Source organism: Peromyscus eremicus, chromosome 15, assembly GCF_949786415.1.
Source record: "Peromyscus eremicus chromosome 15, PerEre_H2_v1, whole genome shotgun sequence".
NCBI lineage: Eukaryota > Metazoa > Chordata > Mammalia > Rodentia > Cricetidae > Peromyscus > Peromyscus eremicus.
The window spans coordinates 5,225,879-5,329,803 of NC_081431.1; the positions used below are offsets into that span (position 1 = coordinate 5,225,879).

The 103,925-nt window shown below is 45.1% G+C and overlaps 2 long non-coding RNA genes across 3 annotated transcripts; one reads left to right on the plus strand and one right to left on the minus strand.

The window, feature by feature from the left end:
* Nucleotides 1-6,166: 6,166 nt before the first annotated feature.
* Nucleotides 6,167-90,567, minus strand: LOC131925264 (uncharacterized). 2 transcript variants are annotated; one of them, XR_009383202.1, is made up of 4 exons: nucleotides 90,511-90,567; nucleotides 77,495-77,610; nucleotides 32,203-32,386; nucleotides 6,167-6,380 (listed from the first exon to the last, which is right to left on the minus strand). It is a non-coding gene; the product is annotated as an uncharacterized LOC131925264 (long non-coding RNA). The 2 variants fall into 2 exon arrangements; XR_009383201.1 differs by having other exon boundaries at nucleotides 32,203-32,389.
* A 71-nt stretch (nucleotides 90,568-90,638) lies between these two features.
* Nucleotides 90,639-91,291, plus strand: LOC131924915 (uncharacterized). The gene is made up of 2 exons (XR_009383115.1): nucleotides 90,639-90,726; nucleotides 91,095-91,291. It is a non-coding gene; the product is annotated as an uncharacterized LOC131924915 (long non-coding RNA).
* Nucleotides 91,292-103,925: the final 12,634 nt, after the last annotated feature.

The following is a 103,925-nucleotide window of genomic DNA, read 5'->3' on the forward strand; positions in this document are numbered from 1 at the left end:
TCTCATGTTGACCCTCCTGAATCTCTCTCCTAAGGACACTTGCAATGACTTCTTTGGGCCCCTCGGTGTCATCCAAGCGGTTCTTTCCACCTCATAATCTTCAATCACATCTGTAAAGTCCCTGTTGCCTTGGAAGATACATGTGCCCAGAGGTGGAAACTGGGATGTGGCATCTTTGGGCAGCCATTATTCAACTTTCTACTGTGAATGAATACATTGCTTTACACGAGCAAATGACAAGTGTCCTAAAAGTAAAAAATGCCAGATGAGATCTTAAACAAGTGAGCTCAGACTCTGGCTAGAAAAGCCAAGAGAAGGTTCACAATGGAGTGATACTGGGCAGAGAGAGACACTCTACAGGAATTCTAAGTGGATAGAAGGGATGAGGGGACACCACCTTTGTGAGTGGAGGGCAGAGCATCACTGAATTCAAAGAGATGGGGTGGCAAGGTCATGGATGTGACATGGTCATGCTCTGAACAACACTGCCCACTAAACATCCTGGGATGATGGAAATGTCTTTTCTCTGCAGTGTTCAGTAGGAGAGACTACTAGTCATGTGGGCAATTAGTTATAACGTGGCTGGGGAGTATGTGATGTGGTGTGTGTGTGTGTGTGTGTGTGTGTGTGTGTGTGTGTGTGTCTGCATGTGTGCATACATGTGATATTCACGAGTGTGGGTTCACACTTGCTATGGCACACCAGTGTCGGCCCTCACCTTCCCCCTTGGTTAAGCCCAGGCCCCCTCTCTGGCTATTCACCACTGCACACTCCACACCAGCTAGCCCCTGTGTTGATGGATTTTCCTGTCTCTGACTCACACCTCCTTGTAGGAACATGTGGGTTACACACATGTAATATCCAGCCCGGCTCTGCATGTGGGTTCTGGGGATTTGAACACAAATCCTCACGTTTGCACAGCGGACACTCGACCCACTGAGACACTGCCTCAGCTTCTGAGAAACTACCCATCAACGGATTTAATTTTCAATTTCTCTGTGCAGCTTAAGTGGTGGAAGGCCCCAAAAGAAGTCGTGAGCTTGGCAGTCTCACTCTGGAAAGACCGTCTGTCTGGACAGTGGACCTAAGGTGACACAGAAGTGTTGGAGATGAAGCAAGGACCCCGAGGGCACCAGCCTGGATGACCCGTTGTCGTGAATCTGAACAAAAACACAGACAGATGTAGTCATGGATGGGCTAGCAAGAGAAGTTAGAGTCGGTGTCAGAAGAACAGCTTGACTGAGTTAGTCAGTCTTGACGGACTCTAGGGTAAGTGTCAGCTTCTCACTTGGATGGTAGAATGATGCCGTCCATCAAACAGAAGGTCCAGAGTTTAACAACATCATTTTGACTTAACATCGTATTTTGAAGTACCTGTAAAATGGACCCATTCCAAAGTACACATGGACCCCAGTAGAAAAGTAGCAGACGCTGGTGACGTGGGTTTGGAAACCCCTCGAATCCAGGTGGGTTCATGGCAGGCATGATTTTGCCCAAGACTTCCTGAGCAAGCAGCACAGAGAAGCAGAGTCACAGAAGACACCAGTGTGGATGACTGGGAAGGACAGAGTACAAGACACCAGGAAAAGTAGGAGAGGCGAAGGTATGCAGTCCCAGGGAGAAACCATCCCAGGAGACAAGCCACTCTCCCTGAGGGGTGTCAAATGTGTCAACAATCAGTGACAGTTGAGTGGCCATGAACCTGAGATGGCATCTCGGCAAAACGTGTTTTGGAATGGGGTTAGTGAAAGGTAAACAGAGCAGAGGCCATGGGGTCCTCAGTAAGTGTGAGGAAGAATGTGGATGATGCTGGGCCCTGAGGGTTAACTCTTGTCTCCATGTGCCTGATGGCTGAGGGCAAAAGAGAAGATGAGCTTACGCTAAGGGAGCACACAGCTAAGACAGGCAGGAGGCACATTCATTTGCACACTGAGGGACAGGAGCCTGGACCACAGGGACCTGAACACAGGACAAAGTAGAAAGATGTGGAGAAGGTACTTTGGTTTCCCATAATATAAGAGCAACAAAACATATAAAGTTTCAATTTTTTTAATTGTATTTGAAAAATTATTATACATTCACAGCAGTTGAGTCTAATGTAAGATATAAGCTACTGCAAAGATTGTTATCAATACGTTCTCCATACAGGCCCTTTGGGGTGTGCGGATTCAATTAAAGCATGTCTGGGACTTCTATCAGAACCTCTGATATACCAGGGCTCCACCAGCGGCCACCTCTGGGTTACTGAGAACCAGCCTCTTTGCTGAACTGACTCTGAGGTCAGAACTGATTCCTGTCCACAGCTTTGTAGGGGTCACATATGGAGGAGGTTACCAGAGATTTAGGCAAAGTTCACTTTGCCACAGCAGCCTCCCTCCCCATTTCTCCAACCCTGCTCCCAACACACACACACACACACACACACACACACACACACACACACAACCATGCATACACACACAGACATACACACTCATGCTTCTCCCATACATGCACCCCTACAAAGCATCCCAGGCACGCAGGTACACACATACCTGTGCATTCTGTCTCTCTCAGTCTCTCTCTCTCTGTGTCTCTCTGCCTCTCTGTCTCTGTCACACACACACACACACACACACACACACACACACACACGGCATCTTCACTATCACATAAGACCTCAGAGCATGGATCCCATCTCCCTCACCCCCCCCCCCACCTGAACTCTCACAGTCACCAGCTAGGCAGCCAGCTTAGAGTTCTTCCAAGAAGAGTCCTAGGCATGGACAGGGAGGGTCACTTGGAGAGGAGGCAGCAGGACAGAACAAGAGAAGACTGTAGGAGAAAGGGAGCATGGGCTTTGCAGAGATGCCCAGGGAGAGTGAGAAAAAGCAGTACCAGGGAGCCTGGGTGCTACTCCTCTTGCTGCCAGAGCACTGGGTCTAGCGCATGCCGAGCACACACAGTTAAGATGATCCAGGGAAGAGCCACTCCAGACCATCCCTTTGTAGGCCATCACAAGGGGAGAAGAGGAGGTAGAAGAGGGGGGAGTAAAGAGTGGAGGAGGGGAGGAGAGACAGAAAGCTAACATTTCACTGTTCTTCACATACCCTCAGAGCACCAGCCTGTGTTCCCAGTCAAATGCTGGGACCGACAATCTGTTAGATGTTACTGTCCCGGAAGCTTTATTTTCTTTATTGGAACCCTGAATGGTGGCAGACTGGCCCTGATTGTTAAGTCAGCACCGAAGGGGGAAGACAGAGGACCAGCAAGTGGCAAAGGCAACGTCTAGTCATGTGTCCCAAGGAAGGGATAAATTCAGAGACAGCCTGGATTCATATCTCTCTCTCTCTCTCTCTCTCTCTCTCTCTCTCTCTCTCTCTCTCTCTCTCTCTCTCTCTCCCTTCCTCCCTCCCTCCCTTCCTCCCTCCCCCCTCCCTCTCTCCCTCTCCCTTCCTCCCTCCCTCCCTCCATTCCTTCTCTCTCTCTCTCTCTCTCTCTCTCTCTCTCTCTCTCTCTCTCTCCATATATATATATGGGGAAAAATTAACTCCCACTCAGAAAAGTGCATTAATTGCTTCATATTTCCATTGGGGAATCTAACACAGCCCAGAGATGCTCAAAGTTCTCAGAGGCTGGAGGCCAAGTCCAGCTGTCCCTCTAGACCCCTTCCTATTGCAGCAGAGGGTTCCCAGCTCCTCCTTGGAGGTGTCCTGGAAAAGGGGTTGAGTGGAAGGAAGCCCAGTAGAATGGGGTCTTTCCAACCCATTCAGCCACACTGGACACACACACACACACACACACACACTACTGACTAATATTTCATTTGAAGAAAGTTTCTATTATAGAAACTCAATTTTTAGCATCATTCATTTCTGATGTTCTTAGATTTTGTGCACAGCAGGCTGTAGCCTACAGACACATTGTTGAGTACAGAGGGCTTTTTTCAATATGAAAATTATTTGAGAATGATAAGAGGCCTGCATGAGTAATCAGCACAGGTAGAGAAGAGACTCCATAGCAGGTGGACTTCCCTGAAATGTGAATGATGCTGTTCTTCGCCTGAGGACCTTGTTAAATCAAAGATTGCTAGATCCCACATCAAAGTCTCTCATTCAGAAAATGTGGATGAAGCCCAAGAATTCACATTTTTTCTTTTCTTTTCTTTTACATTTGTGTGTGTGTGTGTGTGTGTGTGTGTGTGTGTGTGTGTGTGTGTGTGTGTCCTGTGTGGAGGTCAGAGGGCAGCTCGTGGGAGTTGGCCATCTCCTACCATGAGGGACTTGGGGACTTAGCTCAGGTCATCAAACTTTGCTGATCGCAGGCATCTTTACCTGCTGTGCGCTCTCTCTGGACCAGGAATTTGCATTTCTAATGATCTCCCTGGTAATATCATTGCTACTGGTCCAGGGTCCACACTTCAAAAACTGCAGCGTGGAGTCTAGACTGCTGAACAGGATTTAAGCTCTGTATGAGGCCCCCAGGATCCTTCACGCTAGATTGCTGCTGTCAACCAAGAAAGGCTCCTCTCAAGCAACATTATCTAGCCAGAGAACAGAACATCCAAACTTTTTTAGGACATGGAAAAGCACCTAGAATGCTGAACAATAAGCCTGACCTCAGTGGGAGAAAATGATAGCAGAAAAGTGCAATGTCCTTACGGCTGTCTTTGCTGTATAAAACATGTGCTGCCTGAAGTCTCAATGTCATGCAGATGTGATGGCCACTGATGGGGAGGGACTGAGTTTACAGAGGTTTCCCAGCCACTCATCCATTTAAAAGTAATTTATAAACATCGGGGTTTGAGGGAGAACAAACTCTGTGTTCTCTTTCATTGTACAAGTATTTATAAATGCCCACCATATGCCAGGCACCATGCCAGGCACTAGGGGAAAGGCACATGTTTGTCACCTTCAGCCAGAGAGGAAACAGAAAGTGAGATAAGAGCTAATGGAAGTATATGGAAAATTCTATGGAGGAGGAATGCTTTGTATGGACAGATAGGAACTCTGTTGTGGATGATGGGATTTGGGTCTGTTGGTAGGACATCCAGGGAGAGAAATCGGGATGTTACAAGTGTGCAGAAACCTGCCTTGGAACTGTAGCCCAGGCCTCCTTAGCTATCCCGGCTGTGAACAAGTTCTCCAGGAATACGGGTGAAATGGGAGACAGGGAGCATGGATGGTTGTGGGATATAAAGAGGAAGAGGCAGGAAGGAAGATCAAGGCCAACTTTGGACCAATAGAAATGTAGATAAGATAGTGAATGAGATTAAAGACACTTGGATATTTCTGTCCTAAATAATACTTTATTTACGTGAACCAAGATCTCTTGTGTGATTTAGTCAGTATGCCCTGTGGGAAAGAGACAATATGCTGGATGACTCGCCACAGACTCGCTCATGCTTCCCGATTAGAATCCAGCCTCCCCCGGGGATTTTCATGTATCAAAGCATCTTACAGCAAAGAGAAGGTTGTTCTTCACGAACAGCCCCAAACTCTGATTCATAATGTCCCTAAGCATTTTCTCTCCAGACTGTTAGTTCTCAGTCACTTAGTGGGATACTGTATGGTGAAGCATGCGAAGCAGGAAGCCAGTTCTCATCATTCAGCTCATGGCTAACAGAACTGGTAGAGACTCACCCACACCCACATGCACACACCCATGTACATATTCATGCACACACGTCCACACACTCATTCACATGTGTACCCTGGTGCACACACATGTACAGTCACAAGCATATGCACACACTCACATGCACACACTTGTGTTCTCAAGAACTCATGTACACCTGGACATACTTACATACCCATGACATTCACACTTATGTGCATGCACTTGCACACACACAGCTATCCTCACACATTCATGCATACACACTCATGTGAACACACACACTCATGTGCACACACACATTCACTTCTCCACTTCATATTTTTTCACCTCTTTCTGTAGGGTACAGTCTCAAATATGGCTATCATGAGCTTTTACAGTCTTGAGTAAAAACCACTGCTTAGCTCCTCAGTGAATGCCTTCCCTCACACCAATACCTCAGAGTGTGGTTACTCACAGAGTGTGGTCCCTACACTCTGGTGTGAGTTCACTCCATAGTGGATCCTGTCTCAAAACAAACTCAATGATTCCTGTGGGGGTACAGGTAGTGGTCAAAGCATCCATCTGTACATTTAAGAAGGATACATTTATTTTACATAAAGTATATATCCAAGTTGGGGAACAAATGGCTCTTGAAGCACCCCTGAGAATCACGAAGATAAATGACTACAGTGGAGCTGAGTAAACTTGAGGCGCTGTGCCCTGGACTGATGTCAAATGTGCTTGCTAAATGAGAAAAGCCAGGAGAACCAGGCACGTGCCCTGAGATTCCATTCCACGACATTCTGGAAAAGGCAAAACATAAAAAGACAAAGGGTGGGTCAGTCTTTCTCAGGGCTCAGGTGGAAGGTTTGACCCAGGAAGCACCACAAGGGATTGTGGGGTTTAATAAAATTATACCTCCTGACTGACTGGCCTTACATAATAGCACAGGCTTGTCAGAAGCATAAATCCTGCACCCCAAAGAGTGCCTTTTACTATATGCAAATTTAAAACTAAACTAAATATTTAATGTTGATCTCTACTAGGTACTACTTAGAAGGATACCACTGGAAAAAAAACAATCCAACTTGTACTTTATGGCTACACACACATACACACTATACATTTCTTTTGAAATTACTTCCGTGTGGCTATTTGTTTGCCTGTAATCTTACTCCAGGGGAGCTTGGTTGGTTTTCCCAAGGCACAGTAGGCAGTGGCTGACAGACACTTTTTTCTGAGGTGCCTCAAATTTCTACTTGTTCATTGAGAGAATCCTCCTGAGACCGATGCATCACGGTGCTTTCAGAACCATATTCACACCCACTGCAGAAGAGCAAAGAGATAACACATACTCCACTCAGTGGAACTATTCAGTGGCTAATGTGTGACTTAGGAAATAAATCCAGGCAGGTGCTTGGGCAAATGCAATATGAGAGAGAGAGAGAGAGAGAGAGAGAGAGAGAGAGAGAGAGAGAGAGAGAGAGAGAGAGAGAGAACAGCAAATGCCTCCTAGAATCCATGGGATTAAGACGTTTTCTGGAGTCTTCCATCCCTGTTTCCATGTCCATGATCAACTTCAAGGATGCACACTCCATTGCCTCACAGCCATTGCTCCTGGGCAGTGAACGCCCCTGCTCACAGAACAGCGTGCTGATGTATTTTCTCTTCCATTGTACGTCACATATTTGCTAATTCTTTCCCTCTATTCAGCATCCGACCCCAGCGATGGGGGATTATGGTATTAACTCTCTCCCCAGAACACACTCTTTACAGCCTCCCACTAAATACTGTAAGCCTGCTACAGAGAGGAATAAAAGTGAAAGCACGCCGTCTGGCCTTAAGCTCAACACACAGAGGGTCGTGATCCAATTGGAAGGGAAGCAGAATTTTTAAAAAGAAAGAGGTTTGACCAAATTTTAATCCATGTCATTTTCATTTCTCATTCCCTGTGGATTTGAGTGATTTTATTTACACTGTCAGCTTGAGCCTAGGGATTGGAAATCAGGCTTTTATGGAGATTATTAAAAGTACCTACAGTACACTAAAGGTTGGGCTAACTGAGAGATGCTTCTAAAAATATGAGCATGAGTGCTCTGGTATGAGACGGCCCCGGCAACCGTCTCATCCGCTAACATCTCATCCTTTTCAGAGGGTCACTCGTGAAAGCTGGGCGTGTGGAAGCCCGTCACAGGCTGTTAGGGTATTTCTAATAGGTAGCAAATGACTGGGGATGGAGGTAAATTAGCATTACTCTGATGAGAAGGCAGCTCTTTATAGCATTAATGCCAATGCAGAGTAATCCCTCGGCTCTTCTTCCCAAAGTGAGGGTACTGTGAAAGGGATGGGCAGAGTGAGAGCTCCTGGGACTTACTGGTGGGTGGGTGGGATGGCTGCGGCATCCCAAGAGCCTCCAGCCCATATTTCATTTGGTCTAAGCTTCTCAAGAGCACTATGGGACACTCAGTTGGACACTGTCCTCTAGGGACTTGGGAAGATAAAACGCTCCACCTCTGTCACATCCTTAAAGAGCTCAATAGATAAAACTGAAGTGGTTTGCCACATCTCAAACACCAGGTTCGCACATGCTCTGATGAGGTGGCCCATTCAGAAACTTAGATTCCTGGAAGTCCAATCTCACAGAGCATCTGGTGATGAGGGACTTGCAACCTTGCAAACGTACACACTGTGACTTCACAGGCTGGTCCCACGGCTCAGTGGATGCACACTTTCTTAGCACACATAGGACCTGAGCACAAGACAGTAATTGGGTAACCTTATGGATTTCCTGGGAGTTTAGAGGGAATTGATTATAGTTACATCATGAAGACTTTTTATGGGACCCAAAGACACTCTGGTATCCAGATTCAGGGCCTCCGTAAGGGCTACTTGTCGGTAGAGTCACTGATATGTGGAGACTCTGAGAAGAATCCCGCATCTGGAAATGAAAAGGAAGGAGGATGACATGGAAACACCCGATCAAAGGTTCATTTCACTCACCATCCTCAGGTCTGGAGGTTTGGACAAGAATACCCGGTTGACGATTGAGGTCCCCATCTCTCTGTCACAGCCTGGACCTCTCGCTGTAGAAGTGCTGTATCTTGCTGTGTGCCCGGGCCTGAAGGATGGCTCACACTGGCTGGTGCACACTGGCTGCCTTTACTGTGTGAACCTCAGATCTGTTCTGCCTCTTGTTCTTACACACCCCACATTCTCACTTGGTTCTCGTCCCCTTTTCTTTGGGTCTCATGACTTATTTTCCCTGACAGCTTTCCCCACTCACCTGTGAAACCAGCCACTCTGGCTAAGTCAGTGTCCTCGAGCTCCAATCCCGACTCCTGTTCTAGGTATCCATCCTGGAAGCACACTGGGCATACTCTGTGCCTCCCAGCATTCTGCGTGTCAGCATGCCCTCACCTCTAAGACCGGCTCTCACTGGGTGTACCAGCTCAAGCACATCTGCCTAAGGACACAAGTCCACTGCCACCAGAAGTGAAATGTGTCCTTCAGGGTGATGACGTGCACACTGCTGTGACGCTGGGTCACAATGCTGTTAGCTGTCTGAAAAGCATGGAGTCGTGTGTCATTCTGTATCAGGTTTCATGTGTTTTTCTTACTGGATTTGCCCAACAATTCCATGAATCTGATACAATAAGTATGAGTTCCCTCTGTAGCACAACGGTACTAATGAAATAAAGATGAGTGGTGTGGTCCATATGGCAGGAGAAACTCAGTTTAACTCACCTGGACAGTGCATAGTCCACAGCCTGTCCCCACCAACCAGACTAACCTCCTCTAATATAGAAATTGGTACGGGAAGTGGGACCTGCACATAATCAAATCCTATCACATCACTTGACTGTTACCTTATCCTAAATATGTAAATTGATTTTTTAGTCCAGATACAAATGAAACTATTTCCAGAGAATGAAAAGATGGTAATCAATGTTTTACAGTGTTCAATATTGGTTATGAACTTTCCTGCTCGTTTGGAGTTAGTTCATATACCTGGTATGTAGCCATAGGGAGAAAGGTCAGATTGCACATTTTAGTAAAATTATTACATATTAGGGACTTCAATCCATACCTCAACTTTCTCACCATGGTAACCACTGTATCAGAGTAAAAAACACCAACTGTTATGAAAACAATCTCGGTGACTTCACTCAAGGCTTTGTTTCTTCTTTGTGTCACTGATTAATGCAACTGTGGAAGATCTCTTTCCTTGGAGGCCCTTTTACAGGCTCTCCTTGGAGGCTCAAGTCTTCCTTCAGTAAGCTGAACTCTGCCCATCTTCTGAGTCTGGAATGAGCTCAGCAGAGAAGGAGAAGGCAGGCAGTGGATGCAGAAGGTGTGAGTGGATGAGATCAGGGTTTCAGTGAAAGGATCCTCGAGTCACCCATCAATTGTGAATCCTTGAGCAATTAGTCTGAGCTTCCCTGAAACTCAGTTTGTTTATCCTCCTAACTATTATCCACCTGCATGTAACGTAACACATATGTAAAGAATGGCAATATGGATAGGTAAAGGCTCTGTCAGTGGTCAGCATCCATGCTTGCTGGCAACTTTTGCAGGAAGTTCATATGCATTCATAGGAAAGGAACTGAAAAATGATCAAATGATGAAATAAGAACCAGAAACTCAGAGAGTCCATTGGAACATCTGAAGTTTCACTGCAGGCATTGTCCATGTACTGCCGTTCCAGACTCAACACAAGTGTTTGCTGTCCCTACACTTTATACAAGCAGCTGAGTGACAGCAGACGATCAGGCTGGCACAGTCTCCAACCCACACCTAACAGAAGTGGGTGCATTTATACCACTGTACGCTGCTGCATACGTCATATTAAAGTGATATGTGTTCCTCCTTTCTCTTTAACATACGACTCTTTGTGGGCTTTATTCATGGGATCAATGTTTCTCAGTCTGTGGGTAGTGGATATTATCAGGCAGAAAAGGAGACACTGTTTAATACTTACCATCAAAATAAGACTTTTTTAAATGCCAGAGTAAATTATATTCTTGAAAGCTAAGTTCTGAAGGAAAGTAAGCCTCTATTTTGAAAGCCTCCTTTACTCAGAGCCTGAGTAAAGCAGCACATTGGGTGATGTGGGTGCTATCCAGGCGAGAGGACTCGGCCATCATAAAAAGCACCTTCCCTGTTGGGAAGAAAAGATTTGCTGTAGAGCTGAGGAAAAACGATAAAGCCAAGGCAAGAAGAGTAGAACTGAGTTGATGGCCCATGGTCCTGTCCCTCCTGCATACTCTGGCTTTCCAGAGCTGTAGGCCTTCCTTTCTCCCTAATGGACACACAGATAGAATTCTATAGCCTACCCAACTTCTATAGCAGCCCATGTTTACATTGACATGTTAGCAATGTGGCACTTTTGCAGGTAAGGTTTTTAGGCAAAGGTCCATTGGAAGTGGATGCAGTGGAGAATCTGGCTTCCCAACACCTATGTGTGATCCACATGGAATCCAGCCGTCCAGAATACTCCTACAGCAGGAGGCATGGTAGAGAAGAGAGGCCGTGGGAGCAGGAGGCAGAATAAAATGCCTACAGAACACATGGCTTCCACAGAGGCAAAGGACCAGGACCATGCACAGGGGTATACACAAATCTCAAAAGCCAACATGAAGAAGCCACTCTGTAACTAGTGCTGCAGAGAAAGACCTATCGTGTAGCCAAGGCCAGAAAGGATTCAGAGAGGACAAAAAAATCCAAGGTTCCCTTCAGAACCACAGTGAGGGTCCACAGCCCACCTGACTAACAGCTGGGAAGAGAGAAGAGTACTTGTGGAAGAATGAACATTCATCTCTCAAAGCCTGCTGTCAAGAAGAGCAGGATCTGGCTTAGGCATTATGTGTGAGTCCTGACTGACATCCCCTGCAAGAGATGGGTATGGAGTTACAGCAAGAGGAGAAGTAACATCAACAAATAAGATGGCAGCACACAGAAGGCTGAGGTGGGCAGATAGCTGAGAGTTCCAAGCCACCTGGGCTACAGAACATGACTCTGGTAACTCTGCCTCAGATAAACAGATGGATGGATGGATGGATGGATGGATGGATGGATAAATAGATAGATAGACAGACAGACAGAAATAGAGATAAAATAAAATGTTCTACAGTTCTTACACAGCTCAATACAGCATATCATTTTTAACTCCAGGATGTATTCATGATGCAAAGTCACTAGTCAAACACCCAGAGGCCCTGCCATTGCTTTAGACTATGGGCATTGGGTTGGGAAGGAATACATGTAATGTATTCTACCCATGTAGAATGTCATGTAAACTCTATAGGTTTATCTTTTCCTCTCATTAAATTACACGATGATTTTTCTTCTCAAGTCATAGACCCAATTGAGGGGAAGCAATAAAGCCATGCATGTCTCTAAACAGGGTATTTTTCTCACCATCAGCAGAGGAAATATAGAAAGTGTAAAGCCTTGTGCATAGTTCCCTAGGGAATGTATATGTGGCATTTGAGTTAAATCAAGGTATTCATGGGAAAAGAACCACTTGCTAGTGCTGGTCACTTTGTTCACACTACTTGACAACCCAGAATGCCATGGCATTATTTCTGCTTTACAGATACAGGCAGTAAAACTCAGGTGAATGTCAAAGTCAGCTCATCCAAGATCGCTAAGGGCTTGAGGGTGTTGAGCTGGAGGTACACACGGCTGTGTGGCCCGAGTCCGACCTTTGCTTCTTTCCCTCTGCCTCAGCACATCCTGAATACTCTATAATGGCTACATGCTCCAAGGACACACTGGGTAGCTATCAACTGTCCCTGGAAATGGACCTCGAAACACTTCTTCAGCCTCTGGTTGACCCCAGGGAGAACCACCGGTCTATGCATCTCCTCTCAAGGACAAGAGCCTCGATCTTTCTCATAATAGTTCACAGCTTCAGTACTTTGCCATTCTAGTGACACATTGTTTCCAATCAGCAGCTCCATCACTGAAGACAAGCTTCCGGTTCCTCTTGGGTGGCTCAGCCTCTTGGATTCTTGGTCTGAAGGGGTCGTGTCTTGACAAATCAAGATCTTTCCAGATCTTCCTATTAGCGGAGCTGCCTGTTGTGGCAGAGTAGCATATCACTCTGTCCCCTTAGATACTGAATACTTGACAAGACTTACATGCTGGCCAGAAGGTAGGACTCCCTGAGCACTTGGAATATGACAGCCAGCCACAGCATCCTGGGAGAAAGTACTGACCTTTGTAAGACACTCTTTTTTTTTGTTTTGTTTTGTTTTTGTTTTTCGAGACAGGGTTTCTCTGTATAGCTTTGCGCCTTTCCTGGGACTCACTTGGTAGTCCAGGCTGGCCTTGAACTCACAGAGATCCGCCTGGCTCTGCCTCCCGAGTGCTGGGATTAAAGGCGTGCGCCACCACCGCCCGGCGTAAGACACTCTTTAAGACACTTTCATGGTCTCACTTCTGCATAGAGTCTTAAAGAAACTGCTTTCACAGTAGTGAAAGAAGAGAACTACGCTCACCGGAGGCTGGGATTGCTTGGGGTGGGGCGGGAGTGGGGTGAGGGGGGTCACCTGGCAACAATGTTTACAGTTAAATGGGAGAAGTGGAGGGCTGGGGAGATGGCTTGGTGGATAAAGGCACATGCTCTTCAGTGAGACCTTGTTTCAAGGCTCTAAGGCTGAAAGCAATAGAGGAAGACACTTGACATTAGATATGGTAAGACTATATCAAAGTAGTGAAAGAGAGAATTTTAACATGTAAGTGTGTTACATGGCCCATTTGATCATTTAAAAAGGAATCCCTATACCAAAATATCACACTGTAACCTTATAAATATGCACAGTTACTGTGTGTCATTAAAAACAAAATTGCTTTCTGATATTCAAGCATCACATCCCATAGAGCGTGAAACATGTGGTGGCCAATAATGATGAGTTTTCTGGAGTCATAGAAAAGGCTAAAAATGGACCAATTTTTTGGACATAAGGAAAAGCAGGCATGGGGCCAGTGGAAACCGAGAAGTAAGCCAGAAAGAAACGGAAGCTCTCCGTTCTTCCTTACTGCCTCCTTCCTACACGCAGAGCCAACACTGACAGCATTTTGTCAGCCAGCATCCTTTGTAATCCTCCAAATTCTCAGGCCAGAGAAAATGGAGACTCATAAAGACGCAGCGAGGACAACACCCTGGAATGGCCTTGTGAGTCATTATCGTGAATTAAATGGCATCAGCCTATTTTTCTCACTGTTGAGTAATGACACTTGGTTGACAAAAACTAGTACTTCATCTTTAGAACGCTCAGAATATCTCCTTACCCAGCCTGTTTGTCTTGTGGGTGGATTTAGCCCCCGAATAACCTAAGAATTCACCAGCTGCTCACATGAGCATCCTGCCCTTCAGAATCAGGAGTGGATTCAGCCAGTCTGCTTTCCTGTTAGACGTGCAATCGCCACCAGGTCCTTTAAATGCTCTGTGCTCTGCTTCCTTTTTCCTTTTTTTTTCCTTTTTTCTTTTTTTTCCCTCTCATTTATAAATGAGGATAATAGCATCTATCAAGCTGGGCTACTAAGCTTAAATGAGGTTGGTGTGCACATTCAAACAGCCCGTGTTAGTACCCAGGAGATATTCCCAAGTGCAGTTATGACTGGGATGGTGACAAGATCATTCTCCTACAGTGGCCACTCCTGGCATAGGCTTACTCAGGTAAGCGCTGCCCACCCTCACCTCTGGCCTTGCTTACCTCCCATGGAGGACAAAGTTTTTCCAAGTTCGGCCACCAGTCCCTCCTCTCCTCATGTAAGAACACGGAGAGCAATTGGGAACAACTGCAGCCTGCCTGGGTGTTTCCCCTTGGTGGAGACGCTGCCTCTGCCTTCACTCAGTTCTTCCCCCAGTTTCCTTTATTTCTGGGCCAGACCTGCATAAACCGGCCGCTTCCTTCCTTCGGGCTCTCGGGAGAGCTGAGTGCTCCACACTTGAAAGCTTGAAACCTTGTCATTTCCACCTTGAACCTGTGGCTGACCTCGCCAGACAGCCTGGGAAATGAATTAGTGTCCAAGAGCAGAGGCAGAATGTGAGCGGTGACCTGGTTCTCCTGAGCAACGTCGCAGACTGTCAAATGGGACTTAAAGTTCCCTTTCCTCAACCCCTTTAATTATGTTGAAAACTGTGTCATATTGTTTTTGAAAAAAGTTAATGAAGCAGTAGGTAAAGGTGAGTGGAGGAACATCATTCACTTGGATTCTTTTGCAAGCTTTTGATAAGGTCCCTCATAAAAGGCTATTAAGGAAAACAGATGACCACAGGGCTCTGGCAGAAGTCTTTCGGCTTTATTAAAAACTGGTTACATTGTTCTAAAAGGAAGAATCATTTGTGCTGGCCGCTTCTTGGAGGGGAGAGAGGTTAATCACAAGCTGTCTCCACTGTTGGTATTTAGACTGGAGATGCTCAGATGATTTACAAAGCAAGGTTGGTCAGAAACACAAAATCATTTTCATAGTTCAAGCCTTCTAGAGTGCTCCAAGGGTGATCATCTATCAGTAGGGAGTCGATTCCCTGGAGGATGAGCTGGGCCTACACAAAGGGTCAGTCTCCAAAGATGGGAAGAAAGCTCCGAGGAGATTTCTGAGTAAGAACTGTTTCTTGTGGCCCCGGGTGGCAGGCCTGAGGCCAGAGGCTACACAGGGAGCTTGCAGTGCCCTTCCCAGCCCTGCACCAGATGGTGGCTTTAAGGCCATGAAAAATCAGAAATGAGTGGCATGGTAGAAAGCATCTCAGCAATACAAAGACACATTCCAAAACACCACAACAATCTTGTTCATAGGGACAGCCCGAGAAATGCCACGGGCACTCAATGCTAAGTACATGCTCTGATAATTTGTGTGTTTGACCTCACGGCAGGAAGTAAGTGAGCCGGGCTATGCTGAGAGTGGCTGGTTCAGACAGACGTGAGCTGCATCTTAGCCTACAGAAGACAGAGCTTTCTATCAAGGAACTCTGCTCAGGAGATGGTGAGGTTCTCGCCTTGTAAGCAGCAGCAACTAAGTTTGATCCCCAGAACTCACATGGAAATGCTGGGGGTGGTGGCACATACTGGTGACCCCGAAACTGGGAGGAGGGGTGGGAGGATCCACTTGGCCTGCTTGAAGGTGAATGATACCTGAGGGAGGAAAGCTAAGGTTGTCCTCTGGCCTCCACATACATGTTATTTACACATGCACATGCATTCCCACATGCATGTGCATACCCACCCCCACACACACACCACAAAATTCATAGTCTACTAGCATGCTCATTCTCCTAACCACCTCCACTCGCCTGGCCCGTATTCACTGTGAAGTAAAACAGAAGGTATTATATGGACACCGAGATGCTGATGAGGCCAACCCCCAGCCCTCCCCCAGACAGGGCCCTCATTAATCTTTGTGGCACTGCTCAGAGAGCCCCACCTGCGTTTCTTCAAGATCAAGACATCCTAGACACAGAAGTTGTCCTACAACCAACAGCAAAGTTAGTCCCCATCTTGGTTGGATAAAACTGCTTTTCTTCTGCCCAGTCAGGTGGTGAGCAGCTCTGTCCAGACGTGGGTCACACCCCCTCACCCTGTAGAAAGACCACTCTGAAAGACAGCGTGTGAGGGAGATGCTTGGCTAGAAGCAGCCCTCTCAAAGATCCCCAGCCTAGACCACGGAAGGCGATCTGCTCACTTGATCCAAGTGTGGAGCCTTCCATAGAGAAGGGTTGCCTTGTAACAAACGGTGCCCACACAATTGAATGTTTATACGGAGGGAGGGGAAGGAAAGGGAACGGCTGAGGCCGTAGGTCAGAGGTGGGGCACTTTGCCCGTGTGAACCATTTCTCAGTGATGAGGGGGTGCGGTAGAAGAGGAGAGGACCCGGTATATACTACAGCCAAGGATAGATTCAAAAGGGTCATAGACCTGAATGTAAATAAAAATTATTAAGTTATGAGCTTTCTGGAAAGTAACACAGAAGCAAAGCTTTGCATCATTGATCCAGGCAAAAGGTTTGAATGGATAATGTCCACGGGGGAGAAGGCCAGTATCTGTGATCCTTCAGAAAACACAAAGCTAAAAAGACCTCCATGGCACCTTTGGAACTGTTAAAAAATATTTCTCAAAATTTGGCCACAATGAATACAAGTGTGTGGGACAGATGAAATTCTCACAAGTTTCCAGTTGGAAGGCAGCTTTCTGGTAATGTTAAGAGAACATGGAACCCAGGACTCAATAATCCCATGTCTAGATATTTACCTAAAGTAGATAAAAAACCGTACCACATGAATGTTGCACACAAATGTTTACTATGGTTTTCCTGACCAAAAGTAACCACATGCCCGTCAACAAGTGAACAGTGGAGCATCGCTCAGCAATGCAAACAGCCAACTCTGCACATTCAACAGCAAGGATGGGTCCCAATGCACACTGCTGGGTGAAAGAAATCAGATCTGACAGGCCTGTGATGTATGATTCTATCTATAGGACGTTCTGGAAAAGACCTGAAAAACAGATCCAGAGTTACCAGGCTTTGAGAGAAGAAGAAGAGGTTGGATACAAAGGGTCACATAGGAAACGGGCTGGAGTGTGGTCAGGGCTCCACATCATCACTGCTAGTGCACACATGACTGCATTCCTGAAAACCCTCAGATCCCCACATCCAGGGACTGAACTTCATTATATTATTTTTAATTAAGTCAATAAAACAAACAAACCAAAAACACACTAGCAACCAAACAGAAACGAAGCTACTGTGACGAAAGCTTGAGTGAATGTGTGTGTGTTCCTGTGAGCAAGCTTCTCCTATGAGTCACACAATCGTGGCAAGTTCCTTTTCAAGAAACTCGGCTCTGCTCAGGGTGCAGTCTGCAGTTGGTCTCCTTCTCTAATTTATCTGAAGTGACACTGGACCCCTGACCTTCTCATTAGCTCAAACACACAGAGTGGTTAGGCTGTCCCCTTCTGAGCCGAGGCTCCTGCTGGCCTCCAGCTGTGAGGATCGGCTGGTGTTCTTAAAGACAGCCCTTCACCTTGAACTGTTCATGCTAATCACATTACCACGAGTGACACTAATGACCAAGATGTGTCTTCAGCCCTTCCTAAGTTCCCAGATGAGACTCCTATGTTTCAAGACACAAGATGCCTTGTGGAGCTGAACACCTCAGCGGTGGGGGTGGCCCCTGGGGCAGGCAGCGTGGAGACTGTATCTGGACCCACAGCTGCTCTCAGCTTCAAAGGGAAGTTCTTCAGCCACACCAAAAACTGCTGGGGAGAATTCCATGGTTAGGTATTGATTTCTCTGGCTGGGGAGGGGACATGGACATGGAGGAAATGTCTCCCCGGGGATGGCACTGAAGGGAGGGAGCCTACTGCACTAAGAGCACGAATGTCCCCTGAGTAAAAGTGCCCTTGCAGAAGGCATCTGGGAGCAGACACACTGCCTGGAATGTCCCCGAAGGTATCCAGCCTGGGCCATGACTAGGAGATGGCAGAATCGAAAGACGTGGGACCTGGGGGAAGACAGTGGAGCCCATGAAATGTGTCCTTCTCCTTGCTCTCTGGGCTTCCTGATGCCATGAGCTGAGAAGTCGGCCCCACCACAGGCTCCTCACCATCATGCCTTGCTTCTCCACAGGCCAGGGGCAATGGGTTTAACTGACGGGACCAAAACAAACCATCATCCTTATATATAAATTAACTTAGGTATTTTATCACAGTGATAGAGAACTAACTAATATGCCAAGCTCTCCCTCCTCTCTCTCTCCCTCCCTCCCTCCCTCCCTCCTCTTCACAGATATGAGTCTAAAGCTACCTGGAGAGTCAGAGTAGGGCCTTAGCTCGGGGCCTAACTGCTGACTGGAACCTTGTGATTCAAGTTAGAAATAAACACTAACTCCAAAAGCCAGCCTTCCATTTTCCAGCAGACCTACACATTAAATCTTTCCCCGGGTACATAGATGCACAATGAAATTTATTTAAAAAAACACAACAACACTGTGGGCCTGGGTCCAGTACTAGTGAGGTGTGTGTGTGTGTGTGTGTGTGTGTGTGTGTGTGTGTGTGTGTGTGTAGCTCACACACCATAACCATCAACGGCCACAAAACAATCCCAGTGCAAGGCACCCTTGCTGGACCGTAATCTCAGAACCTAGAAGGGCCACAACATGCAGTTGAACTGGGTGAGGAACACAGAAGAGAAGGAGAGAGGCAAGGAAGTAGGAGAAAGGCATCATGGGAGGAGAGGAAGGAGAAGTGAGGAAGAAAAAGAAGGCAGAGAGAAGGGAAGGAGGGAGAAAAGATGAGAGGAGGGAAGAAAGAGGGGAGAGAGGAGGAGGAGAAGGACAGGGAAAAAGGGGGTGAAAACAGAAGAGAAGAAAACGAATTAAGAGAAGAAGAAGAAAAAGGAGGGGGGGAGACAGACAGACAAAGCACCAAGGGTGGGAACAGTGAGGTCGCGGAGGCTCACTAAAGGCAGAGGTCTCCGAGTGGGACCAGGGCAGCTACAGGCTGGCCTGATCCTCTGGAGGCTCACGGTTTCAAGGCCAGGCTGCTCTCTGGAATCACCACTACCCTTTGTCCCTCCCGCCACAGCCCCAGCTACATGAGACACCATGGTGCCAAGCCAGCAGCTGAGGCAGGAAGAGGGTGGCCAGGGCTGCTGGCTGGGTGGCCGGGCCTGCTCTCCCTGCTCCCCCCTGGGTGCCAGAGCCTGGGCAGCCAGGTCAGGGTGGTGGGGAGCGGCTGGCAGGGCGGGCTCTCACTGCTCTCTTTCCTATGGCCAGGCCTGCTTTGCTGGGGCTGGGAGGGGCCAGGCAGCCAGCAGTAGAGAGTGAGAACTTCCCCTTGCCAGAGCCAGCTGCTGGCTGCCATCTGGGCAGGGGCAGTGCCAGTTTTCCAAATCTGCCTTCCCTTTGGAGAGCCGGGGAACTCTGTGCTGGGGAGATATCTTCCCCTCATCCCGAGGCTCTCTGTTGAAAACTCAACCCAACCAGCCTCAGAAAGAGGGAGGGCTGAGAAATGCCACGGGCTGGGCTCTTTCCAGGGGGATTTACTTTGGGCCTTTCCATCCAAGCAAAATCTTTATTCTCACTCTGCATCCTTTGGTTCTTTCATTCTACTTGGTGATAACCTCTTATTATTTTTTAAACACATGTACACATAAAATGATGAAATGCCAACAGCTTGTGTATCCATCCTACATGCCATCTAGAGATGGATCCTCCACTGTGAACTGGAAATTCCCCAAGAACAACAAAGCAGCCTTTATAATTTGCCATCCACCGTGGACAACCTGAACCTCACTAATGAAGGGGCTGTCCCTCACTCCTTCATTAGATGCTCAGCCATCATCTTGTGTGTGTTTCTGTGTATATGTGTGTGTACTCACATGCACACGTGTGTGTATGTGTTTGTGTGTGATCATGTACGGGTGTTTGAGTATGTATATGCATGTGTGTGTGCATGCATATGTGTGTGATCACGTATGTCTGTTTATGTATGTACATGCATGTGTGTATGAATGTGTATGCTGGAGGTCAACACTAGGTGTCTTCATCATTCTCTACCTCATGTTTTAAGACAGGGTCTCTCACAGAACCTGGAGTTTGCTACTTGGTTAGACTGATTGGCCAGGAAACCCCAAGGACCTTCCTGCCTCCTCCATCTCCTTAGCAACAGGATTATAAACCCACACACTGTGCCCAGCAATTTCTGTGGATGCTCAGGATTCAAACTCAGATCCTCATGTGTATGGCAAGCACGTTACCAGCTGATCATCTCCCCAACCCCATACTAAGCACAGTCTAAGCCTGAGCACAAGGTTTGGAAAGGGTAAAGAACTGAAGAGCTAGAGCTGTTTCCAGAGTTCAGCTGCAGGATGAATGGATGCCTGTCCATGGGGGCCTACATGGGAGCCAGAAGCAAGTACCTCTGCTGCCTGCCATCAACCATGTGTGTGCCCTTAGCTAAGCTGGCCTGAGACCACATGATCTCTACTCTGCTCTCACTATGGTCCCAGGAGGCAGTGCCAAGAAGAGTTGGTCCATGGAATTAAGGAGACCCTGGACCAACCCAAAACTCAGGAAGCCATATCTACGGTGAGTGATACGCTTCACAAGTGGGTCCCCCTGGTGTACACCGAAACACCTAGATTTGAGTTTTCATTTTTCTTTGCCTTCTGGGTTCTCCTTTTCACTATCCAAAGGTGCCTTCTGAATGGCGTATCAAGTCAACCCAGTGTCTCACAATTGTAAAGTCTTCATAAAACCTTCTCCAGGTGTGTAGGCAGGGACTCCAACATCACAGAGCTGTTTGGTGGGTGGGTAGGGCTTCATCATGGCCTTCTCACCTAAGCTGCCATTTCCATCCTGAATCAACCCCACACATGGCTGAAACCCAAGTGACAGTTGGAAGAGGCCAGGGCTGGGAGCTAGGCAGGACATTGAGGCTGAGGTCTTCTCTCTGAAATACACTGCTTGGTGTCTCAGCTCTGGAAGTCTAATGGTTTCTCTGCTTTGGGACAAGCAAGCCCTAAGAAAGTCTGGTTCACATTGGCCAAGCTCACAGGAACAATTCCTTGCTATTTAACCGTGTCTCTTACACTGTTCTATAAAGAAAACTGCAGAGCACCTATATCTGATGAATGCCAGTGTAAATGGTCTTATTAGACCCTCCCTGTTTGACCTGAGCTGAGTAGGGAAAGCACTCTCAGCTCTAGTTTAATATCCCAGCCATGGTCAAGAGCTTGTTCAAGCTGGCCCAGTATGGGTACAGATCAACCAGGATTCTGGATATCATGACACCTTGGTCAGGGCTGAGTCCATACATAAAATTCCTAAGTGACAATAGGAACTCACTGGAGAAGGGACTGAAGGGAAAGACCAGAAGATGCCTCAGTGGTCACACCCATGACACAGAGGATCTGCTGGGAGAACACAGGCTTCGAGTCCTGGCCCCATCGCGTGGTTTCGTCGGTTACAAGTGTCTCCAAGCCTCTAGTTCCTCAACCATAGGAACCATCTAGAATCCTTCATGCCACGTTCTTGTAGGGACAGAGCCAGACAATACAAATCTTCTCAGAGTTCAACCTGCTTAGGTGTCCAGCATGGCATGGTCATCTGTGTACCTCACTTGTTTCTAAAGTGGTCACTTCTGCCTTCAAGCCACAAGTGCCTCCTGGAGCTGCTGTTGACTGGGTCCTGCCCCCAGGAACCCCTGCTCTGTGCTCAAGGTCATTTGCAGGAGACAGAAGGAAGTCATGACTCAGGCACTGGCATTCTTCAGTGTCTATGTTGTCATGCCCTTTCTAGGGACATTTGTTTCCAACACTTGTTCATTTCATCCCCACAGTAACCCTGAAAGATACAAACATCATTAACCCCATTTTTTTACATAGGAAAGATAAGGCACACACTGATATCAAGGATATGGCAGAACCAAGGTTCATACTACACAGTGGGCACCAGAGTCCAGGTGTTCACCTGCTAAACCAGGTGCTCTCTACATGTTAATGATGCACTGTAAAAGGCTTTGCAGGGACACGGCAGAGGGTCCTGTTCTGGGACCCAGAAGCTCTCCCTATTCCTCTAACAAACTCTTGAGCCTTGAGATTGGATGACCTATAGCCGCTCTTGCTGCTGACTTTTCTAAAAGTTCTCAGTCACAGATCCATCACCTAAACCCACATCCTCCATGCTCACCAAGGCATGGCTCCCCGCAGACCTGGGCTGAGATGAAGGTGCTTCCTGGCCCTAGAACTAGCAGGTATGAGATGAGCTGTACCATATACAATACAGAGGGACGAGACCATCGCCTGTAACTTGCGATGATGATTCTGACAGAGCCTCAGATGACCACGGGAATGGAAACACCTTTTGTGTCACAGCCTGGAGGGTGGACACTCACTCACACCTGCTGTGAAGCCAAATCCCAAGTGACAACCGAGGAACCTGGACAGCTGTGACGCTGACAGGTGGAGTGAAAACGGGTCTGCTCAGAGAGCCTGGATCTCATACCCTACAGACTCTGCACCACAGAGACACTTGCTCAGCCGTGTTTGCTGCTCTATTCATAATAGCTAGCCAGGAAATGGAACCAGCCTAGATGTCCATCAACAGGAGAATGGATAAGGAAAATGTGACTCAGTGGAATTTTACTTGGCTGTTAAGAAAAATGAAATTATGAAAATTTCAGGAAAATAGAATTTACTATACATAATACTAGAAAGTATTATACTGTGAGGTGACCTCATCTCAGAAAGACAATTGCCAAGTGTCCTCTCCTGCACATGCTGACTTACGATGCGTGTGTTTGTGTGTGTGTGTGTGTGTGTGTGTGTGTGTGTGTGTGTGTGTGTAAACTGTTCCAAGAGTGGGACTAGATTATGAAACTAGATAGGATACCAGAAGAGAGAAACAAGAGGTGTGTGGGGGGAGGTACTGTGTAACATGAGAGTGGGGAGGGGACTTGTAGGAGTGACAGGACACAAGGGAGGGAGGAAGCACAGGGAAGACAAGGGAGAGAGAAACAGCAAGAACAGACCTTCACTAGGAAAATGCCATCACGGAACTTCATTCTCAATAAAAAGTAAAATGAAGTAATGAGGAAAAGAGAAGACCTTAGGCCTGAGACAGCTCCTTGTTGGAAGCGGGGAAATTGTAGACAAAGAAAATTCAAGATACAAGCAGCCTTAAGAGGCAGCATGGGTCAGAGTAGATGATCTCAGGACGGGCTTTCACAAGGGCACACAGCACTACTCTTCTGCTCAATGCGACCAAAGACCTGGCAAGGAGCAGCCTATAGGGGAAGGGCGAGCTTTGGCCCAAGGTTCTGAAGACACAGTCCATCAAGCAGGGAAGGTATAATTGTGGGGTGTCCTCTGACCCTGTCTGGGCAGGTCAAAGAAAGGGGGATGGCCGTGCTCATCTCTCCATTCCCCTTTTCATTTCATGCTTGTCTCAGACCCAAGCCCACAGGGTGGTGCCTCTTGCCGTCAGGGCACCTCCTTCCCGTTAATCCTCCCTGGAAATGCCCCCACAGACACACCCCAGGCTTCTCTTAACCCACACAAGCTGATAATGGAAATAAGTCTTCATGGGTGGGGATGCTGCAGGCACCGTTACACCCCAAGGGGAAGCTGGGTACCCCAGTAGCACTGAAACCAAGGCCCCATAGCACCTTAACTTTTCTGGGCTTTGGTCTCAGAACCTCTGCATTAGAACTGAAGGGGTAAATAAACAAATGTGACACTGAAATACAAAAGAAGGAAGATGGGCAGAGCTCAAGGAGACAGTGAGCACCCTGAGAGGACACCGGAGCAGAAATGAAGAGAGCCGGAAGCCAGGGACCCGTGCTGGAACCAGCTGGTGGTCTACTTGCCGCTGTCCAGATTTGGTCTCTCCATGGATCTTGAATTTCCATTGCCATCTATTCCCAAGACAAACCCCGAAGACTGCTCACTCTGCAGACCTCGCTGGCGCTCTGCCCTGGGCCTCTGACAATTGTGCAGTAAGCCATCTCTCCTGCTGCAGCTAAGGGATTTAGAAAAAGAAAACACAGAACACAGTGCTTTGCCCTTGACTAGGGCTGGAAGCTTCTCCTATGCCCTTCTCAAAGGGCCATCAGCGCCTGGGAGGACTGCACGGTAGGTAGGTATTAGTTGCGTGGCTTTAGGAGGCTGGAGACTGACACTCTTAGAACGTGCCTGACCCATCACTGCAGCCCCTGGGCCTCCTCAGCTGCACACTGAGGCGGACCTCATATCCTGGGCCAGAGAAGATACTCAGGGAGAGCACAGTCCACACCACCACATCCCATCAGTGAAGACATCCAGGGAAAGCACAGGTGTACACCCTCCAATTTTTCCATTTTCATATGAACTCCCAGGATTCCAGATGGTTCCAAACTGGAGCTTTTTTAGAACAGACCAAGACCAGTCATTGTAGGTACAAACCTTTCCACTCACAAGCCCACTGGCTTCCTCCTATCAGGCTCTATGCATAACAGGCTTGTATGAGGATCCCCCCACCAGAAGACTACACTGTTGACTTTTTCAGAAAATAAAACAACCTATGAGATTTATCTCTTTATCTCCTCAGCCCAGAGCGGGGAAAAAGGACACAATCTGTCCTCCCAGTGGGATGTCCCCCTGATTAGATGTCATGAAACAGAGTCGTCCTTTAGTTAAGAATTGCTGGAATACCTCCGACCCATGGTTACTGGAAAGAAGAAAAAAAAGAAACCCTAACTACAGATAAACTCCCCAGGGTTTCAGATCCGTTTAGCAATCAGCTGTGTTGTGAAGGAAACCTGGCCCCAAAAGATAGTTTGAATGCAAAATAAAGATAGTTCCCAGGCTTTGAAGCAAGTGCCGGACTCCTGGGGAAGCACCAGAACCAGAGTTTTGGAGGGTCATTATATTTCCTGCTTCAGACATCATCTGGGTCTCACCGTTCTTTTATACAATACCTATTTTTAGTCATTACAGGTGCCATGTCCTGCCAGGCAGGGGCCCCAGCAGGGCAGGCCTGGACAGGAGGGGTGAGGGTTGACTGCCTAGAGAGGCAGGAAGCTGGACAGGCTGGAGGAAGGCAAGCTGGATGCCAGAGGTGGAGGTGGGGCTATCTCTGGGCTGGACGTGGGAGCATACCTGTTTAGGGAGCAAGACTCTGGGGACTAGGAGGCCAGGGCATTGTCGGGAGGGGGCCGGAACACAAACAGCATAAGTGAGTAAAGGCTCTGAGCTCTTCCATCTAACCTGCCACATGGGACTGAACTTCAATGTGGACAGAGTGAAAGCATGTGTGATCAAGGCAAAGATTGGGACTAAGATGGAGGTGGAATGGAAGTGGAGATGGAGATGGAGATGAAGATAGAGGTGGAGACAGAGGTGGAGATGGAGATAGAGGTGGATGTGGAAGTGGAGGTGGAGATGAAGGTGGAAATAGAGATAGAGGTGGAGATGGAGATAGAGGTGGAAGTGGAAGTGGAGGTGGAAGTGGAGGTGGAGGTGGAGGTGGAGGTGGAAGTGGAAACGGAGGTGGAGATGGAGGTGGAGATGGAGGTGGAGGTGGAGGTGGAGATGGAGATAGAGGTGGAGATGGAGGTGGAGGTGGAAGTGGAGATGGAGGTGGAAGTGGAAATGGAGGTGGAGGTGGAGATGGAGGTGGAAGTGGAGATGGAAGTGGAAGTGGAAATGGAGGTGGAGGTGGAGATGGAGGTGGAGGTGGAGATGGAGGTAGAAGTGGAGATGGAGGTGGAGGTGAAAGTGGAGATGGAGGTGGAGATGGAGGTGGAGGTGAAGATGTAGGTAGATAGAGGCAGAAATCAGGAGAGAGAGAGACAGAGACAGAGACAAAGAGACAGAGAGACAGACAGAGAGAGAGAAAGAGAAGAGAGCACCCCAGAAGCCCTTGGATAAACAGAAACTCAGAGGCAAGAAGGTGAAATCCTGGTCTTCCTTGATTACAGGGTGCTGCTTTCTCTTTTGTCTTGCCACAAAATCAACTAATTCTGTCAGTCACTAGCACCTTGTAGCTTGGGTCTTTTTTGAGGGCATGTGATAGAGTCCCAATTCCAGCTTTGAGAAGGTCAGAGGCCGAGGTGGAGGGTTCTCGTATGAGGAAAAACGTCCGAGTCACATGGAAGACGCAATTTAGCAATGCGTCAGCACATTTAGAAATCCATCTTCTAAGAAGGGGGTGGGGGATGGGAAGGTGACTAGGGGCTGTTCTCAACCTAGCTCTCTCTGTCTAGCTCAGGCTGACCTTGAACTCACAAACTTTCCGTTTCAGCCTTTCAGGTGCTAGGATGTTGGGTGTGAACTGCCATGCCCAGTTTAAGAAGCAAATGTTGAACTAAGTGTCCCTCAAGAGGTATGTTTGGGGTACTGAAATACATCAGTATTTGTTTCATTTCACAAAGTTACACAAAATCCCCACACTGTTTTCTGAGCTCCACTGATAAGGCATGTGTATGTGCAGATACACATGGATACAGCCACACCAGGGCCTCCCACGGAGGCAAATACAGACATGCACCCAACTTCGATCCACACACTGGGCAACACATTTCAGTCCATGAGAACGCGGCCACTGCTGTCACTGAGAGGCTGTGCGGACTGTTCATTAGTATTAAAATCATGTCACTGCTGAAGCACAGAAAAGTCAAATTTATAACATGCCAGACACTTTGAGTAGAAAATGCAAATACACAGCCAAAAAAGTTGGGCCTTTAGAACCATCATCTCACAAAATGTCCATGTCTTCCTCAGAGAAATATTGTGTGAACCAAAGCAATATCTAAGATCATCTTAGCAAAGTCCAAACAGAAGTGACAAGGGACAGACAACCCAACTCATACAATCAGGGACACAAATGGCCAGGGAAACACACATATGAGAAATTCACCACGGCGGGCACGGTGGCCCACATTACACAACCCGGCACTTCACCCCAAGGTAATTGAGGCTCTTCCTTGGGACAGACATGATTGCCCAGGAGTGGAAGGCCTCTGGCAGGGTCACCATTTGGATAGTTATTTGGTGCCATTGAGGGAAGCTGTCTTTTGAGCTCCCACTCTGGGCTGCGCCTTAGTTAGCACCAGGAATTCAATCTTGAACAAGAGATAGTCCTTGTCCTCAAGAAACCCAAGACTGCTGGGAAGACAATCTGAAGACATAGTTAAAAATTGCAGTTCGCAGGACACTGGGGAGGTGGCAGATGTGTGTGTGTGGGGGGGGCTCATGCCCCTGCCTCATCACAAAGCTCACTTCATTCTCTACAAACTAGGTCTGTCTTGTGTCTCTGGGTGACCACCCAACCCTTAAAGAACCAGACCTGCGCCATGCCCAGCCCGTTATGGAGCAGGCTTTGTTCAGCACCTTTCTCCGAATGCTCACTGAGAAGACTCTGGAAGCAGCTTCAACACTGGGAATATTGAGGATAAGGACAAGGCCAGAGACATCAGCCTGGAGCCCTGTCTGGCTTGGACGGTGCAAACCTGGAGGGAGTCAGGACAAGGAAGCAGACTCTGGGCTAAAGACATGCTTTGGGAGACTGAATTCAAGGAAAAGCTGACAGGGCTGAGAGATGGCTCCACGGGCCATGTGCTTGCTGTACAAATGTGACAACTCAGTTTGGATCCCCAGAACCTAGATGCCAAGGGGGTGGAGATATGGAATCTAAGATATGTTAGCTGGCTGAACTAGCTGAATTGAGGAACTCTGGATTCATATGAGAGACGCTGCCTTAATATACAGATAGAGTGGTCAAGAGACACCTGACGTCAACCTCTGGCCCTCACACAAGCGTGCACACACATGCCCCTGCACATACATAGGTCTATATACATACATGGACACACAAACACGCATCACATGCACTCACAGGAAAGAAAAAAAACATCGAAGACAGGCTCAGAGCAGCTGGGTTTCATCACTCACAACGGGAGAGGCTGAGGCAGAGGTGGGAAGGTAAGTCCTGTCCAATCACAGGGACTTCCTCTCAGGACTGTCCTCACCGGCAACAAGGATTACAAGAAGAGCAGGAACACTGCCAGGCTTGGTTATGAGAAAATCACCAGGATAGGGCCGTGGGAAGGAGAGGAGGCAAGTGGGAGGCAAAGAGGCCAGTTAAATTAGGAGACAGCTGCAAGGAAGAGCCCCGCCGTGATGACCCCGGACGGAGGCAGGTTCCACAAGAGGGGAAGGGATGACACACTAGGACACTGCCTGCCGCAGGCCGGCCTGAAAGACTTCTAGGCACACAAAATAGTTAAAAAACCAACTCTAAATGGAAAAAAAAAAAAAAACCAAGGCAAAGAGGATCGTAAGCACGCAGCCATCCTGCCTGCTCAGCAGTACCTGTCCCCAGAGGCTTCACACCACGCTCACACCTCGCAGTGCACCCCTCCCCTCAGCAGGGATGAAGACATCTAGGCAACCAGAGACACACTCAGAAGCATCAGGCAAGGGGGGGAAGTACATTACAGAGCCCCGCATCTGTGACAAGCAGCTGCCAAGCACTCTCCATGTGTTCCCGCAGCTGTCGGCAGGAGAGCGAGGGAAGATGGGACAGAAGGGAGAAGGGATCCGAACTGCAGCACAGGGTGGGTGCCAGGCAGGTAGGTGGGCTCTGCAGCGAGCAGCGCTGACCTTCTGGGAGCACGGAGAGCTGCACGTTTCCTTAGAGGAAAAAAACGGCCTCACAGAGCGCTTGGATAGCTAGGCCAGTCCTCCTGCCGTGAAGAACAGAACATAATGCCCATCGCCTCACCAGAGCCAGCGGCCCCGGGAAGCTCTCCGGCTGCTTCACCAGCACCCCTTAGCCAGACTGTGAGACCCAAGTCTCCATGTCTCTCGAGATGCGGTATGAAACTTCATCTCGGCTTCCAAGGACATAAGCCCTACCTGCACAGTGTGCAGGAGAGGTGGTGACCCCATAACCCCTGTGCCTAGGGGGGCCTCTTGTCGGAGGATCTGCAGTTCCAGCCCGGCTTGGGCTATACGTCTCACAAAGCAAAAGGTGAAGCAAAGTGGGAGAATGATCTGAGAACTTTGTGAGCCCTTTACTGACAAATAAACAGAGACATGACCCAGGGTAAGGTCATTCAACCAAAATACAGAATTATTCACCAGCCACAAGCTGTGAGACAAGACCTGGTCATTGTTCTTCAGTAGCTGAGAAGCTCACCGAGTGTCTTCACAGCACGCAGGAGGGAGATAGGCTGTCTGAAGTTGTATTTATTCATTTTCATTTTGTGTGTATGTCACACACCAGAAGAGGGCGCTACAGACAGGTGTGCGCTGCCAGGTGGGTGCTGAAAACCAAACCCAGGTCCTCTGCAAGAGTAAAAAGTCCATTTAACTGCTGAGCCATCTCTCCAGCACCAACACTGGTTTTCTGTTTTGTTCTTTTTTTTTTTTTAGTTTTTTTGTTTTGTTTTGTTTTGTTTTGTTTTTTGAGACAGGGTTTCTCTGTAGCTTTGGAGCCTATCCTGGACTCGCTCTGTAGACCAGGCTGGCCTCAAACTCACAGAGATCCACCTGCCTCTGCCTCCCAAGTGCTGGGATTACAGGCGTGCGCCACCCAACATTGGTTTTGAAGCAGCTGAAAGTGACACAGAGAGCAAAACATGAACGCGTGCCACACCCTCTAGCCCAGGGAGCGTTTTGGCAGCTGTCACTGGGTACAAGCATCTGCACGGGACAGGCATTTCAGATAGTCACAACTTGTGACTCTTCTGATTGGCCAGTTCTCTTGGAACCAGGTGCTAAACTGAACACTTTGGAGATCACACCTGTCCACACCAAACCGGCAAGGTCAGTGTCTGGCCCCTGGGTGTGGCCTCATGGGGATGGACCCAGGATTAGAACTCTCAAGTGCTGACACTGTATGTGAGGAGGAAGAAGCTACCAGGGACCTGAGTTCAAATTCCCAGAACTAACATACAGCAAAGTACAGTAGCACGTATCTGTAATCCCAGCATTCACACGGACATGACAGACAGAGGGGAGAGTCTCTGGAAATCTTGGGCACCAGTACACAGGTGAACAACAAAAATATATACCCTACCTCAAACAAGACAACAGCAAAGACTGATACCTGAGATTTTCCTCTGATCTCCATGCATGCACTGTGGCATACACATGCTCACACACACACACACACACAATTTAAGTAAATAAGGGTAAGAGCAAGGTAAAGGACTGGTCGTTTCTTGGTGGTGTGAGGCTTTTAATCTCAAACCCTCCCAATGATGTACTTTCTCCAGCAAGGATGCACCTCCTAAACCTCTCCAAACAGTGCCACCAACTGAGGACCAAATGTTCAAATGCCTGAGACTATGAGGGACATTCTTATTCAAACTATCACACAGCCTTAAAGGAAGTCTGGTTCTGACTGGGTTTCATGTTCGGTTGTGGTAGGAACATATTCTGGAGACAGATCTCTGTGTTCAAAGTTCAGCTCTTCTATACCAAGTGAGAAGACCAATCCTGGCCTCCACTCTATGGTTATCAAAGAACGATGATCGAGGTAGAGCACCTGATCTATAATGCACTCGGTGTACAGCCAGTGACAGACACCTTCCCTGGGACCACCTTGCTTCCCACATGGAATATCTGCTTTCTCAGTTGTAAATAACAGAACTTGCCCTTGCTGGATATGATCTGGGTAGCTAAGTATGCAGAATTACCAGAATGACCGAGCTATTGGGTAGGAAAAGTGATGGGAACCCAGGGACTCGGTTCCATCCGTGGGCATTGTGCTAGCTGCTGAAAGAAATGTAAGCCAGCTGTGCTTGCTCGGAGGAGGCTGCTGCCCCTTTAAATGGCTGTCAATAATCCTTCAAGGATTTGTTTTTTTCACTTAAGGCTCTCTGGAGAAACACTCAAGGAACCAGCCAAAATCACAGTCATTCTTCTAGGTGACCTTTGCTTATTATAATCTCATTATAATGCTAAATTTTCTACCCTGGAGATGTTCCTGTCTGCCATTTTTGAACATGTGACATATGAGGAAGCCTGTTCTCAAACTGAGCATGCTCAATAAATGTGTCTGCCTCCACATGTGATGGTGGAACTTTCCAAAATGAATATGCATGAGTTTCCATGATAAAAGCCCCTGGCTTTCTCTGCTTTGGGAGTTATCCCCAATGACCTCCTTATTTGTGCAGCAACACAACCCTCACTGTCTGCTGGTTCTGCATATTGACTTTGTACTCACCAAGAGGCAAAGCCATTGTGTCACACTGCAAGGTCGTGATGAAGAGGTACCCTGGCTTGAAGAAACAGCCCAGTCACTGTATGTTACTGGGGACTTGTCTTCCTTGGGACAAAACTCATCCTGACACCATCAGCATCACTAGCCTTTTTTCCCATCACCAGCTTGCATTCCTCCCTCAACCCCATCCCAGGAAGCTGGGAGAGTATCTCCAGGTGGTAATAGTTCTTCTGCACATTTTAAGAGAACTTGTCTCGCCTTACCTGGCCCCCTACTGCCAACTGCCCTGTAAGTCTTAAAAGATTCCGTCCCTATTAAAGTGTGAGCTGTAATGGCTACATTTTTTTTTCATTTTTACACAGCTAGCCATTACCAAAATATCCACATGAACAACCCAAAAGAGGAAAGGTTACAGCTTCAGAGGTTTGTGTGCACCGTTAGCTGCACTGGGTCTCTCTCCTCCCATGGTGAGGTGGGATATCGTGGTGAGGGAAGAGACTATTCACCTCATGACAGGCAGGAAAGAGCCCAGGGCAAGATTAACTCAAGGCCTCATTCCCCGGACCCATTCACTCTGTCTAGGTCCTACTGCCCAAAGTTTCCAAAGTCTCCCCATTATATGAGAGATGTGGACAAATGTCTATTCACCAAAGACAGACACTAATGGCAGACAAAAAAAAGAAAGAAAGAAAGAAAGAGAGAGAGAGAGAGAGAGAGAGAAAGGAAGGAAGGAAGGAAAGAGGGAGGGAGGAAGGGAAGAAAATCCTACCCAAGCTTAGATCAATGAACCAGTGAGCTTCTTGCTGTTACTTCTAGAATATGACTGGGGGGAAGGGCTGCCTATAAGAACAGGGATGACTCAAAGGCAGGTGTGTCACCAAAAATCCCACCCCAGCATGGTAACAACTCACCTTGCTGCATCCTTGGAGCTCCCTACAGGACTTGTAGACAGCCCTGCTGAGAGGAGAGCTTCCAGTCCCCAGTCATTGTGCCTGCTTGTTTAACTTTGAGGAAGACCTTTGTGAATCCTGTATGTTCCAAGAGCTTCCTCAGACTTGTCAGGTGTGTTTACATTCCAAGTCTGAACAAGCCTCCCTGCTGGGGGAAAAAAGTTTCAGTTTAGAGAAGACACAAAATAGGACCAGCTAGGGACCAAGTCCCTGACACACGAGGGAAGGCTTGTCTTGTCTGTTCTTGTCTTTTCTTTTCTGACACTTCTTGTATAAAACTTAAGTACTGAAGCTGGTGTAGTGGTTCACATCCAAGCACTCAGGAGATAGAGGCAGGAGGACCTCTATGAGTTCAAGGCCAGCCTGGTCTACATAGTGAATTCCAGGACAGCCAGAGTTACATAGTGAGACCCCTGTCTTGAAAAACAACAACAACAAAAATAAACCTTATGTACTCCAAGGAGTAACAACATTTTATGTCCTGAACAGTTTTTGAACCTGGGATAGAACAGATAATGTTCTTTTCAGATCACAAATAAGGCTTAGCATCAAAGATGAATAAGCCTCATCAATCGTTTAAAATTGACCTAAATAAGGCTGGACCAAGAGTAATTACTGCTAGTGCCCTCCTTCAGTGAGTAGCTTCCTAAATCCTTACAAAAACAGCTTTACTACTTTTTTGAGAATTTCATACAATGTATTTTGATAAAATGCATCCTCACTCCCTCAGCTCCTCCCAGATACAGTCCCACTTCCCCACCTACCCTCTCTCTCTATAGTTTTTAAACCTATGTGGTCCAAGAAGTATTACCTAAATACTCTTGGGAGTGGGGGCTGCCCTGGAGTGTGGTGGACCTACTGGTGACCACACCTTCAAACAAAACTAACTCTCCTTTTCCAGAAGCTCTCGGCAGCAATGAACACAGAGATCCACAACTGTCCAAAGTGCAGAGAATAAGAGATTTCGGAGTACTCAGCTTATCACACTTATCACACCCCTCCACGCAAGGTTCAGGGAATCTTCCAGAAAGGCTGTAAGTACAAGAGGTTACAGATGATGGCAAGGAAATAGTGTTCTCCAGACACAGCAGGACAGCTGCATGGATAAACTCAGCTGTGAACAGGAGCTGCATAAGCTCCAGCCAGACAAAATCCCAGCATGGAGGAGGGGACGCAGACATGAAGTCCCTCCCTCTCTTACTAAATCTTAATGCACTTACTAGTCACATCCAGGGAGGTCTGGCCACCTTTGATCCCAGATAGAGCCCTGCTCTCTAAGGGGAGAGTGTCATCATATAAACATCATGAGGTTCCTGGGTACCATTCATCCAAAGAGTTCAGAAGACACATATCCTTGCACAAGGTAGGTCATCTTCTTCCTCCTTGTCAACACAGGTCCCTGGCTTGGACAGACACTACAGAGCCTTTCGCCCTGTCCTTGACTCTAATCGGTTTTGTGGCCCTTTCTCTGTTCTCTTTAAGATCTAGATGGCTTTACAATGTGCCTTGGTGTCCTCTAAAGTAAAGTAGCTACATTCTGTCAACCTCCATGGTCCTGGGGAAAGGCTTTAAGTGGCATTTGGTGACAGAAAGCAAGACCCCACAACCCTACGTCAAAGATCGAGGCGGTACCACCTCTTCCATCTTTATGCTGCTGCTGAGTTACACACTCCACTTTTTATGTTGTGGAAATGAGACATAAGTCAAATGACTAGCCACTGTCCATCAGTGAGTTGTTTTAAACGCCATGTTTCTGTTTTTTAAATTAAAAACATCTGAGGACAGGAAAGGGCTAGGAGAAGCCTTTGTTGACTCTCCATGGAGTCTCTCCAGCTTGTGTTTCTCTCCGTGCTGCTTTGGAGAGCCTGGAGGGTCACGGGTGCTTTCCAGACATACCCACCATCTGTAGGCCTGTGGAGGTGATTTCCAAACATGTTTTTGTTCTGTCTTTTCATCTGGATTCCCATTGTCAAGGTACCTTGAGTTATGGGTCTGGCAGGGCTGAAGAGGACACAAGAAGGTGGCCAGGACGCCACAGCTCCAGGAACAGGGCTGTATCAGTCCATTCTGCAGGAAGCCCCACCAGAGGGAGTCTAGCTGGCCTCTGTACCACATGCAAGCATCCACTGGGGCCTTCAGCACTTGTCTGCTCCAAATGTTTGTTAATTTCACACCTACTTAGAAACATCACCTACTTCTCAACACCAGCTCAACATAAGCTAAAAACTGAAGGAAGCTGAGCAGCGGCCATGTAGCAACAAGACCTGGGGGGCCTTTGCACGAGGGCCTGAGGGTGTCACAAAAAGGTAGCCAAGATCAGTGGTGAGACAGGAGCTGCATACACGGGCAGCTGTCATGAATAGGGTCACCCTTAAGGATCGAGTTGTCCATGAAGAGCACTCAGAATCCAGATGGCTTTTCTTATTAAGATACTCATTGCTTAGGATCAGTTTAGTAAGCATAAATTCTGTTCTAAATCATGCCCATAAATTGTTTTTCCATCTTAAAAAAAGATCAATGTGTTTTTTAATTACGTGTGTACATGTGTGGTGGTGGGGGGGGGAGAGAGAGAGAAAGAGAGAGAGAGAGACTCATGGAGGCTAGAGGTGTTGGATTCTCTGGAACTAGAGTTACTGGTTTGTGTGAAGCCAACCAGCATTCGAGCTAGAAACCAAACTCTTCTGGAAGAGTAGGAGGTGCTCTTAGGCACTGAGCTGCCTCTCCTACCCGATTCTCCTGGCTTGATCACTAGACAATAGCAAAATTTGAAATTCAGTGTCAGTGGAACAGTATAGTGTGTATGTGCGAGCGTGGAGAAGGCCAGAGAACAGGAAAAGAGGCCACGGGAGGGGAAATAGAAATAGGTGTTGGATGACGACAGGGGTGGGGGTGGGGGTGGGGGGGCGGGGGAGACTAGGAAGAAGAAAGGAGGGTGGGGACTGGTGAGGGATGAGGAAATTCTCCCCTTCTGTAATCCTCTCTTGGCTCATCCCACACTAACACACGGCCTTGTCTTCTGTCCATTTTGTCAAGACTGTAATATATCTAACACATGGTACACTGTATACTCCCGCAAAAAAATCACAAATTCCATGGAAAAACAAATAATGTGTGTCTTTCCATTTTCTGTGTCAGCCTCGGAGGTCTTTATAAGCAATGACATAAATTCGTATTTCCTGGACTTCAAACTTGAGAGCCAAAGCACCAAACTTCAGTTCAAATAAATTTACAAACATTTATTATCTCAAATCAAATGTACATAACTGGACTTTCTTCATTAAAATTGTTGGCTCAAATTATTATATTCCGTTTTCAAAAAGCACATTGTTAATTTCCTCTTATTTTCTTTTATCACTAGGTTAAGAATTCTTAGAACAAAGCTGTCTTTTGACCTAGGTTAATTCCGTTTTGTTTCTATAAATACATTCTGGATACAAAATTATTAATTACTTTTCTCAATTTATATCAGGATTCGTTAGGCAGTTAGTAAATTTTGACAAAAAATTTCCAATAAACACATCTTCCAAGGGTAGGTTTCTTGGCATCTTTAGCTTAATTGAATGTATTTTCTATCCTGTTGCCTCTTGCACTTGGAAGGGATTGGGGGGTGGGTGTTGTTTAGTTGGTGTTTTCCCCAGAAGTCCCAACTGTTGCTGTCATTCTTGAGCAGAGAAGGGGGTTATCTCGTGGCTGCTTCCCATAAGCCATGGCTATTTCTTACGTAACCGTTTAATGGCCCGGTGCCTAGCCACAGGGGCAGCTGTCATCGTCTTGGCCTTCCTATGAGAAGGAAAGGAAGGAAAACAAGATCACTCACCGAATTGTCTGCGGCACCTTCATCTGTACTCCTCTTTGGTTGGCAGAGAGACGAGAACCCAGGGAAGGCTTCTCTTGTCTTTTCAGTAACCTCATGTAACACTGAGCCTTATAAAGAGAGACACCTAATTTTCATATTCACACCAAAGCCACATGTGTGATATTCACGAATTCATTCTCTTTTAAATCTCTGTATGTATGATGTGTGTTTGTGTGTTCATGTGTGTCATTTCAGATGGGCACGTGCCATCACACGGGCAATGTGGAGGTCAGAGGACAATGTCGGGTCCCTTTGCCCACCTTCCACCTTGTCTGAGACAAGGTCTCTTGTTGATCCCACTGGGTGTCATAGGTAATCGGGCCCAAGGACTTCTGGGAATTTTACTGTCTCGGCCTCTCTCTCTGTAAGAGCACTGGAATTACAGAGGGTCACTCTTGTGCATAGCTTTTCACACAGGTTCTGGGGAGCCAAAGGCAGGATCTCATACAGGCCCAGCACGTCCTTTACTCAGCAGGTCTTCTCCTTATTAATTAATGTCTTCATTCCTTCAACAAATATTCAGGCCCACCAAACATCACCCTCTGTGAATCAGGAAAGAGCACAGACATACTGAGGGAAAGACACACACGGAGATGAAAAACCCTTCTAGAGACCTGCAGGAAGGTTGGCACAACCCGGGCCCAGCATACAGCAAGTGATGTGAGCTGCACTGGACCCAAAACAACTTCCGGTCTCTGATCCGACAGGGTAGCCACATGGCCACACTAGCTCAGCCCAGCCTGGGATGTGTGTCTCAATCAGCAAGCAAGCCCTCAGAGTCCCCCTTAAATGTGTCTACAGAAGGACGTTTCCACCACACAGTCACCTCCTGTCTCTCTCCCCCAAAGCTGGAGAGTATGTTAAGAACAAAAGCTCTGAAGCTAGACGACCCAGAGTTTTTGTTTTTGTTTTTTAAATTGGCAGACAGTGTATGCAGAGTTAAGGGCATAGAGATTGCCATGGGGCTTGGCAATTATAACAGCTGTGAGACAACCACTTTAACAAAGCGGAGACCGTTCCCACTGGCTCCGAAAGCTTCCTCTGCCTCTTTCTAGACTCTGGTTTCTGAGTTCATTCTATCCCTTCCTAGAGCCTCACACAAGAGGATTCCAGCATGGCATTCTCACTGCCTGACTCTATCATTCAGATGGTGTCACTCAGATGTTCCCTCGTCTGTCAGTGGTCTCTTCTTTTCTTTTGATGGGTATCACTTCCTGGTAGGGAGACAATCACCTCCTTAGCCATTCCCCCATCAGTGAAAACTAGGACTGTCTCCATTCTGGTTACTATGACTGAGACATCTATAATCATTTTCATGGAAGTCACTTTGTAAACATACATTTTCACTTTCTTGAGCAATTACTTAGTAATTTCATAACTCTAGCCCACACAGTAGACATAGGTTCAATGTTTTAAGAATTTACTAAATTGCTCTCCAAAGGGATTGTGAAGCTATACAATCTTATTAAACTACATCAGAACTCTGGTTACCCCACACATTCACGTTTAGCGTGGATGAACTTTTATCTTGGTCATTTTTTTATAGAACACAGCTTATTAGGATTGATTCAAAACAAAATGGTCACATTTTCTCTACTGCTCTCTGCCAGTATTATGCAAGTCTCATGAGGTTAGGCTTCTCATCTTTCTTGGCCTCTAGCATATCTCTGAGGTCCAGCAAATTGCATGGCATATCACTGGCACTCATTGAGAGTCTGAGAAGGAAGAGATGCGCCCTCACCCAATGCAGCTCTGAAATCACACCTTTTTCATTTTGTGTTCCTCCCAATCCCTCTATAATACCAACGCTACCTTAAGTGAATGCACTGATTTCTGCCAATGCCGTGTGCAGGGCCTGCTTCTCCCACACTGCACAGCTGGCTTGACTTCAGAGAGACTCCAGCCATTTCTTTCTATCACCTACCTATACCCTAGACCAAGCCCTAAGTTGCTATTGTTCCTCTTACAAACTTATTTATATACTTACTTTCTTGTTTATTTTTTGGGAATAGAGGCTCATATGGTCCAGTTTGCCCTTGAGCTCACTGTGTAGTCTAGGGTGACCTTGAGCCTCTGATCATTCTGCTTCTCACTCCCCAAGTGCTGAGATCATAGGCAGAACTACCACATCTGGTTTATGCAGTGCTAAGGACCAAATCCAGGACTTGTAGTGTTCTACTCACTGAGCCAGGTCCCCGGCCCTCCTTGCACAAGTTTACACTGTGTTCATGAAGCTTCAGCTTTATCAAATAACAGGCAGACTCCTTATCAATACACGTAGCTGTATATGGATTTGGGTGATTTTTTTTTTAAGGCCAGTTGCTTACCAACGCCAACTAAAAACGGCGGCTCAGGTAGACCGTGCTGGACACAAATGCTCCTACTTCCTGTGCCTCACTCTGCCGAGTGTCACTCTCCTCTCAGGAGAGCGTTTGAGTCTGATCCTCTCAGCCAAGTGGCAGATGGAGAAATTGTTTGCAATAGAGATGAGAATATTTTATCAGACTTCCTACAAATGGGGCCCGCTGAATTTTCATCTGCCAGCTAAGCACTGATCAAAAAAAAAAGTGTGGGGGGGTCTCAACAGGATATCCTGTAAGGGCTCCTCAGGAACGTGTGTGTTTTTGGTCAACAGTCAGTAGAGAGATGATAAACCTCTAAGGGCAAAGGAGCGCACCCTGGAACAAACACTTCCCTGGTCCTTCCAGCCTTCCGAAGGCCGCACAACAGAAGGGAACCTGGGTCAGGATCCAGGAAGTCTGTGTTCCAGACCTGGTTCTGGCCCTGACTCCTTAGGTCATTGCCTGTTGGTGATGTCACTTTTCAGTGCCTCAGTCACCCATCTGGACAACAGAAAGAAAGAATCCCCTTCCCGCCAACTGGGTTGGGAATGCACGTGGGGAATGTACATGCCAGTAGAAGAGAGGACCACAAGTTGTTTGTCAGATCTTTTGTTCTTGTCCCTCGCACACAGCTTCATCTAATAATTACTACCAACGTTTATTAGACAATTACTATATGCCAGGTACGGGTCAAGTAGCTATGTGTGCACAAAGCATGAATTACCTCTGTCAACACTAATCAAGCCCTGGGAGGGGATGCCGGGGAGGTCACCAAGAATATATATAAGAGTAGATCATTGCGGCAGAGGGGCCAAAGACTTGCATTTCACTAGTGCCTGGCGTCCGACCAGCAGATGCTTCCAGAAACCAAGGCTCACAACAGTCTGCAAGGGCAGAAAACGTCCTCCCTCACAGGCAAATTAAAACAGAAAACCAGGAAGATTTCCCAAGAGCTACACTGCCTCTCTCTCTTCTCCCTCACAAACACGCACAAATAAGACACCAAATACCAGGGCTGCTGGTTCTGCATCAGCACAGATAAAGCCTTGGATGTGTGTTGACTCTGTCCATTGCTTTGACTCTCGGAGTAGGTATCACTTGAAGCTCCAAGATGGGAAAGTTGAGACAGAGAGGAACTTGTCTGAGAGGAAAAGGGGGAGACAGGGGCGCTTTTTTGAAATCTAGGAGCTGTTTTTCTATGTACTACTTGATACGGCTTCTTAATGAGTTTCTCATTTTAAAATGTCTTTCAGTTGAGGAAACACTAAGTCTTTCCTAAGGATGTGTCCGCTGCCTCATAAGTTATACTATACTAAGTAGTTAGTCCTGAAATCGTGTATATATAGCAGGCTGTGTTTATATAGCTGTGTGTGTGTGTGTGTGTGTGTGTGTGTGTGTGTGTGTGACAACAATAATCATAGAAGAAGAGGCCATGAATCTGAGAGATTAGGGGAGACAGACAGAAGGGGCACTAAAGCAGGAGGGCATGGGAGGGGGTTGGAGGGAGGGAAAGGAAGGGGTAAATGATGTAATTATATTTTAATTCCAAAAATATATCTTAATCGTCATAATTAACGTATTGTTATATGTAACACCTCACAAAAGAGCTGTTGGTAAAAACAACAACAACAACAACAAAACAAAAACAAAAACAAAAAAACAAAAAAAAACCCAGCTCTGGGGCTAGAGAGATGGCTCAGTGGTTAAGGGCACCGGCTGCTCTTCCAGAGGACCTGGGTTCAATTCCCAACTCTCACATGGGAGCTCACAACTATCTGTAACTCCAGTTCCAGGGAGTTCCACATCCTCACACAGACACACATTCGGGCAAAACACCAATGCACATAAAATAAAAATAAATCATAAAAAATACAATAGCCCTAAGAACAGAGATGACAGTTTGGTGGATAGATGCAGGGAGACCTGATTCCCATTTCTGCCCTGTCACATCAAGCCATAGGACCTGCACAAGCCACTTGGACCCTCCAAGCCCCCTCTTCTGACTTAGAAACAAAGTGAGGACCGGGGCTAAGCCACTGGGCGTCTCAGGAGCACCCGAGCCTGAGTCTGGACACTGAGGGGGAGCTTGTGCGGAGCCATCCTCAGATGCCCACATGGCATGTGCTCTGTCATTCTGGGATTCAGGCTCCGGGCAGCACAGGAGGGGCTGCAGGCGGCACTGCGGGGAGGGGACGTCTGTGTCCCTCTGTGCTGCAAGGCTCTTCTAAGCCCCAGGCCCTTTCTGAGGCTCTCAGAAAACACAAGCTGGATCCAAGGCGCCTGTTCCAGGCTCGCTTGTGTTTACCCCACCATCAGGAGGGTGCCATTTAGCCAGAACCATCATTCACAGTCACACCAAATGGCCCATGGAAGAAAAGTTGGTTACACTCACAGAACAGATGACAAGTGACAGGCCCCGCTCCTGATTCCCCACAATAACAGAAGACACCAGCAACTGTCGTGTGGTCCAACACCAGAACACACTTCTACTTTCAGGCCCTCGTGGTCTGCTATATCTGCCCCTTCCCAGGGACGGAAGGACAGGCCCCTGTCCCTAGTGCAGCTGGGCACCCCGCCTCTAAAGCCACACATGGGTAGCACCCCCACCTCAAGTCTGAGTCCTGATGCTCAATTTCTTTTTTCCTTTTCTTTTTCTTTTTTTCTTTGGCAAGTAAATATAATTCACTTGAACCCTTAAATGGGTATGTTTTTACCCATTTGCAGTATACACACCTGACATAGGAATGGGTGTATTATATTAACTAGACTGATTTGGCCATTTCCCAACGTGCACAGATATCAAAACACTACATTGCACATCATTAATACATTCAAGGTTTTTTTCTTGTGTTATTTTTAAACAAAAATATCTTGTTAAAATAAAATCACTTATTTTTCTGCACCTGGCATCACACAGTGAGCAGGACAAACAGGGAAAGGAATAATTTAAAACCAAGAAAGAGGGGAGGAGAAAGGACGGCAGATACTGACATTCTCGGCCTCAAACATCAATGGACACAGTTGAATCCACCTTGCTAGGCAGGCCACATCTCTAACCCTCTATTTTGGCTAAGGAAAGGGACCCTAAGCCTTCTCCAATAAACAACTATTGACCTGAGGCCTAGGGATCAGCTCAAATATCAGTCAGAAAGATGAGGAACTGTGGGACTTCTCCAAGCCTGCTCTGGGGTAATCATTTAGCTCCAACTCTACTACTAGAGGATCAGAGTGTACTCATTTCCTCATTGTCATTTCCCTTTTACAAAATGGACCCCTGATAAATGGCTGAGAGGCGCCCATTTTTTGAAAATATATGCTTCAGCTTGCTACTTTATGCAAGCCACTGTCCTGGGGATTGAAGACATAAGGACAGCCCAGAGGATCTTCCAGGAGAAAGCACTGTAAAGAATTAGTTGCAAATCGGTTGTGCTTTGTGCTGTGAGAAAGCCTTTCGGAAGGACAGAGGGGTATGAAGGCAGAAGTGCCATGTCCTCAGAGGGAGCCTGCTTCCTTTTCCAGAAGTTCTGATCCTTTGGGAAGAGCAAATCCCTCTTCCTGACCCTCGTCCTCTGTGGAGCACACCCAGAAAGTCTGAGAGCAGGCAAGTCTGGACCTGCCAACCTCAACTGAGTCTCTGAAGCATTTGTTATTTTTATGGGTCCCTGAATGCTTCCCTTGAATATTAATTTTCCTCAATTCTTTAAGTATATATTAGTTATTACATATTTTTGATTAATATTTGATGGCCGCTTAGGCTGCCAAGAGTGCCCATAAATTTTCCCAATGGAATCTGATGCTAGGTGAGTGTGGGAGACCCCTTATGTGGAGCAAAGACATTAATCATTTTAAGTCTCTGACTCCACACCTTAATACCCAAAGATATATTGCTAAGAAGCCCATAACACGTCATTAAAAATGAATGTCTTGTGGCAGTTTTCATGCCTGCAGAACTCAGGGCAGGGGGTGGGGTGGGAATCCTGAAACCACAGAGCCCAAGGAGTCCACGAATTCCTCTTTGCATATCTTTTTAATGGATTCCCTGTTCTTCTAGAATCGGCTACATGATTTTAGAGCCTGGAGCAAGAGAATAAAAAGTCTTCAAAAATTATGACGTATTTTGACATAGCAACAGCAAAGTTTTCAACTGAGCCTGCTGCCTTCCAAAGCATGGGGCCCCATGTGGCAGCACAAAATCCATCTTTCCTCTCCCTGCCCTCCCCAGTACCCTTACCTCCTTCTATTTTAACCTGGGCCTCTATCTGTGTTTTACAAAAACCCCAACAATTTATTGAGATGCTATGAAGGGTTCTTTAAATTTAGTAACTCATGAGGTCAAGACTGGGTTCTGTTTGTCAACCTTGTAAGTACTGTTATCTCCTCTATTCTGTATATATATATATATATATATATATATATATATATATATGGAGAGAGAGACATAAAAATAGATAGATATTAGAAAATACATAGATGATAAATAGGTAGACTATAAATGAGAGATCATAGACAAATAATAGATGACAGAGAGATGATCGGGAGAGAAATGGATGATAGATAGAGTATAGATACATAGTTAGAAGATAGATCATGGACAGAAATACAGAGAGATAGATAATAGATGATTGTTAGAGAGATAGATGACAGATAAACATATAGATACATACTATAAATTGAAAAATAGACAGTAGATAAGTAGTATCAGGGACTATGGGGGTCCAGCCCCTTGATAGTCCCCTCCCAGTGTCCGGAAAGAATCTACAACCAGCTGATAATTAATCTTTGATGAAAAAAAATCTATGTACATGAAACTCCTTAGTTCATACACTTTATTATTCTGTCAGTTCTCTCTCTACACAGCTTCTATTCTGCTCTCATGTCTAGCTCCTTTCTAGCCTGTTTTCTCTCTACACTTATCTTAAGTTCTATCTTAATTCTCTCATCTTAATTCTGCCTCATCTAGGTCCTTTTTCAGCTTGTTCTTACCCAGCTAGTACTTCCCCATCTGGCTCTTCCTCATCTTCCATCTTGTTCCTCTAGTCCTCTCTTCTAGCCCTTCAATCTAGTTCTTCCCCATCTCAGTTTGTTCCTCGCAAGTTCTGACTCGTCTAGTTCTTCCAAACTCTTTTTCCTTCTCCATCCTCCACGTGCCCTGGAAGTCCCCGTATAAAAAGGGAGGGTCCGAGCTAAATTGTGTAAAGCTATTTACTTAATGTCCACCTCACCTAGGCGGTGTCTCCTTGTGGAATTTACCATAAGTCAGGAGACTTGTATGTGGGCTATTATCATTGTTAGTCCTCGGAAGTTGGGCGCCCACCTGGGCGGTGTCTCCTGTTAGTCCTTGAAAGTGGCTAAGAGAGATAATCTGATTCCAGAGAAAGCCTTTCCTGAGGCTGTTCTCCAAATTCCTGGAATGTGTATGTCCAGAGAGTGATCAGTCCACACTGTTAGCCCTTCTTAGGGAAAAGTCAATTGGGAAAACTATGAAGGCACACATGATTTTCATAACAGAATACAGCTGATATATAACAAGCCAAATAACACCAAAAACTCCTTGGAATTTGGCTTCCTCTGAAGGAATTCCCTGATCCCTCCAGGTAGTGACTTTGCCATAGCCAGCTGAGTTCTTATGATATATTCCTGCGGCCTGCAGCAAGGTAGATAGAAATATGATAGATAGATGATTGATTGATAGATAGATAGACAGACAGGCAGGCAGATGGACAGATGCAGATGCAGACATGATGTCCATGATGCTTCCTTTCTATGCAGAACATCAGTGAATGCAGATTTCAATGGATGATAGTCAGTGTATGCAGGAGACCACTGCAGTAGTGTTGGATAAATATGTTACCTGAGCATGGTTTAGAAGAAAGTCTAAAACCATAATGCATAGCAGAAGCCATGAACAACCTTTCTGTATTCAAGGCAGACAAGCACTGGGAAGCTATATATAAGAAAGATGGGATCCTGTGCACACCAGATGCCCACTCAAACAACAACAACAGACAGAAGAGACTGTCTCCAACCTCAACGCCTAGGGAGATAGATGGACTGGTAAAGTACTGGCCTTGTGAGGACCCGAATTTGATCCCTGTTGTGGGATAATCTTTTTGTACACTATAAAGATGTATCTCTGCCTAAGGCGCCTTCTGATTGGTTTAATAAAGAGCAGAATGGTCAATAGCTAGGCAGGAGAGAATAGGCGGGACTTCTGGAGAAAGAGAGGACTCAGGGAAGAAGAGAGGTGGAGAGATGCCAGGGAGACACAAATCAAATCGGATGTACAGAATGGAAGAGAGGTAAATAGCCATGTGGCAGAACATAGATTAATAGAAACAAAGTAATTTATGTTATAAGAGCAAGTTAGGAACAAGCCTAAGCTAAAGGTCAAAGCATTCATAATTAATAATGAGTCTATATGCCTTTTGTGTGTGTGTGAGCTCACGGCCCAAAGGAAAGTCTGACTACAGATCTCAGCCCCATGTGGTAGTACAGGTTTATAATCTTAGGGCGGAGGCAAAAGTGACAGGGGTTAGTGGGGGGGGGACCTCTAGAACCTGGCTAGCCTAGCCTACTTGATAAGTTCCAAGCCAATATAAAGCCTTCCTTTAAGTAAATAAGTAAACAAATAAATAAAGTGGACAGCCATTGTGGTACATCAAGTTTCACAGAGACAGTGCTGGGACAAGCGAGAGCCAGACAGACACTTGGCGACTTTGTGCCTCACAGAGGAAAATTAACTAAAGATGGGCAAAGGAGAGCTATGAAGCTGAGAGGCAGACTGTCAGTGTGAGCTTGCCTGTAGGAACTCAAGAAGAAGCTAAGATGCTTCTGTCAACTTCCCGGGATTCTCTAACAAGTCTCCGAGAGGCGGGGACTGTGTCTGCAAAACAAAAGGAGAAATGTGAAGACGTGGCAAAGGCTGACATGGCTCTTCTGAGAGAGAAATGAAAATCTACATCCCCAAAGGGGAGACTGAAGAGAACTTCAAGGACCCAGTGCACTCAAGAGGCCTCCTTCGGCCTTCTTCTTCTGTGCGGAGCATCGCCCCCAAGTCAAAGGAGGCTACCCTGGCTTATCGACCAGTGATGTTGCCAGGAAACTGGAAGCCATGTGGACCAACGCTGCTGCAGATGACAGGCGGCCCTGTAAAAGATGGCTGCCAAGCTGAAGGAAAAATACGAAAAGCATACCGTTGCCCAGGGGACTAAGGAGAACCCGATGCCGAAGAAGAGGGATGAGGAAAAGGAGGAAGAGGAAGAAGAAGAAGAAGAAGAAGAAGATGATGATGATGATGATGATGATGAATAACATGGTTCTGGTGCAGTTTTTTTCTTGTCTATAAAGCATTTAACCCCCCTAAACACAACTCCTTTTACAGAAAAAGATAGAAGTGTAAGATTTGTTTTTAAACAGTACAGTGTCTCTTTTTGTATTGTTAACACACTACCAAATGTGTCTTTAGACTGCCCTGTCCTGGTGGCATTTTCAGTAGCTACTAATCTTGCCTGGTACGGTCTGGGGCTTGTAAACTGGCATGGAAATTGGCAAGGAAATTTAAAGCAGGTTCCTCCTGGTGCACAGCACAAACTAGTTACATATGGGGACGGTAGTTTCTTGTTTTTGTTTTTGTTTATTCATCTTCAGTTGTCTCTGATGCAGCGTATACAAAGATAATTGTTGTTCTGTTAACTGAATACCACTGTAATTGCAGATAATAATAATAATAATAATAATAATGATAATTGCAGCTGTCTTGTTGACATTCTGAATGCTTCTAAGTAAAAACAATTTATTATTTTTTAAAAAAAGTGAATTGCACCCAAAGAATGATACTCAAGATGGACCTCTGACCTCCTCATGCACATTCAAACACACATACATATACACACTTGCACACACACATACACACACACACACACACACACACACACACACACACCATGCACACATAAGTATACCCACACACACCAGGAAAACATACACATGCACATAAAATTTTTTTTAAAAGAAACCAGAAGGCTCTCTCTATTCCTACTTCCTAAATTGAGTGGAGGAGGGGAAATGACGGCGGGATTCAGGACAAGACACCAGGGGGAAGAAATGATACCACTGAAGTCCCTGACTTGTTTCATCGTTTCTCCTGACCCTCACTCTGAGGCAGGACACTGCCCTCCCAACATGCTCGCACGTATTTCAGAGGTATAGCTGGATGTGTTCATTGTCTCTCAGTCTCTGGGCTAGAAGCAGAGCTCAGAATAAACAGAGTGCATCACTGTCCCCTGGAATGACCTGTGCTACAAGGTCAGTGCCCATGTATGGAACCAGGGCCTGGGATTGATTGGCACACTCTGAATGTGTCCTGAAGCCACTGGTTTGTTTCATCAAATAGGCTAGTAGCTGCTCACTGCTTATCAAATTCTGACTGGATCAAAAAGATGTCGACTGCATTATACCCTCCACTGTCCTGACAGTTTATGATGAATATCCTGGATCATCTCCTAGAATCCTAGGATCTCATACCATAAAAGACTAAGGAGATGTTTCCAGTGGATAAAATTCTTGCCATGCATGCCTGGGGGCCAAAGTTTGCATCCCCCAAGCCCACCAAAAAGCCAGGCAGATGTGATGACCACCTGCATCCACGCGCTCAGAAGTCACAGACAAGTGATCCCCAAGGCAAGCTAGCTGGCTAGACCAGCTGGGATCTGTGAGCTCTGATTTCAGCAAGAGACCCTCCCTCGATGCGTAAAGTGGAAAGTAACTGAGGAACACACAGTATCAACTTTGGGCCTCCATAGTCATGTATAACCTCACACATGTACACACACACACACACACACACACACACACACACACACACAGGAGCATGTATGCATATATGCATTCACACACACACACACACACACACACACACACACACACACACGATTTCAAGAGCCACAAAGGGAACTTTCCTCCTGCCTCCATCTCCGGGCTACTCCACCCACTCCACTCCTGAGCTGCCTTACCCTGTTTGTTGCGATCTCCTGCGCGGATGGTGTTACCCAGAGTTCCACCTTACAGTTAAAGCTCTCTAATGTCACTTTAGTGCCTCTTACATGACCTACGGCTCTGTTCCCCAGGATCTTCATCTGATGACAAATGTGAACTTAGGAGCATAGAAATGTAGTCCGGCGGGCCCCAGCAGTGACAGAGTCAAGGCTCCTCACACGACATCCCCATTCACAAAGCCCTTTGTCCTTCTCATTTATTGCCCTATATTTAGTTCTGTGGGAATTATTTAAAACATTGGTTTTAAAGCAGGAACTATTTCCTCCCTAGGGGACAGTTGGAGTGTCTAGAAGCAGTTTGGTTTGTCACCAGGGCAGGGGTGCTCCTAGCATGTGCTGGGGAGAGGCCAGGATCTGGCTGTATGTCGATCACACAAACCCTGCAGCAAAGACTTAGGCAGCTGCAATGTCAATTGGGCCACAGTCAAGAAGCCCCAGTATAAACCAGGATGAGCTAATTTCTGCCACTCTCCCTGTGTCCTCTGCTGTCACATCTAGTTGACCAGGACATTTGTCCCCTCAAAGCGCTGTTCTGAACCCAGAGCCCTCTCTGCACAGGGCTTCCGGCAGCCTCTTCTGAGTGGCGGATGCTGAAACGCAAGATGAACTTGACTGGCTGTCCTCACACTAGATGATTTGGGTGTAGGCTGTGTTTACCTGTAGAACACTGCAGACGTTCAGAAGAAGAGATCGAATCACCTGTATACAATATGATCTCCAGTGGCTCTGAGATGAAGAAGGGAAGTGAAAAGAGGAAGGAATAGAGGGAGGGAAGCAAATGAACTAGAGGAGGACAGGCGGGGCCAAGTATTTGTAGAAGGAAAAGAACAGGAACTAGAAAAATAAAGTTCAAAGTAAGGTACCACCGGCTGGGGAGAAGGCTCAGTCAATAAAGTGGATATATCCATGCAAGCATGCATATGCATTCCCAATAAACAAGTTTTTAAAAACTCAGGCACAGAAGTGCACTACCTGTAATCCCAGCCCCGAAGAAACAGACAGAGGAGTATCCCTCAAGCTAACTGGCCAGTTGGTCTAGGTGAATCTGTGAGCTCCAGGATCAGAGAGAGATCTTGTCTCAAAAAATAAAACAGTGGTTAAAGAAGACATTCGGTGTTGACTCATGACCTCACTTGTACATGCACACTCACATGCTCACACAAACACCCACACACACAGATTATAAACGCACCATTAAAATTGACTCCCACAGAGTAAGCAGAGCCACCCCCCCAAGCTATCTTGTGTGCTCTGAAGGAGCTTTTCAAAGTCGAGGGAACCACCCTCAGTTCCCCTGAAGTCAGAAGTGAACTCTTTGCCATGATGCCTAGTCATTTTGTCTGTGAACATTGCAGTGGACCCAGTCTCGCTGTGAGAATCCCCCAGTTTCTCCCAGTTGCTGCCCAGTCTAAATACAGAGCTTCCTGCCAATGGGAAAGAAGAGCTATCCTTCATTGCCGTCTTTCTCAAAGGCCACACAGAACACCTTAGGGAGTTCCTTCCCTGTAGTTTGCTGGCCTCATCTTGGTGGGGACTGCAGACTCAGACAAGCATTTACGCTAGCCAGTACTGCAACAAATGGCCCACAATGGGGCATTTAGTTAAAGCAAAATCACAAATAATGCCCCCTCTTGATAGAGTCTTGATAGATAAATTTTGAGTGTTTTTATAGCTTAGATCTCAGAAGAGATTTTGGCAGGCCCTTAGTATTTCAGGGTCTGTGCTGTTGGAATGACACAACCACATGTCTGTTTTTAATTTTTCCCTAAGAAATGTAAAAGTGTTAGCAAAAATTCTTGCGGATGCAAAAGACATGCCTTGGAAAACAGTAAGCCTTCTTATTGAGGTATCAAAATGAACAATTTGTTGGAGAAAACCCTCTTTGAAGGCACATATCATTCTGGCACTGTGCAAATTGGGAGGTTTTATTTTTTTCCTCCAACAGCACTGCCAACCAGAAGCCCAAGTACAGCCTGTGTCTCAGATACGGGCATGCGTCTCTCTCTACCAGCTGAATGCATGCTGTCTAAGGTACAGAGTGTTTGCTTAGTGTGGCTTCCTGAGCTCAGCTCCCACGGTGGCCAGACTTGCAGCCCTGTTCCACTGAAATTATTTTTTTTTCCTTTAACATATTCCTATTCTCAGAGTCCATCTGTTAAGTCTTTTCATCAGTGGCATATTTGTGACCCCATGCAAATTTCCACAAAAAAGCCTCCTTTGTCTATTATAGAATGCAATGGTGTCTGCCTCTTCCATGCAAGAGAGCTGTCTGGATGTGGTTCCAGGCCCAGGAGAGAGAAGATGGAGGAGAGAACAGGAAGAGGCTGTACTCCCACTTAGCTTCCTTCTTGGTTCCTACTACTTTCTCTACAGGATATACACAAAGGAGCCACTAAGCAACATCGCATGGTCACTTTCTGGACATTCAAATGGGTTTAGCTAAAGCTGGGGCAGGGTAACATGTGAGCCAGTGTTTGCATAAGCACAACACATTCTGAGAAAATTCCCGCAAAGACATCATAGAGCCATCACATTCTTCACTCATGACCCAGTGAGCTTAACACGGCTTGTCTTATGCCCCCTTTAAGTTCCAGGCACGCAGATCTGTTGGGGCTATGAAGACGCTGTGTGCCCTATAACCACAAAGCCAAGGCATCTTCCGTCACCTTTGCTCCTGCACGGAGAGAGCAGTTCTCACATTTTCACTCGACTCAACAGCTCAGGGCTTGCTGACTCCTTGAGTTTTCAGATGATATATCAATGAGGCATTTAAACAGAGCAGCTCATACACAAAAATTCTGTCTGCTTTGTAAAAGATTATCCTTTTATAAACATTCTGCAGAAAACATAAAAGCAAACAAGGAACAGCACACAGGACAGGAAAGATGTTAGCGGAGAGATTAATACTGAATGGGCTGAAATGAATGGCCCCACTAAAACCAGGTCCAGATACTTTGGCTGCAGTGAAACATAAATAATGGGAATGACACATCATTTATTCGGGATAATGAGTTGATCCAAAGTGAAGGCCTCGGATGAGAGATTAAAGATTAAATATCCATCTCCTGATGAATATCAGGAGCCAACTTTAACCTTTTCCTTCCAAAAGTACAATTTTACTTGAATAATTTTATGTGCTACATTAAAATACAATCCTTAAAATCAACAGTGAACTCCACTTGAATCACTCTCTTAGCTGGTAGAAAATACTGCTTTCCCTTCAAAGCAGGAGGTAAAATCTTATTTGTAGCCTAAAGCCTCTAAAAACTGAAGCTTAATAAAATAGATTTGCCCTCATTATATTGCATTTGAAAAATCAAGTGTTGCAATTTCTTCAGAATTCCAACAGTCCCCACTAGAAGAAGGCTCATTAAGATTCAGGAAGTAAACAGAAATTGTAAGATTTAGGAAGTAATTCACAAGTGTCAGGAAGTTCCTAAAACTTACACAATTCACAAGCCCTGTCACCACCATGCCCCACCACCACCACCAAAGGTTATAACAACAGTAGCCATTGCTGGTGGGTTGAGGCTCTTCTGATGAGTTGCCTTCAAGTTGTGCAGGGAGCTCCAGGGATTCAGCTTTTGTGAGTCATCTCAAATGGCCACTGCCTTTGAGTCTCCTATGACCCTGTAAATTACCTCAATCATCTCACTGTTTTGCTGAGCTAGATTTGGGCACATTGTTTCTTCGAACTCTCATAGATTCCCTATCTGGGGTGAATAGATACTTGTGCATATCTCCCCAAGAAAAGTCCCATAACATCAGCCTCAGGGATTTTTCCTCATATCTCCTCCCTCATTTGTTAAACAATAGAGTTTCTCAAAAGAAACAGAGAAGCAAGGCTGGTGTTTCCTAACATGACAAACCCACAGAGAACCAGTGAATTCCACGGAGGTAAGATAGGATGGAAATGGGAATCCTGTGCAATCTTTACCCCACTGGTGAGGGCACTGAGGCCCTAACTAAGTGCTTGTCCCCGGCAGCATGCCATCAGTAGTTGGAACAGAGCTGGGAAGAACCCCTGCAGTCTCTTGGTATAACCCTGACTTTTCCCATCGCACATGCTATCTCTTGACCCATTAAGTTGTAAATGGTGACCAAGGCAGGTCCCTGGAAGAGCCAGCACCCACACCCAAAATTAGAAGCATGGATTCATGGAAAGACTGGGACAACTAACTGAACACTTTGTGTAAAGAAGTTGGGAGACAAGAAGAAAATGAGAAAAGTTGGAGCAGCAGGAAGAATGTAAAAAAAAAAAAAGATATAAAAGGAGATACGCCTTCCAAATGCATGCACACAGGGCCAGGCACTGACCTCCACTACCTGAGTATCACTTCAGCTTTCCCTCTGCTCTCAGTGGGTAGCAGAATTCAGGGGAAGAAGGAATCGCATGGGTTGCTCATTTCTTGGAATCAAGTGGCTGCTCACTGCTCCTAAGTCCAGTCCAGGGCAGTGATTTGGTGGCTGTAGATACCAATGGAGCAGGAGTGCAACAAAGTCCAAGTGAGGCATTAAAAACACAGTAACAAACGCAGGTATCCAGGCCACCAACCCAGCCTGACATCACCGCAGGTGAATTCCACAGCCACTCACCTACAGAAGGCATGGTCAGGATGATACTAGTTTAGTGGTTTTAGTCTCTGCTCCAAGGAGCATTCAGCTCCCCGTCAAGCCAATGTGACTGCACCATGAACCTACTGTGTCATCCTGTCCCCTGTCCTGATTCTCCTCCCACCCTGTCCCCCACCCAGGGCTGAGGAGCTGGGGAAGTATATCCTTTTCTACTTTGCAAGTATTTGCATGCTAATGCCCCGACCTTTCCTGCTTTCTAGAGTGAGTGAGAGAAGAATTTGTGCTTGAGAGGGAGATGTTTCAGACTTCTCAGCCACACTGTGGTGGTGGAGTGAGGATGTCCTCTTAGTAAGTCAACTAAAGTCCATCATCTTCTCAGAGGCAAACATAATTGAGTCACTTCCTAGATAAGAAAAGGGTTACTGGAAACAGCCACCTTCTTAGCAGATTTTTTTTTTTAAATGTGATTAGTGTGTAACTTGAGTTTGCGTTCAGATGGAAGAAGAGAGCCAAGACAATTGCAAGATAGGCAACTGCCATTTGGGAAAGGAAGAGACTAGTCAACAGAACGCTTCAAAGGAAGGCTAACACTCGCTCACACCTTTTTGATCATTTGAGTATTAAGGACCCAAGAAAAGAATAGAACTGTTCAACTCCTTAATTATAAAAGTACACCCCAAAGGGATCCATAAATGTGTTTTCATATTTTTTATCAAGAGATATCAAATGACAAGGTATAAGTAATTCTGAAAACAAACAAACAAACAAAAATCAGAACCTATGGAGGCAGGAGAAGACAGTAGTAGATCACTGCAGAAAAGTCACCCTATTCCATCACACCCTTCCTGATGTTAGCAATAAAGAGTCTCAAACAATGTTGGGGCGAGTCAAGACAGTGCTGAGGTTCCCTCATCTTGTATTCTTGCTGAGGCCACTTCAGGTTTAACCAGATGGCTGGCATGTAGAAGGGCCACAGCTGCCACAGATGTGCTGGTTAAAGAAGCTGAAAAATTAACCTTAGAGCACTAATGGTTCCTGACAGCCCCACACCCCAGATATGGATGTGACATGCGGGTGACTCAATGTCAAGCTTTGCTTCTGGATCACCCCTGCATTTGGTTCCACAGACAACAGCCCTCAATCCTGCCTGTTCCCTATAGATGACTGACCTGATCTAGTCTATCCTGCTTTATCTGACTGATGTCCTGCTGGTGACGCCAGACAAAGTATTGTTCACAGATGGGAGCAGTTTTGTCCAAGATGGGATCAGGTATGCAGGGGCAGCAGTGATGACCTAAGATAAGACATCACAAAAGTACATCCCGAAGGGGTCCATAAATGTGTTTTCATATTTTTTGTCAAGAGATGTCAAACGACCTGGTGTAAGTAATTCTGAAAACAAACGGGAAAAACAAAACAAAACAAAACAAAACAAAACAAAAACCAGAACCTATGAGGGTAGGAGGAGAAGACAGTGGTAGATCTCTACAGAAAACACATCCTATTTCATCCCACCTTTCCTGATGTCAGCAATAAGGAGTCTCAATCTTTGAGCAGGGTAACCTCAGCTCAACCAGCTGAGCATTTAGCTTTGAGCCAAGAACATCACTTAGGAAAAGACAAGACTATCACAATATACACTGATAGCCCATATGCTCTTGCCACAGTCCATGTCTATGGGACTTTCTACAGGGAAAGAGGATTGCTAACCTCAGCAGGAAGAGGAACCACAAAGAAAGAAGAAATCTTAACCCTAATAGAAGCTATCTGGTTACCCAAGAGGGTAGCCATGGTCCATTGCAAAAGACACCAAAAAGGGAATCCCCAGAGGCCAGAGGTAGCAGAGTGGCTGACTTGGCCACCAGGGAAGTGGTTCTCAAACCAGTGAGGCTTCCTCAAGTCTTGACAGTCCTATTGGAGCCCAGCTTACCAGGCCACCCAGAATATATACTGTAGTGAAACTGACTGGGCAAGACAAAAACTAGCCACACAGAACAGACAAAGATGATGAATGCTGCCGGTGGCAGATCCTTCCTTCCCACAGGTCTGGGAAGGCAGCTGGTTACCGATCTCTACCAATAGGGGCCACAAAAACTGCCGAACTCCTCAGACCCAGGTATTATGTTTGAAATTCAGAAAGCCTGAGTAAAGATAGCACTTTTAGATGTGCCACCTGTGGTCAGGTAAACCCCAAAGAGGGGAGAAAGATCCCACAAGGGATCCGGGCTCAAGGAAATAGGCTTGGTGAACATTGGGAGTGGGCTTTACTGAAATCAGACCAACTGCTTTTTCCTATAAACATTTGTTGGTGTTTTAAGACACCTTCTCAGGGTGGGTAGAGGCCTACTCCACCCCAACAGAGACTGCTCTAATAGTTACTAAGAAACTTCTTCAGGAAATAATTCTTCAGTTTGGATTACTCCTAGCTTTGGGGTCAGACAATAGACTGGCCTTCACAGCCAAGGTGTCTCAAACTCTGACAAAGGTATTAAATATTAATTAGAAATTACATTATGTATATAGCCACAGAAGTCAGGTCAGATAGAAAGAATGAATAAGATTCTTAAGGAGACTCTGACCAAATTAGTCCTGGGAACTGGTGAAAAACTGGGCTAACCTTCTCCCCTTTGCCCTTCCCAGGGCCTGATGTATTCCTTACCAGAAGAGGCTCACTCCCTTTGAAATTATATTTGGGAGACCACCTCTGAGAGATTCCCTAGGCAGAAATGTCCAATCATCCCTTTCTCAAGTCCTTTTAGACTTTGTAGGAAGTTCACCAGATCACTGACCAGATTATGAATGGAATCCTGCCATCTCCCACCTCTGAATCTACCCATGAGTTCTAGCCAAGAGACTTGGTTTGGATAAAGAGGATCCCTGCCTGGATCCTGGAAGCTATCTGAAAGGGACCCTACCCAGTGATCCTTACCACCCCAATTGTTGTCAAATTAGCTGGTGTTTTTTCCCTTGGGAAAAATAAAAACAAAACATGTCACTTAAGATGATGACAGATGAACCGTTGTCACTTGGACCTTGGACCCTTTAAAGGTAAGACTGACTAGAGTTTAGAGCTTACTAACATAGGATGCAAAGTCTCCATCAGCCCCAAACCTGGACACAGGAACTCAGAAAAACTGGAGAAGGGAAACTCTATCTTTCAGGTGGACCTCTGTTCTCAAATGTCCTTTCCAGGGGTGGAACAATATGGATGTAGGGAAGGGACAGGGGTCAGTAAATTGGGTCATGGAGGAGACTGGTTAGAAAAAGACACTCAGGAATTACAATTTTATGCAAGCTCTACCGGTCCTCAAATGACCTGGTCTGCTTGTACTAATGGTTTGAGTAAATGTGCCTCCTCTGACTCACTGGAAAGTCACACCTCCACTCTATATACACTGGTCTATGTTATCCTCCAGGGATATATCTATAATGGAGAAAAGAGGAGAGCTCATACTGACCTTGATTCAATATTAACAAAGTCAAATGGGACCCAATTCTGGTTCCAATCCTGGTTTGGACAGGAATAGCCAGTGTGCTGCCATAGGCACCTCAGCCTTGATTATTGGGAACTAAAACTTTAAGGAGCTTAGACATAGGCCATTTGGAGAATTCTCTTTCTAGGCTGGAGAGTCACATTGACTTCCTTGCAGAGAGAGTTGGCTTCTACAAAGGAGACCAAACCTCTGTTTCTTGAAACAGGAAGAACTTTGCATGCCCTTAGGATAAACTTTCTGTTTCTATTCCATCCAATCAGTGTAATTAGAGGAAATCTTGCCATGGTCAGAGAAAACCTCTAAGAAAGGGGAAAAAAGAGACATAGATCAGATAATTGGTATCAGTCTCTGTTTACCTGGTCCCCATGGCTGACCACCTTACTGTCAGCATGAGCCTGCCATTGATTCTTATTATAATCAGGCTAATGATGGGACCCTGCATCCTCAACTGCATGGCCAACTACATCAAACAGAATAAACTCAGTTAAGCTACTGGTCCTTAGGACCAGCTATGCACCCCCCTTAAACAAGAAAATAGGCAAATCAATGATTTGACTCATTCCCATGGAACTGAGGAAAATGTGGCAGGTTCTGCCATCTTGTATTCTTGCTGAGGCCATTTCAGGTTTAACTAGAATTTAATCTCCTTGATGGAGAATCCCATGGAAAATTATCCAACTCTATTCTAGGGACCCGAGATCAAGATGTCCCAGCTAACTTATCTTAGCTTCTGTTAAAGTGCCTGCTTGTGAAAACCTCCCCCTCCATCTAACTGCTTATTTAAGTTTCTGTTAAATTGCTTGCTTGCACAAAACTTTTCTCTGAAGCTGCTGAGTGAGATACCAGGATGTGATTTTCACCTTTAAAACAACAACAACAACAACAACAACAACAAAACCCTTACCCTAAACACTTGATGCTGCACTTGGGTCCCAAATACCTGAGTATAGTTCCAGCCAGCTGGAATAAAGACTTTCAATTGACTATAGACTGTGTCTGTGTGACCATCTCTAGTGGACTCCCCAAAACAATGTGATTTGGGCCAGGGATGACACCAGAGTGAGAAAGATGCTATGACACAGCCTTGGGGTCTGTCTACAAGAAGTTTCCAGTTAATCTCTCCCACTCCCTTCTTCCCAGATATTTCTCTTTTCCCATTGTGACCAGATCCATTACCAAGTCTGGCCATGAAGAGTCTGCAGTCTACAAACTGAGATAACTATGTCTTCATCTCCCCAGAGACTGGATTGGTAGTCCTGGGTGCTATAATAAAGCAGGCTGAACAAGTCAAGATGAGCAAGCCAGTAAGCAGCAACCCACCATGGCTTCTGCATCAGCTCCTGCCTTGAGTTCCTGCTCTGAATTCTCTCAGTGATGGAGTACAACCTACAAGTCATAAGCTGAAATAAACTCTCCAAGCTGCTTTTGGTCCTAGTGTTCTATCACAGTAATAGAAACCTCAACTAAACCGGAAGATGTACAGTGGGAAAAATGATATGGAATGGGTAAGGTGGGGTGTGAAGATAAGTCTCATGCTTTTCCTCCCCTTGGAGATAACCCCAGTCTTCATGGTTTCTTGCAGAGCTCCAGAAGGCATCCCCTGGCCTATTAGGCCAACCTGAATCAGATCCTGCTTGCTACATCTTCTTATAATTTTCTTTTCATCTTTCAGAGCTATTACCAAAGTTTGGAATTGCTTATGTATTTGTCTGATTAATTGATACCTCCCTCCCTACTAGAGCACAAACTCTCTGAGAACAGGTTCTCACCATTTTGTTCAATACTCTCTTTTCAGCATACAAATGGCACCAGATACATAGTTAAAAACTGTTAAATGTTCATGAAGGGACTAGGGAATGACTCAGTAAGTAACAGCACCTGCTGCCAGGCATGCCCAGTTGAGTCCCATCACCAGGACCCACATAGTGAATGGTCCTCTGAACTCCACATGCACACACAAATAAGCAAGTCCTAAATTAATAAATAAAAATGTTTAGAAGATTAAAATAATCATTAAGGAAAGTCATGAATGAATGAATAAATGAGTGAATTTTAATGTACATAAGCCAAAGTCCAGAAAATAGCCAGAGATACCAGACCATGATCTGTCTCTAGCAGAGGAAATGACCAAGGCCAGCAAGGAACTTTGGAGCCCTGAATGGAAAGGCCACAGTTCAGATATCTCCAGGCCCTGTGGGAGAATTGAACTAACAAAGGAGGCCATGCTAAAGGAGTTTGTAGATGCACATTTGGTTCCAGGTTTCAGTAGCCAATCTCAGACCCATAGATTTGAGAGGTCGTAGAAGTCCCAACACAGTACCAGGATTGACTAGTACCGACTGGGGAGCTGGACAGAAAACAGAAAGAAGGCAAACAGCCTCAGGAGCCACAGCACAGCATAGGTACTGACCAATATGTGAAGCAGAAAAATAAAGCTTATCTTCAGCAAGAAAGAGAAGATAGTGTTTGAAATCCAGAGACACCCTAGGTGTTCTACCATGCCCCACTACCCACGCGTCTCTACACTGGGGACAGCCTCTTGCGTAATATTCACATCTGCATTTATTTTTTATATCATTTGAGTAAATCTAGAAAAGAAAGCATAGGAAGTGAAGAGATGGCTCAGCAGTTAAAAGTGCCTGCTGCTCCTACAGTGGACCTGAATTTGGTTCTCAGCACCCAAGAGGTGTAACTACAGGGGGATCTGATGTTCTTGTCTGGCCTTGGTAGGCATCTCACTCAGACGTGTGCATACACACACACACACACACACACACACACACACACACACACGAAAATAAAAAATAAACAAAAGCAAGTATTTGCTCTGCACTGCTTCCTCTGATCTGCCTGCATCTGTATTAATAGCAGACCCTACCGACGAAAGTTATTGGTGCTAAGTGGTGTTTTTCAGGGCCGGGACAGGCTGGTTATCTCATCACGGCCTCACAGCTACACATTCTCTCGCCGTGAAAAAAAAAAAAACTCCTGTCATGAAAAGTAATGGTCAATGAAAGGCAGCTTTGCAAATTTACAGATTCCAAGATCCTAGATAACACTTAAAAAGAGTGAACCAGAGACCCTGACCTTCAGTCGAAAGCTGGACCATGAGGGGTGGTCGTGGTTCTAAGGCAGGGATTCCTATGCTGGGGATTTCAACCACATTCCTTGGTTGCATGGAACAAAGTCAGACACCTTTGCCAAGAAAAGGATGAGGCTTTGGCCACACCTCCTGCCCGGTTAGTCTTATGCCTCCAAATTGACCTTGTACTTTGTAAAGTACACATTTCAGTCAGTGACACTTTTCTGAGGTGATTTTCCAGGGCACATGTGCAGCAGTTTTACTGCGATGAGCCTGAGTGTGATTTTTGTGGTGATATTTTATTTGTGCTGAAATGTGATTTTATTTGTATGTTAATAAATAAAGTTTGCCTGGAGATCAAAGGTCACATAGTGAGCCACAGACAGAAGTCAGGCAGTGGTAGCACACACCCTTAATATGATCACATGGCAGGCAGAGTCTCTGTGTGGTCAAGGACACAGCCAAGCGTGATGACATGCGCCTTTAATCCCAGTACCAACCATAGAGACCTGGAGGTCTGTATAGACAGGCAGTGATGTGGCTGGACTTAAAGCTAATGAGAAGGCAGAATAGGAAAGCAATAAAAGCACAGTTTAGACAGGAAGAAGCTCTCTCTGGGGAAGCAACGGCGAGGTGGTAAGCTGAGGCTAGTCGTGGCTATCTGCTAATTCTCTGATCTCTTCGGCTATTACCCCTGTATTTGGCTCTGTGTTTCTCATTTAATAAGACTGTTTAGAAATTCGTCTACAGATTTTCTTACTACTTAGCCTTTGAGTTTTCTGAATTTCTTCAATCTGTAACTTGACCTCTTTTATCAGTTTTTAGAAAGTATTCAACAATCATCTTTTCAAATATTTCACTTTTGCTATCTCTTCCTGTGGTGGCTTGAATAAAAATGCCCCCTATAGGCCCATAGGGAGGGGGACTATTAGGAGGTGTGGCCTTGTTGGAGAAGATATGGCTTTGTTGGAGGAAGTATATCACTAAGGGGGTGGGCTTTGTGTTCTCAGATGCTCAAACCAGGCCCAGTGTCTCTCTCTTCCTGCTGTGTGTCGGTCCAGATGTAGAACTCTTAGCTACCTCTCCAGCACCATATCTGTCTGGGTTTAACCGTGCTTCCTGCCATGATGATAATGAACTAAACCTCTGAAACTGTAAGCCAGCCCCAATTAAATGCTTTCCTTTATGAAAGTTGCTGTGGTCATGGTGTCTCTTCACAGCAATAAAACACTAAGCACTCCCCTATCCTCTGAACTTCTACCCACACATATATTGACTTATGTACCATATGTTCCTTTTTCTCCATTCAATTCATTCAATTTTCCTTTCCTTAAGTTTGTTTTTACTTATGTGGATGTCTGTTTGTCTGTATGTACACTGCAAGAATGCAATACCTGTAAGGGCAGAAGAGGGAGTCAGATTCTCTGGAACTGGAGTTACATGTAGTTGTGAGCCCTTTATGTGGTGCTGGGAACTAAACTCAGGTCCTCTGAAATAATAGCAAGTGCTCTTAATTGCTGAGCCATCCCTCCAGCCCCTCTTTAAAATATTTACTTACTTACATATTTATTTATTATGTGTGTGGAGGAGTGATGATATGGTTGGTGTATATAGAGATCTGAAGACAACCTGTGAGAATCGGTTCTCTTTCTACCATGTGGGTCCCAGGAATCAAACACAGGCCATCAGCCTTGACAGTAGGCATCTTCGTCCACTGTGCTATTTCTCTAGTCCTTAAGTTTCTTTCTGCGACTCAGTTTGGGCAATTTTCTTTGAGGCAATCTTTGAGTATATTCACACTGTCTTTCCACTTCACATTAAGTAGAAAGAGTGATTATTGATCATCTCAACCTAGTCCAAAATCCAGCAAACTTGTTGACACTAACAAAATGCATTTTGGTTAGATTCCTTTTATCTCCCTTTTGAATTCTGGATGATAGTTGCATGTTTGTTGTGGTAATTTCAATCTAGATGATTTCCCGAGCACTTTGAGTCAGTGAGATATTTTGATCTGTTTTTTTCCAGCCTGCCTTCTCAGTCTCAGCCTCCATCACACCTCATTCCTCTGCAAAAGTCCTTTGAGGTAATTGGCCAAGGCTTCTAGGACACATCTGGCCAGCTTCCTCTGCAGGATTGTCTTTCCCCAGTGAAGTCCCGCAGACCAAGCCAAGTCTGACTGATCCCTGTTTACAATTGAATCCAGGAAAGATAATGACAAGTGGTGTAGGCTTAGCCATGAAAAGGTTTCCCTCTGGAATTTTAATTTATCTAACAATTTTTCTTTTAAAGGAGAAATAAAATGTTTGACCAGTGTAGCAAAGTATGTCTATGGTTTAACAGTGGCTCAAATGTTATGGGGGTAACCAACCACTTTCTGCTTGGAGTTAAGGCCAACTTCACAATACCTAGTCTCTGTAAATCTGGCCAAGAGCCCATGACTTGGGAGTTCATAGGCCCCAGGAGTGAATCGACTACTACAATTTTTGCTAAAGAAACATAGAGTCAAACTGTTCTCTTAATTTTTATCTCCATACTCATAAATTAGTGCAACTCTCAGTCCTCATCGGGAAAGTTTCTTTGTGCACTGGAGGGCAGTTAATGCCGAAACTCACAACTGGTCAAAGCACAGAGAATAAAAGTCTGTGGAATGCTTACCTACAAGCATGGCACTGACATCTCCACCACACCCGCTCAACAAGGCTCAAGGACCATCAAGAAAGAGGGGGATGGAAAGACTGTAAAAGCCAAAGACTGGGGATTGAAGCAGTGTCTTCTGGGCAGGCCAGGACCACTGCACTCATGAGCTCAGAGTAGCTGTGGTCGCCTGCATGGGGCCAACCCAGTCAACAATGCAGCGTAGAGTGGGGAGGGGCCCATGAGCTGCCCCCCACCTAGCTAAGGAGCCTTTGATCATTGATGGCTGCCAGTGGAGGGAAAGTCAATTTTCTTTAAAGATGTTGCCCCTGGGGTAGGTTAGCCATGCCAGTGGATGGTTGTAGAATATTATTTTAAGGTGTGTTACTTTTGTTCATGTTGCATTTGTTTAAGTCTATGAAGCTGTGTTACTGTGCCTGTTTAAAACACCTGATGGTTTAATAAAGAGCTGAACGGCCAGTCGTGAGGCAGGAGAGAGAAACAGACAAGGCAGGCAGGCAGAGAGGATAAATAGAAATAGAAATCTGGGAGGAGAAAGAAAAAGTAGCCAGAGAAGAAGGAGGACTCCAGAGGCCAGCCACCCAGCTACACAGCAAGCCGCAGAGTAAAAGTAAGATTTACAGAAGCAAGAGAGCGGGAAAAGCCTAGAGGCAGAAAGTGGATGGGATAATTTAAAGTTAAGGAAAGCTGGCAAGAAACAAGCGAAGCTAAGGCTAGAAATTTATAAGTAAGAATAAGCCTCCGTGTGTGATTTATTTGGGAGCTGGGTGGCAGGCCCCCAAAGACAAACAAACAACAACAGTGGATGGTCACATGCTCGTGAATCCAGCACAAACTGGATTCAGTGACCTGTTAAAAGAAAGAAGGAAATGAAATGGGGCGGGGCTAGAGGCCCAAGGAATTGATCCAGGAAGAGTCAGGGGAAGAAGTGGGTGTGAATAGGATCATTGTATGCACATATAAAATTCTCAAAGGATTAATAACAATGAATTTACAAGTTAAAAACTTTAAATGAAAATGTTTCTGCTTTATCCATTTAATTTTGTAGTTACTCAAGAAGAAACAAAAAGCTTGCTGTAACCTACTACTCAGAAGCGAGACTTTACTCAAACTAATTCCAAAAGTACTTTCTGTATAGAGTAAGTCAAGGCTTTCCCAGTTTCTTCCATATCCATCTGAAGTCACTGGCACCATTTTCACGGAGTTGACTTTTTTCATAGGAATTTACAGAGAGATGTTATTTTTTGATCAGCAGTTTGACCACAGGAAGTTCATCTTTCATAGCATCTACCACTGTGAGCTGTCATCTGTGACAACAGGAGTTTTTAGTTATGAACAAATTTCATTTATCTATCAAAATTTTGTATATCTAACCTTATCAAAATTATATTTTGCAGTCAAGTTTTAATGGTATTTTATTTCACTAAGTATAATTTTAGACACTATAATTTTGGTTTTTGCATTCATACATTTTTAGCAATAATAGTCATTCTAAGCTCAATGAAAGACTCATGGAGTGTTTGTCGTGTTTAATCTCCAAGAAAATCATATGCAACTGTCCCCAGATATTCCAGGATTTTTTTTTTTTTTTGGATGTCTATTGACCTATTCAGTAAGAATAAGGAACTGGCCTGTGATGGCTAAACTTGGTTGTCAACTTGGTAGACCCAGGAATTTGGAATCTCTATTAAGGAACTGCCTCCATCAGATTGCCCTGTGGGAATGTCAGTGATAGCTAGTTGATGTGGGAGGGTCCAGCCTACTGTGGGCAGAGCCATTCCTATTAAGGTGGGCCTGCTGTGGGCAGTGCCATTCCTGGTAGGGTGGGCCTGGGCTGATTTAGAGAGGTAGTTAGATGTGAACATGGAAGCAAGCTAGGCAGCAGAATTCTTCTATGGCCTCTGTTTCACTTCCTTCCTCTGGGTTCCCTCCTTGGCTTCCCTTGATGATCGACCATAAACTGTAAGCCCTTTCTTCCCTGAGTTAGTCATGGTGTTTATCACAGCAACAGAAAGCTAACTAACGCCACTGAGAATCAGCCTGGGGCATCTCTAACAAACTTCCCCACAAGTCTCGGACTGTGTGGTGATGATGCTGAGTGTGAAGTGCAAAGTGACGAGACCCAAGAGGTAGCTTTGGGCAAGGTTAACACATACACCATCAGGACCAGAATGCAAAGATCTTGCGAGGCCAACTGACTGTAGGAACTACAAGTTGGTGGTTTCTCCAATTCGTGGCTCTGTATGCCTCCATCTTACCTCTCCTGTTAGAAAAAGACACCTCTTGCTGGTCACAGCTCTTCTACGTATAGCCCTGAAGTTCCCCGAACCCCAAGGCTGTCCTGGGCTCTCTGCACTGTCATCTTTCAGTCTCCATTTCTGCCATTAATACCCTCACCTTCTTTTCAGTATTAGGTCTGAATTCAAATTTCTGAGGGAAGTATGGCCAGTCCACTGTAATCAGAAGCCCAAAGAGTCCTAGTTGAGGAAGTCTTTTGCAGGAATCTATCTGCCCTGGAGTTGTGTGGTCTACAAATCCTATATGAGGATAATTTTCCAAATTCTGTGGCTCTGGATATTTGCCCAGATTGTCCTTACCTGTCCACAAAACCATGCAAGAGGCTACCAGGATGCCCTGCAGCCTTTCCCCACCCTGCATCATGGGTGCCACAGATAAGGTTGCATTATCAGAAAAGAATGGGCATCCCTGCTCTGTGTCCTATAAACGGAGCCTGTGTGAACGCTAAGTTCTCTGAGTTTGGGTTTCCTCATCTGTAAAACAAGAGTCCTTGCAGGGAATAAAGGAGTTAGATAGAGCCTAGCTAAAAAAAAAAATACTCCTCCCCCAGGAGGTCCCTTTTCTCTGGGACAAGGCTATGGAATCACCTTCACCCACAGAGAACACATTAGAATAATAGTGTATGGATGGAACCAGGCAAAACCCAGGAAATAAATGGCTGGAGCTGCCAGCAAGAATTGTTGTTTTTTTCCCCCTGCCAAGCCTGATTTTCCCAGAGATACATCGTGTCTTTGGATAACTCGGCAACTGCTCGATCCAGATAAAGTCTCTCAGGCAGGCAGCATGTTTATAGTCAAATGCTCACTTCTACTTCAAGTTTCCAGTCCCCTGCTGGTCCTTTCTGCAAACTTAATTAATTAGCTGTGGTGAACATTTGTTCAACCTCATGCAGCAATGGGAAACCGAAGAAGACAGGCTCTCATAAATTAAAACATTTCAAAATATTGTCTTCTCCCAAGAAAACAGTTCTTTTTTTTTTTTTAAATTAACACTCCATTTGGATAACTTTAAGGTTTCAAAGGAAAACAAACAAGGAAGATCTGATGATGCTGTTTGCCTTTAACTGTTTCCCCCTTGTCCTGTGCCATGGTTCCTCCCGTCCTCCACACTGTCAGCCCTTAGTAGATATACCACCCACCCCCAAAGATGCTCAGGCAAGCATTCCATGAAGCCTCAGTGTCAAAATGCTTGCCATGCCTCAGCATCAGGCAGGAAAAGGAGGCGGGTGGCTACAGTGAAGCTGAGCTGTCTGGGGGCCGTTGCACCCAGGAACCAACAATGGCCGTGACTGAATGCATGAGATCTAAGCAAGATCAAGCCAGACAACATCCCAGCATGGATAGAGGAAGAAGTTTGAATTCTCACCCCTGGCTGAGTAGCTATTGGCAACTGATAGCTACTGTGTGCCTACACACATGCACACAAACACAATAAATAAGTGTTAAACAATTACAAGTAACTGGCTATAAAAGTAGAAAAGGCCTGTCTCAATTATATGCAAATAGTAGCAATAGGCACTTATGGAAAAGAATCTCCACTTGCATTTAACCGTAATTGTCACAGTAATTAATATAATAGCTGATATATTAGGTTAGTTCTTCAATTGTTGACTTGGGTGAGTTGTAACAATGTGCTAGTGTGAGTATCCACATGTCCATATCTTTATTCAAGTATAGAGACACAGGATTTCTCTGTAGCTATGGACAGATAGGGACACAGATACAGTATAATCTGTCTTTCTGCTTCCACCTCTCTGCCTCTACATCTACGGCATAATATATATGTGATATCTGTGTCAAAATATGAGCAGAAATTTAAATGTAGAGTCAGCCTTCTGCACCTACCAACCCTAGATCCGTGAATTTAGCCAAATATGAATTGAGATTATCACGGGGAAAAAAAGCTGTGTGCAGTTTTCTGTCCATTATTACCCATCTACAATATGACAACAATTCACACAGTATTTGTGTAGTATTAGATATTGTAAACCATTTCCAGCAGTCTGCAGGCTAAGGCAGAAGGACTGCTGCAAGTTCAAGACCAGCCAGGGCTACATAATAATTTCTAGACCAATTGGGGCTTCAATGTGAGATTTTTGTCTCAAAAACAAAAAGTAGCCTAAGGATGATTGAAATTATGTAGTGGGATGTGTGTAGTGAAATGCAATTAAATACATTATTTTATTTATGGGACTCATACTCAGAGTTTGCCATCGTGTGGGGTTCTAGAACCAATTCCCACCGAAGTTGTCTATACATACACATAGAGGCATATGTACACATATATGTATATTTACATATGTATCTATATATAGAGGCATGCATTATAAATATATATCATATCAATGAGACAAATAAGTGAGCAGGAAGAAAACTAGTTAACAATAGCTCTTTGCTAAAATGGCACATATTTTGTTGGGGATATCTACACATTGGACTAAACCAATATTTTCAGCATCACTTACAAATAGGAGGGGCCATCCACAGCATGGTTGACACACAGGGTAAGCAGAAGTTATGGGATGGGGCACCCAGGGAGGCATGTCACCGCAAGCCTGAGCCTTCCTTTGCTTGTCTTGCTGTTCCTCCTTGTCTGGAGCACAGATGCCATATCTGAAGAGGATCAGTCAGGCTGTGACACTAACAGGACAAATCTGTGCTAAAGCTAAGCAAAGGTGTGAAGAGAGGCCCGTTCTCTCGTCTTACGGAAACACACTGCTGAGCTCTGGATACCTCACTCCATGCTTTTCATAACATGAGAAAAATAAAACCCCTCTTTTGAAATCCACTGTTTAGGGACCTTTGTTTTAAGCCATCAAATGTTAGTCTTAATTGGTGCAAGAGGAACATTGATCCTTACCCTCCAGGCGTGTGTCTCCACTGACAGACAAGGAAGGCGCTTGACGTGGTTAAACAGCACGGACTTGTGTATGATTGGCTCATACAGATGATCGATCTGCAGTGCTGGAGAGCTTGAGAAAGAGAGATGAGTGTGCGACGAGGAACCAATCTGGTCCTAAAGCAGAGAGGTGTTCCTAACTAGAAATCAAGAAAGCAGGTTTGAAAAAGGACGAACAGCGAGAATTCAGGCACAAAATCAGATCGTTGTGCACTAACTGGCTGAGCCAGGAAGAGGGGCACACACCATAGCAAAGAGGAAGGGATGCTAGGATAAACAGAGACTAGGTGAGAGTCAGGCTTTGGATCTGCAGAAGGTCAGGCCCTGTCCATCATCAGTTACTCAGATCTTCTCTCGGCTCCTTGGCTACTACTCCATAGTTTCATGTTTCCAATTAGCTTTAACCATTAGACAACACAGCCAATCCCAGATTGTGGTGGTTGATTGTGACTGCCAACTTGATTGGATGAAGAAGTGCCTATCTGGAAGAAGATGGAGATTAGCAAAGCATACTTCAGGGTATGTCTGTGGCTCACTGAGTGGGAAGGTCCTGCCCTGAGTTTGAGAAGCACCATCCCATACACTGAGGACCACAGTAGGAAGAAAAGAGGGGAGAGAAAGTCAGTAAGGACAGACGTTTCCCCACTGCCTCTTTGCTGCTATGAGGTGAGGGGCCTCTGTGCGGCATGTCCAGTCAGATGTTGTCTAGTCTCTAATAGAGCAAATCCAATCATACTCGATGTAGCACACATTCAACAAATATCTTTTCAATTAAAACTGCATTAAATTTATCTGATGCTGTGGGTTGGGTCATCAAAATGTCAACAAATACTTACTGATCATTTGGTTAAAAGGCTGACTGAGGTTTACAGGTAATGAGTCCTTAAACACATACCTCAGGGAGACTGATCACCCATCTTCCATGTCCATAATACTGATCACGCTATGAGGGTTATACAGGCACCAAGCCAAGACAGTGTCTACGAAGCACAGAAACTAAGGAAATTTTATTGTTGTATAGACTTATTATGGTTTAATGAGCACTGAGTGTAGTTCAGTTAAATCACACACAAAGATAAATTTACCTTGCGTTGCCAGACATTTACCTGTGTTATTGTTCAGAAGTCATCAAGCATTTCTTTTTTTTTTTATTTTATTATTTCATGTGTATGGGTGCTTTGCCTGCATGCATGTGTGTGCAACATGTTTGTGAAGTGCCATGCAGACCACAGAGGGCATTGGTTTTCCTGGAACTAAAATTACAGATGGTTGTGAGCTGACACATGGGTGCTGGGAATCGAACCCTGGTCTTCTGGAAGAACAACCAGTGCTCTTAACCTCCGAACCCTCTCGCCAACCACAGCTATCAGATCTTGTTGAAAATAGAAACGTAGAGGATGGACCCAGCTGTGCCCATCCAGAATTCCTAATGAATTCTGAAAACTCCTATTGTCCTTCCATTTATCACACCCACTCAGCACCGCTGGAGCTGCCCGCTTTGAGTCAAAGGATACAGTTCCATTAGTCGATGCAAACAGAGTCCCTACTTAAAGATGAGTTAGAGCAGGAATTATACCCACAGAGAACTCATCTATAGTCCCCATATGAAGACTGGTACCTTTGCTAGTCTCCCCCAAACATGGCAATCAGTACACACATATCCTTAGGGATATGTTCTCACTAAGCCAACTACACTACATGGCTTTGTTTTAACAGGTCAGAGTATACCTAAGAGAAAACTCTGGATAATGTGTTTTTAAATTTTTCCTTTCATCTTGGCATCACTAAATGATTGGGAGTGCTCTCCATTAAGTTCCTTAATGACAATATCCTTTTCTCTTACAAATGCCTTTGAAGTCTCCTACTGCCTATTGCAAGTGTTTGGATACTCCCCAGCAAGAGTGGGCAGAGGGCCAACACAAGCCACCAGGTGCCAATATGACACCTGACAAATGAGCCACACGACTGGAAAAGGGTGGGCCCATCCTCCGGCCATGGCTTCATTTCCTCTCGTTTTCCCACGAACAGGAAGTCGTTGTTGGAATGGGGGGAACAGCTTTCCTTAAAGACCCAGATGACCAAAGATCTGAACTAGTTAACTCCTTGCTACCAAACAGCCGGGAGGTGGCTTCAGAGGAGCAAAGCTTGGTCTGCAGTCACTGGTTTTGTCCTGCTGACTCCTGGATTCAAGGATGCTGCGATTAATTTAGCACCCAGAGCTCGTGGGGCAGATGGGGTACCTTGGATGTCTCAGGACAGTTGATGGGGGAAGCTGATCTACTGTAGCCCTTGTACAAATCCAGAGAATCTGAAGTTTGAAAGGCCCTGACAAGCAAGGTTGGAACCACAGTGTCAGAGCAGAACCTACTGACTGAGAGAATCTCATCAGAATTAACTGAGATTCTAAAACAAACAAGCAACCAGACCACATCCACAATGGCTTGCTGCAGCTAAATGCCCTAAAATACCTCCTAAAGAAATCACTTGTCTTGATTAGGGTTTAATTGAGCATAATAAAAGGAAGATTTTCCAGCAGAAAAGAATATGTATTTACTCCTGTCTCAATGCTACCTCAAGAGATAGCCACTGTGCCATACATCTGCAACATACATAAATTATTAAAATTCATTTTATATGCACATACCCTTCAAAAACTATTACCCCAAAGAGGATATGTGAAGTTGGGAGGAAGTGGATTGAGGTGGGAGGGTGGATCCAGGAGGTGGGAGGGTGAACCCAGGAGGAGTTGAGGAAGAGGAGGTGGATATGGTCAAAATGTATTGTATGCATGTATGGAATTCTCAGATAATTGTTTAAAATGCTGTAATTTTTTAAAATTTAAACTATTATGAAAATTATATAATGTGGAGTATTCTAGAACTTTCCTTTTTTTCTAGCAACACAAATGATGTCTGTCCTTTGTAGTCTACATACAGTATCTTCAGTAACTGATATATCCAACCAACTCCTGGAGGTAGAAATGGCAGCCCTTTCCTTTACCATTAACATGGTTAAACCAACAATTCAGATGTCCCCTAGTCACATATATTTCTTCTGAGAATTGCTCATTTTATATGTTTTGCTCATTTGTCTACATACTTTGTATGCACTCTTTCAATAACAGTCCTGAACCCTTTTCTGAAGTGTATAATTCAAACCTTTTTTCCCAACTTGTCAATTCTTTTAATTTTGTGTTGATCATTTCTATGTCTATGACATCATGTCTGTTCTTGTTGACCTCTGGCTTGGCCATGTTGCTTACAAAGAACTTCTCACTCAAGATTACATTTTTAGAGGTTTATGCAGTTTCTTATTGTACTTACATAGATCTGAGTTTATGTTTAGAGTTTTGTTCCATCTGGAATTGACTTCTGTGTATAGTTTGAGTCCAGATGGAGAAACAGTTGTCCCAGCACTGCACGCAGAACAGTCTACTATGAAGCTTCCGATCAGAAATGCCTCCACACTCACCATGACATTCTTCTGCAGTCCCGAGTCTGCTTCTGGACTCTAATCTTGGTTAACTGATTTCTCCACCATTTGCTGTAGGCATTGTATTGTTTAAGATGTACAGTTTGCTTTGACAACAATTAGGATGTGTCTGGGCTTGTGCAAAAGAAACAGGTTTTTATTGCTCTTTCATGGGTCTCTCTTTCATAGGAACTTTATAATGGGCTGATTCAGTTCACCAAATGTCTTGTTGGAAATGGGGTAGCATTTCAGTTTATGGGAAAGCCAAATGAGATTTTTATATCTTATAGGCATCTGATTAAAGCAGAATTCACATTTCATAAAATAAAGTAGCATATATCTAAATACAGTTATAGTTATAGTTATGCTTTATTAATTCACTTGAGTGACCATGGAGTTCCTATCACCAAACGGAAATCTCTAGCATAACTCCTACATGCAGGGCTCAGGAAACATTGCAGAAGAGAGGGAGAAAGACTGTAGCAGCCAGAGGCTAAAAGAACTTCTCAAAATTGGTCTCCTGAGCACGACCAGGATACTGCACCTAGGAGCTCCCAACAATATGGCTGCCTATGTAAGACCACACTAATACACAGACCAACATGGATAAGGCAACCATTTTAGAATGATCTAAAATTATTAGTTCCACCCTTAGTTGAAGAGCTACTGAGAGGGAGAGTTGGTTTTCTTCAGGGACAAAGCCCCTGTTAAGTCACCCAAGACTAATTATATATTGGCAATATTAATTGGACTCAACAGGCTCTGTGTGTGTGTGTGTGTGTGTGTGTGTGTGTGTGTGTGTGTGTGTGATCATAGAAGGTGATGACATGAGTTTAGAGGGGGATATGGAGGAGAAGGGACACTGGAAGAGTTGGAGTGTGGAGCAGGAGGTGTAGAGGTGATGTAAACCTAGTACACTCACATATAAAATCTCAAAAAATAATAAATAATAATAATTGAACCAGGCACGATAGTTCACACCTTTAATCTCAGAACTCAGGAGGCAGAGGCAGGCAGCTCTCTCTGAGTTTGAGGCTAGCCGGGTCTACATAGTGAGACCCTCCCTCAAAAATAAATAAATATTTTTAAAGTAATGATAATCACAGAGTATCCTGCCATTATTATTGGTATATGTAGTGTCTCTTAGGGAGCAAATGGAAAGTGTTCCTTTGATGCGCTCCTCACTCAGCCAAACAGCCTATTCTGTGGTGTGCATGTCGAAGGGTTAGGGATGGACACAGCCTGGCTCTCAGAGGCTTCAAACCTAGTGAAGAATACAAAGCACACATGTAAGCACACAAAGCACATTGAAAGACAAGTGTTGGGATCATATAGCTAATATTAAGAGTCAAATGAGTTGCTGTAAGCAACAAAAGCCCTAAGCATTCAAGGTCAGGAGATTCAAGGGAGAGCCACAGGCATTCTTTCTCATTTTACAGAAAGGACACAGAGGCCCAGAAAGGCTAAGTCTGGGACTGAGCAGCCACAGAAGGCACGGGTGGACATTCTGTTCACAGCACCCAGCTGCTTCTCCTTCACACAATCCACTTGTCAACCATTTTACAGTGATCTAAAAGTCTTAATCTGTGCAGCGAGAGGCCTTTAGAGAACTCACATTTATAATTTTCAGTACTCACTAACGTGTCCCCCAAATCAGTTAAAACTGAAAAAGCCACAATCAAATGACTCGACTACATATATCTGTTTTGATCTCTGTGACATCAAATGCCAGGTGCTAAAGACGCAACACTCTTCAGTCAATGGTTTTGACAGGAAAACACATTGTGCCTGACTCGGTGGTTACACGAAAGAGACCTTTTTGTCCCTTCAGGTGATTCATTCCCTTGTCACATTTTAGAGCCCCCAAGTTAAAATAAAACACCCTAAGACCCCCCCAGGAGCCTACACCCCTGTGGAGAAGAGATTTCTGAGGCTCAGCATCAAATCGCCTTTGATTTTTCCCTTGAGTTTATTTCTGTCACCGTGGAGCAGGTAACACATTTCAGCTTTTAAGCCATGAAGTGATCTTTCTTTTTTAGAAAAAAAAATAGCTCTCAAAGCTTTAATCTTATATTTCCATTCGTATTGAGTTAAATGTTGTAAAACTATCAACTCTGTCAAAACCTGGCAAAGAGAGAACAAGACACCATACAATCTTAATGTCCAAACTGACTGGTGATTATCAGGGATTAAATGTGCAGGAATTCCAAATCTTTTTTGATTTGAGATGTCTAGATAACTTTTGGTTTTCCATAATTGTATGAGGTTTCTACATAGTATTTAAGAATCAATTATATTGCAATTGATGTAATTAACTCTAATAATCCATTAAAAGTCGGTAGGAGGGCTATTCAAGTCAACAGAAAAGAAGGAGTGGATTATGAAGGTGTTATTAACCTATACAGAATTTTACCAGACATTTTCTTTTCTTACATAATAAATACACAGTGTTAGGAAGGCTGTCATTATAATTTGGTATGAACAATAGTCCATCATTTCTTTTCCTATGCAACCCTTAACTAATTCCATGCACCATGCACAAGTAAAATGAAGCCCTTCCTAATCAGGGTGCAGTCGTATCAATCATCTATTACTCCACGATGAACGATGGGGCCCCTGCTCAGCTAAGTGGAAGAGAAGTGTGGCCCAGCAGAAATGTCAGGCTCACCTTCTCTTTGAATTGACAGCTTTCTGTTTCTGATGCCTGTCTGCATTTAGCGAGCAATCAAAGAGTAAGTCTGAAAAAAGAGAAAGCCCAGCTTACACTGAGGAGCACTAACTTGCTGGGAAAGCGAGGCTGCGCGTCCTCTTGAACACTGAGTCAGCTGTGCAGCCCAAGCAAGTCCACACGACCCATTCCCGGAGCCTCCAACTTTTGCACCCTCCCAAATCAAGGGGTTCATTTGGTTCTAGCTATAAACCAGACATTCACCACAAACAGCCGACCTCAGCAGATCTTGGCATCACTGGGTCTCCAGAGCACAGGACGTGTTTTAAGGCCACAGCATGAGTCCCTCCAGTTTCCATTATTCCTGGTAAAACTTGATGGAAAGAAGTCAGGAGTTCAGGCTTTTAAAATATAGGTCACAGCTGAGCCTGGTGGTGTAGCAATCTCAGAGACTCAGGAGGCTGAGGCAGGAGAGTAGCCAGTTCTTCCCACACTACAGAACAATTCTAAGGCCAGCTTGGGTTTGTAACTTAGCAAGATCCTATCTCAAAATTTAAAAAGATAAAATATGGAGCTTAAGATGTAGCTAATTGCTAGAACAACTGTCTAACAAGTGTGAGGCCTTAGGTGCTATCCCCAGGACCTCAAAAACAATTAACTTATTAATTAATCACAGGCCAACAAGCAGACTGTCCTCCTCTGAATGGATTCTTACCATCAGCCATTTCCCATGGGGACTTTTTCAGCTTGAAAATGAACAAAAACGTTGTTCTAAATTTCCTATATCTGCATGAAAGAACAAGTTGTTTGTGATCTCAGCCACGTTACCGACCATCAACTTTCCTAGGAACACAGATTGCTATGGCTTCAGCTAGCTTCGTGTAGGCGTCACAAAGGGCAGTTGTGCCTGGCAAAGATGCAGGGCCACGGGGCATATGGTAGAGAGGATACTGCACCTGGACAGGAGCGTGGGGGGATGCAGTGTAGGAGCCAAGGACCATCATTCCTTTGTAAGCTGGATGGGGAAAGACCCCGAATCAGAGCCCTGGCTCAGTGAATTGCATTCACTTAGGATTAAATCAAAGAGAGATGTGGAATAAGCTTTGTAAACGACAAAACGCTTCACAGAGCCAAGTGTTTGTTTGCACGTGTAGCACTGACCAAAGTCACAAAGTTTTCAAAGTCAGGAAAAAGGGATAAAACGCAGTTCCCCAAACCTTGCTGTGCGTGGAGCCATCTGGGATTTATTTCAAACTACCCTATCCGTTTCTTGGGTGACTATGATTGGAACTCCAGGCTGGGAGACACTTGGATAAGGGTTTGCCTGGAAATAGATTCCCATCCATTCATCAGATATTTGGAACACTCAGAAGCCTCAGAGGATAGAAACAATTACAAGATACGGCTCAGATGTCGAGCAACTTGAGTGCTACATGTAGAAGAAAGATAAAATGAGAGCTGTGTGCCGAAGCAGGACCCACAGCCCACAGTCACAATCTTTCTGGTGTCCCTTTGGAGCTAGAAGCCAGACAAGACTTCACTCTCCACAGAGAGAAACTCTGGTTCCTATTACTTTGAATTAAAGTGCCTGCGTGAGTGCCTCTATTCCCAAAGGGTGAGCCTCATGCCTGGGCCCTGAGGACCAATGTGGGTCATCGGAGTCTGGGTCAGGCATCAGGAGAGAGGGTAGACTCTGTTCCCATCTGAGAAAAATAAGCATCTTAGAGAGTTCAGCTCAGATCTGGAAGTAACGAAGACCCCTTTTCATTCCGGAGAGCATCTGGTTAATGCGGCACCCAAGAAGCCTGAAGGAGACAACTCCAGATGTGGGCAGCTGTGTGAGAAGAATAGGAGACTTAGCCTCTGAAGGTTTCACTTTGAGTCTCCTCCCCAAGAGCCCATCTGGAGTCACAGTAGTGTCTGGGAGCAGGTGGAGAATGCCACTTCCCTTTTTTTCCTGAAAGTCCACTGTCCCTTTGTACGGGTCCCAAGAACATCGACCAAAGAGGCCTGGTCCAAGAGTCAGGAGGCCTGGCTTGTCATTCTGCCCCTACCAGTAATGAGCTACAAAACCATGTCTCTTTCTGTGTCACATCCGTTTCCAAAGAGGAACACTCAGGAGACTGTCATCCTACCTAGCTACTTCACAGGGTTGACATGAGGGCTACATAAAAACCTTTGAAAAGGTAGAAAAGTATCTCTGAAATCAAGAAATGAATGTGACACCTCTGAGTAAAATGTTGACCTCCGGATGATGCGATCTGATCATGAGCCTTGTCCCCCAGTTCACCAGAGAACATTCATTCTATCTGCTGCTTTGCTTTGAAAACGTGGGCCGCTCTCCTGATAAGTTACCACCACTGTGTCCTTTGCAGATAAAGACTTGTACAGGAGGTTGCTGTGCCTGCTGGATCCCCTCTGGCTTTGGCAGATGTGAACTCTCTCTCCAGGCCTACAGAAGCTAAAAATGCTGTTGCTTTGCCCAGCGATCTCTTGCCCCCCAAGCCTCAGCCTGCTCGCACAGATCTGGAGGTACCCAAGTCATCTGACCCCAACCCCGTTCATGTGACATCTTTGTTCGCTGCTGAATTCACTTGTGAGGGGAAAAAAATACCTCAACCAGGAAATGTACCTTGTATAGCTGTTTCATCCTCCCCTCACGTGGTGCTGGAATATCGCTTTAAAGAACATTCTTGCGGCGTTTCCAGGTCTCTCCCTTTAGTCCTGCCACGGGAGGAGCTGGTCCGAGGGGAAACTGCTCCCCAGCAGAGCCGTTCTTCAAAGGGACTTCTTCGGGCAGGAAGAGGGAATGTCTGATATCATGGCTGAATAAACAGACTCATCAAGCTCAGAGCCAGCTTGGAAAGCCAGGCCCCCTGAGTCCGCAGTCAGCCAGCCCTGCACCGCGCATTGCTTCAGCTCTATCTGTAATGTCCTCCCCTCTCTCTCTCTCTCTCTCTCTCTTCTCTCCCTCTCTCTCGGTCTTCTTCACCACATGCCTTAACATAGCTGAGTGTGGAATTATTGCTTTCTTCACTGTTCTTACGCTAACCTGAAATAACAGATTCTACACATCTCAAAGCCCATGATGTCACCTGATGCCGATCACAATGTCTTGCAATGTCTACCACAGCACACGATATTTTAATCTTCTCCCATGACTGTAAAGGGAGAATAGCCTGGTACAGTGATGTACACCCAAGATTCATGTTCTAAGGACACTGAAGCAGAAGGACCACCAAGAGGTCAAAGCCATCCTATGCTACTTAGTGACTTCTAAGCCAGCTTGCTTGACTATATAGGCAGACTCTTAAAACTAAGCAGATTTTATAGGTGGCTCATAACACACAGTGTGCCAGCCCTGGGAAGGTCATTGATACAATCCTAAGCTTTACAGGATTCCAAAGAATTCATTTTCAGACATAAACAAACAACAAAATCTACAAATCCACACACTCAGAAAGATAATTGTCTCCTCTGTCCCTTGACCTCTGTCCCTTGAAATGGTTCGACGTCTTGCAATCTATCGTAGAATTACTCAAACTAACTAACCTAAACCTTTTATAATCAGTTTTTCCATTGACAAGCTGCTCATGAGCAAAATTCCAAGCCCCAGGTCACAGCAGGGCCTAGGCTTAGAGACCGGAATTTGTCTTTTCCGTACTGGAAAATTTGGGATTTTCTTTTAACATTAAATAAGCACCAAAAGATGTTGTGGCTATTCAGAAAACCCGGATATTAACCCATTACTTTTGCCATGTGTACATCCACAAATACTCTCTGGACACAAATGCTCCATGGATTTCCCATCTCAAAATTTTACTCCCATCAGAATGTGTTTCTATAATTCCAAAATTTATGCTTGCTCTAAATATCCTGATATTTATTTGTTATGTTCCCTTTGTGGGAAATATGCTGAAGGACATATTCTTGGGAGAGTTTAGAAAACTCTCCAGAACCTAAGTTTCAAATCAGAGTTCATTTCTTCACGTTAATTCATTCCTTCCACAACTGGCTATTGGTAGCTGTGTTGTCCTACCTCCTGCTTGGCCCCTTGCCCTATTCTAGCAGAAGTAACAGCTAAGGAGAAAGTCATATCCATAGCTGGATAATATGGGTGTCTGGGATCCAAAGCAGTTCAAATTTTCTCCCCATAGTAGGCATTTAAATAATCATTCAGTCATCCCCCAGCCCCACCATCAACATTATTGCCATCTTCCTAAGTACCAACTAGGACAGTGAATGGTGGCTCCTGGCTGTCGTCCCCTCAGAAAGGGGCACTGAAAAAGAAGGTTTGCTGTGAGTTCAAGACCAGCCTGGGCTAGAGTAAGACTGTCTCAAGTAAAATAAAATTAAAAATAGAAACATGAAAGTCTACTTGGGCTCCCTAGGATGATCAATGTTTTCAGAGTGTTTATTAGTAGTATTTGGAAGTAAGTGTTACAGAGAAATCACAAGGATCATTCTGCTGTGTGCCCTCTCACTAATCCAGACTAACAGCCAAGCATGCACAAATTAATACACGTACTTTACCATTTTATAAGGCTATGTCGTGTCTATTCTTGGAGAAAGAATAAAAAAAAACCCTAACTCAGACACTCAAGTACTGACTGACAAATTCCCAGATATTTAGAAGGTATCAACAAACAGATCTCTCATTTTTTAACTGATTTCTGTATAGTTGGGATCATCAATTGCCTGTCAAACTAAGAATAAAGGTCAGAGACTACTTTTATCAGTCACTCTCAGATGCACTCCTCTCTACCCAGCACGGGGCAGGCTCTCCTTGTGCAACCATGGACACAAACATCTCTTAGGCATGGAGAGAGGGACAAGGTGGGAGGCATCGGTTTTCACTCACCTTTGGCCAGGCTTTATTTGTTCTACAGATAAAAAAATAACTTTGGACTTCTTTATCCAACCAGTCACCTTGCATCAGCAGTAAACTCCCTCAAAACTTTCTGTTCCCATCAGACCCTTGAGAAAACAAAATGAAAAAAATAAAAGCACGATTAAAATCTACTTTCTTAGGTCAACATCCTAGCATTGAGCAATTTCTTGACATCTAAAAGGGACTGTCCTGGAGTCTGACTGAGAGTGAACTCTTTATTGATCCCATAGCTGGGGCCAGGAACAACCAGAGAAAGAGAGTTGAGCTTACAGAGCCTTGATCCAGGTCGCCTTCCACTCCTGCCCTCCACATCACCAGGGCCTCATCCATAGTTTCCTTTTGAAAGTAGGAATCTTTAGACATTTAAACCGTACACTTCTACCAACAACAACATGTTAAATTTATTTTAATTTACATATTACATATTTATTAACCTATTCTGAACATACAGAACATAGGGACTACCCTCATTTGAACATTACACCTGTGTCCAGGTGTTCGATATCACATGGAACCCATAAATACGGAGCATTATTGCATGCCAATTAAAAAGAACATGGATACCAAAATTTAAGGTGAAATGAAAATGAACACAAATGGGCTTAATGCCATCTTTCTCACACCAATAAATCACTTCGGACTTTCCATGAGGTTGAAACCTTATGTCTGGATCCATCACTTTTAAAATATGGATATCTATCACTCTCTCCTGTCAATCACCACCTTGTCCCCAGGAAAACCTGTGTTCATGGAAAGATCTGCTGTCTGTCATTATGGGTGTCTGTGAACAAGGACTTATTGTAACATTCACATTTTAAGTGCAAGTATAATTATGAGAAGAAAGCTTTACTTTATGTTAATATTAGAAGTGCCAAAAGTTTCAGGGTATTGGAACAACAATGGGTTGCCTACTGTCCTTGATCTCAGGCCTCCTCACCAGATGTGGCATGGCAGCCCCACACTCTGCAAATAGAAACATTTTAGGGACCACCCAATGACTAGAAGAGAAAAGGGAGGGTGACTTATGAGCTAAGCGGCTTCTATGAGGTTAATATCAGATTTCTACTCAAAGTTCACGTTCCTTTAAGAAATCAGAAGGGAGACAAGGCACTGACAGACACTGCAGAAGTCTTCACGGCTCTTCCATGACAAATAAAAGCCTAGATGAACTTTCCCAGGTCTGCACTGTGCTTCCAGGATTCAGCAGCTCTACACTGAGGGATTAAAGAAAGACTCCACAGTACAAAAGGAAAAAGGGATCTTTTTATTTAATTTTTTCTCAAATAATGACAAGTGCTTGCATACTCAGTAATTTATGTCTGTCATGAATATAGGCAAAAACTTTTCCAGAGCATAAGATGAGCAATTATCTGATTTTCATCTTTGTGAACACTCATTGGAGATCTTTTATAACAATACTGTTTCTTAGGCATACATGTAAATTCAATTCACCAAATCATTTCAAAGCCATCTACTTGATGTTGACCCATAAAACAAAGGGAAGTAGAAAGAATGGATCAGGAATTGAGAGGCTTCTTCAGAAATATGTATGCATAGTTCTGTATGTATACATATCAATCGCATGCATGTCCTTATGTATACATTTGCATGCGAAGAGAAGTCCCTGCCACTGCCATTCATCTGGGCAAACCAGGTACCTTTGAAACACTATGAAGTGATATGCCACAGGCACTGAATGATACAACAGGACACACATAAGGACTGGAGAGATGGCCCAGCAGTTCCGAGCATGTACTGCTCTTACAGAGAATCAGGTCCCAGAGCTCACTAAAGGGGGATCACAACTGCCTAGAACTCCAGCTCCAGGGGGATCCCTTCATTCATGTGCACATACCCACACACAGATACATACATGTCCATAACTGAAATAAAATAAATAGGGACTGAAGAGATGGCTCAGTGGTTAAGAGAATTTATTGTTCTTCTAGAGGACCCAGGTTTGATTTCTAGCACCCGCATGGTGGCTCACAACCCTCTGTAACTCCAGTTCCAAGGGGCCTGATGCCCTCTTCCGGTCTCTTCAAGTTTTAGCCATGCATGTGGTGCACATACATACATTCTTGCTCATAAAATACTACACACGAAATAAAATAATGTTTTAAAAAATTAAATATTTTTAAACAGCAAATGAGTGTGTGCTAGCAGAGTGAAGAATTGTATGTGATTGAAAGTCAGATAATTGCAAATTTCTAGTAAGAAAAAAGATTTTTCAGATAAGCAAAATTGTATTCAAAATGGAAGGACTTCTCATTGGCAAACCATATCCAGGTATACAGCTTCACAGACATGAGGAAGGAACTGGTCCTAAAGCACCAGCCATAAAGTTAAAGTTAGTGGATTCACAGACAACAATTGCTGTGATGGATCAGAATTCAGTCTTGCTTGAAACACCCTGGCAAACAAGGCAAATTATGTCGTTGTTGTCCACTTAGAACACCCCATATTGTGCTTTCATGCTACAGGAGACAACATGTGAGAAGGCACAGGATTGACATAGGTCCCAGGAATTCCCCTCTCCTGCACCTTTTCAGGCATTGACCTTTGTTTCTGAAATGTCAAGGCATCTCTTATGTCATCACGAGCCTGTTCTCCCAGCCCCTCAGAGTGCCACCATCGAATGGACATGAACAGTGCCAAAAGTGATAAGACCTGGGAATTGCTGAGTGCCACCAATCCTTCTGTCAACACAGCTGACCTGAAATCTCCTTTGACATGAGAGACCTTGATCACCTTCCTTTAATGGTGCAGAGGAGAAGCACGCTGAGACAAACTGTTCATCAGCTGCTCTCCCAAGCAGGATTCTCAGGTAGAAATAGATGCTGATTCTACCTCTCTTGACTGTCCGAACTCAACATCTCGGTCCATGATTGTCTCAAGTTGTTCCAAACAGCACAAGGACAGAAGTGCTAGGGAGAATAGAAACTCAGTGGGGGCAAACTCTGACTTTTCAGCTTCTTCAGTATTCTATTATGAGCCAAAGAAGCTTGTTTGAACTCCCATGTGTAGCAGGGATTTCACAGTCTGTCAAGCCACAGAATACCTGAGTGTTGCCCAAACTTAAAGGCTTTGTTATGGCTTGTGAATGAATCAGCACCGCAAGGTGATCATCGGGTGATGGGTCAGATACATACAGTAGTCTCTTACTTGTTATTGAGAAAGAAATGATCAGACGAGTTGTTTTGCCTGTTTTGTGAGCAAAGAGTCTTGATGTTGATAGTTACTGCTCAGCAGTTAGTTACGAAGACTGTCTGGTCAAACTCAAGCTGTTTTCATCTTCATGAGTGCCTATCTTGTGGGCAAAGCACTTCAGTTCTGAGCATGGCACCTGCCACACAAGGGACACCTGTGATTGCTTCTCATTAAGATGATCGTGTCAAGTATTTCTTTCTTTCAACACACAAACCATTCCCCTGTGTTTAGGTAGAATCTATTTCTCTAAGCCTTGGAATACGGGTTCACCAGTGTAATCCTTCACACATGGAAGATGGAAGAAATGATTGCATGGCTTTCAAGGAGATACTTTAAATCTTTGCAGCATCCACTCAAATGTCTTAGGACATTGGCTCTAGAGGAAGCTGGTCACAATGTAAGAAATCTGATGACCCAAAGACCACCAAATTATAAGGAAACTTAAGCTAACCATGTGGACAGAGTCCTGATTAGCCCAAGGACAAAAATACAGTTGAAGAAATACTCAGGTTGCTCATCTAGCCTCAGCCACCATCTAACTATGAACACTTCAGACTCCAAGTAAAAGTTGTCCAACTGAACACTGAGTAATGCAACACACTATCTTACTGTTGCTACACTTAGAATACTTTATCAATAGCAATGCTGGGTAGCTGAAAGTGATTTCTATATTTATTAAATAAGTACAAAGACTGTTAAAAAAAAACAGGCCACTTAGAAAAAAGGATTACTGAGCATATCTAATGAAATCCATCAAATACATTATTTAGGGGACATCAACAGTGGTAAAGACCATTTGGAAATTGGACAGCTTTGTGGATAATTGTGGCCAAGAGGAAATCTGCTATGGAGAAAGTAACTATTTTTTTGGAGAGTGGAATTTTCCAAACTCACCAACCATCTCAACAGGATTATTAGCTGATTGCTCAATGCTCTGCTCTCCTTTACACAAAGCAAACTCATGACTGTTTCAGCCATGATTCTAGGTACGAAGTAGACAAAACAGATCACACCAAGGAAAAGCATCAATAAGGAAAGGAAATAGGTTCCATGGAGCTCAGCCTGTGCGTTTATTTTGTAAAACAGACTGTGGTCCAGGTAGCACTGTAAAACAACCAAATATAGCCAGAGATAAGCGTGGGCGGGGGTGGAAAAATAGAGGCTAAATGCCGTGCAAAGGCAGCTGTGACATCATAACAGCCCCCATGATTGCGCTGATATGGCCACCCCTTTATTATGACAAGCTTAATTATGACAGGATCCATATCTATCCTGTCTTTGATGGTTGTAAATAAGTCTGAGTAATTCCACCATCACTCTTACCAGAGACACAGTAGTTTTAGCCTTTGGGGGTAGCCAAGAGAATAGATGCTGAAAAGATGGATTGAATCCTTGTGCCTTGGGAGGTGAAACAAAACCAGAGCCTGCCCCCCTTTCCTGCTATCAGTTTTTTTATTACTGTGTAGGTCTTCTTGGTACTCAAATATCACACCCCTCACTTACAGAATGCTCTCCACTATGTCCTAATCTAAACCCACAAAGCCATGATGCCCAAAGAGCAATTCCATCTCTTCCTAGAGTACACACGATGGTGTTCAGAATTAGCTGAACAAAATATTGACCCCTTTTGACCAACTTCATACACAGCTTAATAACACAGTTTAAAACAAACAAAAAATACGGTTGACAGTTCCTATGGATCGGGTAAGGCAGTGTCTACAAACCCTTCATCCTTTGTCTGTGTGTGCAGAGAGAACCCAGGACTCAGGGTCATCCTCACTATGAGCAGGGTAAGGAGGAAAGTGTCTTTTGCTGAGATCTAATGTACACACCCAGGGACCACTTTCTTGGCTTCTTTTGATTCTGCTATGTTAATGAAACAAATTCAAAACAATTTATTGGGTGACATGGGGATAACAGCTTCATTAAGATTTGTTCTTGAAAAGTTTTCAAGAAAATGTGAGTTATGGGGGGCTAACCAGTTGGACGTCTCACCAGAAGGACCAAGAGCAATGATGTTGGACCCTGTTTGTTGAGAGACAAAAGTATCTTCAGCACTCTTCTCAAATCCTCCTGGGCTGGAAGATTGCTTCAGGGGTTTAGAGCACTGTTGATAATCCAGAGGACTGGAGTTTGATTCCCACATCCACAAGGCAGCTCACAAGTATACATAATTCCAGTCCCAGGAGATCTAACACCCTCTTCAGGCCTCTTTGGGCACTGCATGCCCATTGTACATGGACATACATTCTTACACATAAAATGGGAATAAACAAAATCTCAAATATTTTAATTAAAATTTTTTAAAATTAAAATAAAATCCTCCCATGCTTCAAGGCCTGAGAGTCTAGGAACTACATTTCCCAGGTTCCCTTGTCAGTAAGATTTTTGGAGTGATTTGCCATTGAAATCACAGGAAGGTGAAAAGACAGGAAAAAGAGACATTTTTTCTCAGTTAGTAGCCACAGGTAGGTGCTCATGTGCATAGTCAGAGGACAGACGGCGGGTTGTAGGTCACTTCTATGCAGACAGTTGACATCATCAGTGTCCACGTGTGTAGCTTCCTTGATCTCTTCCTCCCAACCTTCCCAATAGTCCTGTTCACCTCCTAATTCTGTATATGGTAGCCTTTCCTCAGGAGAATATTCCCAGTAGGTAAGTCAGAACAGAACTGGGTAGGTATGGTTTCAATAACAAATAACTCCTGTGATGTCTAGTCTTAACTGACAACTTGGTACAGCCTAGAATTACCTGAAAAATCTTCATGAATTTTTAAAAAATGTTTGATTTAAGTGGTTTGCTAGTACATGTATATGTGTATCATATGTGTGCCTGCCTTCAGAGGTCAGAAAACAGTGTCAGATCCCCAGGAACTGGAGTTATGGTGTGAGTCACCACATGTGTGTGCTGGGAAGCAAACTGAATCTAGATCCTCTGCAAGAGCAGCAAGTGCGTTTAACTGCAAAGCTATCTTTCCAAACTCTGGGAAAGAGAGTCTTAAGGAGAAAATACCTAGATCAGATTGGCCTGTGGGTACAGCTGTGAGAGTATTGTTGATTGATGTAGGAAGACCCAGCCCCTTGTGAGCAGCACCATTCCCTAGGCAGGGGTCATAAGCAGTATGGAGGGAAGATAGCTAGCTGAGAGCAAGGATGCATACATTTGATTCTCTCTCTGCTGTTACCTTTGGACATGATGTGAAGCCAAGTTCTTGTCTTGGCTTCTCATCTTGGACTGTAACCTGAAATAGCATGTGAAATATACCCTTTTCTCCCTTAAGTCGCTTGTCAGGATATTTTATCACAGCCACAGAGATGAAACCAGGAAAACCCCTAAACTCCACATAATATAACAAAATGAAGTTCCCTGTCCAGGATGCAGGCTGAGCGGCTTCCGTCTTAAAGTTAGACCGTCTAGTTCCGTTGTATCCTCATTCCTTCAAGATCCTCATGGAAGAGGCAGGGAGAATATAAGAAAAGCACTTACATGCCCACATGCTCCTAACTCCCTAGCATGGTACTCCTATTTCCCTGACAAAGGATTGGTCTCATGGCCTGAATTACCAGAGAGGGTGGGACCGTGGTCTTCCTCTGTCTGTGTGTAGAGAGCAGAGATGGAATGATAGCCATCATGTTGTGTCAGACTTTTATCTTCTGACTGTGACCACTGTTGTTAGTGCTCAGTGCTGTGTCCTGTGACAAAACTCTAAACTATGTGGTGTTGGCCTTGTATTCAAGACATGAGCTGTTGGAAAAAGACTTATTAGCTCAGACTGCTGAAGACCTATTATCAGGTGGTAGAAAAGTACTCAGCAAGACTTCACCTTTATCACCTTGAAAATCCAGTCATGTGACATAAACTTGTAAGCAAAAAATATCCTGTGCATGACATGTCTGAGCAATGCAAAAGAAGAACAAGAAAATCCTAGAAACTAACTAACTAGTTTCTAAGAAAAGATTTTAAAAAAGAAGAAAGGAAAAGAAAACAGTTGCTTCTAGATCTCCCTGCTGATACCAATATCTGCATTAGTCAGTGCATGTCACACTTGATGTAGTAACAAGCAATCCCCAAGATCTCAGAAAACGTCTAATGGAGCTCTTCCTCTGAGCAGAGATTGGGGGATGCTTATTTCTTCCACACATAGTTCTGCATCATTTGGGGGGCACCCAGGTTATCCTGGCATTATCTACTCAGAAGACAAAAGGGTTGGGAAATAGGCAGTTCCTGGCTGAGTAACTGATCCCCAGAAGCAAGCCAACATGTGGAAAGGAAGGATCAGTCCTCACTGATCAGCTAGCCATCTTCCTTATGCTACTCAGGTTCTTGATTTCCTGCGTTCTTGCTATGACATTTCTTTTCCCATCACAGCACAGCTTCCTTCTGCTCTCAGCACCTCTCCTCATCTTTCCTACGTGTTTTGTCTCCTACTAGATCTCACTGTGGTGCTTGAGTGAGAATGGCCCTCATAGGCTCACACATTTGAATGCTTGGGCTACAGTTGGTGGAACTGCGTGGGAAGGATTAGAAGGTGTGGCCTTGTTGAAGGAGGTGTGACACTGGAGGCCGGCTTTGAGGTTATCGTTCTCTCTCTCTCTCTGCTTCACACACATGGGTCAGATGTGAGCTCTGAGCTACTGCTCCAGAGCTGTGCCTGTCTGCCTGTCTGCTTCCATGCTTTCCACCATGATGGCCGTAGACTCACCCTCTAGAACTATAAGCCTCACATTAAATGCTTTCTTCTATTAGTTGCCTAGGCCATGGTGGTTTGTCACTGCAATAAGCAAGTAAATAAGACATTCAGTTTTGCTCTTCACAATAATTAATCACGCCATTCCACTCTCTTCTCTCAACAATTTCTAAGCCTGAGGTTCTAAGAAGATGGGGTTGTCACTTTGTCCAGAGCCAGAGAGGGGGTCATCGCAGCCACTTTGCTCTCAACTCAAAAACCGTCTTATTCTCACTGTCGTGAAGGACAGCAGAAGGGCAAACCACATGCCATACAGCAAATAAACTTCTTGGAAGGCTGTGGCTGTGCTTTATACTTCTGAATGTTTTAGTCTCCGATTTCTTTGAATTCATTCTGGATCTTGAGTGTTTCAAGAGTAGAGTTGTTTCTTCTGTATCTGATTTTTCACTGGGCAGTGTTTGCTGGATGAGAATAGTGAAAAGGTTGAGACCATTTCCTGGCATTCATTAACACAGTGGTACTGTTCAGAGCCCTGCTTCAACCATTAATAGAACGCCTATCCCTTTTTAGTATGGGGGAAAAAATAAAAATTCTTTTTAAAAATTTATTTTTTATGTGTGAGTGTTTTGCCTGCATGTATATCTGAACACCACATGTGTGCCTGGTGCCCACAGTAGTTAGAAGAGTGAGTCAGATTCCCTGGACTTGGAGTTATAGTGGTTGTGAGTTGTCCTGTGGGTGCTGAGTTCCAAACCAGGTCCTCTGCAAGACCATCATATGCTCTTAACCACTGAATCATCACTCTGGTCCCTAAAAATTCATTTCTAAAAGTGTCAACTTTGTTTTCTAGCATGCCAATGCCACATTCTTCTATGAAAGGTCACCAACATAAATGACCACCTCTTCCTATAATCTGCCTCATTCTCCGGTTATAGCTTGGGATAAGGACAGAAGGAAAGGGGCTCAAGTCCAGTCCCAATGGTCTCCATCCTTTCTGGTGATTGATTTCACATCCGTTTGCCACACAGCCCCACAATCCCTCCTCTGTGGATCAGCATCCAGGTAAACCAGAGTTTCAGTGAGATGCCTGGGTTCCCAGGTTCACTGCAGAGTGACTGACAGTAGCCAGGACATGAGCATCTTAGCTGTTCATCAGTAGCTAAAGGGATGAAGAACTAATGGCTAGAGAGGTAGCTCAGTGGTTAAAGGCACTGGCTGTTCCTCCAGAGAACCCAACAACCGCATGGAAGCTCACAACTGCTACAACTCCAGTTCTAGAGGATCTAATGCCCTTTCTGGCTTCCAGGGGCACTACACACACTCACATAACACAGGCAAGACACTGATACACAAAAAATAAAAGATAAATCTTTTTTTAATAATCGTGTCACACCATACATGTGGATAGTTCGATTTGTACCACACTATTTCTATAAAAGTTGCGTGAAATTAGCATAATAATGATGGGGGAGTTTAGTGTAGAAAATGAAAAAATTATGAATCCTTACGGTTTTAATAGGAACAATAACAATTGCTAACATTCCTTGAGCACTCACTATACGGCAGGAGCTGTTCTACGACTTTCATGTGTGTCTACTCAGCCACCCTCGGAGCTATCTTATCAGCACCTTACTTATTTAGGTATTTATTTTTGCAGATGATGAAAATAAGGACTTGAGTTGCAGTAACATGAAACTAGCAACTGGTGGGATAAGAAACTATTGAAAATAAGAACATTATAGACCCATTTGTCATCCACAGGATTCAGAATTAGAGAGGCAGCTCCCAGGCTCACAGTCTGAGATTTACCTGCACAATGAGAGGCAAGAAGACTCTGGAATACCTGGCCTCCTTTCTCAGTCAAAATGTCAGTGCTTTGGATGACACCCTGCACACCCTTAGGTTGGTCCCTCAGCCATCCCCAGACCAGAGGAGTCTGGTCCAAGAGCTCTTCTGTTCGGTTGAAAGTGGAGGATGCTCCCTTCTGAAATAAGTACAAAGAGCTAGCACATTTAACTAGTTTATGCAAAACACAAAGCAGGAACTGCCATCTGGAGGAACACACCAACGCCATGAGCCATCAGGCCCCTTTCAAGACTTTGGCATCTAAAATCAACATTTTTTAAGGTCTGGAGGGTCCACATGACTCCCAGACTCATTGTGTATAATTCCGCACCCTCCCTTCTGTTGCTGGCCATCCACTCTTCTGTCAGATATTTCCTCCAGCTTTAAAAAATAGGGAGATGATGGATGGGTAGGTTATGGGTTGATGGTTAGATGACAGATAAACCCATCAATCAATAGATAGATGATAGATACATAGGCAATAGACAAATTTTACATCTTCTCAGTAGTATAAAGATTTCTAAGAGATGACCTGAATATTAAAAGTTTCTTTGAAAGACAATTAAAAAAATAAATTCTTCGGTGAGGTATGTCAACACATGCCTACAAATCTCAACATTCAGGACCCCTTCAGGAGGATTCTGAGTTCAAGGCCACTCTGATCTCCATAACAAGTTCCTGGCCAACTCCATTACATGGTAACACACACACACACACACACACACACACACACACACACACAGGCATATAAATAATGGAATAATTGTCTGTCCATGCCATGGCATATATGTGGATATCAGAGGACAACCTTTGGGTGGTGGCTCTCACATGTCCACCTTGTTTGAGACAGGGTCTCTTCTACACCGTGTACCCCAGGTTATCTTAGCTGGCTCAAGTGTTTCTGGAGACTCCTGTCTCCACCTTCCACTTCCCATAGATGTGTGACTCTTACAGACACTTGTGCTACTGTGTCCCCAGCCTTTAGGTGGCTGCTAGGGATACAACCCTGGGTTTCCAGATTTGAGTAGTAACCACTTTACCCGGAGTGTCATCTTGCCAGCCCATGACCTTCCTTTGTTTAAGGTCAAATAAACCTACCCTTATGTAGCCCAAATCCCATTGGGACTTTTCCTTTGTCATTCCAGAGGACCACATCTGGGGCTGCTGCTGTCTCTGTGATCATCAACTAACTCTTAGTCTTTCTTCCATTCCTAACTTCAAGGATTCTTGGCAGACAGGCACACAAAGGACAACTTGGGTCTTGTCCTGGTACCAGACTCAGGAAGTGGAGATAGAGACACACCTGGGGTGACAGGAATAAAAACAGGCAAGATGCTGACCATGTTAACTGAAGAATTACGGGCAAATAGACCAAATGGAGCTCAGAAAAGCCACTATGGTGACTTCTAATGGAAGGTGGTCCAACTACATGGGCTGAGAAGGGACAGAAAACCTATCTAGAATGAAGTCATCTACAAGCCTGTAAGTTATCTGGAGCACAGAAACAGAGAAAGAAGAACACTAGACAGAGCACATGGGTAAAATGTGCTGATCCATCCCCTTTCCACTCCTCAGGTCACTGTCACCACAGCCAAGTGAGAAAGGCAACGGACTACGAAGACCAGGATGCAAATAGGTTATGCAACACTGTGGTGCTAATATTCAACTTCAGTGCAGGTAGCATCATCCATCCTTCCCTGTAACCACCATTTCCTCCTGGCTGTGGATGTGTGCTGAGCCTTGGCCAGAGAGCTGTCCTTCTTAACATTACTGATCAACTACTGGCATTATGATTTCGATCCTAAATGTCCCCAATAGCTGGTATGTTAAATCTTCAGCCTCCAGCTGTTGGGTGGAACCTAAAGAGAATAAGTAAATCAGTAGGGGCAGGTCCTTCAAGAATGCACTGGGCTCACAGCCCTTTCTTCTTACTGATTATTTTGCTTTCCTGGACACCCTGCCAGCACATGAGCAGCTTTGCTCTTTAGCCACGATGCTTCTCTTCACCACGTGTCCACAGTGATGAAGCTAAATGTCCACATGGTAGAACCTACAGAAACTGGGTGTGAGTCTAAATAAATGTTTCTTTATAAATTGATTTTTCTCAGGTATTTTGTCAACTAAAAGATAGCATGTCTGGTTATAAATAATCAAGTGATTTGTTTTGATTTCTTTCGATGTATGTCCAGAGTCTCATTTTATAACAAGCATAATTCCGAGATTCCTGGGGAAAAGAAGCTAAAATTTGCTCAAGGAAGACCAAAAGCTAAAAGTTGGTCAAATGAGTGGCATTTGTTTGTCCTGGAAGCAGAAAGCCCTATGGTCCAGAAGGCAGGCTGAGGGTCTGAGAGGCAGCTTGTGCTGGCTCCTGGCTCTTCAAGTCCATTCCTGCTGCCTCCCTTCCCAATTTCTGCTTGTCAGAAGCAGGGGAGGGGTGTGGGGAGCAGGCAGAGCAGCAGAAGCAGGGGAGGGGTGTGGAGAGCAGGCAGAGAAGCAGAAGCAGGGGAGGGGTGTGGGGAGCAGGCAGAGAAGCAGAAGCAGGGGAGGGGTGTGGGGAGCAGGCAGAGAAACAGAAGCAGGGGAGGGGTGTGGAGAGCAGGCAGAGCAACAGAAGCAGGGGAGGTGTGTAGGGAGCAGGCAGAGCAGCAGAAGCAGGGGAGGGGTGTGGGAAGCGGGCAGAGAAACAGAAGCAGGGGAGGGGTGTGGGGATCAGGCAGAGAAGTAGAAGCAGGGGAGGAGTGTGGGGAGCAGGCAGAGAAACAGAAGCAGGGGAGAGGTGTGGAGAGCAGGCAGAGAAACAGAAGCAGGGGAGGGGTGTGGAGAGCAGGCAGAGCAGCAGAAGCAGGGGAGGGGTGTGGGGAGCAGGCAGAGCAGCAGAAGCAGGGGAGGGGTGTGGAGAGCAGGCAGAGCAGCAGAAGAAGGGGAGGGGTGTGGAGAGCAGGCAGAGCAGGTGGTCCCACCCCCAGGCTGATCTGACTGGAGCAAACCATCTGCCTTCTTTTCTTAGCACTTCTTTCAATCCCAGCTTATTCGCTTCCTCATTATCTGCGGCGCCTCAAGACAGAACCATTTTCAGGTACACTTAACCTTCAGATTTCAGAAGAAATGCTGGCACCCCACCACACACACACACACACACACACACACACACACACACACACACCAGAAAGCTCGTTCATGGCCCTCCCAGAGACAGACATGAGGCTGGAGCCCATCAGACTAAAACTCCAGCTTAGTCACTTACGGTGGGAGCAGAGACACATCTGCGGCCCTGAGTTTCCTCACCTGCCGAGCGGATGGCGCGGAAGGCCTGTGTTGTCCTAGCACCTTCCTGGTCGCTCTTAGCAACAAGAATGACTTCAGATGGTACCACTGCCCTTTACGTTCCTCTCCAAGCCCCGTCCCACCACTCCTGGACATTTGGTAACCTGCTGCAGACGTGCTGTGACAATGGACGTTGGTATGTTATTGAAGTGACATTCTCTAACTCCAGGGGCTGAGGAGCTTGTTGCTATCACAAACCCCGCTTCGGGCCAGACCTTTGAGTGTCACTTACACCAGTTTGGAAATAATCTACTTGCTCACCCTTCCAGCAGAGGATGTCATGATTGGTTAATGGAAAGTGACAAGGGGGATAGAGTGAATAAGAGGGGGAAGGTTTGGGATGGGGGGGAAAAAAGAGCCTTTTTCTTTTGGGGAATGTGGAGCGCTTAAGCACACCATGTTAAATCGTGCGTGTCAAATAATGGACTAATTAAGAACCTTCATCCGTTGGTGTGTGTGTGTGTGTGTGTGTTTTCACATCTCATTTTTGTCGTCTTTTCAAAGATGTATTTTCAAAGTGCTTCAAGCGCTCTGTATAAGTGCTAACGGGAAAGAGAAAGAAACCTTGCCCATCAGAGAAGGAAGCAGCCAGCGTACAACGGAAAATACATGGAGGGCTGGCGGAGAAGTTTTATCATCATAGTAGCAACTTCTTGAATAATGGAATTTAATAGCATATAATAAACTGTGATCCGAGAGAACTCTGATTCATTCCCACTAATTGTTCTAGCCGGTGAAATGAAGGCAAAGTTTATCATGACAACATGCTGTTAAGACCGCGGAGCACTGCAGGGAACAGACAATTGTCCCCAGCTGCCTCCCTCCTCACTCCCAGAGGGTACTCGGTCCTTGCCCTCCAAAACACCCAACTGTGCCTCCAACTTTCAATGGCAACCCCGGTTCTAAGACTTTAAAGTCACAGAAATGTAATTTTTTTTGCAATCAACAAACTATTGTATTCTGTAGAGAACAGAGGGGCAACCAGACACAAAGCCGCCAATTAGGTTATAAAGAATAATAACTAATATGCTTTCATGGCAGTGCCAAAAAGTACGAAAACCTATAATAAATTTAATTGGGCACACGATCATAAGCACTGTTTTCTACCTACAAACTTCTGCTATATTAAGCTAGACTCCAAATAGAGAAACACATTTTTATCATTGTGATTGAAAAGTATGTTTTTTTTTTCACTGCATTCTAATTTGGATCATTTTACCAATGTCAAAAAATGGGAAGGTATAATTAGGAAAAAGAAATTACGTTCTCTGTTGTTAGTCATTGGTCATGTCTAAGCATTAAAAATGAGTGAAGAAATTAAAGCAATTATCTGAATAATTCAGGTGCACCCCCCAGGTCAGAGGTCTCTGATAAAAAAATATTGTCTTTACCTGAATTAGTAAGGTAATAATCTTGGTTTTCTGCTTTATTTTCTAAGTGTGGAACTATCTATAGGTGAAGAATCCTTTGTACCCACTTTCAAGAGTTTTTTCCAATTTTCCTGACAACTAAAGGGTATGTTATTTTTATGCACACAAATTTCGTGAACATCAGAAATAGCTAAAATTCTACAGAGCATTTTGCAAAGCAGCTATTGAAATTACTGAACAAAAATCAGTGGAAGATTCCTTCCCTTTCCCTAAAAAAAAGGTCAAGAAACTTAGATGGCCCCACTGGGGAGCTGAGGTGGAGTGAACCCACACATGTGGACGGGCAATCTAACATGAGAGCTAGCGCTGGACACACGATGGGCAGCTAATAGTGAGAACACGGCTAAAAGAGATTAAGGTTCAAATTAAGGTCAGGGAAGAGACGACAGAGGAAAGCTGCCGTGTTCCGTCGCATGGCAGTTTAAGTGAGACAGTTCCCCCTGAATCGGGCTTTGGGTGAAAAATGACCCTGTTGGGGTTAATAAAGAGGCCGGGCATTTGTTTGGACTGAGACTTCAATTAAAATGTTATTTGGGGCAGCCAGCGCTAATGTCGTGCTTAGAGGTAAACTGAAGTGCCTTTTGAGAAGATGAAAAAAAAGGAAAAAAGAGAGAGAGAAAGAAAAAGAAGAATTAAAGAGAGAGAAAGAGAGAGAGAAAGAGAGACCACCTAATCTGTCACAGGCTCTGAAAAAGTGGCAGGAAGAATTGTGTTAGCTGGACTGGAGCCCAGCTCAGCAGCAAGCGTTCTTAAGGGTTCTGTGACATCATCTGAGGCAGCTGAGGTCCTGTGAGTTTTTGATTGTTGTTCTGGGTGAGGAGGCTACTGTTCAGCTGAGCCTTCTTTGAGACAAAGGGGGAAAAAATCTGGTTGATGTAATATGCCAAGTTTTTCTCTTTTTTTAAATGCCACAAAAGGGGTGGGGCCAAGAATTCTGGGTCTCAGTCTCATGTCCCTACCTAGAGACAAAGTTGGTTGAATTTCTCAGCCTATATCAATTTGCACACAGATAAAAAAGCCCAGGAGGGTCGGTGCAAGTGCCCCCCCAAGTCTTTATTCCCTCAGTATGCACCCCACATCTCACAATGATCTCTAGGCATGTTGACACTGGCCAGAACTGGGCATTCTGGTCAACAAAGCATCCATGTTTCCCTACTTTGATGCAGCTTGTAGTTTAAAGGACGGGAGGCATTTTAAGCTTTAAAACTACAGAGCTGGGGCTGGAGAGATCTCAGTGCACAGAGCAGCTGCAATGCCAACATGAGGACCAACATTTGATTCCCAGAACCCATGTAAGAACTCAGGGGTGCTTCCAACCCCAGCACTGGAGAGGCAGGGACACAATGGTCCTTGGGCTCACTGGACAGCCATCTCACCTACTCAGTGAGTTCTAGGCCAGTAGGGTATCCTGTCTCAAAACCAAGGAGGACAGCACCTGAGGAAGGACAAGCAAGGCTAACCTTTGGACTCTGAAACATGCTTGTACACACACACACACACACACACACACACACACACACACACCCCTAGGCATTGGTAACATTAATAACCTGAGGAAGAGAGAGATTACAAACCATGTCAATGTTTTCTTATCTAACTCCATCAGCAGCAATGCAAAGAGTTCATCACAAGTCTCCGCAGGCTGAAGAAGCTGAGTACAGGGCACTGAACATGTGATATTCTGTTGGGCATCTTGAATCCAGTCATGGAGATTAGCAAAGAGTCACACAGAGATGTGGGCCAACAAAAATAGTGTGGCTAAGAGTGGAACTTCCCCAGCATTTCTTGTGTGATCTGAGGGACAGACTGACAGCTAAGGTACAGGACCAGGAAAGGTCCTCAGGCAGAGGAAAAGGCCATGCTCTCACCAGGAAAGTGGGATGGAGGAACAACACAGCAGAGGTAGGAAGGGCCCGCCATTCCTGTCCCTGGTCTCTGTGTTTAGTTATTGTTGCCAGGAATATTGAAGGGACCCAGTTTGGCTCAATCCTCCTTCTTCTCAACTTTGCACCCCCAAAATATTTTGCTAATCAAGGATATCTAATCTTCAGAATGTTCTTTGTGGGGGGGGGGCTACATATGCTTGTACGTGTTCATGTGCATGGGTGTATGTATGTGCATACAGAGGCCAGAAGTTCACACTGTGTCTTCCTCAAAAACTCCCTTTTTGAAACCTGTCTCTCACTGAACCTAGAGCTCATGGATTGGCCAGACTGACAGGCCAGCAAGCCCCAAGGACCCTCCTGTCTTCATGTCCCCAGCTCAAAGACTGAAGGTATTGCAGCCACACCCAGGTTTCACGGGATGTGGGGACCCAAATCCCAGTCCCCATGCTTGCACTGCAAGTGCTTTACCTACCGGGCTTTTAGCCCCCAATCTTCAGAACATTCTTAAGAAGATAACATTGGCTTAAAAATAAGAAGGGATAGGGAAGATGTTAAGAACCAGACACAGTGACAAGATACAAAATGGAAAAGGCTTTAAACACAGAATGCCAATAATGAGGTCATTGTAACCAGAGCAGGAAGCCAGCTAGCTGAGAAGTCACACAACTTCTACAGGTACCACATCTTCACAAGTAGAGGCAAAATCTGCCAGGTCCAGATTGGCTTTGTTAGTCATTTAAAAACACGTATGTAGATCACAGGGAAAAAAATCCTCCTCCTCATTGCAAAATAGTTGATCATCACTATAAATAGAAGGAGAACAGGGATTCTTTCAGGCACGAACATTTCATTCACAGCCAGTCTCAATTTGGTTAAGAAGAAAGTGTATGATTCCTTCACTAGACAGGTATGGATGTGACTAACTCTAAATGGAGGTCAGGGCTGACCACAGCTCATCCTGCAAACATGGTTAACACATGGCCTACATGGCCCTGGATACAGTCAGGGAAACAGTTCCAACAACACAGAATTATACATTCAACTGATACCTAACTGCAGTCTTTTTATCCTTCAGGTCTACTTGAGCTGGCAGGATTCCCATTTAGCAAATGCTTGTGGGGCATTTTCTCAGGTACCGGGCTCTGTGATAGGTACTGAGAGTTCTGTACTGAGCAGCCCTCCTCTTGGCATCCTCTGGCCAGCTTCAGTTCTACTTGCCCTGCCCTGGCTTCACTTGTGTCCATAACATTTGCACTGCCTAGTGTTATAAAAGAGCCATGGTCATTTCCTGCTCATGGACTGAAATATACGTTCCATGAGGCAAGGACTTTGATGTCTTATTACATGACATCCCAACAGCTAGCCCACAGGAAGCATTCAGAGAATATGGCTGGATGAACAAACAACTTACTTTGGTTTTGATAAGCAATCGGCATGTGAGACCAGGGTTTCTAGATTAGGCAGAGGTCCTAGCCTGGTTCTGTTGCTGTGATTAATGCCTTGAGCAGCAGCCTGGGGAGGAAGGGGTGTCCTTCATCTTACAGGTTACAATCCACTGTGAAGGGAAGACAAGGTGAGAATTTAAGCAGCAACTGAAGCAGAGGGCAGAAGGAGCACTGTTTCCTGGACTGCTCTCCGTGGCTCACACAGTTGGCCTTCTCATACAGCTCAGAACCATCTGCTCAGGGGTGGTACTGCCCACAATGGGCTGGACCCATCCACATCAACCAACCATCAAGAGAATGTCCCCACACACTTACCTATGGGTCATTCTGACGGAGGCAATTCCTCAATTGAGGTTCTCTCTTTCCAAATGGCTCTGGATTGCCTTAACTTGACAGAAACTAACCAGAAGATGACTTTTCTCACACAAATGAATTTTAAATTGGACCTTGAAAAATGAAGAGTTTATGTAGAGAAGGGATCAGGGGTTTATTGGCCAGCATCTTTGTAACTGTAATAAAATGCCTGAGGTAGGGCACTCTATAAAGAAAGGTTCATTTAGCTCATGATCTTGAAGGCATCACATGCAAGCAAGCTCCAGGGCCTGGACCCTGGTGAGGGGCTTCTATAAGGTTTCTCCTTCTCCTTATAAGACTGTCGTGCCCCATTCATGGGAGCTCCGCTCTAAGCAACCTTCTCCACAGACATCTAATCACAGAGTGGGGTTGAGTTCTACTCTCCTAACACTGCTGAGATCTGAATTCAGAGCTTAAAACTCTTGGGTGAGCTTAGGAGTCGGGGACATATTTCAACCACAGCAGGGTGATTTTCAAGAGAGGCCATACACATAGATATATTCCAGGTGTTAGAATAAAGGGTCAGGGGGAAGACATGGATATCCTAAGAGAAAAGAACAAGATATCAGAAACCCAGAACAGGAAAGAGATTACGTGAAAGCTTAGGACACATTGTGGCTTTTAGACTTCCTTCTGAGAGCCTTGACATGAGTGTTAAGCAAGAACGTGACTAAACCTCCTAATCTATGATTCTCAGACAAACATTAAAGGCAAGAGTGTCAAAATGAGCATGCCATTGGGTATAAAATGGCTGTAGTCATTTAGTGGGACAAGAAGGAAGAAGGAAAAAAATCTTAGATTTATCAGACATCTGCCAGAAGCACCCCAACAATAATGGGCTAAATGGAGAAAATGACAACAAAGCAAAGATTGGCCTCTGCCAGCTGGAGAGATTCAAGTGTACTCGTGGAGATGTTAGAATTAAGAGAGAAGCCACAGCAGAATTTGTCTCACTGTCTCTTTCCTCTTGAATGCCATCCCTGGGCTGGGGGCGTGGCTCAGATAGAAAGTGCTTGCTACATAAGTATGAGGTCTTTCTTCAACCTCCATCACCCACATAAAAACAAAACAAAAAACTAACCAACAAACAACAACAACAACAACAACAACAAAAACATGTACTTGAGACACCAGCACTGTTAAGGTATATAGGTGGATCCCCAGGGCTTACTGATCAACCTGCCTATCCCAATAGCCGTGCTCCAGGCCAGTAACAGAGCTCTGGTCTCAAAAATAAGGTAGAAGGCTCCTAGAGAATAACACTGGCCCCCATCACACACACTCAAGGAAAATATATTAAGAAAATACAAAATTCAAGACAACAATCTAACAGAGAGAATGATTGTTCACAGTGAGTGACAGAACATCCTAGTTTCTTTCTGTTGCTATGACAAACACCATGACCAAAGCAACTTTGAGGAGGAAAGGGTTTGTCCGGCTACACTTGCAGGTCACAGTCCATCACTGAGAAGTCAGCCACAGACTCAAGCAGGAACTTGAACTAGAAACCATGAAGGAACACAGCTTGCTTGCTTGTTCAGACTTATCCTTCTCTGGCTTTCTTATATAGTCCAAGATTACCTACACAAAGATGGTGCTACCCCTAGGCTGGCCCCCAGGCATCAATTAGCCATCAGGACAATCCTCCATAGATGAACCCACAAGATGATCTGACCTAGGCCATTCCTCAGTTGAGACTTTCTTCTCAGAAGACTCTATGCTGGGTCAAATTGACAGTTCAAGCCAACCAGCTCACAAGGCTTCCACATTCCATCTTTCCCTCAATCTCCACCTTTTACAAGGTTCATTTACATGACAGGTTCTCTGACAAAGTAAAATTTTAATTCCAGCAGCATATGGTAGCAGGGTATAATCCCAAAACTCAGGATGATGGGATGAGTTTGGGACTAACCTAGGCTACATGGTCAGCTTGAGGCAGTCTTGGTTTCCCAGCAAGAACTTTTCTAAAAAAAAATTGGTTTTGGTTCATTATCAAAATTAAAAATACCAGTATTGTGATATTCTATAAAAAGAGGAAAAGGAGTCATGGAGACATTGAGGTAGATGTGACTGCATGTGAGTCATAGGCCTATGCCGGAGCCAAGAGGACACACTATGAAGATCCAGAGAAAAGGCTGAGACTCTCTGCCACCTGCTGCTCCACCACAAAAGCTGTACCCCATTAAAGAGGCAGAATGGGGAGACCATGTGTGTTAATTTGGAATACAGTCTCTAAGAGCATTTCATACAGATAGATCAAGACTGTAAAATTCTCAAACCAGTGGCAATTCAGAATTTGGGATGTCCTGGACAGGATGCCTCTGCTAAAAAGGACATGTTTATTAGATCATAAAAGACATGTCTACTAACAATTCCCAGGGTCTGAGGAAAATAACACACCATTGTGAAGTCAATACCCCTTGGGGAGAAAAATATAACTCATTGATAGAAATTGATTTTTCTTTTCCTTCAGAAATTCCCGAGGGGTAAACAACGATTTTTCTTCATAGCAAATACAACTAAATAAGGTGATGTGAAGGCCTACGCCCCCCAGCCTCCTGTCATGAGCATGAAACTCAAAATGATTAGTGTAACTGTGGATGCCTTCTGACCTGTGGGAAAGCGGACTCTAATTCTATTTGTTTCAACTTCACTTTAGAATCCAGGCTATGGAACCTCCAAGATAAGGCAGTGTGTGCTCCCAGCTTTACTTGACAGGGCTGGTATGAGCAAAACACTCATGGCGCTTTGAAGATCTTAGAGTTTTTAACTAATACATTTAATAACAACTATTTTTCTTTATGTTTTTCATTTTTTTCTCCCTTACCCTTCCACTCCTACTTGTATCCCTAAACTGTTCAAAAGTCCAAAGCAACCTCAAAACTAAACACTTGTTAACTTCATACATGCAGGAAACTTCCATGAAGAAATGGACAGTAAGACTGAATTTAATATATTTTACATTCTGTTTGTTGGTTCAAACCAGCGATATTTACTTATTGATGAGGCTACAGTGAGTTACAAGTCATCTGTGCCATAAATTGTCTTCCTAGGCCAAATATGAGACTGAACAAAAGCTTGCTTCCTACCCCATTTGAAACTCAAACCTTGGATGAGAAAGGACAGATGGATGACTGGGGGTATGGGAGGAGATGTTATTCAATTCATGTTTGTTGAAATGGGTGCCACAGATCACTGGCAGAATTTCCACTGATTGACAGCTCCCCTGAGCAACAGTGGATGAATCCAGCACCCAGATGACTGGGTTCTCTGAGGAGAGAGCCCAGTTGGTGCTTCGAGGCTGAGACCCAACAGAAGGAACTGGAAGCCAGCGCCTCTCATGCATCTTGTCCTTTGACCCTTTGATGGGGGTGGAAGCTCACCAATCACGTTCTTGCAGTCATCCCTCTCCCATCTGAAGGAACATTCTTTCCAAGTGGTTTGAACAGACAAACTCAGGAGTAAAGTTCACTGATGTGTTACATACAGTCATGACCCACAGGTTGGCCTTGGGAAGCATCAAAGCAAATTGATTTTATTCATCTAATGGTACATATAAACTACATGCCTGGGGTTACATTACACATCTACAGAAAAACCGTAGAGAACAAAACAAAAACCAAAAATGTACATAAAAACAAACTTAACATTTGGTTCATCTCCTGGGTAAAGGGCATGCTGCCATGAAGGCATGACAACCTGTATTCCATTCCCAGGACTCATGTAATGGAAGAAGAGATCTAAACTGATTCCCACAAGTTGTCCTCTGAGTTACACACAAGCACACACACACACACACACACACACACACACGTGCACGAACGCACGCACACACACACACACACACACACACACGCACACGCACACACACACACACACACACACACACACAGACAGACCGACAGAGAAGGAAAAGGCAGCAATGACTAGACCACATCTGGCATATGATTCAAAGTGACCCAGAAGTAGAAGGGAACTCCAAGCTGCTCTGTATTTCTACATGTAGCCAAGGTTTCCAAAAGTGAAATGTCCAGAAGTTATCAAAGGGACTTCACCCCAAGGGTAGACTTCACTGGTGACCACAGGCATGATCTTATCCACCCACAGGTGCATCTATGGCTGGCTGAGTAGACAGGCCTCCTCATGAAAGGTTCTGCGAAGTGTTTCCCCAGAGCAAGGTCTGAAGATGTCAGCATAATGAAACTGGCCGGAGCACAGAAGGATAGGCAGTGAATCTGAGGCAGAGTGGCCATCTGCCTTGTGTTTCTATCATTAGCATGCTCAAGACTCAAAGGCAGGCAGCTCAGAGCGGGTCTACCACATGCCCTTTACTCCTTTTCCTTCAGGTTGCTTTCTCTGGTCCTTTCCCAGTATTCACATTCGGGTCAGAATGGTTGTGCTCACAGGGTGTGGTAATCAATTCCTGGGCCCATAGTGTCCAGAGACATGGGCTTTAGGGAGCATGCTCCCTTCAAAACTTAGCCTCTCAGTCCTTTTCTCAGTCTGTAGGGGGAGCAATGGGCTTTCTCTCTGTAGTTCTGGGGACACTCTGACTGAGAATGTCTCCTCAGTCCCAAGGCTGCCTGACTGCAGAAGACCTCTTGCCAAAGGATGGAGTGAGCACATGCAGCTCAGGCCCAGCTGCCCCAGATAAGAGGTGGCCCGTGTTAACGCGCAGGCTTCCTCTGCGCCTCAGCAGGGCCTTCCTTTTCCAAACAGTCTCCCTTTAATGTTGGCCAGTGTTGTTTTTCCATTGACTCAACATCTAGCCTCTGGTGGTAAGCCAGTAGGGAAAGCTGGAGCGGGGGAGGGGACCAGGGGCCAGAGGGTGCCTAAGCCACAGAAAGATGGACAGTCAGCCACATCGCCAAACAGGCTGGACACCTGCTTCGGAAAGACAGTGACGGAGTCTCAAAGCCATGCTTCCTCTCCATCAACCTTTCCTCTACTCCCTTATGTCAGCAGGGGGCCCACCCCTGTACCCCTCACCTGACCTCACTGGAAACCTTGAAGGGTGCATAACCTTTTGTTAGAAGTGTCACTGTGTTGTTGAAAGGAAAAAAAGGTGATTAAGTAACATTGAAGAAGGCAAAGAACATGTAGGAGAGCCGGGCTGAGAACAGGGATCCGGCAGTGGTGGAATGTGTGCTTAGAGTAGGCAGAGCCCTAGATTCAGAGCCAAGCACCCCCCTCCTGAGAAGCTAATTCTAGGAAAGAAAAGACGAAAGGAAACCATTGGGATGTGGGAGAACAAGAAAGAGAACAGGAAAAAGGAAGACAGGGAAGAAGAGACGGAATTGTGAGACGGAACATTCTAGAAAAGATGAAAGCCACAGAGATGGGGTAAACAAAGAAGGTGGAAAGAGTAAAAGAGAAAGAAATCAGGGTGAGGAGGAGAGAAGGAGGGCATGGAATAAAAAGGGAGGGAGGTCAGCTTTTATACGCCGTTCAGAATGAGCTGGTTCCCCCAGAAGCTGTTTCTGGAGCCCCAGGAGAGGGCACAGGGTTGAGGGTGGACTGCAGACTTCTCAGGAGCTGCTCTGCACAGTCCAAGGTCAAAGGGCATCTTCAAAACCAAATCTTGATCAGAGCCAGCTAAATGTTTTGACTTGAGGGAGACACCGCGGATTAAAAAGCAAAATAGAGCAGTGTGGGGAAGAAAGGGACAAGAAAAGAGAGAGAATTTAAGAAATGAAAGAACCCTGTGGGAGACACAAAGGGGATGCTGGAAAACACTTCGGAGTCGGCCACCGTCCCCTAACACGCTGTAAAGATCGCCAAAGACAAGTTGTCACGTTAGTTTAGTGAGACTGACACAGCACTTGGTCTCCTTCCTGCCCTAATCTCTCCCTGCACACTGCAGAAACACGCACCACGTTTAATAGGATTAGCCTGCCCCCCTTTTCAGTTTTTTACAATTCTATTTCAACAAAATGGGCATCCTCGGATCCACCAGCTTTCCGTGGTGCACAGTGAAGCCCGGCACACACAGCCTTTACCCTTCACAGGCTTGACTTAAATCTGGAGGGAAAACATCAGCAGACAACTTGGTACTTTTTCTCCATTCAGTACGTTTGCTGTGGAAATGTCCACAGTGTGGGTGGGGGTGAGAACATGTATAGTAGGATAATCAAAGAAAAGCTGAAGCCATGAAAATTGGGGTTATTGAAACTAAACAGGGGCTGGGGAGGTGGCCCAGAGGTTAAGAGCCTGGGATGCTCTTACAGAGGACCTGGGTTCTACTCTCAGCACCTACATGGTGGTTCACAACCACCTGTAACCCCAGGTCCAGGATAGCCAATGTCTTCTTCTGACCTTTACAGGCACTACAGACACACATGGTACATATACATACATGCAAGAAAAACACTTATACACGCAAACAAACAGACAAACTGTTCCCACAGAGGTATCTATGGCCTAAAAGAGAAACTGTCTCAGCTGTGACTGCAGGATGACCTATGAGTTGTGTAACAATTTCCTCTGGGATTGAAACATTCAATCTCACAAAAACTCCTTAAATAAGAAGATAAACAACTAAAAATAGCTTCAGGAAGTTCCTGAAACTGATCGGACTCACTAGGCCCCTCCCTGCCAGAGTAAACAATACACACTGAGTCTCTTTCAGAGGAGTGAAGCCAAGCTGCAAGGCAATGACACTCCAACCTGTAGAGTGGCCCGCAGGTTGTGCAGTGAGCTCCAGGTTTCCCAGCTTTTGTCAGCTGTCACCCATGCTGGGGTGGACCTTGGTGACTGAGTCATTTCTGCTCCTGTTAGTAACCCCTCAATAAACCTCATTGGTTCACCAAGTTGGACTCCCGTGGTTTATGCTTTGGACTGTCATGGGATCCCTAACTGGGGTGAGTAGACATGTGTTTTATCTCCCCAGGAAAAGTTTCATCACAGAACAGTAGGTTCCAATCCCGGCTCTGCCTTTACTGTCTTTTGGGCTTGACCAAGTTGTGAGACCTCCTCTCGTCTCAGCTGACTCAGCCAAGCTATGGGGATAGCCCTGGCTGTTGGGAGAATTATATACAACACACTTGATGTCTTCACTAAGATTCCTATACTTTATTATGATCCTGCAACCAGGACACTCAAATTCATTGTGCATTTTAGGTCACTACATTTTCCTCTTGTCCCAAAGGCCATCCATATTTAAATGACAGTCTTTTCTCATCCTCCATGACCTTTTCTTTTCTTTTTAAAATTTATTTTTAATTGTGTGTGTGTGTGTGTGTGTGTGTGTGTGTGTGTGTGTAACGTATGTGCATATGAGTGCAATTGCCAGCAGAGGACAAAAGAGGCTGTCAGATTCCCTGGATCTGGAGTTACAGAGTTGTAAACTATCCAAGATGAGTTCTGGGAAACAAAACCTAGACCTTTGGAAGAGCAGTAAGTGTTCTTAACCACTGAGCCACCTCTCCAGACCACCCACAGTATTTTCAGTGTAGGGCACAAAGCCAGTGGCCCAGAGAGAGCACTCTGTCACCGTGGCAGGTGGCTCTTAGGGCTCAGTGTCATACTGTCTATTGAATCTTCACTGGCTTCGTGGAAAGGTCACACTGGAACATGAGAAAGTGACATCTCCGTGCTTTTGCCTCTCATCCAGATTTTCTAGAACAAAACTCCTAACTGAGGCTTCAGAAAGTTGACCAAATCGAACACAACCAATCACGGCTTAGGTTGGGTCAGCGTCAGAATTGTCCATGGGCTGCTTTCAACAGGGCTGCCACATGCCAGGCTGTGCAGGGCTTCGCAGCAGTGATGCCCGGGAATCAAGAAAATGGGCCCTTTTTTGAGTCCACTTGGAGTTTCACTCCTGTTGGACGGTTCTAGAATCACAACCAGACATAATACCTGAGACACAGGGAGCTGTCCAGTGTTGGAGAAAGAAAAGGACTGGGTGTGCTGAGTCTGAGGAGTGAGGGAGCCAACCCTGGGCCTTGGGTGGGGCAGAAAGAGACTGACTGAGGAGCAGGTGGGGAAGCTGATATGCAGGTACAACAACTCAAGCTCACACAAGGTACCTAAGTGGTCACACCATCCCTCCTTACACACACACACACACACACACACACACACACACACACACACACGAGGAGAGAGAGAGAGACAGAGAGAACCCAAGATATCTGTCCTCTATGGGTGATGGCTACAAGGTGTTGGTCCAAGTCCCTTCACAGCCAGCCTGGGATTATCAAGTGAGCTGCTTCAAAA